The following is a 116,813-nucleotide window of genomic DNA, read 5'->3' as shown; positions in this document are numbered from 1 at the left end:
ATCACCTCAATCTCTTTGACAAGGCGGCCAGCCCTCCGTTCATTCTGTGCAATCTGCTTCTCTGACCCTCTGAGAGAAAGACATATAAATCTGGTAAGCTTTCATAAGACCACACTGAGTGCCTAATAATGCTCTAGTCATTACTAAACAAATTTGATACCGTATGAACTACACTGTACAGATCAAATGTGACTGTGCATCACAAAACCAGCAAGAAGTCGCACACACTGATTTTGTGTTCGGACTGAAAATAGGTGAAATTGGTTGACCCAGCCAATCTTCAGTTTTTCATATTTTCTGAAAGAGCAAGTCTTCTTCTACATTATAATACTAAAGTTTGGGATCATAAAATGAAAAGGAAATTGTGTTTTTAGCAGTTTTTCTGGAACACTTTTTCGTAGAATGGTGTGATTAGGAGTTTCTCATAGAGTCCTCATACTCTTCACTTTCAATTCCAATAACTTTAGAAAGGATGATGCTACTGCTTTTAAAGTTGGCATTGATCATCTACAGAATGTGTTTATAAAGCATGCACAATTTCAGCTTAATCTGATAAACCCTTCATTGTTGTTGCTCCATTAGTTAACATCCTGTTATTTATTCCATTCACTGCACAGCTAGTGCAGCTTGGTAAAGATTAAGCGCTTGAATAGACGCTGTACTTCAGAGCCCCTTTTCTGAGTTCACATTTTCCAGAGTGTGTGCTTTCTTTCCAATATTGAGATAGGTTAGGAGAGTCCATTTAAATTGAGTTTTACATCATTTTAAAATTTAAAGTCTCCTCTTTCAGAATCTGCTCTTAACTATGAATCCATGTCTGGCAACTTTTTGTTGGTTTTGTGATGCAGGGTCACAAATGAGCATGCAGGCACAAAGCAATCATTGTGGTAATTGAACATGGAATACGCAGCATTATTTCATTCCACTACAGAGGACAAATGATAAATTATCACATTCTGTTGTATGACTTATGACTAAAGATTATGAAGAAAACAAAGAAAAGAAATGAAATAAAAGATATTGTAAAAAGGGCAGAAGAGTAAAGACACCAGACTACCAACATGAGCAATACTTGTCCAGTGCTCAAAGTATGCAGTCACTTACAGAAATTATGTTTTTGTCAATTTTCTAGGTATGTGGTTACCAACCATACAATGCCAATGTAGAAATGAAGTAAAACAACCGCCAATAATTCAACCATAATGCCCTCCAAAATTTGACCGCTAGCTACATGTACTCGCTACCGGTACTTGCTTGTTGAAGCAATCCCCCCCCCCCAAAAAAAAAAAAAATGTAGAAACCTACACGTATATGCCTTTGCGTGCGGTCGAATTTGGGTACGGGGGTTGAACATTGTTTTGTTTTTTTTTCCTTTTACCGGAGTACTGTATACGCCATATTTCACTGGTCTAAATTTTTGCAAATCAGGACTTTCCGACGATTTCGCAAGAGGTTAAATTCGCAATCATGGAGTCCTTTATTAACGGAGAAATGTATATGCGTATGTCACATTCTTATCGGGATCAGAGTCAAAATGTTTGCGTGTCTTTAATTTTATGAAACGCACCTGACTCGCGAAATTTGCGAAAATAAAAACCTTGCAAAATAAATTATTGGGCGTAGCCTATGTATTGAAAACTGAAAATACATCGATTATTCATTTTATAGAAACCAATAATATGTTCAATTGATTTCATGTTGGATTATTGTAATGTTTAATACACAGACACAAATTATTCATACATATTTGGCTAAATAGATCTACTACTTCAAACAATATGGGAGATTAGACTACCGGTACTTAGTTATTCAGAAATTTACTTACTTTTTCTTGTTGATGACTGCTATTTGGCGAGTCAAGCGACGCACCAGCTGGACTTTGGCTCTTTTAACAGTTTTCCTCATTAGCACAATCTGGATAAAAATGACAATGCAATATGTGCATATGTTGTACAGTTTCAGTGGAATTATATGAATATAAAGTTCAGCAATCACGTGTGGCATTATGTTTTTTCCTCCGGTCATGAGTAAACCAAGGCAATTTACTGTATGATTCGTAGATAAATGAAACGCATAGAAACAGTAGCACAATACTCAGAAATGAGTTAATGGGACCATTACACTAGCGGTTCTACCAGCACGGTAGTAGATCCTAAGAAATCTATTATCTCAACCTTCTGCGGGAGAATTCGAGGAGAAAGGTGATAATTTGGGCAAATACGCGTTTGTAGATTTATTTTCCGGTGCCCTTACCTGCGTGTTAAACTGTACTTTGTCCATGCTTCCCACTTGAATACCGCGACACTTTTACGCACGTTTTATTCCTGATCCAATAAAACACAGTTCACAGAACACGTACAAGTTTATACTGTATGTACGTACACACACGCATAATCCCTTGTACTGTGTATGGAGCCGGGAAATGTGCAAACGCCGGGAAATGTGCAAACACCGGGAAATGTGCAAACGTCTCGCCGGGATTTATGCAAACGCCGGGAATGTGCAAACGTCTTGCCGGGAAATGTGCAAACGCCGAGAAATGTGCAAATGTCTCGCCGGGAAATGTGCAAATTTCATCAACGGGATGTGTGCAAACATGACGCCGGGAAATGTGCAAAAGTTAAACTTTGCCGGGAAATGTGCAAACCATTCACTTTAGCAATACTGTTTACAAAGATGGTAGACAAACTCCATGTCAAAACTGCGCATGAACCTCCGCCTTTAATATTTTCTTAATAATATCCTTGACAGATTTTCAGCAAAATTGGCAGGTAGCACCATTGTGGCGATGGGATCTCAATTTGGTTAGATTAGTCATACCCCCCCCCCCTAAAAAAAAAGGGGGGGGGAGGAACCTCAAAGTCCCAGAACTACGGTTTTATCAAAATTCTTCTTAACCAAATAAAGTAGAGCTTGGTTGGTGCTATAAAGACATTGATGACAGTAGTTCGAGTTTAATGGCAAATCCAGGGATGCAGGGCATGAGGCCATGGGAGGGGGAGGCTTCAACTCTCCTCCCTAGCCCCTTTTATTTATTTATTTATTCAAGATTTCATGCGTGTTCACAAAATAGGAATGCATACAAAATATGCAAGTACATCTCATATAGCCAAGACAGAATATATACAATAAGTATACATTGATAAGAAGCAGTGGGCAGGATAGTATACAGCTCCACTAAGAGAGCTACATTTTTCAAGGTAACGAACACGCAAAGGAATTGCATCATAAGCTTAAAGCTTGAAAATCGTTGCAACCCCCGTGCACACAATCTATATGCTTGCAAATAGTTTAAATGATACTTGATAGGAGTTGGGGGGGGGGGGGGTATTTACAAAGAGGGCATGGGAACATGAGGGGGTTGAAGCTTAAGATTTCTAATCTCTGGAATCTTTAATCTTCTTTAATTTTCTGTATGTTCTTGAAAAATCGTAACGGATTTTGATGTATTAAAATGATCCCCCCTCCCCCGCCGAAGAGGAGGGGATGGGGAGGGGGGAGTTGAAGCCTCAGAGTCCCTAAACTCTGATTTTTTAATCTCCTGTAGAACCGAAAAAGATAGAACTAACTTTGTGCTACGAAGACATTAATGACTGAAATCTCATGTTTAATTATGGCGGGTGCAGGCTGGGGTACCCTGATCGGGGGTGGGTCGGGTGAGGGGGAGGAGGGAGATTTTCCAAATTTTCTCCATCTTCTTTAAAAAAAAAAAAATCTATGACGAATTTTCACCGCCCCAACCCCAAAGGTGGGAGGAGGTGGAGCCCCCCCCCCCCCCCCATCTCAGCCCCTCGAAAAGGGCCGGGACGAGGGGTGGGGTCGTTCGGGTGGAATTCAGAATTTCAGGTATTTCTTGAAAACCTACTCTCTAAAAAAATTCGAGTGAAAATTTTCACTCTAAAAAGAGTGAATACAAAAAAGAGTGAATTTCGAGTGAAATTGGAGTGAATTTTGAGTGAAAATGCTCATTTTCACTCATTTTGGAGTGACGTCAGGGATCACTCCAAAATCTTCGAGTGATCCCTGACGTCACTCCAAAATGAGTGAAAATGAACATTTTCACTCAAAATTCATTCCAATTTCACTCGAAATTCACTCTTTTTTGTATTCACTCTTTTTAGAGTGAAATTTTCACTCGATTGTTTTTTAGAGAGTAAGCATGACAAAAGGAATAGGCCTACATATTTCAAGAAATTTTCTATACAAAGAACACAATTTTATCACACTTTTTTTTTAAGGTTGGCCTACCTTGATGAAATTTCACGTCTGCTTATAACGTGGTGGCTACTCTCGTCTTAGCCCCCGCTTTGGGGAAAGGGAACAAATTGGACTTGTTGCCCCTTCGAACAAAGTGGGATTCTGTTACCCTAGAGATGCTACCTCCCACGTTTGGTGAAAATCCGTCAAAGATTTCTCAAACAGATGCAGAAAATGTGGAAAATCTCCCTCCTTCCCCTCACTCTACAACCCCCCCCCCCCCCCCCCCATACGAACATACCTCGATCCGCCACAATAAAACATGAAATTTCAGTCATGGTATGGTATGGTATGGTATTTATTTCCGTATAAAGATAAAAAAACGGGTGGATTGCCCATATTCAGCGTTGCCAACATGGCAACGCTGTTCTTCCATGGGGTCCACATACAATGAGTACAATATTTATGGACACGTACAAGACAAATTATACAGACATGCAGGTGGAAACACATACAGTAAAATGGGAGAGAGAAAAAAAAAACAACCGATAACAGAAAAATCTTAAAGGCAATTAGATATAACAATGACCAAATCAGAATATGTTTAGATATAAAATGGAGTGTTTGAAAATAAAATCCTCAAACATATCTATGTAGTAAAAGAAAAAAACAGATTGTTGTAGAATAATTACTGATAAATTTAGATTAAAAATACGTAGTAACGAAACAAAAAGTAACTGGGGACTTGTGTGAAATGCTTAGATAAATCTATGACAATTTAAGAAAAGTAAAATTCGTGGCAAGTGATATGTCAATTACGGAAAACTAAAGATGAGGTATATAATGATTGTATCGAAATCAAAGAATAATAATTCAATGGATAAAAACAAGTACAACTTGTAAAAAGTTTAAAGAAATATTTTGAAATATGGAATAAGTTGGAAAGCTGATTCAAAATGTCAGATGTCATGAGTTGTTAGAAAAACGAAAATAATAAGATATTATTATCTGATACGGATTGCATACAATGTATATACTTATTTACATGAGGTTAAAATCATAAGTAAATGACAAAAATTCAAAAGCAAATCCAAAGAATAGATAAAACAATTGAAAATTAATACTGGGCATGCAATCGCAACATTACGATGAAAAGAAACAAGTTCAGAAAATATAACACCAAAACAGATTATATCACATTATATATAACTTAATGAAAGGCAATTGAGTGAGTACGAAATATATATAACAACAGTAAAAACACATCGGAATCAAAAGATAACTTCAAGAGAACAATTGACTGAAACTTGAATAACAAGTATGACATAAATCTGAAAAAAAAACGCAATTAGAAAATCAAATAAGAGGGTTGAATTACAATAATTGTTAGCTAGTAGGAAATATGAAGTGGTTAAGGTGAAGATTTGCACAGTAGTTGAATAGTTTGAATATTTTACCTCTTGGGCTGAAAGGATAATAACAAACAAACAAACATATGAACAAATTTAAATTCAACTCTTACGGATTTAATGTTATTTTGGATTTGAAAACATCAATTGTAGTAGAAGATTTTATAATAGAAGGTAAGGCGTTGTACGCCTTCGCACCTCGATATTTGAAAGACTTCTTTAGGGATTCTGTTCTTGGTTTTGGTAAAAGTAGTTTGTCACCTAGTCGGGAAGAGTAGTGTTGGGGAGCAAAATCGAATTCACTGCGTAAATACGAGGGAGTTAGTCCGTGCATGACCTTGTACATAAATATAACAGTATGATGTTGTCTTCTCTTTTCGAGGAATTTCCATACAGCCCAGTGCATTATGCATTTCGGCGGTAGATACAGATGTTTCTGGCTTTACTCTGAGTATAATACGGGCGGCTCTATTTTGTAATTTTTGAAGTTTGTCAACATATTTATTATAGGCTGAGCCATAAATTATGTCGCCATAATCAAAATATGGTAAAATAAGGGCTTTATATACCGAGTTCACCAGCGACTCATTCAACGAACGTCTTAATCGTCCAAGAAATCCTCTACCATTTTACCAGCTTTCTGAAGTAAAGTTTCAATGTGGTGATTCCAGCTCAGAGTTTCATCACAAATCAAACCTAAGTACTTAAATTTCCGTACTTGGTTTAGTGGGGATTCATTTAAGACTACATTTAAAACATTTTGTTTAGCTAGCATGTGTTTGCTCCCAATCAGCATGCACTCTGTTTTCTTACAATTGACAGTTAGTTTGTTCCTGTTCATCCAGTTGTTTACATTCTCAAGATCAGAATTAAGAGCAGCCTCAATTTTTTGGTCGATGAGTGTGAAAAATAAAGTACAGTGTCATCAGCGTACAACTGGACCTGGCATGATTTAACAGAGTCTACTAAATCATTTATATAGATGATAAAAAACAATGGCCCTAGTAGTGAGCCTTGCGGGACTCCGCACGTAATACTCGATTCGGTAGAAAGTTCAGAGTTGACAAGTGTCCTACAGACTCTACCCGTTAAATAGCTTTCCATCCATAGCAATGCTTTACCGCTAATCCCAATGTTTCTAAATTTTTCAAGAAGAATATCCCAATCTACGGTATCAAAGGCTTTTTTTAAATCGATAAACACCGCCCCTGTGTATTCTTTCCTATCAATTGCGTGGAACCAATCATCCGTTACCTTAATCAGGGTTGTAATTGTTGAGTGTTTTGCACGAAACCCGGACTGTGCTGGTGAGAGGATATTATGTTTATGTAAGTATGAAACTATTTGTCGCTGGACGATGCGTTCTAAGATTTTTGATACACACGGGAGGAGAGATATGGGCCTGAAATTTGATGGAGTGTCTTTATCACCACTTTTTTGTACCGGAATGATTTTAGCAATCTTCCATTGCTTAGGAAATTGGCCACTTATTAAAGAGAAATTCATCAAGTAAGTAATGCTAGGAGCTATTTCATGAGCACATAGTTTCAAAACAAAAACCGAGATATCATCTAGTCCCACAGACTTCGTGTTCCTTAAGTTTCGTACAATACCAATAACGTCATTTTCATTAACAGGGGTAAATTCAAAAGGTTCATCTATTGTCTTAGTGATTTCTTGAAGAAAAGGAGTATTGGGCAATTTATTTGCAAGATTGCTTCCGACCTTAGCGAAGAAATTATTAAATTTGTCTGCGGTTTTTGAAACACTTGCAGAATTTATTGTAGAGTCACCCTTTTTGTTAGGCACGATTGATTTTAAGGTTTTTCAGGTATTTTTTGAGTCATTGCTGTGTGCCAATTTATCAGAGTAGTATTTTTTCTTTGCCTTTGCGATCTCTGCTGTTACTTTGTTACGCAATTTCCTATATTCACACATAAGTTTATCATCATTTAATTGGCAAGCTTTCTTTTTCACTTTGTCACGTTTTTTCATGAGTTTGTAGATATCAGATTTCATCCAGGGCGAATCCCTATCCCTAATCCTCTTAGAACGCATCGGCATGTGTTTATATTTACTTTTGACAGAAGGCTCTGCCATGCGTCAACGGCTTGATCGATTGTATTGCACTCAGTAAGTTTTGACCAATCCTGTTCACGAACATCGTCCCTGAACTTGTCTGGATCAAGATTTTTGCAATTTCTAAAGGAAATAAGTCTGGAAGTTGAAGTTACTCCACAATTCCAAAATAAATAGCTTATAGAATGATCACTTATACCGTTGTGAGCTACACCAAATTTCTTTACCTTATACGGGCAGTTAGTAATCATATGATCGATTAAAGTTGCTGAGACGGGAGTGATTCTAGTTGGTGTGGTTTCGTTTATTTGCACCAAACCGAACATAATAATTTCTTGATATCGTTTACTCACAGCTGATAGAGGTTTTGACAGAATATCACAATTCGTGTCACCGACTAGCACTATGTCGAGACTAAGACCGTCTAGGTAATTTATGAAATTTTCATATTGTGTCAATACGTCAGCATTCGAAGAAGGTGGTCTGTACCAAGTTGAAAAAACCACTGGCTTTGAATTTTTCAGATAAATTTTGACCGAGACGATTTCTAATTGACTTATATCGTAATTTAGTTCTTCAAAATGGAGTGACTTGTGAATGTAGATCGCTACCCCCCGCCTCCTTGCCGATTTCTGTCTTTGAATGTCTTCATAGCACTAACTAAGCCCTATCTTTTTTTTTCAGCAGAAGAAGATAAAATTCCAGAGTGTAGGGACTCTGAGGCTTCACCTCCCCCCCCCCCCCCCCCCCGTGGTGTATGTGTGTGTTTGTGGGGGGGGGGGGCTCATTTTCTCAAATTAAGATAATATCACCATAAAATGCAATCTGCAAAATTTTGTGAAAATTCGTTGTAAAATTCTCAAGATGCTGAAAATGTTGTAATCCCCCTCATCTCCCCCCCCCCCCCTCAATCTGGGCTCCCCTGGATTCGCCATAATGAAACCTGAAATTTGATTCATTAACGTCTTCATTAGCACTAACTTACCTCTATCTTTTCCGGTTTGACAGAAGAAGAAAAAAATCCAGAGTTTAGGGACTCTGAAGCTTCAACAACCTCCCCTCCCCCCCCCCCCCCTCCTTTGGCGGGGGGGGGGGGCTCATTTTATCAATTAAGATCATACTTCCATAAACATGCTATCTGCCAACTTTGATAAAAATCCGTCTTAGATTTTTAAAGTAGATGCTGAAAATATGGAAAATCCCCCTCCTCCTCCCCCCCCCCCCCCCCCATCCCCAGTCTGGGCACCCCTGGATCCGCTATAATCAAACATAAAATTTCAGTCATTAATGTCTTCATATCACTAACTTACCTTTATCTTTTCTGGTTTGACAGAAGAAGATTTTTAAAAATCCCAGAGATTAGGGATCCGACACTTCATCTCCCCCGCCCCCCCCCCCCCTTTAGGTGGTTGGGGGCGGGGGTTGGACTCATTTTAACAAAATTGGATCATATCACCGTAAAGATGCTCTCTGCCAAGTTTGGTGATAATCTGTCATGAGATTTATCGAGAAGATGCTGAAAATGTGGACAATCCCCCCCCCCCAAATCAGGGCACCCATGGATCCGCTATATAAATGAAATTTCAGGCATTAATGTATTCAAAGCAGTAACTTAGTTGTATCTTTTTTTTTCGGTTCTGCAGAACAAGAGAGAGAGAAAAAAAACATAGTGCAGGGACTCTGAGGCTTCAACCCTCCCCCCCTCCTTCGGTGGTGGTGGTGGTGGGGGGGGGGGGGCTCATTTTAACAAATTACGACCACATCACTATTAAGATGCTATCTGCCAAATCTGGTGAAAATCCGTTGTGGGGTTTACAAGAAAATGTTAAAAAAGACAAGTGGTCGCTATAGACAGGTGGGGGCTACGACATTGTGGTAAAGGAAGCAATGATTCATCCGCAGGTTTGATTGAGAGTTTCTCTTCCATCTGTACATAGGTGAAATGTATGGTTGGCACATATTCCGGCGGCTTTTGCACATTTCCCGGCAAAATTGAACATTTGCACATTTCCCGTTGATGAAATTTAGAGATTTGCACATTTACCGGCGAGACGTTTGCACATTTACCGGCGTTTGCACATTTCCCGGCAAGACGTTTGCACATTTTTTTCCCGGCGTTTGCACATTCCTGGTGTTTGCACATTTCCCGGCTCCACAGGTACCACGCGTTGCACCCTCTCCTCAAAATAACCCGCTCGCCTTGGTATATATAGTTCCGCGTTTTAATATATCTCTTTAACATAGGTAGATAGTTTGCTGTCGTTTGATTGCTTTGATTTGATTTGACTTAATATTTTCATTTGATGTTGTAAAATGATCTCAACGTTTCAATACATGTACCATAGCTACACATCAAACTATAAAATACTGTAGATCCTATTGTTATAAGAGGAAGAAGAAGAAGGAGGAGGATCGGCAGTGGCGGATCCAGGGAGGACCGCAACCGGCGCACGCCCCCCCCCCCCCTTTATTTTTTTTTGTTGAAACAAAAGAAATAAAAAGAAAAAAAATGGGGGAGGGGTGCGTGCGCCCCCCTTTAATTTTGTAAACGCGCCCCCTCTTTACGGAATTCCTGGATCCGCCCCTGATCGGGGATCGAGAACAAGAAGAAAGAAGAAGGAGGAGGAGGAGAAGAAGAAAAATTACACAAGAAGAAGAAGAAGAAGATGATGATGATGACGACGAAGAAGAAGAAGGAGAAGGAGCCGAGAAAAAAAAAATAAGAATACACGGAGAGGAGGAAAAAAAAGACAGAAGGGAAGATGAGGAGCTACAGGACCCAGAGGAGAATCAAGAAGAAATAGAAGAAGAAGAAAAAGAAGAAGGAGGAGGAGGAGAGGAAGTCCAAGCATTTAACCTAATAAACCCGAATCATGTAGGAGGATTCCCCCGTTATGTGAAGATTTGGAATCGCTGCTGCACTGATAGAATAGAAGAAAATTCAGTATTCCATAGGCGCTATATGCAACAAAATGTATACACGTTACTAAAGTGCTTTAAATGGTTTCATTCTGTCTAAAGATTTCTTGTCATGACAAGTCATACTAACACAAATTATTCACAACATGTTGAATAGTAAGATTTTAGAGTATGTCTTAAAGACACATGCATCATTATTCTGTGCATATTGCCTTTATTCTTTGCGGTGTTATGTCAAAAGCGATCATGACATATTTAAAACTGCATGGAAGTGAGCATTTTGTATAGGGCCTATACGTTAGAACACATCGTTCACGGAGGCCTGTTTATTTGATATCAAATCCTCCTCAAATCCGATCATCTACTGTAGTTGCTAATTATGTTTTCACGAGGTCCGTATTCAATCTTATTTACCAATTTCACTTGCCGTTATCTGACATGCCCACATATTTTACTGATGATGCAAAGTCCGAGAAGTTTCCGTCTGATTCCTGACCGCCTATATATATTATGTTTATTTACTTGAGTATTAAATAGGCAGGATTATCACTATTACTGGGTACTATACTAGAATGATGTAACAATTATTCAATTCAATTCTAATTTCATTTATTGGTTTCCAACTTTTTCATAGACAACTGAAAAAAAAATATATAAGCCTATACAATTATGATGAAACTAAGGTTATAGCCCCGACACTTTGAATTTGTGATACAGATTAGTCTAATATCTTTATTTGATATAGACTTATATCATAATCACAAGCAGTTATTTATTATATTACGGAATGTTTGACGGGGTTAGGGGCTGACATAAAAAGCAAAGCTTTAACTGAAAGTGACAACTTTGGAATTTCGAACGAAAAATAAATGTAATGTTCGTCCTAATGCTTTATATTTGCTATCATAACTTCTTATGCGTTCTGTAATAGATTCAACGCCCAAGAGAAATACAATGGAAGAGAAGATGCAGTGTAATCTATATCAACATTACTCTAAGGAGTGCTTTTTTTTTTATTTAAAGGAAGACCTGCAGTAGTTGGTCACGGTAAATACTGCTTGTTTCTTTTCCAGGCAGGCTGATGAAGTGTTTTTCTTCTTCTTCTTTCTTTCTTTCTTTTTCATTCAGATTGCATGCAGGATTCAGCCATAGGCTCACATGTAGGCCTATATAGGCTAAATGAATTACATTAATTTTCATGTGTACATTTGCCGAATAGCAATATTATATAATGATAATAGTGATGATGATGGTGATGATGATGAGCTCCCCTCCCCCCCCAAAAAAAAAAGAAAAAGAAAAGAGAGACAGACAAAGACAGAGACAGAGAGAGACAACTTACAACAAAAACAAAAAAAAACAACAACAACAACGCACGCGGCTCTGCTCACGACTCTAATGGGTCTCTTTTTTTTTTCCCATGAAAAAGTCTACCTTTATGGGTGCTGTTCGTTATTCCGAAGGTTCGTTATTTTGAAGGTTCGTTTTTCCGAAGGTTCGTTTATCCGAAACACACAAATTTCCTATACCTAGAGGTTCGTTAATCCGGAAATGAACAGGGATTCGTCAATCCGAACATTTTGTGGCGTTATTCCGAAGGTTTGTTAATCCGAAAATGAAATAGGGTTCGCTATTCCGAAGGCTCGATAATCCGAAAACGAAATAGGGTTCGTTATTCCGAAGGTTTATTGATCCGAAAATGAAATAGGGTTCGTTATTCCGAAGATTCGTTGATCCGAAAAATGTAGGGTCCATTATTCCGAAGGTTCGTTATTCCTATAAGATTCGATAATCCGAAAATGAAGTAAGGTTCATTATTCCGAAGGTTCGTTAATCCGAAATTAAATAGGGTCCGTTATTCCGAAGGTTCATTAATCCGAAAATGAAATAAGGCTCATTAATCCGAAAATGAAATAAGGTTCGTTAATTCGAAAATGAAATGAGGTTCGTAATTCCGAAAATGGAATAAACTCATTGTAATGACAAAATACGTTGTCGTGATTTAAAAAAAAATGCTAGATATATTACGCACTAAAAATTCAATATTGTCTCTGCATGGGGAGAATAATACACGTGCATATTTTCAGGTAAAGCACGTCGTGTTGTCTGAAGAAGTGGCGTATGAATAATTTTGATTTTAATTCAATCTGAACAATCATTTACCTGATACTGGATGAGCGATTGAATTTAGAGTGTAGGGGACTGTGTGATTTTTCTATAGCCTATACCTTCAGACATCCTCACATTTTTAATGATAATAACAGTAACGACAATACGATTAATACAGAGAATAATTAATACGTATGGACAAGACTAAAAAGTAACATTGATGGTATGTAGTTATAATTGAAGGACTGATGACCGTCGAAGCGTAAGGACGTCTTTGCCCTGCTCTCTCCCCCTCCCGCAAGTTTTCAATAGATAGCTACAGGTTCCATAAACTGCTCCGTGTTTCCCGAGCCTTTACGATGAGAATGGCGTCAATTGCCGGGAAGCGCCCCCGTCAACGCTCTAGTACCAAGGCCTCTAGCCCTGTGTTTAGTACTCCGGATAGTCCACAACTTCTCCCATCCATTCAAAGACTGCTCGATAACCAAACGGACAAAATTAAGGATGCAGTTAAAGATCTTGAACGAAAGATGGAATCAGAAATTCGCCAGGTCGACAAGAAGCTGACGGAACTAACCAAGGCGGTGAATTTCAACTCCGAAAACGTGGAAACGCTGCAAAAAAAAGTAATTCCACAAATTCAAGGCAAAATGAAGGAGGAGAGTAAGCTACTACAAAACGAAATTGACAAACTGAATGCATACATCTGCCGGGAAAATTTGGTGTTTTTCGGCTTAGCCGAGTCAGAAAACGAAAACATCGAGAGTGTGCTGGCCAAGTTCTACGTGGAGAAGTTGAAAATCCCCACCGAGGTCGTGAACAAAATCGAGTACCAAAGAGCACACCGCCTGCCTGCATCGACGAGACCGCGACCCATCAAAGTTCGCTTCCTACGTTACAAGGAAAGAGAAACGGTGTTGAAAAACGCCAAACATCTCAAGGGTACTGCAATGTATATTGCAGAAGATCTTCCTTTGCGCATTAGACGTGAGAGGCAACCACAGCTAGCAGCCCTGAGAACGGCTCGCTCGGCCGGCAAGCTGGCGTATTTCTCCAAATCAGAGCCATGGAAACTTCTGGTGGACCGGATCCACCTACCAGTATCCGACCAAAAGGAATTCGTCGAGAGATGGGGCAGCCAGGGGAAGGAATCATCCATCGCCACAGGCCGACCGTTCGGCAGGCCGTCCGCCAGCACAACCAACAACGCTGGAGCCAGCGCCAGTGGAGGGATGGAAGTCGATGGAAGCGGAAACAACTAAAGTCCTACTTCAGCTACATTAATTTTCGGGAATTATTTGGAAGTGTGTAAGCCGCGGAGAATGGTACCATGGATTTCTGTGCGATTCTCATGCTTTCTTCTTTATTTTTCGTTGTTCTTCGCTGTGCATTGAATGGAAGCATAAATTGTGAGGATCATAGATTGAGGAACATCTACAATATCGTCACCCACCAAACTGTCTAGGAGGATTTAGTAGCCCTCAGTAAGTCCAACGCCAACTATTTAAGCGGAGTGAAGATAGTCGACGGACGCCATGTTCTGCTCTATTTTGAGTTTAACAGATAATCGAATGGTGTTGCTCAGGTAACTATTTACTTTGCTAACGCTGCATAATTTTATCTGGATTATTGTTTGATCTGTGAAAAATTGGCTCATGTATTGATACGTTATGGAGCAAATAGTCATGTTATCGTAATTCACCAAGATAACTGTCAGTACCACGGTTTTAGTGTTGACAGTAATGAGTTTTAAAACATACATGAAAATAATTAATAACTTTTTTGAATGTGTTCTGACCACCAAAGTTCATTTCGACACAAAATATATAACTTCCTCCCAGCAAAATGTATGTTTAATTGGACTTCTGATTATTTGTCCTTTTTTTTACATATCGGCCCAAGCCATAATTATACTCTGATAACTCATGACATATCGGCTTAGGTACTAAACTTCTCCTCCTTTTAACTGTTGCCTTGATTCCTTTGTACTGTTCCGGTAATGTAACGTCGAGGAATTTGATTTGCTTTTTGGGGTTTTTTCTTTTTCTTTTTCTTCTTCTTCGAAATTTTTCTGTAAAGAAGTGCCATCTTTTGATAAGATTTCTTGTAAAACATATTGGGGAAAAAGTTATTCGATTAATAGCCCAATGGATTCTGATTTTCAAATGCATATTGGCATAATTGTTATTCTAATAGAATTCAGGTCATGTTTTTGACGTTGCCTGCAACTATGTGACCACACATCACTGTATGTAATTTCACTGAATAGATTTTAGAAAAGAACCTTTCCTTTTTTCTTTCTTTTTCTTTTTCTTCTTTCAAGGATTTTTTCTTCAAAAGAACTCCAAGCACATGTTCATTATCTAATTGTAAATTATCACGTACGACTGACCACCTTTCCGTTCAGTGGATTGGCATTTTCTTTTTCTTGCCAACAATCTTCTATTTGGTTAAAGCGGTATTCGAGAGTTCGCTGCCCCATAGGTTCCATAGTAATTAGCGAAAGGATTTTGCCTATAGTCTCTTCTTTTCTACTCTTTATATACCTGCAGCAAAAAATCCAATGTGTTTATGTGTATTCCTTGCGCTCCAAACATTCTTTGTACAAGAACTGGAGACTTCCAGGCTTGGTTCTATACATTTCATTGGTTCATTGCCCATGTACTACGTCTAATTCTTACTTATTACGTAAGATTAACCGCATTACAGATCAGTGCCCTAGACTTTTTTATTATTATCATTATTATTCCAGGTCAAGGTGGTAATCGAGAGTTCGTTGCTCTATAAGCCATATGGCAATTGTAGATAGGAATCCCTCAAGTTGTTTTTTTTTTTCTTCTTTATATACGTAATTCCCTGTTTATGAGTATTCTTAGCCCTTCGAGTATTCACTTTTTGTTCGCCTGAGATTTTCAGGCATGGCTGCTTTATTCCTTTTTTCCATTGATGTTCATGTTCAAACCCTTATTACGTAAGCCTTTCATTACAGTGCACTGGGTGTTGTGGTTAAGGTGGTTTTCGAGTACTCGTGAAAAGAATCGCTCTTTTTTTCTCTCTATAGGCCTTTATTGAAAACAACTATAGACTCCCAATTTGGTTAATGTGTATTATATTGACGATTCGAGCTTGAGCATTTTCTTTCCATGCGCCTTAGACTTGGGGGGGGGGGGGGTTGTCGCTGGGATGGCGGGACCTTGCATCTGAAATTTTGGTGAAAATGACTCTTATGGATTGATGGTCCGATAATGCATGGGCTAGGGGATGTCCGGTCTAAGTTCCAACTGTCTTGCTCCGAAAACGAAGACATCACGGCGTGTCACCATGAAGGGTTTTCCCATTCACTCTATCCATAATGCTGTGGCCGCCATGTTATTTTGGCTCTCCTGAACATTTGACATTTTGTTGATGCGAGGTCTTGCCACCCCAACGACGTCTCGAATTGCTCCATATTATGTTCAACATCTCATTTCGACTTATTACGTAAGACTGACCGCCTTTAAGTTCAGATCAATGCACTGGATTTTGTTTTCTTCTTCTTCTTGGTTAAGGCGGTATTCGAGAGTTCACTGCCCTATGAGTTCCATGGCAAATATGCAAAGGGACTTACTTTGTGCTTTTTCCCTTCTTACCTCTATGTACCTGACACAACAACTCTAAATATGCTTATGTGTATATATCCCTGGCGCACCGAGCATTCTTTCTCCAAGCGCTCGAGACTTCCAGGCTTGGTTCAGTTCATTTTACTCGTTCATTGCATATATACTACATCTAATTCTGAATTATTACGTAAGGATTGACATGTCAGCGCACTCGATTTTCTTTTTGATTATTGTTATTGCTAGACATACAGTAAGGCTTTGAAAGGATTTTTGAGAAAGCTGTTTTTTCACACACTGTTCGGTAGTTTGAACATAAATAAGTTATATTCAGTAACTTTTTACGTTATAAAACAACTGTGGATTTGAATTTAAAATACTCGTTAATGTTTGATTTCAATCGGTTGTGTCGGATGGTTGTGCTTCGAGTTGTACATATTTACCAAAATGTTATGTACATTTGTGGAAAATAGTCTTCCAAAGTATTACGGGGTCCTTGAGAATAGCTTGTCAATTTTGTTCTTGTCTTCTTTAACAATGTAATCTTATTTGACTATGCTCCATATGGAGCACTGGGCAACTCATGTCACGGGCAAGATGACTTCCGGATACAATGGCGGATCCAGAGAAGACTGCACCAGGCGCACGCCACCCCACCTCCCCCCCTTATAATTTCTGTTAAAACAAAAGTAATTAAAAGAAAACTGGGGAGGGGCGCGTGCGCCCCATTTGAATATTGCAAATTTCTGGATCCGCCCCTGAAATACAAATGTATATCATTGTTACTCTGGTACAGGCATTGAACTCAGAAATTAACAAGTGGACAGGTCTCTGTATAGTGTGTGTTCGTAATGAGACTTTGTTAATTTGATGTGTGAACTGACATTTAAATGACAGAGGGGCGTGGTTCGGTAAACCCCTGCACAGATGCACTGTAACATAACGATATGGTAACAATCGCTCTGATGTCGTTCAGTTTGAGATGGAACAATAACTGTCACATACCGAAGGTTTACAATACATGCACCAGTGAACGCATTCTCGTCAAGTTTGTGTGTTGGGTGACGGAGGAGCGACGAGGCTCTCAGCCTATCCCATACGAACAAGTGTATCATGGGTTCACTGGCAACTTTCATCCAGTGCTCTTACTTACTGTACTCACAAAAAGAATTGTAAATGCATTATTCGGAGTCTATCTTGCCTGACCAGTTTTGACATACTTTTCTCGGGGAGGGGGGGGGGGGGGGGCAGGGAGAGCAATGTCTGGGTTTAGCCTTTCGGAAATGTACCTTAGTCATGATTCGATAGGTATGTGTTTTTTGTGGTGTTTGTCTTGTTCTTGTCTACTGTTTGTCCTTTGCTCTCTTGTAATTCTCCGGTATTTACGTTTTCTTTCTTATTTCTACTTCTACCACTTTTTTTGTTCCTTCCTCCTCCTTCTCGTCCCCTTACAGTCTTTTATGCTCTCTCTTATCTCATCCTCCTGGGGTCTCTGCCATGCATTGCTCGAACGCACATTGGCGCTCGATGGCACCGAGTACGTCCTATTTCTTTCTGACTCCTAGATGATGCGAGTCGAAGACTTTGCCTTTCATTCATTAAACAGTGATGAGTTCTTTGAAATGTTCAGTAATAACACGGAAACACAGGCAAATAATGACCCCTCTAGTAAAGATTATCAGTTACCTTTTAATTTTTATGAGGATAGTGTTAATTTTTGTCAGAATAATAATGAACAATATCCAAGTTCAGAATATTTCACTATTAACAATATCAAATCTTTCGTTGAAGGTAATGATTGTGACAATAATTTGTCTTTAATGCATCTGAATATAAGGAGTTTGAATCATAATTTTGATAATTTTCGCTTATTTATGGATGGCACTCATGGATCCTTTTACAATGTAATAGGTCTTAGTGAAACATGGACCACTCAGGGTTCCACTTCTATGTTCTCACTCCCAGGTTATGATTTCATACATAATAGCAGAAATCAGAGAATGGGCGGAGGCGTTGCTTTTTATGTAAAACAAAATCTGGATTATGTTATTCACGATGAATTGAATTGTATGAGTGAAATTGTTGAATCACTTGTTATTGAAATTAAGGTCCCTTATTCAAAGAATATAATTGTGTCAGTATTATATAGACCTCCTAATTCTAATATTTATGATTTTTTTGAATATGTACAATCCTTATTATCAAACCGAACTTTTAATAATAAAGATTGTTTTATTATGGGAGATTTTAATGTTGATTTGTTAAAGTTTCAGACTTTAAACACTGCCCAAAATTTTTTGGATATAATGACTTCTTCGTCTTTTTTACCGCTTATAACAAAACCAACTCGTGTTACCAATCATTCTGCAACACTTATCGACAATATATTCTGTAACATCAGCCCTTTACCTGCCTCCGGAATTATTTTATCAGATTTATCTGACCATTATCCCATCTTTTCTTGTATTCCCATTAACCGTAGAATTTCTTTAAAGCCTCCTATGGTAAGTTTCCGGAAAATGACACCTGACAATATAGTTAGGTTACAAGACGAGTTAAACAGAGTGGACTGGACCGATGTATATGATAATGAGGATCCCACTGTAGCTTATGATTTGTTCATGCAAACGTTAATTTCTATTTTGGATAAGCATGTTCCCATTATTAGAAAAAAATGTAACAATTACAAAAGATATCCTAGGTTGCCTTGGATATCTAAATCTTTGTTGCGATCGATTAACCGTAAGAATAACTTGTATTATGTTGATAAAATTAAACGCACCCAGCAATCTCATCATAAATATACTTCATATAAGAATGTTCTCACGCAAGTAATACGGTGTGAGAAACGTAAATATTTTATTAATCAGTTATCTTTGTTTAAACATGATATTCAAAATACGTGGAAAACTATTAATACAGCTATTAATAAAAATACGGAGAAACCACGTGTTACCACAATCAAACATAATAATTTGATTATTAATGATGCCACATCCATTTCAAACATTTTTAATCAGTATTTCTCACAAATTGGCAATAATCTTGCTCGCAATATTCCGGATAGTCAAAAGAATTTTTCTGATTTTTTACAAACTCGAAATCCTAACTCATTGTTTTTTGTTCCTTTAGAGAGAAATGAATTGTTAGATATTGCTCAGAATTTGAAAAACAAGAAAAGTGCCGGGCACGACAGTATTGACAATGTTCTTTTGAAAAATATTATCAATTTTATTGTTGATCCATTGGTACACGTTTTTAATTTGTCTTTGTGTAATGGAGTTGTCCCTGAGGATATGAAAATTTCTAAAGTAATTCCCATTTATAAAAATGGGGATAGGGAAGATGTTCGTAACTATCGACCTATATCTTTGTTGACTTCTATATCGAAATTACTTGAAAACGTTGTTCATTCTAGATTATTAAAGTTTTTGGATATTCATAAAATAATTTCTGATTATCAGTTTGGTTTTCGACAAAACCACAATACATCCCATGCAATACTTACCTTTCTAGATAAAGTTTCAAAAGCTATTGATCAATTTCATCATACAATCGGCGTTTTCCTGGACTACTCCAAGGCCTTTGATACCATTGACCATAATATACTCCTTTATAAGTTATCACATTATGGTATCCGAGGAAAGGCCTTGGAGTGGTTCAGGAGTTACCTTTCTAGCCGAAAGCAATTTGTGTATGTTAACGGACATACATCAGTCATGCAAAATGTCAATTGTGGAGTGCCTCAAGGAAGTTTGCTTGGCCCTCTTTTATTTATCCTTTATATTAACGACATGCCGAATTCATCAAGTATTCTTTCTTTTCTATTATTTGCTGATGATTCTAATGTTTTTTTATCACATTCTGATCCGATTATGTTAATTGATGTTTTAAATGTTGAATTGGATAAATTACTTCAATGGATAAGAGCAAATAAATTGTCAATAAATATCAAAAAAACTAAATGTATGATTTTTAGTAACTCTTTGGAAAATGTGCCAAGGAATGTTTATCTGAATGACACAGTTATTGAAGAAGTTTTTTCAATCAAATTTTTAGGCTTGACTATTGACCGTAAACTCACTTGGAATTTACATATTGATTCCATAAGCCGTATTATTTCAAGAAATATAGGTGTTATAAATAAAGTTAAATTTTATTTACCCAAAAACGCTCTTTTAATGTTATATTCATCTTTGATTTTACCTTATTTGAATTATGGTATACTCGCCTGGGGAAACACACATTCTTCTCATTTGGAAAGACTACTTTTGTTACAGAAGAAAGCTCTTCGTATCATTTGCAATGAATCGTGGAGAAGTCACACTGATGTGTTATTTCAAGAAAACAAAATCTTAAAGGTAAAGGATTTGTATTTTCTACACCTCGGACAATTCATGTACAAATTTATCAATAATTCTCTCCCATTTGTGTTTGAGTCCATGTTCACTAAAAATAGAACTGTTCATCTGTATCCTACCCGGCAATCCAACTCACTTCATTTGCCATTAACTAGAACTATGTTTGCTAAATCTATATTTTCTTTTACTGGCCCCAAATTCTGGAACTCTCTCGATGATAGTATGAAACAAGTTCTAAGTTTAAATACATTTACATTCAAATTGAAGAAGTTGTTCATAAATTCCTATAGTTGAATGAGTTATATCTTAGTTACCCTTAATTTTGAGCTTCCTTTTTTATTCGTTATACTCATTCTTTTCTTTAATCTATTCCTTCCTACATTATGTACATATACCTCGGTGATCCATCGCACCATGTACCTCGCGTGTGCTGGTATAGACCCTTCATCTCTTCTCCTTTCTCGCCTTTTCCTGTCCTCTTGTCTCTTTCTGTTTCTTCCTTCAAAATAATTCCTCTTCTCCTCCTTTTCCTTCACTGTGTTTTGTTTTTCTCTCTCTATCTTTCTCTTTACAAGAGAGGTTGCTTGTGTTTGTTTGTCCGTCTGTTTGTTTGTTTGTTTGTTGTTTGTTTATTTGTATAGGACTGTATGTGTTGCGCACCGTTTATGTCCAGCTAATTGCCTTTCGATGTTATTTAGTCTTCTTGTCCACGAGGAGACTGCAAAATACAAGCTTAGCTTTTTAGCATGTCTCCTCCATTTCCTGCAACTTTAGTTTTGATTCAATATTCTCTTGCTTTTTTTCATGCGTATTATTGTTAACTTCATGTATTTTTCTTTGTTACGACATTGTATTGATGTTGTGTTATTTTGTGTATGAAAATGTTGTTGGAAATGAAATAAATGAAATGAAATGAAATGAAATAATGGCAATAAAGGTGGTAACAATAATGATAACGCATAGCGACTATATAGCTATTACTAGGAGAAACTGGCAGGGGAAGGGGGGGGGGGGTAGAAAGAAACGTAATCTTAATCTGGGGCGATGGAGCATTCTTTTCAATCAAAGAAAGAAACACATTCCTTTGTAACGCTAAAACAGGAGAACCTCGTTTAACTTCTCATGGAATTCATGCAAAAATCATTTCTGACATAGTGTGTGATCGGTAGGAGAAGTTCCATCAAATGCCACAGTCTTCACAAGAGATTCAGAGTTTTTGATGGCTTTTATTTTTAAGTCCACGCATTACGAAAGTAATAAGACTATAATAAGAATAATAATAATAATAATAATAATAATAATAATAATAATAATGACAATAATAATAATAACAATAACAACAACTATTTCTTATTGAGCGCTTTTACAGGACCTAATCAAAGCGCTGTATATACATCAACATACAACATTCACAAAGTATAGAAACAACATTGTGTCATGGCAACAGCTGTCATAATGGAGTGCTAACGCAATTTTCTTTACTTTATGAAAGCTAGAAATTATACAAAGCACTGGCTTACATTTTATCAGTTACCATAACGGCATGAATTCAATGTGTTATGTCACACAAAAGTGTAGAACTGCATTTAACTTCTCATTGAATATTAATGCAAAAATAATTTCTTACCCAGTGTGTGATCGGTATAACAGGGCAATTTTGATTACATTCCACTCTTCACAGTGAAGCTTATTAAAAGAGTTGTCACATTTGAAATCTGCTTGTTGAGTTGTACGATAGGCCTAATTGTTATATTTGCTTTATAGCTTTTATTTTTAAGTCCACGCATATTATGTGTGATTTTTTTTTTCTGCTTGAGACATGTTAGAGTTGCCGAATATGGTAATCATTTCAAATAATTAATGTACTATCCTGACAAAAATGAAGAGGAGAAGAAGGCCTGGAGGGCGAGGGCGAGCTCATCCTTCGGAGGAGAAAATACCTCTACTTTCATCAATAGTCATGTAAATGAAATTATAAATTCCGACGGCATTTTACGTCGCTGATAGAAGTTTGTGTGGAATTGCATGTGTTTGCGTGTGCCTGTTTACATTGTGTGTTTGTATTTGTGTGTGTGCGTGCGTGTTATATGTGTCCAAAGAGAGTATGAGCATGTAGACATCCCCTTTTCAAAGTGAACATGCCTCTCCTGAATTGTTATGATGATGATAAATTCTAGATTACTGATAAATGTAAGGCCATCGGAATTACAACGCGAACCCTAATACATTTTCGGATTAACGAACCATATTTCGTTTTCGGATTAACGAACCTTATTTCATTTTCGGATTAACGAACCTTCGGAATAACGAACCTTATTTCATTTTCGGATTAATGAACCTTCAGAATAACAAGCCCTTTCCTTCGGTCGCAACGAATCTTCGGAATAACGAACCTTCGGAATAACGAACAGCACCCGGCGCCGCGTTCTTGATTTAAGTGGTGGTGGTGGTTGGGGGGGGGGGGGGGGGGGGGCAGTTTATATTTCTGGCGTCACTTCAAGCAAAAAGAAAAGAAAAAGGTCTTCAGCTCAATTAAAAAAAAAAGAAAAGTGGGCCCAGGTGGTTAGACCCTGTGTATTCCTATATATTATGCAAAAAAAGAAAAAAAGAAAAAGTGGGGCCCGATCGAGCCCCCGGCCCCGCGCCGGCCCTGTGAATGTTTTTGCCGTTTTTGGCAGTGCAGCCGGCTTGTTCAGCAGTGTTCAACTACCATCTGTACATTGTAATACTATGACCACCTTGGCCCGTATTCTGCTGTTTAAACCAATGGTTTTGTTCTAAAAAGTGCAAGTGTCTAAAAAGTGGACCTCGGTCCACAGTAGAATACGGGCCCTTTGCGTGCATCTTTTCTGATAGTACCCCATCTACGGTGGACTAAAAGCATTGCTGACATGATAATGCGGGCGGAAAAACAAACAACAAACCCACTGTGTACCTCTACTGGCGATGGCAGCAGGCCTAACCCTTGCCGCCCAGTAGTGAGCGCGCTCTGGAGCTTACCGTACCGTAGCACGGCCAGTTATCGATTCCACACGTAAACGGCGCCCGTAACCCCTTGTGTGTATGAGCTAGCTAGCTAGAAAGACCACCCATAACTATCCCACGACTCCCAGACCCTCACGCCTTTTGCGCCTCTCTCGGTCGGATACTAGTACTGACGATGGCTATGGCTTGCATGAAAGATAACGCAAGGCGTGCGCGCGGCTGTGATGTGTTCTGAGCTATGAACTGACTACAATTTGTACCACTGAAGACGTTGCTGTATATTTTGTGAACCTTATTGTCTTGGATATTTATAGAATATCATAATAGGACCTGACAGAGACACGAAAGTGCCTTTAAAACTGTAAGTAAATGCGTTCTTGTACTCGTTTACTCACTTAGATCTCTATCTACGTATCAGTTGAGTTATGTTGCAGTATGAAAAAGGTAACAAGACACGGGGGCCACGGGCTCCCACCCTGTACCGTTCATAGTTTTGATAGCTGTATGCAGCGCGCGGCGTGAATGTTGTCTGTCTACCTCATTATTGGAAATTTGTGTTTACATCGAGTAGCTTCTCATCAAGATGATAATGAGACCATGTCTGCATGAAACAGTGATCAACGACAGAACGTTTGTAGAACGTTCTAAATTCATACTTGTGAGAGTACAATTTGTATGCTGTTAAAAACAATGTGCCAGGAAACCTTCATAAACATCTCGATGGAACCGGCTAGACGACGATCTACATTGTAGAATCTACATTGCATTGTACGTAGCACTCAGTACCGAGGCGGTGGCTGTATGCGATGGTGATGCCAATGATTGTAATTTAGCCAGGGTTAGCTTAGACATCTAACATGTTAGAAGAAATTGTCGTTGTAAACGTAGACAGTAAACAGTAAAAAAGGCAGCCCCCCCCCAAAAAAAAAAAAAGGTAGAAAGAGAGAGAGAGAAAAAAAAGAAAAACGGCAAGCATACCAATCTTAATTTCTACCATCCATGGCATTACCAACCATCGCCATCCATCCAAGGGACAGGGTGAACTTCTGTTGTAAGAGATGCTTTTTGACAAGTAAAGTCGCTTAAAGCCTGCCTCACACAGCAATTTTGACTAGCGATAGCTTGCGGTGGGTTTGACTTTAAGTTTGAGCGATATCAGGCACCGTTGCTCCGCTGCAGGATGTTGAAAAATCGCAGGCTGTTACACGTTAGAAATAGATAAACAGATAAATACAATGTAGAATCTCCACACTCTGTGCGCTATCTATCTGGCAATCTTCTGCAATGCAATGATGTATCACAAGAAATTGCAGCCTAAGGTGGGCTTATAATCATTTATTCGATGGCATGTGAAGCTCACCACAATAATCATGTAAATATTTTTATGCCTTCTTCATTCACTACTGCAGCTGCAAGCCACCCTGCGCAGGTGAGGTGTACATGTGTAATGTGTGTTTACGTACCGTAAGCGCTTTTATTATACAGAGACGTTGTCTTGACACACACACACACACACACATCCGACACGAAGACACACACACATACATGCATACAGTACACTGTCCTTGAACATGTGCTATTGACCTGCGGCATGCGGGGCCTGATAGATACCTGGTACTCAAATTCACATGCACTGCTCGATTAGGGTATATTTTACACCGATAATACGTTTACATTGTAGGCCCCTCAAGTGCATGATTGTCAAAAATGATTGGATGCTAAGGCCAAGGGAAATGCACATGTACATTGTATGTAGCCTATTACGCACATAAGGGTAAATCTTAAGAATTCTTCTTCCAGTTGTAGATTTATAACCAAATAAATGATGTACATGTAGGCCTGCTCTGGCCATTAATTGACTGCGTGCTAATGATTACCATGTATGAAATTCTAACTCATGGTCAATTTTGTCTGTGGATAAACCCACCCTTTGCTCCCAACAACGTTGAATAGTAAGAACTATGGCTAATGTTGTTTTATCACAAGACAAAGCATGAAAATACTTATTATTATTTTTATTATTATTTTTAGATTGGGGAAGGGGATTTGTGTGTCGATGGGGAGGTAAAAGGTCTTAATTCCTGACATGCGTGTACAGTAGGAGGAATTCACTTTAAAGGTACAATGTCTGGAGCTTCTGCAGTGTGTCTACTGTAGGAACCACCCTTTTCACAACACATTTAATTCACTCTCTACTGATTCACCAATACACCGCATAGCTCACTGGGGCACTCAATAGGTATCCGCTGGGCATCCTCCAACACCTTGGCCAGTTTTCTGTGAATGGGATTGCAACTGACTCTGGAATGGAATGCAAAGAGATTTAGATTCTTTTGTGCCCTTTGCAAATCCGTTGCTGTCACTCGAGGAGGCCTATTAAATCCTTCCAAGTTGAGGCCCTTTCAGTTTTGCAAGTAACCTTTTGTAATGTATGGGTGATCTTCTTTGTACATAGAATGCTAAGTCTGTACAGTGTATTGTCATTAGCAGAGTTGATCAGGATTTGACCTTCACTGTTTTTACTATGAGGGTCAAATTGTTCGAGTGCAGACCAAAGATTTAATAGTTTTAAACTTTTATTCAGCAACATAAGGGAATGTTTTACTGCCATTTATCCTTGTCTTTTTGTTTCTATTGTGATGGTTTTAATGTATTGTACCTTGAAAGTTAGTGTGTCGTTTTCTGAGAAAGCAAATGACGGGAGATGCATGCCAGGGGGTGTTTATGCACAGACTGCTAAAATTTCAAGTTGTCTTGCATCTTTTGTTCTATTGACGTAAGAATGTAACTGTGGAAAGTTTATGTAAAAGCAGTGTTAATCATTTCATCAGATAAAAGTGCTGTAGTTGTACACAGAATTATAGAACACTGTGGGATCTGTGTTTGAACATTATGTCACTTGATGACACCGCAAACTCAATTCATGTCCAGTATAAGCACCTGACCGTGCAAATCCATACATTCAAACAGCAGATTGTGTTTGATGTACAACTGTATGATATTAAGATTCTCATTAAAAAGCCAAGCCAAACCTGCTCAGGGTTACACATGCATCCAACAGTTGTAAAGATTTCATATGCATGTAAAGCAACTTTCTCTTTGATTTAAGTCCCTTTCCATTACGATGAATAGTGGTACCACGTGACTTGAACCAAGAATAATATCCCTTTCCTCAACCTTCCTCTCTTTGCACCATATTGTTTTTGCACTAAGCCGCAACTAATCATGCATGATTCCTACTGAAGTCAAATTGCAGAATAACAAGAAATGTATTCAGAGCAGAGTGCACACACTGTCTGTGATTGAATTGTTGGTGCAATCTATGACCTTAGTTCTTTCTCAGTACACACAAATGTAAGTTGGGCAAACCATGGACCTACAAAACCTTCTTGTCAGCATTGCTGCTGTAATTTTCAAAGCTTGCACATGGTGGGGATTTGAAATACTCTCTGCCGTTGAGGTCAGGAAGAAGGATACTGGATTGTGAACACAATACCAGCAGCATACTGTATTTAAATTATGGTCATTTGTGTGTGCATCAATGGACCCATGGGGCTGTCCTTGATGACGAGTCCTTATACAGGAAAATGCAGTATACATGCTGGTATGCCTTTTAGCACAAAGTTCAGCATAAAGTATTTATTCATGTTTACATCAGAGTGAAAGCTGTATCATAGTATTTTTTTTTTTCATGCCTATTATAGTAGACCTATGCAGGAAGTCAAGACTAATGGATGGAATTTGCTCAGTAAAGTCTGGACTCCTGGCATGTGAAATGAATTGACCAGTGGTTAACCAAAGTAGTGGAGGTTAGTGTAAATTGATAAATGCTGTAACAGTGTACTGTCTGAAAATACTGTACTTCTGTTCAGTGTTAGTGCTGATGTGGTTTTGAAAACAGAGTGCGCTGATTTACACAGTTAGCTGCTGTCTTTGACAGTATGAAAACTGCTAAATCCTGAGATCATACAAGGTGCAAATAACATTGTTTCACTGTCAAGAGACAAAATTCCATATTAGCAGTCTTATTTTATTACGTTTTATGGTGTATAATTGCATTATTAAATAATAATAATAATAATAATAATAATTCTCAACATTTATATAGCGCGTTATTACATAAAATGTCTCTAAGCGCTATGGGAAAAAGAAAACAATAGAAAGGGAAGAAGAAGAAAGTAAAGAAAGAAAGAAAGAAGAAGAAGAAGGTACAGTTTCAGTAACGGTATAAGACATGAGACACATTCATGATACTACTCAATAAACAATATGTTTTTAACATGGATTTAAATTTGTCTACTGAGTCTGTTTGTTTCAAGCATTCAGGTAAACTGTTCCAGAGTTGAGGCAATTCACACTTCTACAACTGTAGTATACTTACAAGGATTTTTGTAATCCTTGAAAAGAAAACAGTAATTTGCAGTTTATTTTTTGAATTTCTGTAAAATTTTCAATGTAATTTGTGATCCAAGAGGAGAGGATTGAATCCCCTTCACATACATTGTACATACATGTACACAAGTAGCTTTGACAGTGTTTGCATCAGCATTAAAGCAGCTGCCAAATCCTTTACATTATTGTTTTGTGTTACATACTAAAAGATTCTCAGCAATTGATATAGTGTCCTTTGTCATGTCATGTCCATAGTGAATAACTCTTGATTGCTTGAAAGATACATGGTCCATTTCTAGAGCTGATTGTTAGTGACATTGCAGGTTTTGTTTTCTCCACATACACTTGTGGATTGCATTCATCTTCAGTTTTATTTGATTTGTCACATGAGACTGGAATAGTCCATATGATTGCAATCTGGGTAAATACCGTTGACAAGTGGAACGTAAGGGTTTGTTTATATTAAATCAGAAGATTTAGGATGCATGATGTTGAATTTAGAGAAGAAGTTCTACAGTCCAGAGACATAGGGGTGCATTTTAGGTACATTTTGTAAACTCATTCCTAGTGCAGAATTAAAGGTTTCCAAACAACTCACAGGGAGTTTTGGACAGTTGATAAACACAAAGCTGTTTTGATTGTTAGGTAAGAAACATGTTTCTGCAATGCCAAAAAAAAAAAAAAATGCAATCACAAACTGTTTACATGTTTTCAGCCTGAAATGCATTTCTGTAGAGTTGATTAAACGCGAAGTCGTTTGAAACACGTTTATACATTTAGCTCAGACCTGCCCACGCCAACCACTGCCAACCACACATCTTTGCTCCTTGGGTCAAACTGCGCAATGGACCTGCGCAGTGACAAGGCCTCTCAATTGACTCACAACAGAGTTGATATGCAACAACATGAGAAGCGTGATCCGAAAGGCATTTGCAAGATTGTTTTGATAGTGGGATTGAGAGGCGTTTCAAACATGGAAAGTTGATAAACGCAGCCATAGTCCATTTTCAGTCTGCAATGATAATGTCTTCTTTGTGATCATGTTTGTGATCACATTTCTAAGTGCATTCAAAGTAATACAAATGTTTAGACACTGAAATGGACTTCCCTGCTGTCCACAAATGGGAACATGAACAGCTGTGTTGCAAACTCGGGGCTCTCCGTACAGCTGTATACACTGTACATGTGTAAATGCATGAACTCTGAGTACAGTAAATATTTGTGGATGCATACTGTACTCGTACTATAGGCCTACATGTATACATGTTTCTGTAGAGCACTCAGTTTGTTACCAGCAGAACATTGAATGAAGATCAAGCTAAGGTTTATCTCCATTATATGTGTACATGTACACTTGTCTTTAGATGTCAAACTGTGAAGACACAATCCCAGAATTGAGAAAAAGTAATGCAGGAAAAATCTCAAGACAAAGATTAGACAAATATGATCTAATGGAAATGTTTGAGAAAAATGAGAGTCAAGTTTGCTTCTGTGATTTACCTCACATGTTTATTTAAATTATACAATCAACAGTGTATAATTACAGTCTAGAAGTGTTTTTTTTTTTTTTTTTTTTCATTGACTCCATGCTTACCCAGGCAGCCACGATTGAATTGTTTGATATGATAGAATTGTCAGATGAATAGACAACGTATCTTCCACAGTCATGTTCTCAGATTTTGGAGTACAGTGTACAGGACACGTATACTGGGGAAACCTCCCCATTGCCCAATCGTTTATTTGTCATTCCCCAGATCTCCATATCAATACATGATATGTACAGGTAATGTTGCAAAATCTATCAGCCTATTTAGAGCTGATTTATGATGATCTCACGTCAATGCCTCACCAGTAGCTACAGATCTTAATTTGAAACTGTCTCTATTTTATAATAATTATCTCCATTGTTGTAAAGGTGACTCATAAGTGGTGGTGAAATTTGAGATTAGTCCAATTGCAGGCAGATGCATGCAACAGTAATAACTTGAACCATGTATTTTACATTGTACTTAATTTGTGCATACCTGACAGTGATTTCCATTTTATATTTTTTGCATGATAGTGTGAATAGATATACAGTGTAAATGTATTTATCAGTCATTGTTATCATTCTTGACATGTCATATGCAACATGTGTGAAGTAGTCTGACACGATGCAGTGCAGGTTGTTCAAAATTTTCTGCTAGCTATTAAAAAGTCCCCAGCACGCCAAATCATGCAAATGGATAAGTGTAAACTTTGATATCATGGTCAAGTACATACCGGTACTGTGAAACGAGGAATCACATGCATTTTAATTTCGCGAATTTTGCAAGAGCCAAGATTCACAAAATTACAACGCACGCGAAAGTTCTTGTCTGCACTATATGCATTGAATGTTGGAGGCAACTTGCGAAAATTTCATGCCGCAAAAAGGCTGTCAGCTCTAATTCGTGAATCAGGCTCAGCTAGTCAGAGTAGTATTGACCCCTTAAGGTGATACGCACACCTGTATGCACAATAGGTTTGCAGTTCTGTGGTAGATGAAAATATGAATTTATGGCATGTGCTTGTAGTGTAGATAATGTAGATTCTTGGCTCAGCATTGCAATGGAGATGATGTTGTACCAGGGTACAGTGTACCTCTCTGACCTTCCTTGTTATTATTACGTTACATTTCCAGACAAGTGTGTACAGTGTACAAGTTAGGCATATCATACTGCTTTGTTGAAGAGAAGAATCCTAACAGATAATAAAGGAGGCAGTAGATATCCAAGGTCTGTGTCAGCTGAAAACTAGCATTAGTTTAGTGAAATTGCCTACATGTACAGTACCCTTCAACAAGATATGGTAGTTCAAATTTCATGAATTTCTTCCGTCGAGATGTTTTCATTGCAACTGATTGACAAATTGCCCTACATCGACGTAAATAAGCACTGAATTGATCAGTGTTTTAGTAGTAGCCATGATAAAAAATCATGGGCGTACACTTGTACATACTCGAGCAGGATTCGAACCTACGACCTCCTGATCACCGGACAGGCGTCATCTCCACTAGACCACCGAGCTTTCGCCCGAACCAACACTTGCTTTCAGGCGAAAGCTCGGTGGTCTAGTGGAGATGACGCCTGTCCGGTGATCAGGAGGTCGTAGGTTTGAATCCTGCTCGAGTATGTACGCCCATGATTTTTTATCATGGCTACTACTAAAACACTGATCAATTCAGTGCTTATTTACGTCGATGTAGGGCAATTTGTCAATCAGTTGCAAAGATATGGTATAGAAGAAAATTGGATTGGTCCATTGACTGATGTTTGAAATATTATATTGTACATGTATACATGCATATAAAAAAACCGTGTAGTACTTGTACTACACTGTATAAGAAATTGTATAATTTGTAGGAGGGACCTAAAGTTATAGGCAGGATGAATGTGCTGTTGCTTTTTAATTTGTACCGGTACAAATGTATGTGTTAGTATGCTCTGTGTACAATGGGTGTGTGTGTGGTGCTTGCTGAGTCGCACTGTGGATTTTGCAGAAAGAGAGCTGCAATTGTACGTATATTGTATGTACATGTAGTTGATTTTATTGTGCCAGGAAAAGTTGTTCACATGACTCATTGGGCATGTACCTTTTGTTATGGTCTGTGTTTATGGCTGCCGTCCAATCCAGTCCATGTACTCTTGACATTTTTGCAATGTACAATCTGTATAGGGGAGTGATGCAAGTGCCCTTGAATAGTTCTGTGCACTCAATGCAGTAGGGCCTCAATGGTACATGTACAGCTGTACAAGTACTTTCATCTGTACAGATGTACTCTTGTACTCTTATGCACAAGTACATTGTGTAGTATGGATGCAGACATTGCCATGATTAACCTTGTACATTTATAGCATTGTAACTAACAATTAAAACATGAGACACATATATGCATGTAGAGGGTAATTGTACAGTGCCTTTTGATCTTAATGCTGGTCTGTTCAGAACAGTTCAAATGTTAAATTGTTTGTTTGTTTTTCTGTATAAGGTGTTTGTTTATGCCAGTGTATGACAAATATGCAAGTACAGTTTGAACACATGTGAGCACATGACCTCTCAATGAATAATTCATGAGTTATGAGGAAAGACATGGGGGGGGGGTGTGAGAGGGAAGGGGTAAATAGAGGAAGGATACAACAAATCAATACAGCTTCTGTGTGCAAGGCTAGGTCATACTACACATTGTATGTAAACAAACACAGAAAGTTGAGAGGACACCATTCATGTGAGGTTTTGGGAAGAGTTTCCATGAGTTGAGGGTGATGTTACATCGTACGTGGGGTACATACACAGCTACATACAGTACCACATACTAGTATTCTGTACAGTAATGTATACAGTGTATGTATTTTACATTTTGAAGTGGTTATTGTAAGCCAGTGCATTGTCTTTAGAAACCAAGAGATGCGTGCCCTGTAAATCTTTATAAAATTTCCTTTTGGCTTGAGACAGACAGACAGACAGACAGACAGACACACACACAAATTGTAATTTGTATGGTGTGTGTTTATATAATATGCTGTTCACACATCTATAGTGAAAACTATCGTTAAAGACCATGGCATCCAAGGCAAATGGGAAAGGCAGGCTTTAATGGGAAGCTGGTTTTTATGGATATTGTTTATGGACATACAATTACGTATGTTAAATGCTCAGAAGGGATGCCAATGCAGTGGTTGTAATTTAATAACAGTTGGTCATTGCTGGTTTTTCAAGTTTTTTTCTTTCAGCTCTCAGAAGTTTGAATCTTTTTGATGATTTATACAGTGATAGCATTATTCATGTGGGTAATGGAAATGTAGATGTTTCCCACATGTTGTGTTTGATGAATTGAGGAGCAAATCTGAATATATAGTCCTAATATTAGGCATGTCTTCATCAGCCCGAAGTTCAAACTAGCGGGACATTTTGCGGTCGTAGTAAATAGCCCGATACAGCGAATGTGCATCTTCATCAGCTCGAATAGCCTGCTTCGGGAAATTAGTCCGAAAATTAACGCATGCGCACTTTGCAATATTACTCTGCATAGCTCGCAGTTCGAAAGTAGATTTCCCCGCTCAAAATCTCCTTTATCACCGTATGTACGATACGACAACCAGGGAGGTGAGCGGTACAGCAAATTCTCTCCAAAAGGATATTAATAACGCTACTCTTTTGTCCGGTGAGGCATCTTATATGAAGTTAACAAATTGCAGTGTTTAAACAAATAAAAAATACACACAATCTGCAAGAATTTTCAGCTAAGGAAGAAGTTTACAAAAAACAGCTAGCATGCACGGCACTGAGTTTTATTAGGGAGGTGAGAGAAATCACCTCCCTGGTTTTAATGATGTCAACAACAGTATAGGCATATGTGATCCTGGATGAATACACTGTGCATGGGGGTAATGTACTATACACAATTACTAGCTTGTACGTGCGTTTTCCATTGCCAGCTGGCTGACCAGAAGCGTAGAGGGATCGAAAAAATTTCAGGCTGATGGAGACGCACCGAAAATAGCGCGCTATTTCATGAATTAGCGCTCTAGTTGACGAACTAGACCAAGATTTGGGGGGAAATTTTCCCGATCAAATAGCGCGCTATCTGCGTCTTCACTACACAGATAGCGCGCTATTTTGACATCGGACTTGTTTGGTAACCGCAAGATAGCGCGCTATTTTGAAACTTCGGTCTGATGAAGACACGCCTATTTTGTCAGGTCATCTTGAAATTTGTTGTCGAGTTGAGACTGTGTGAAAGGCATGAAACCATGTATTGTGTGTGTGTGTGTGTGTGTGTGTGTGTGTGTGTGTGTGTGTGGTGGGGGGGGGAATGTAATACTTTTTCATGTGGAATCTTAAATGGTAAATAGCATCCATGGACATTACAGAATGCTTCAAAACTTATGATCACAGATACAAATTGTACATCAATGAGAACAGTTTGCATCTGTTCTTGTGTGCATATTACATGTATCTCATTAAAAGTGGTAATGAGAATACCACAAGTTTGCTAGACTGCATTCTTTCAACCACATTGTGTTTTGTATAATGGTAACTCATGATATCATGCAATGTCAGTACATGTAAGTTCACTCATGTGCACGTACAATGTACATGTACACTCATTCTATCTTGGTTTGAGTGCAGTTTTTAGTCCCAGGAATTTGTTTTTATACTTATGAGGAGATAAATTTGAAAGATTTCTGGATAAACTGTGTGAATGCCACACAATTTTTCTTGATGATATTACAAAATGTATGCACAAACAATACAACTGTAGTCTTTTCCATTGCTGGCTACTACCTACATTGTATACACAATACATTCAACTATAGTGTGTGAGTACACAGTTCCTTTACTTACAAATTACAGCAATACTTTAACTTGTAGCTATGTAACACAGTCACTGTAATAATTCAACTCAAAGAAAGGGTAATTTGCACAGATGTAAGTAGATGGAGAAGGGGGGGGGGGGGGAACAAAGGGCTCAGAACCAAGATAAAAGGGTTGAATTTTTATGTACATTACCTGTCTTTGTACCCCAAATGATTCCATTCACTTAATTCATGGAATCATTCAATGACTCATCGTTATCAAACGAAATAAAATAAAAATTGTGAACGTAATAACGATTCATGGTTTTTACGAGTGCTTTGACACAATAGACACCCTTTTTCAGACACCCACACTGGCCCACACACTCTTAAAGTTTGTGCACACGTGTGAAAGAGGTCTTTAAAAAAAGAAGATGAACAAAAAAGATAAAAGAGTGGCCTGCGATGTGACAAAAGCGGCTGAAGCCCACAGACTTTCTTGTCTCCAGTTCATTGCTTCAGTTCCAGGCCAGCGGAGATTGCTCAGTTATGGCTGATCCATTGGGACCCAATGTTTGTTTGAATTAGTGAATTTTGCTCTTCAGTACATGATGAATGGATAGTATGCCCCATTTTTAGAGAATGATGGATGATAACTGTCAATATGCAAAGGGAGGCCGGGGACAAATTGCGCGCATGGTAATCTCACATTTGTCTGTTCTCATGTGGATTATCTCCCATCGGTGTAATGGCGCAATCAGGATTTCGGTGCTCAGGATTAGGTTTATGGCTCAGGGTTTGGGGATTAGGGATGGGGGTTGGGAGAAGGGTTGGAAATTTGATGATGTCAAGTCTCACTTGGGATAATGGAAATGTGGATGTTTCTCACATGTTTTGTTTGATGAATCAGGGAGCAAATCTGAATTAGCCTAATAAAGTAGGGACAGGCCAATGACATTATGCTGTTTGCACTGGTCAGGACTTTCTTACATCAACAGGGTATGATGGCAGTTGTTTCAGAGGCTGTTCAAAGCATTGTTTATCAATGCCTCTAGTGTGCAAAAGTTGAACTGTATGCTTTGAAATATTAGGGTTTCTAATATATAAATGAGAGTATAGCAAATGTATCAAAAATGATACTAGAGTGTAAATGCTTAAGAAAAAAAAAAAAAGACTATCAAAATATACAATACATGTGATTACATGTAGGCCCTACTGGATAAGACTGGATTTACCTTTCAATAAAAGGTATATAATTAGAATGATTACCGGCATAATGTGTATTTTTATAGACCTCTTTATAGTGCAGCATAATTTTCATGTGTTGGTTGCTCTGAACTTTTTTTTCTCTTTTTCCTTGCTTTCATACATTTAAGCATTAGGCCCATCCCTCAGCTCAGTGATGTTCTACAATTTCTGAAATTGAGCTCCATTCCACAAATGTTCAACAGTGGACATCTTCATGCTGAGCCAGTCTGACTGAATTTTTGTCTTGAATAGTAGAATATCATGCAGATTGTTTCAGTTTGTTTATAAACCAAAACATCCTTAAAGTTATGGACCCATCTCTTTCTCTCTCACAATACATTTCTTATCATTCATTTCTTGCATCATCGCATGGTTTGACTTGCCAAGTGCGTACCATGTCTTTATTAAAGCATGGTGTATGTGAGGTCTCGACAAACTGAGCCAGTTTTACAAAGAGGCAGGAGAGTCTCGTAATTCCACAAAGAAGGACTCATGCCTCCAAAGTTGATCACAATGGTCGCTATTCGATCTTGACACAGTTGCGCAATCCTTTCTACAAAGTAAGCGTGGTCTTCCCAAAGTGTGTACTTGCACTTGTGCTGCATAAAAGAAAAAGGAGAATAATATTGAAGGGGTTTCCCCATTGAGCCTTTTGACACATCTGGGCTTGTTGCAGTTGGATCAGTGACTCTCTTTGTCTCCTGTTGAACTAATCAATATGGTCTAGGACTCAAGTTTTGAAGCCTTTGTATCATCTCCACCTGCTTCGCTGTAGACACAGTCCAGCTGGAAGGAAGCCTTTGTTTCCCTGCATCTTAAACTTTGTAAACACACTTTGTCTAATAGCAACTGTAGCAGGAAGACTTTGACCGCTCAAAGCTCTGTCAACATCTACATGACTCTTACATGTATGTGCTGCGGCAGATTATTGCCATTGTAAAAAATCATGGCAGTGCAGCAAATGATGATGCAAACTCCTCCTCACAACAGAAAATCAAGTCATTGTCCCAGCAGTGTCTAATGCTTGTACTGCAAAAGGTGGAAATGTTGTACAACGTGTACATAATTTTAAATGAGGCTATACAATGTATTAACATGTTTTTCACATTTTTTTTAGGGGGGGGGATGGTGATAGTGAGCCTGCATTTGCAAGTAATTCATTAATGATGGTCATATGGAGTGCATTCGTCTTGTAATTGTTTATGATTGCAGTCCTTTGTCTCTGCATGCATTTAATAGTCATTAGAGAGAGGCAATTTGTGAAACACTCTTTTACATCCAATCCTACAGTAGCATATTGAGCAATACGTACTGCAGAGTAAAGTACATGTAGTGCTTGCCCTTCCCTTGTTGTCGTACATTGTACGGTATGACACACAATTTGTGATTGGCTGTCTTCTGTCATCCCAAGGTTACAAGCCAAAAGCTGCCAGCAGGCATCTGAACTTGTGTATTCATTCATGTGTTTTTGCAGGATTGCTATGCTGAATGGAAGGGTTGATATTGACTTTTCTGCTTATAAGCATCATCTGTTTTTTGTTTTTGTTTTTGTTTTAAATAATCTGGGTTTACATTTATCTGCCTGTGCCTTATAGTACCACTATCTCCAGCGATATCAAATAAAATTGTCCTGTCTACATTGTCTGGTATGTTCAGCTTACATGTAGGATGTTTGGCAATGGCTTTGTTCTTGCCAAATCAGATTTTTATATCAAGTCATGGGGGCAAGGTCCCAGTCCTTGTTAAATTCAAATAATGAAAAAAAAAATTTCTGAAGGAACAATAGTATTTTTGTTCTGAAGTTATGATTAAGTACATGTTGATGTAGAATTGACAAGCTACATATTGCATGGACTTGAAGTGCATCACTGCTTCCATTTCTTAGATTCATACATGGATACGTATATTATATAACATAACTACTGGCATTACACAACCTGTGTTTCTTTAACATGTGATATCATGTAAAGATTAGTTCTTTTAACATGAAAATAAATGGGTGGGGTGGAATGTTCCTTTTTGTTAATATCCAAAAAGATTTTATTTCTAATTCAGTAGAGGTTCACAAATTGAACTTGGATTTGTATGTGATGTGTGTACGTTGATTTGTTTTATTCATTGTAGCATAATGTAGGAGTGCCTACAACATAGTGTAATTTAAGATGCTGGCTATACTTATATTTTTTTTTCATTATTGTTGTTGCATTGTGAAGTACACGCAGTGGTAGTACCAGCAGAATTCATTTTTACAGTAATGATATTTTCATCATATTAATAATTTGTACCAAGAATGAATTCAACATGATATCAAGCATTGAAACAAGTCAAGTGAAAATCAGCAAAATGCTGGTTCTGTAAAATTGATATTCATTATATTAAGAATCCCTCACTTGATTTGATACTGTTCCTACAAAGTGGACCACTAATACTTGACCTCTCCAACATATTGAGTGTCACTGGTCATGATAACCAAATGGATTTGGTTACATTTTATGTTTACTAGTGGTATGACCCAGATCTTAATGAACCTTGATTATCTTTGTTTCGTGCTTACTGTCTGTGACACTCTGCAGCCAGCTATTAAACACAACATTACTATGCAAACTAAAGATAAGTAATGGTTTACTATTAAATTTCTTGAATCTGATTTGTAATGCATAGACACGATCATGGCCAGTCTTTGGTCTATATACAAGTATTCTCAGTGTACATGAAAATACCACCTTGAAATTGCTGTGTAATGTGTACCGTACTTGACTAGTCATTTCATTCAGATTCAGGCTGTGGAACCTCTCTACATTTGGTTCATTGAAGTGGCGCGACACAAATTGCAAGTTCACATCTATATGTTGGCAAATCAATGAGACATGTCATGAAAACTACAGACTGTGCAATATCCCCAAACTACGTGTATAAAGCGTCGCTGTCACATATCATACAGTCTACCACTCGTTGAACCATGCACAAATCCACCTTACATAATTTATACAGATGAATATGGGAGAGGAGGACGGGAGAGATGTGGTAGAATTTGTGGATGGATACAGTAGCTTGATCTTCATATTTCGCAATTGCTTTGCGTAAGACTTCCGGATGCCTTCCGTCTTCAATTACCAGCACTGTGCACATACAAGCTCATTTGACATTTGTGCATCGCTCTACAAATCAAATTTATCGGGAGTGGATGGGGAATCCTGAAGCTATTGCCTTGTTTTCAGACTCTAGTAGGTATTTTTTTTTTCCATGTCTAAGGATCACAACATTGAACGCTTCTGCCAAGTGTTAAGTGTCTTTAATGTAATTGCTTCATTGATGCATCAAAGACATTAGATTATTGGAATTCATGAATTTGTTGAAATGTAGTTTCCATAACCTGTGTATATTTCAAAGCATAATTTACACATTTTAGAAGCACTTGAAAAGAAATTAGAACGCATTAAGACAAAATGGTTTCAGAGTGGTTAAAGAATGGCAAGACTACAACAATAGAAGGCTCGTTTCTCACAATGGATACTGTGCTATTAAAGAGGAGAGCATAATGGTGAATTTCTTTTAATATACCTGCACAGCCACTTAGGTGCGACAGAATTAATCCTGAAATCATGCATTTGCTGTATAACACTTTCTATGAATCATAAAGGGTGCCTGTGAATATCAGTGTGCATACAACTTACTCTTTATGAGATAGAAAGTATTAGTGTCATTAACACCTCCATTAAATGTGTGCTTTTGCATTTGCGATATACCAACATTAATATGACATTTGAAGGGGCAGCTATTTTCTTTGAAGTTTATCACATGTCCAAATGAGTACATGTGAACATTGATATTGTGAACTTACAGTTGCCAAGAAAGGACAGTAATTTAAGAGAACTATATTTTGTTCTTGTTTTTGTTTTCTTTCTGGAATTCCTTTCTGGAATAGTTCAAGTGTGTAGTTATGAAAGTAAATGTCATGCCAGCTACATTAAGATAAATGTGGCAAATGATAGAGGGCTTTCCTGTGGTTTTCAGATAAAATTGAACTGTATTTCAGTGGACCTTGTGTTTTTGTTGTAGGTCCATGGTTGACCCAAGGTCCTTGACCGTGCCAAAAGTGACATTGCAGTGTATGTACATTGTAACTAATTCCCCAATGGGTACAGGGTTAATGACTGTGTACAGTAAAGCACAGTGTTGTTGTACAGCTGTACCTCAGTCCTTGCAATGTGTACCATGGTAAACATTGTATGTTGTGAAGATGTGACGCTGCAAACTGTACATAAAATTTGTGTTCATCTGTAGCCATGACCTGTGGATGCATCATACGTACAATGTAGAACACACACTTTGTGTCTGTCCCAGTCATTGGCTGTTCCCACTAATCTCTGCCTGTGTGTGCTACATGTATTATATGGGCAAGCACACTCAGAAAGCAAACACAGAGAGGCTTTAGTCAGCCACCAGTAAACATTTCAAGTTTCGTCCCCTTGCCTTGCCTCTGCATTCTGCAGCATGAACTAGGTCATTACCAAGCTCGCGGCTGTACTTATGAATGAATTTTGTGTGGTATCTTGTCATTCTATCACAGATACTGGGAGACAAATCTGGAGTGAAGACAGCTTGAGGCCAACTGCAAGATATCAAGTTCGCGTGGATGGTGTCTTTCTATTGCAACACCAGCAACTGCCGTGAGTTATTATACAGGTGAGATTTTGTGTGATCTGTACTTCATGACAACAGGTCTCATTCAGCAGCAGTTTCGTTCACATGGTTTCCTTTGCTATGCAAAATTCACTTAATGTCACAGAGATTTGGAATATAATGTTAAAAACTTCAAAATCCTATTACAAATGTAATCAGGATACAAATCTGTGTATTGAAACTATACAAATGATCGAAATGAAAAATAAGATACAAATGAGCTAGAATTTGAGTTGTATTTTTTGTGTATGTCGGATTTGTCAGTTTTGTTTCAAGCATGTCTTTTCCTATAAATGCGTTGCAAATGTTTACCTGAGAATAAACTCCCGCACAACCACACACCTTTAATTTCAAGAGCTTGTACAACTTATCATGGCAAGGTGGTGTGTGTGAAAAAGAAAACAAACTGAAAAAGAGAATCACTTGGTTTGGAACTCTATGTGGATGTTTGGATTATTCATTGAAACCGCTATTTTTGTGTCATAAATGCAGTTTGCTCCAATTTGTAACTGAGACACTCCTGTCTAAATTCAATGAAGCATAAAATTAGATGTTATTATTTTTTTTTTCTGCTGCTGGGTACAGCATGGTATCATCAAATGACAATTTCTCACCGTATCTAGTATGATAAATGCCAAATGTATTCAGTTTCACAGGTAACCTACATTAAATATTCACTGATTAACAAATTCAAAGTAAAAGCTAGCACATGCATGTACAATGTATAGCAACATTACATACAAATGTATTTCAAGAAATGTCTAGATTAAGGCACTGATAGGCTCTTATCTCTGTTGTTGTCGTTGTTTTTTTACAACTCCCGATCTATTGAATAGGAAGTTATTTTATAGTGACATACGTACATGTGTACACTTGATTCAGTGGAATTACTACAACCGTGCTCTGCATGCAGTTCTCTGCATGGTGGTGTGTGAAGTTGATTGACGATGACAAAGCTGTTGGCATGCAGGAAACGTGCATTCCGTAATGTGGATCCTGCGAGCGAAGGGAGTCGTGAAGGGTCGTCAAGCACTGATTGATTGCTGGCGACACCGGGGCTGTGGGACCTGAAGAGCCTTGTTTGAATTACCTCAAGTTCAGTCTCTCTGTTTTGGCGTGTTATAGGAGCAGATACTCGAAGACAGTTTATGATAATGTGTGTCAGATAAGGAGCACATTCTCTCTGAGCTCCTCACATCTGGATGTAATTTTTTTTTCTTGTTTTCTACTTTAAAATGTAATTATTTTCCTTCAGTTCCCTGTAAATTATGAAGAATTGTGTAAACTTTTTGTGTGTGTGTGTGTGTGTATGTGTGTGATGGTAGAAAACAGGATTTGAAATAAAAAGATCAGATATGAAAGGACAGATGCACGAAGAAGAATGATTGCTCCAACCAGTTTCTCATGGCTACTACAAATACTCTTTTGTGGGTTTTTGAAGAATTCCTTGTAAGCAAAATAATTTATTCCACTAGATGCACTTGATTGACTTTGTCATTGCAAGTAGTGACTGGCGTGAACAGCACGATTTTGCTAAAACTGCCATTTTCAATCTTGTGACGTTTCAATGAATTGCCACAGATACACAACAAATTTTTGTGGAATACCCAACGACATGTTCTTCTGTGATAGACTTTCAGCTGGTATTTTACTTAGAATGAATTGACCTCGCTGTGGTCTATATGGATGTCGTACAATCTGCTGCGACCAAAAACTTGCTATATTCTGCGTGAGGGTCATCAGAGATATATTCACTTTTATTTTTAAACTCAAAAGAGTTTAGCTGTGTCTCCACTTGCATTCTAGGCAGAGGCTAGCTGATTTACTGGCTGATAGAGACAGAGTGAAGGCATGCATTGAATTGAAGAGATTGTGTGGACGATTGCGTGGGAAGACCAGAGTAATGCAGTTTGCTACAATTTGCGTCTGGTCTCATCGCTGGGAAAGATTGACGGAACAGGAGACAAACGATAACACGGGGAGGCAGGAAGCCAGTCGTGCATATGAAATTTTGCTGTTTTTGGTATAAAGAATTTTGAGGGCAAGTCAAGACCAACCCAGCGTCGCTCGGATGTGCTTTATCTTGGAAGGGTGCACGCCAATCGGTCCCCTCCATCAAACATTCAAGAGCCAGAGTGCCGGATACTCGCATGCGCTTCACTTGTTGTGAAACGCAAGAGGCGCTGTGCTGTATAAGAGGGAGTGTGTCGCTATTAAAGTCCATGAGATGTCAACTATTGGCAGACACACACACTAACACACAAAAAGAGAAAAGAGAGAGAAAAAAACAACAAGTGGAGCTGTAGGTGGCAAGGCAGTCACTGGGTAGCAATTGAGGGAATAGGTTTTATTTGCTGACTGCAAGGATGGCTGTGCGCGAGAGCGGCAAGAGGCACATAATATATTAGCCGCGGTGCCGCTCTATGTTTACCTGCCAACCAAATCACATTGAACTGAGTGAAGGTGCTATGCATTGCTATTATGTGTGATGGTACATTGTACATCATGTATAGGTAGATTGCATGGACTGCCACGCACTTCACACATGGCAGCGTGAAGCACATAATGCCAAATGTGCCAGATTCTATGACTGCACCACATAGAGGTGTGTTGAGATTTAAGATCTTTAAATGTGTTTGCTTGAAATAATATGGATTTCGTCACTGGAAAACAAAATTTATTTTGATGTACATGGTACATTGTATATGTCCATCAATCACTGAATTAGAATGCATGACAAAGTACATGTAGTTCCTCCATTACTTACATGTAGTTCCTCCATTACTTACATGTAGCAACTCATTATTTTGAATCTTATTGAGATTATTGTTGCTCTGCCATCCATTGTCAATATTCCTTTATGGTTTGTAAATAGTATTGATAACGAGCGTGATGAGGACTATTGGATGATAATAATAATACCGCTGATAATGATAATGTTGCCCATGATTAATAATGAAATGATTGCTATTATCAGCATTATTACAATGATAACCATGATTATCATCACCACCACCACCACCATCGTCATTGTCATTGTCGTCATCATCATCATCATCATCATCAATGATATCAATAGTAATGAAGTAAAATTCACATGTGTTCTGTTTGGCCCATATGCATCCATTGATTGGACAATTCTCATTCTGAAGACACATCCCTCTGTGTGTGATTCTTTGATTTTAGAAAGACAACATGAATGTGTGGACTTTATAAACCAGCGCTTACTACTTGTAATAGCCTCACCTGGTACAGAGACTCCAACCCAAAGCACCTTCTGATCTCGAGATTCTCCCGCCTGAAACCCATAGCAAACGGGAGACTCCAACTTGATGTGTGCGAAGCGCGAAGTTCCTAGGGTTCTAGATGCTCTCTGGTGCTATTTAAGGCTTATTTTTTCAACATACGATAGCAATAAGTAAGAAATCCTTTCCAACGGGAGACACAGCCAGGGCGTGAGAAATTAAATCTCAAGCGGGAGAACGGGAGATTTTGCAAAAATGGGTTTTCGGCGGGAGATCTCCCGTCGAAAACGGGAGAGTTGGAGTCTCTGCTGGTAGGGTAAATGTGCAGCACAAATTATATGTCATTTGGGTGAAGGACAGGTCTTGTCCATGAAGAGGGAGAGAGTGAAGGAGAAAGGGAGAGATAGAGGGAGAGAGAAGTTATTGTGATGTCATTTCCTGTTTGAGCGAGGACCTGGGCAATTCTCCAATGACGGGTCAAATTTCTGAAATCAAGTCTCTCATTAGCCTTTTGACAAGACCCCCTCACTGTATGGGGACGAGCGAATGGGGTGCTGTATTAGTGAGCCCAGATAGTGAGAGGGCCTTGTCAAAAGGCTACTGTAGTCTCTCACACATGTATGTGCTCCCTGGTTTAATAGATCTTTCTGTGGTTTAAGGTGTGAAAATACATTTTGTGAGTTTGCTTTTTTTCATTTCTGTTTCTGTGAATGATGGAATATATGGATTGCATTGCCATGTATTTAATAGACATGCCATGTTGGCAGAAACATGGAAGCTTGCTTATAGTTCTGTTAAACAAATGTTCATGTGCATTTTGATTTCGCAAATTTTGTGAGAGCCAAGATTCACGAAATTAGAATGCATGCGAAGGCTCTTTCTACACTATACATGTATGCAGTGAATGCCAAAGGCACTTCACGAAAATTTCATGCCGTGAAAAAGGCCGTCGGCTCCAATTCGCGAAAATTTCATGCCGCTAAAATATCATGCTTTACAGTAAAGTTGGAATTTGCTATTCCTTCTAAAATATCTTACATACACTGTGCATATTTGGAAATGTCTGGACAATGTACTGCGATGCTATCCTGGTACAGAAATTTCATCAACTCTTACTGAGTATCTAATCTCTTGGATGTACAAATCTAAGTGATGTATGTCACATTCACAAATTTAATGTAAGATGTATATTAATCTGCATGTTTTGTTTTGAATGAATGGTTATATACTGAAAGGGAAACCATTTTGTGTTTTGAAAGCTGTACCCTGGCTCTGTGAGAAAGACCTACAGTGTAGACTTCTGCTAGTTTCAGTTATAAATGACAGTGTCCCTCTCCCATATTAACTGCATTTAATTTCCTGTGCTGTAGCTTATGAAATGAATGTTTCCATCTGAAATTACGAAGGTTTCTTCAGTCTTTATTAAATGCTAGTGTAATAGAAGAATGTAGGGATGAGCACTACTGTAACAGTAACTGAATTAATTGATTTCCTGTAGATTGCATTTGTGTAGCAGTTGTGAAAAGGATTTGTAGTGTTACAGTCAGTTTAACTTCTTTTCAAGACTTACCCCCTGTTCAGACGCAAGCCAGTTTATACCGAAACTCGATAAAGAAATGATGTATAAAGAATCATCGTATAGCCGACAGGCCGTTCAGACGCTAATTTTGACCATTCCGGAAAAACGTCGTATAGATGTGCAGTTTCCCACTGCACATGTTGTTATGGTCATGAGTGACAGGTACAAGGCCATCTTTCGTGCTCGCTCCTATTAAGCCCCGTCCAGTTATACCGTTCTATGGTCGCCATACGTTCAGACGCACAGTAGAATCAATGGAATGCTGATTCATTATCGAGTTCTAGTTCGAAACGATGCTCTGACCGTCGTTACGCTATACAATTGTACGTCGTTTCGTTAGTCATAGTCAGACGTATAAATTCATCGTATAGCTATACCGTTATAGTATAATTTTTTTTTTTGCGTCTGAACACCCTGTCAGTGCGTTCTTCTTGTACATGGTGAACTACAGTACAACGTATCATGTAGTTTACTTGAGTACTCTGCATCTACAAGCTTGTAGATTCATATTTGAGTCTTTGCTGCTAAACTGCATGTACATGTGAGATTTGTATTCATCAAATTCTAATTTCTAACCCATACATGTAATTGCTTTCAATCAGAGCAGCAGGCTTACAGTGTCCATGATATAGAGCGTGTTTCTACTGAGAGCACCTCACATCCCTGGCATCGCCACGAATTTTGTCCAACGCAGCACCTCGTATTTTACGACCACTCGAGCTGTTTCTACTGAGCGATAAAATACGAGGTGATGCAAAGGTGAGGTGCAAATGCGGCGATTCCGGAAGTCAGGTATTTTTAAGTCACAGATTGGGTCACGCGCGCACTGTACTGAACCCTGCCTGCTTTGCTACTGCGTCGGCTATTTTTGGATAAGCCATTTCGTCTCCCCATCCAATATACCCCGAACTAACATACTGGTATCCTGCCACTGACTGATGAGAAATCTTTGGAGATCGAAGGTCCAGTTGAGATTTTCTCAAGGCTGCGACATACTAATGTGGTACTCTCGCGATTCGAGACAATATAAAATGAAATAACGCGGTGTAAAATCAAAGTAAATGATGAGGGCTTAGTAATGCAATAAGTTAGGCTGTTAATCACGCGAACAATAGACGATGAATGCCACAATTCACATGTAACGTAACGTATAGGGCCTATAACACGTACACAAGCGAGTTGGTACAAACAAAGCATGATGTCAACACGTGTGTACACACGTATTTTGTACACATGTGTCGAAGGAGTGAGTGCGATGAACCGATAGAAAAGCGCGGGGAGAAATTCTAGACGTCCGATACACCACGAATTTCGCTACCCGGTGTGTTTCTACTGAGACTCGTCCTTCGCGTCACCACGCATCGACCACCTCAATAGATGGACGACGGAGCACCTCGTATCAGCCGGCATCGGCCACTACCCGATCTGTTTCTACTGAGGAAAAATTCGAGGTGTCACCACGCATCGGCCGGTATCGGCCGGCATCGGCCGGTATCACCACACATTGGCTGGCATCACCTCGAATTTTCGTCGCTCAGTAGAAACACGCTCAAAGATGACAGATGACAGTTTGTAGGTACATTGTATGATGTACATACTGTATGATCATCATGAGGTGCACTTGATATGTACGTACTGTATTCTCTGGTTGATCAAAGTGCCGATAGAAACTGAAATGTTGACTGTAGTTTATCATTAATGCTGTGTGCAAAACTCAACAATAATCATCCACACGTAGATGATTATTGTTGAGTTTTGCATAAAACTATGGAAACCAGCATTATTGCATCATCACTCAATTTTAATACTCCCACACTCCTACCCTCTTCACTCGCAAATCTTTGGAGAAATTAGTATTTGCTGGAGTCACGGATTGCGTTTAGCTAGCCATGAATCAAGGTTTGCAGTATTAGTTTCAATGTAGTTTATAGAAAACAAGAAATACATATATTCTATGTAATTAAATAAATTTTTAATATCTAAAGGTACATGCTGTAACAATCATACAGAGCAATCTTCTCAGAGAATGGTGTTACCCAGTCTTTTGCGAAGGCATTTGGTATGGCTTGTTTAAACGGTGTAGCATCATATGGCATGTGATACCTGCCTATTCAGCAGGTGTTTATGGCAGCGTGTAAACAGTTGTTGATCATATTCCCTTGCATTCTTTCATGAAATTGTGTCCTCACATAATGACAATGGCTCTCTCCTGTACTGAGGTGCACCCTCCTGGGTAATATGCCTCCAGTTTGATGCAGGAGGTGTGCATCTTATTAGGTGCGATGAATGACGTTCCGCCACACTCCCCTCTCTGGCCAACGAGGGGGCCCTACAGGAGGAGATTTCTGCGGGATCCTCCTCTCCTAGCCTACCTTGCAGACTGTAATGAGCTCCTTTGCTACATGCCCTGTCCAGGAATGTGTCAGCCTATTGAGCAACTAAGGTTTAAATCTGTACATTATGCATAATGTATGATGCTATTTAAGAAATTTGCATATTATATGCATGAACATGCCAGGTTGTTAGAGTCTCTGTTCAAGATCGATGTACAGAACTGTATGCAAGGCAATGATATTCCCTACCAATAGAAGATAAAATTGAGCCTGGAAGCCAGGCTATTTCAATCTGCCAGCTTTTTAGCTGCCATAGCCTCTTGGCCATGGACGACCTAATGCTCAATTTGCCTGACCCGTGAATAGGAAAGGCCACAAAAAACTCTGGGCAAATGCGCGAAGTGACCCAGTGTCCCAGAAATAGAATGCATTCACCTCAGTTGCTCCAAAGACTCTGCAGCCAATTTTCTTCTATGCACTTCGAGAGAGGCACTGTAGCACAAGTTACTTGGGAGAGATTGGTTTTTGATCAAGATCCTTTGGACAGAGCCAGCATTATTGGCCAGAGTGGATAAAAAGTGAAAAACATTCAGACATTAAAGACTTTCTTCTCACAAATGTTCAGTGGGCATACATGGACAAATGGAAGGGGTAAAAAACATTTACTGTAGTTATACATGACTACGGTGGTATGCGTAGAGCATGCTGTAATTTGGTTTCTTATGACAAACTGCACGTGACGAGGTTTTGATAGAATCATAGAATTGAGCGAAAGGTTACTGGTACCCTATTACATAATTGTAAAATGCTAGGATTTATTGAGGTAACAATATCATAACAAATGTATACAATACCTGCATATTGCATGTATACAAGTGACTTTTGTTTTATTATGATAGCATACTGATTACAATGAATAGAATACATATATGGAACCAAGCTGGCAATTGCAGGGTCAGGTATTAGCTATTTGTTTGTTTGTTTCTATCTTGGGGGGTTTGTTTGTTTGTTCGTTTTTTGTGGGTCTTTTTTTTTTTATCAGTGGGAGGGGTTGAGTCTTCAGATACATGTAGAACTTCATCAATGAGAACTAAAGGTTTGTGTTGTTTACCTGTATTCTTTTCCAGGATGTAATAATAGAGAAAAAGGGTTTCAAGTATTAGCCACAAATTGATATTATTTCTTTCATTGAGATCTTACTTTGGTTCATAATATTTTATATGTTAGATGATACGTTTTTAAACTTAATATTCATGAGTTTCATAAAGTTATAAAGCTTGTACAAGGATTTTTGTATGTGCAGTTATACTTCCAATTACTTATGAATATGTTGTCATGTGCAAGGTGTATGTTTTTGTTTCCTAAGCTGTATGGGGCTTTAAATAATAATGAAAGTGTGTGTCTGCCAGCTGCTGGATATGCTGGGCACGGTGTTATCGCTTCCGTCCTAGTGGAAATCCTGATGGGATTGGGCTGGTTCCGGCAGTGGGGGAAGAGAATGGCTTTTAGAGAGCTTCGGAACTTCCTGAGGATGTCATGTACGGTATATTGACTTCAAGTTCATGCGCATCTTTTCATGAGAGGAAATGCAGGCACCTGAAACAGAAGAACACCCAAGCTGGTCTGCAAAGCAGGGTTTGCTGTGAAGATGTGCGCACTGCTCCTTGTGCAACGTGTATGAGTCCACACGATGCCGAAATTTTCATAATGCCTACCTATAGTACTGCACGTAGTTGCAGTCATGGAAGAATTACCAATGAATATAATGCTGTATTCTGACGAGGTAAATATCGGCATATTTCTTTGCTGATAACAACCAGTGCAAGATTCAGCACAGCACACCATGGACCCATGAAGCAAAAGTGATTTGGTCTGAAGTGGTTGATATTGGCATCAAGGCATACATTATACGTGTATATTGTATAGCATACAATATCTTTTTATACTTGACTGTTCAGTTTTTCAGTGGCAGTGTTATATACTGCATGCGCATATGTATTACCTGCTCCCACCCCCTATTCCCAAAAGGGGACGAGGGATAATGAGAGAGGGGGATGGGGGGGGGGGAGGAGTAGGATAGGGACTCGCCTTTTTGAGCGGTGTTCCCACTCAGTCAAAGCTCATCGCATTTTTGAACATTATGAATTGATACAACAGGCTGGAGGCATGAAAGCCACATGGCCTGGTTACTCTTATTTACACGCCTCATTTACAATCCCGTCAGAGTCTCTGATCTAAACAATTAATTGTAGGTGGCCTTGTCAAGTGCACGTACCACTGGTGCCCACTCTCATCAGCCCCCTAAACCCATTATCATGCCCCAGTCTGTCGCGGTATGTGATCAATACCTTTGTGTGTCCAACAGTGCGGTCTTACTGTGTGTCGCTTCATCAAAAGCAGTGAAGGGGAATAGCATTATCGCCCTAAACACTGAATCACAATAGCTTTGTCCCGCACAGCACTTTCGGTACAGGAAACCAATGCTACACATTCTGTGGCACCAATCATTATGAAAGAAGTTACCCCCCCCCCCCCAAAAAAAAAAAAAAAAATAAATAAATAAAAATGATGATAATAATAATAATAATCAGAATTGATTCTGTTTGCAATATCACTTTCCATCCTGCCATTTTCGAGCTTCATACTTGCACCAAATTTACGTGACTAGTGCACAGTTGATATCACATCATAATGCAGGGCCATATTTTAATATTGACTTTGGGTGGATGTGAATGATGCCTGCAGTGGATGCCATATCATGCAGCCCGTAATTGGCTGATTTGGTGATTTGTCCATGCACTTGTCCATGCACCTGTCCAAATGTACATTTTGAAGGATCGGAAGGTTCCTAGATGAAGAGCGATATATCAGTTTTGTAGAAATTAATTAGTAGTGTGGAGAAAAGCTCAGTAAAATCACCGTAAGCAGCGTGTAGCAAGTCTTTGTGAAAGGGACTGTGAAGTCATGACGTCAGAAATGATATCTTTTTTGGAGAGTGCGTAATTATCAATACTAATAGCAAATGAATGAAAGTCTACAAGACATGGTATAATGCTATTAGTGTGTGTGTGTGTGTGTGTGTGTGTGTGTGTGCCATTTCTACAGTATTTTACACCATCATACTCAAATACAAAAGCCTGTTAAAATACAGCTATTATGTTTCAGCAAGAAGATTGCGCAGGTTAGCATGTGCTTGACAGTCATAAGAATGAACTTGCTACTGTGTAATAAAACAGTGCATACAATTATTGAATGAGAAAAATGCTCGCAGACCTACAATGTGTCTATCCTGTGATAGCTGACTACTCTCTTGCTTTTTACTTCTCCTTCCATTACAATGGTATATTCTCATTGTTATATAAGCCCTTATTGAATATTGTTTTATGATTACATTTCTCTAAGGACACTGTAGTGTTTATGGTCTGCAACAGGTGTCGTATTCAGTTTCCGCTGGTCCAGAGGAAAAAAAAAAAAAAGATGGTCATGAAATCCCTTGTTATGAAACCTTTTTGTACAATAATTTGAGGCTCTTCTCTGTCAATTCATTTAGCATTTCTTAACCAAAGCTGGAGAAGCGTACGAAAGGAAGTCTAGGAGTGTTCCCATGATAAGTTTGTGATCAGCCAGGCGAGATGGGACGCAGGAAATGATTATGGGCATGTCCATCTTTATCCCCCAGTCAGATTGTCTTTGACGTGTGTGTTTGTGTGGGAAGGGAAGTTTAAGGAACCATGCTCAGGTAGACAAGAAGTGCAGAGCCTCCTTACTTGCTCGTAAACATGCAAGGAAGGAGGAGTGTTGTCCAAATGGTCGTTACAATGAAATGCATCCCACGCAAGCCCTGTTCGGGATGAATGCCTGCCACGCACCATTCGCTGCTTTGTCAAACAACTGAACGTGGTGTGACCTCATAGGAAGCCTACACATTGCCAGTGCCTTTTCAGTGTGCCATGAAAAGTTTGTTTAATTCCTCATTAATAGCCTAGAGGGGATGTTCTTGTAGGAATATAGAGAAGAAAGAAATGAAACATTACAAGGAACATGATAGTTGCAGTTGAAGGTAATCCTCCCCCCCCCCCAAATAAAAAAAAAGATATCTGTTCTGTTTGCAGATTACTCTAAATCATTCACAGAAGTTGACAGAGATTGTTTTCTCACTCATGAAAGAATTTGTTTGTATACATGTACATGTGTGTGTCTGGCTATTTTATACAAGTCAGTCTTTCCCACAAAAGCAATTTTGATTCATATTTCTGTAAGACATGCTTCTTAATCACCTCTGGCCATCTGTGCTCTAACGGTTTCATCCAGTTTGGTTTCACTTGCTTCTGTATACAATAGCAGCCTAGGTTTGATGTGTAAAACAAAACTGAGTGGTCAAGAGTACAAGTAGCTTGCTAGTGCATTTACTTTCTTATGCGCTAGCATGTACATTGAGAGTTGTGTTTGATTGACAGGGCTATTTAGTTTATGATGTAGCTATGTAAAAATCATTTGGAGGTAGTGGTCAGTGAGGAAATTTGCTTCGGCATGGTGATACTTAGTAGCCTCAGACACGTTTAGGAACACATCACATAGATACTCGATCACAAACCAGTGCTTATGTACATTTGAAATCCTTCCCGAGTTCCTCTTCCACAGAAAGCAATTGATAAAACTCTGTCAGAGCACAAAAATAGTAGGTCTTCCATAGCAGTTGTAAGGAAAAGTACATATCCTCATCCTGTCGTCATGAACTCCCTTTCCATTTGGTACAAACTGAGAGTGGTTTCAAGGATTATTCTAATAAATTTTTTTCACTTTCCCTGTGCTCTTGTTACTGCCAGGACTACCTTTGCTGTCGACATGCCCACATAGATCCAGCCAATGATGGAGGATCACAGTGGCGGCCAGAGGGTCGCCGATTACTTTGTCGTGGCCGGCCTGACGAAGACGTCGCGGCCGCTGGAGGAGGAGATCCAGAGCGAGGGCCCGCGCAAGCCCCCCAAGAACCTCGCCCCCATCACGGATGTGGCGATAATCATCAAGAGTCAGGGGGAAAAGGTGGGTATCTGTCCTCATAGTCTTTCTCAGTAGAGGCCCGTGCATTCTCGCTGTGAAACATGGCGACATTAGGTATTTACAATGCTGGGAGGTGTCCATTCACACGCAGTGCAACGAAGAAATTGTGATGTTACAAGTTATGCAAGTTTTTAGTATCTTAACCCATTGAGGACAAATCCCGAGAATACTCGGGCAGGTGTCTATGGGAAATGCGTGTTATAGCAAAATCAATCCATCGTCAGTGGGTTAATGAGCACGAGCAATTGCCTAAAGAGTGGCAGTGTGTGTTGTGCTGCTATGGCCATGATGTAACATCAGCTGAGGGGCTTGCTGCACTTCTGACTCATGTACTTGTAGCTGTGGGGAGTAACCTTAAATGTAAAGAAGTGATCAGATGAATATGGCTATTTCTGTGGTGAGAGTTCTTATTGCAAAAATCAGGCTCCAGACTGTTAGGCATTCTGGTGATGTTTCAGGTGGCTTGTGGCACAGGTGCCAATCAACTCTTACTAGGATTTTTCATTGACTGTGTGAAAGGCCCTAATCGTGCCCTGCACACTTCTTAGCTATTTTGATGTTGCCTGTTTAGATCCTGCACCTCGTAACCATCCTTGACGTCAACTGCAATGAAGGATTATTTTTTGGATGAACACTAGGAATGTGTGCATTAACCAACAATGACCATGTAACTTACTGTGCGATTTTTAGAACAGATGGAAAAAAAAAAGATACAAAGTGATGTAAAAATCAGAGTTCATAAGGCATCACGGTAAACAAATGTACAAGAGGCAGAAGAAGCGCTTAGATCAGGGAGGTGGGACATTGATGTCTTTGTGTGTCAAGTGCTAAAATCATTACTGCCTCTGCATAGGGAATAGCTCAAAGGGCCAAGAGCTTTATGAGCCCCCCTCCCCCCCCCCCCCCCCCCAAAAAAAAAAAAAAAATAAAAAAAAAAAAAATAAATAAAAAAATGAAAATAAAAATAAAAAATAAAAAATACAACAGCAACAAAAAGAAAAGAAAAGAAAAGCCTCCTACAACAACAATTACAATGATAACAACAAAACAACCCACAACATTCACTTGGGAGACCATTTTGTACAATTATGCTCTTCGCTGCAATTTGATTTTTGATGGTGTATGAAAACAGTAATGCTGTTCTTAAAACTCCTGTGAAGGTGTGTCTCAGAAAGTACAGACAAACGGGTCAATAACACAGTTTTGTATGTGCAAAAGACATCTGATTTGGAAACTCCGTGTAATTAACTGGATATGTCACCATTTCTCGGGCCTGTCAGTTTCGATTCTAAATTTCGATTTGTCTGTCTTGATTATTTGTAGCAGTTCTTCCAAAATATGCCCTAATTAAAGAGTTAGAACCATGATTTAACACAGTACAAATTATAGTTTGCCCACTGTTGACATACCCTGTTACCATAATATGCATATATTTGTGACCACTACCTTTAAAGCACTTTGATATTTTTTTCTTTTTTTTTTAGTCAGTAGAGGAATTACTGTTTGTTTACAGCGGGGGTGGGCAAAGGAGAGGTGAGGGATTAGTAACGTAATCCTATCTTTTAATTCTCTTTCCCCTTGTGCATTGGATTGGAAATGCCTGTGGCATGTATTACCCACATGAGGGTTGTGTCAAGTTATGGGTATCAAGTTTATGGGTTTATCTAAGCAGTTATATATAATGAAAATCACACTCCTGGCAAAATTTGTCTTTTGCCAAATTCTGTTGACGTCATGGCTACATATTTATACCCTTTTGTTTATTATTGTTATTATTTTATTTTTGCTATTGCATTTTGGGGTTTAGCCAAACATTGTCAAATATGTGCCGGAAACTAGCATTGACATCGTAAATTATGTATAGCAACTGACCATGAGAAGGTAGGGAGTGGGACTTTGTATCACGTTCTACAGAGTCTAGAGCAGAAGTGAGATACATGATGCATGAAAGAAATATTCCTCAAATTAGATTTTGTCACTTTCATGCACTTCAAATCCTGTCCCCTCATAATGACTGAATCATTTCATTCAGATATCCTAGTGCAGTGTAAATGTGATTTTCAGTGTTTTCTAAATTCATGTCAAGCACATCACAGGGACTGGAAACATCGTTATTAAATGCAACAATCTCATCAAAATTACAGAATCTCAATTTTCTCTAATAATATTGGGAAGCAAAGGATGCACATGAGTGCTTTTAAATAGATTATTATTATTATTATCATCAATATTATCAATATTATTGTTATTATTATTATTATTATCATTATTTCATTTTTATTTTTCTATATACTTAATTTTTACTGAGAAGATATGACACCTTTCTTTACATTTACCTTGATATTGCTGTCAGCATCCTGTCAGTGTACAATAATGTCATTATGTGAATGGTGGTTCATAGAGCGTTTGAAAAGTGACCTATACCTTTGTTGTTTTCTTCTTTCCTCCCTCCCCCCCCCCCCCCCCCCCCACCCACCCACCCAGGTTCCACCAGGATTCACTTGTGTGGAGACCACACCCTCTGGGCTGGCGGCAGACCTCAATCATGGGAGCATTGCTAGCCCGTCCATCTTCCTCTGCGTCAAGAGGGGCTACGATAAGCCACCTCTGACTGACATTGGGTAAGCCCACAGCCCACCAGGCTGGCCATTAGTGTTTATAGGAAGATTGCACAGTCCTGAATAGTCCTGTATTTATTATGGTAATGTTGGAGTGACAATGGAGGTAGTAGCCTCTTTCTTTGCTCACTTGGTAAGGGACAGCTTTCTCTGTAGTCCTCATGTTGATATCGACAGATCATCATGTCTAAAAATTGTATATGAGATGCCTTGCCATGCCATTGCCATAAGAAGGAATAGAGAACACCAAATGTTGGTGAGTGGCTTGAACATAATAAATCAAGTTTTGTGAAAGTAGTTGCAACATATGATGTTTGGTTTTATAAGATAAATGCTTCCCAAATCAAAGTTTTAAAACGAGAGAAAGAGAGAGAGAAAAAAAAAAAAGTCCCAAATAATAGACTATGCCTCCTTCATTACCAAGTGTGTAACAAAGGTTTTGTTTTGATAAAATGTTAAAACTATGAACATTTGTAGCATTTTCTGTACATGTTTGTCCTGTGCAGGATTTTGTATGAGGGGAAGGAACGAGTGATGCCAGGGTGTGAGATCGTCAGCAGCACGCCCGATGGACACCCTGCCAATGTCAGCAACCGGATCGGGGTCAACAACCAGCGGGCGTATATCACCTTCCGACGGGCGTCGGAGAGTGCACCCCACAACGCTTTGGCAGTCGTCGATATCTGCGTCATACTCATGAACAAGGTGAGAAACTAACTCGCAACAAACCCTGCTAATATTAGGCGAGATGCAGAAGGACCGTGATTGTGTGTACACTGGAAATAGTGCCCTTTTTTGAGCTCAACAGATATCCTTTCTTGATGCTTGTATGTAGCGATGTAACCGTGTAGTTAAGAATGATGTGATTTGTGATTTGAAGTGTCTGTTTTTGCAACAGTTTTAATGACCTTTGCAGCGGACATCTCCCTCGCAGTATCAGCTAGCTTCTTGGCAATTGCAAAATTCTTGCCAACTTCAGTGGTGGGACACCCACATCCCAAAATGAGCATCTGTGTGCTCCAGGCATGAGAGCTGTTGCAGATATTTATGCGCTCTTCATTGTTGAACGTCAGCGCAAATGTCAGTCCACCATCTTGACTGACATGCTTCATTGTGTAATGCTCTACTATGTTTCTCCTCTTGACACAAGAATTTTAATGTTTTAAGTGCGACGAGACAGCAGTACTAGCTTATTTATTACATGTTGGTTTAATATCAGATCGTTTGTACCATGCGAAAAAAGAAACAAAACAAAAAACAACAATTGTCAGCTTTCATACATGTGGATTAACAAGAACGCACAAGTGTGTGAGCTAGGACAAAAACAAAAAAGTCTCTCTGTAAAAGTCACTGTGCTGGGGCGTACAGGAAGGCTTCTTTAGCCTGCATACAGATTCTGAAAACATTGTGGGGGCGTGACACCTGTTGAGATGCAGGTGAATTATGTGCTTCCCCAGATTCTTTTTATCTAAAGAGAGGAGGGGATGGGGGAGGGGAGAGAAGAGATAGATAGACAGATAGAGTCCACAACATCTTGGAAATGACGTTAAATGCAAATTCCCAAATTGGATTTGTATTGATTTTTACCTCTTTTTTTTTCTTCGAGGCGCATCAATCGGAGCCAAGAAGACGTCGAGCTAGTCGATTGTTGATGCATGGATGCAGGGCGGCCAGAAGAAAAATAGAATGTGTTGTTGAGCACGAAAGAAGGAAGGGAAGAAATATGAGATTACATGTGCCTTAAAACAGAGATCCATCAATATGCAGTTAGATGAACAAATATTACACAACTACACTACTAATATTATTCTACTTCCGAGAAAAAGAGATATAAACATCTGAGCAATGCATTTTGGAGATACATCCCAAATGTATGGCTCAAGTGAGGCAGATGTAGACTGAAATATAGCATTTCATTTTTTTTTTTAAATTGCAAACTCATTCACTTGTTTGGTATATTCTTTTCCTGTTTCTGCTCTAATGGCAAAAACGTATTACTGAAGACATGGCTGTTGTGAATTTTGCTTTTCCACACCATCGCAGGAAATACCATTGCATTTTGTCTCTCTATCAGGTGAAATTTGTGCAAATTATTTGCTTGTTTTCACAGAGGTATAGGGTAGAGGAGGAGAGAGTTTGATTTGTGTTTTTTTTTTTGCTCTCAAGTTTCTGCCTCCCTACCTTGGGTTATATAAGATGCATTAGTTTCTAATGAATTTGGGAGCGGGTGGAGAGAGGAGGAGGGGGGGATGGAGTTGGCAGAGGCGGGGAGGGACTCTGCTACTAATGGATGAATTTTGATTCCAGTCTAATGTGCCTGCCGCATGAACATTTTGTCACGTATGTGAAAACAACACAGCAGAGATCTTCCGGTAAACTTTGAAGACAACACACAAGCAAATGTCAGTGCAGTGCTTTCTTTATCAAAGCACAAAAGCTGCATACTGGTACCGGGAGACGGAATGAAGAATTTAAGCTGGCATCTTTCATCAGGGAAATGGGTTGAGCAATTTGTTACCCTGCGCCAAGCATTCATGCCTGTGTTGACAAGGTGCAGAGAATGTTTGAAAGATTCTTGTGTTTTCGACAAATCTGTCCATGAGCTTGTGTGTTCCGAAATGGAAAGCTGCATCATATTCAAGTTGACTGTAGAAATATGACCACATTCAAGCAAACATACTTACACTATGATCAGATGGAAAATTAGAGCTATAGATGGAGTTTGCAAAGTTTTCAAATGCTTTCATGATACAGCAATACTCGTCAAAATCACTCACCCATACACTAATAAGATGGAAGTATTTGATGTTAATTCTTTAATTCACCTGCACACAAATATTCACTGAATTTTCCTGTATGCAGTGAATTAGAATATAATGAATAATGTTCTTTACATTACATTATCAAAGGGTTGCAATAACTTAGCAATGGTGACTTTTTAAGATGAGGGATTGTTGTCCCTCATTTGTTGACCAAAAAATTTTGAAATTATGTTTATATATGCAAACCAGTGGAAAAGTAGGACGTACTGTGTCATTTGATTTGCAATTGTGGGAGCAATGAAAATCATGTTTTTTTGAAAACATGGGAAAGTTTACAATTCCACAGCAATCTCATTCTATGTTTGAATTTAGTCAATCATCTACCTTGATCTCACATTATCTCTTGACGTGGACTTGTACACGGAGCAGCATGTCACTCTAAAACGCGTGTAGGTCTCCGTTCTCATGTTGTAGGCCCATGTGTTTGTTTTTATGCTTTCTCTGCGCAAGATTGGTGACTGATGTCACAATGTGCGTGCTTGGTCTTGATTGTCGGCCAATCGTTTGCGGAGCCCGGATGACTTCACGCCATCATAAAGACAAATGAAGGCAGCATGAGTCAGCCTGGGGAAAGTGTTCGTTTTGCTTGGCAAAGTGCCATTTTTTTTTTTTCAATTCTTTTGGTTTGCCTTCAGGCAAAATGAGTGTGCAAATGTCTGGAGCTCGAGATCATGATTTTGAAAAATGCTGTCGCAGAAATCAGAACAGAGGAGCAGCATTAAAGCCCCTGTCTTGGCTGTGTGGATGTGTGTTGAGTTTGAAAGAAACTTGCACCTCTCAAAAGATGATGAAATCACGTGTTGCCGATATCATGTTGGAAATCAACGGTAATGTGAATGTGTGGGAAAATATTATGTTTTTTAGATTTCTTTGTTAAAAGTTAAAGTGAATCATAAGGATTAATTTTTTGTCAGAATCTGCAGGTGATATTCTCACTTTTGATGCCATTGATAAAATTGTGCATGACTCAGTCAAGGTTTGCAGAGGTAACTATGTCCGGAGGGTCTGCATAGTGAGAAAAATTGTGACGGTGGTTCATCAGTGGTATCAAGTTTGCTCAAAGGGAAAGGCATGTACAGTTGAACCTCTCGTATCCGGACAAGTCGGGACCGGGGCTCATCCGGATAAGGGATTTGGCCGGATACGGGAGACTCAGTGCTTTATACATATGTACATATAGTATACACATGTACTGATGTAGCCCATTGTAGTACCACATGTAGTAATGTGTATACTGCAACCTTTTCATTGTTACACTCAGTAACAGACCCCAAAATAGAGGTTCATGTTTGCAAGAATGAAATCATTTTCTTTTATAAATTCTTGGGATGATTTACCTAAATAATTATTAAGAAATGTATCAAGCATATGTAATTCATGTGTGTTTGTGTAGGAGTTCTCAAGGAGTTGGGAATCCCCCTTTCCTCCCATAATTACTTTAAAAAAAGAAGAAAATCACGGCGAGATTGCGTCCGTATAATAGAGAGATCCGGATAAAGGGAGGCCGGATAAGAGAGGTTCAACTGTAGTAGGAGAGAAAAACAACATGTCTTGAACCAGACTATGGCATAGGATTACAAATCAAAAAGATGTGATGGATATGCGGATCAGGATTGATATGATCATTTTTCAATTTGGAGGAAATTTGGCTTGTAAAGCTCTTTAACACTCACAGAGCACAAGATTACAGTGTACATTATCAATTTCAGCAGTGAATCAAGAGAGCTTTTTACCAGGAATTTCTTATACTCCTGGCCTTTGTGAGTTGGTGACCATAATGGTGACAGAAAAATGTGATATTCGTTTTCCTTAATCAACAAGAAAGTGACCCTCCTGTTGTAGTTAGCTGCATGATAGGATTTCTGTGTATGTTGCAACTCATATTGTCAGGGGCTTCCCCCTTTAAAGCTCCCACATGACTCTGGATGTATATCCTGTCAGAATGAAAGAAAAAAGGTTGAAGATTGAGCTAAACTTTTGGTGACCTTGGTCAGTAGTGGGCAATACTGTGGTGTTGGGTCCTGCATCACATCTAGTTGCTCTCGCGTAGTAAATCATTATTCAGTTGTGGTTTTGTTTGTGGATTTGAGATTCAGTTTGGAGTGAGGGTGCATTGTTCAAAATTCACATTTTGAGTCCAAGTTTATTTGGTAGGAAATGTTGGAAAGTGAAAATTATGCATTGGGACCAGGGTAGATTAATAGTGCTCACTGTTTCAGGATTAATTCCACTTCAAGTGAGTCAAAGAAATGGCAAAGCCCCAAACAAGATTTTTGGCATTGTCATGCAGTAATAGCTAGATTTGTTTACATGTGGACTCATATAGTCACTTTTAATCATAAATGAAACAATTCGTTTATCACAAATCAGCCATCTGCATCAATTACTTTGCATGCAGCATTAGGTCTTTTTCACTAGAAAGTGAAAGGATTGTGGTTTTTTACTTTGCTTTTCTCAATGACGAATCACTGAGCATAACATAAAAATTGTGCAAAACAAAATGAGTCACCACAATAAACCAACTCATCACTAGCTTATGTGGGGGAAAAAAAATACTGTAAGTAGTTTCCTGAATCACAGTGAATGAAATAATATCAGTAAGCATTCGAGCAGTATGAAGAACATATATGTAGTGTTTGATGTATTATGGCACCTTGGAGGTCGCTTTAATACCAATGCTCAACCTTGTGCATAAAGACTGTCTAACAATTTTGATCTAGTGTGCACTTATCATCATAATTATTGCGAATATTTGCAAGCTAAGAATGGATGCAGCATATGGAATGATTTTGCGTGGAAGTGGGCCGCAGCAGATTAGAATCACAGTCACAAAAATAGTGTTGATCTCGGTGTAATTCTCTTCTGATGCTCCTTGCTATAAATGTCAAGAGATGCATGGAGGGTTGCCAGGCAACACATGTCACCTAGCAACACATGTCACCTAGCAACCCATGTCACACGTGACACATGTATCGGCAAACTTGATGACCCATCAGACCTGTAAGAGGATGATAGTTTGGATTCCAGTCCTTGTTAGACTTGTGATGCCGTCTGTGCACCAGTACAGTCGTCAAGAAGCAATTGGTTACCACAGAAAGCATTTACCAAAGGACAAGAATGTTATAGAAGTTTTGGGATGAAGAGAACAGATTCAACAAAACAAAAACTCAAGTTATTGAGGACACTTTTTTAGTCAGATCACCCTGAAACATACCATGTTGTGTGGTTCTGGTTTCTACATTTTGTGCAAATCGGGAATAATCTAATTCAAATATCCCAAATCATTGCAATATTCATTTCAATGTGAAAATAAGAATGATTTATATGAGATATACAACAATATATATGGATATTATGTAGGGATTTCCTCTTTTTCCACCAGCTCTGTATGATCAACATCCTTCATATTGCAATAAATCATTTGTGGGCTGTGTCGAGGCATTATTTTATGAATGCCTATTCTATCACTCCCATTCTACACAGGATGGGACTGATGTGCATTATGTACTACTGGGTGTGTGCATTGTCATTTACCAAGTCAGGGCCACATTTGTACTGTGAGAACAGTAATCTGCCAAATGGATTTCTGCCCTGTATAATGCATTTGCCATCAAAGTGAGTGAGTCCCTCACTAAACTACCTGCAACAAGTTGAAAGTAGCATTCTGTATGCACCATATACATATTTTGCAAGCGTGACATTGCCCAAATACTGTGATTAAATTTGTGGTTGAGAACCACAGTGACAGCATTATGGATTGGTTCTATCCTTTGTCAGGGAACAGAGCGAGGGATTTCCCACCATGAAAATTATATACACATTGCAATTCTGTTACTGGAGGCAATATTTTAATATGTGTTGTTGATTTAGTGTTAATTGGTGGACTTGAGAGATTTGTGAAAATGAAATCAGCTGCTGCGAAATATATGGTAGTCGTTGAATTCATAAATATTGGCGGACTCTCAGAAATTTGTGATGATGAAATCAACCATGACATATATGCAATGTCAGAGTATGTGACTGATCTGGCACAAAGGGTTTTTGACTGTATGTTGTACTGCTCATCAAATCTCCAACCGCCCCCCTCCAAACGAGAACTACATTGTACTTGCATCGCTATCATTTCAGGGAGTGGTAATAATGCAGTGTGATGTGGCCACCTTCAGCTGGTGTTCAGCTCATTACCTGACACCATGCTGTAAGACTCGAACCAAACATCCATTGACCGTTAAACTATCTATATGCCACAAGTGTTTGCATCTACACGGATCAAAGTCTATGTGTGTTTGTGTGCATGTGTGTGTGTGTGTGTGTGTGTGTGGGATGTATGTGTGTTTGTGTGCGTGTATGTGTGTGTGTGTGCCTCAGACAAATGATGCATCATTAGGCAAACATTTCAAGCACAGGTGAAGAACCGGATGCTTTCCTAGTTTGCTCACGAAATGTTGGGCAGATTTCCGGTGAGGAGAGATAGATCTAAGAGAGATTGAGAGATGAATTATACGTTGTAGATGAGTAGATGGATATATTAGGTAGATTGAAATAGATAGAGCATAAATAGAAATATAGATATGTAAGAAATAGATAGGAATATATTGGCGAATAGAGAAAGAGAGGGAGATTGAAAGTGAAAGAGAGGGAGAGAAAGGGAAAGAGAGAGAGAATTTAGGGATATGACAGGAAGGCATTAGGCTCAGCTGAGATGCTCTGCTTCTGGGGTAGGATATCCGTAGTGGTATTTCGGCGCATTGATAATGAATCTGCAGCATGCGGATTGACGATTTGCAAAATTTCATTTTACTTCAATTTTGTGCACTATACTTCTCTTGAATGGGAAATGGAATATCTTTCTTAAATGAATAATGTTGTAGTCATCTGCCATAAAAGCGAAACAAATATGAAACAAAAATGAAACAAAAACCCAACCCAACTCAGCATAAGAGCAGAATAGAGTAGATATTTATTAAACAGAATGCTCCAAAGCCTGCTAAACATGGCTGTTTATAGTTGACTTCTGCCAAAGAAAATGTATTGCATGTTAGATACCGATGCTTTTGGGTGTTTTGTGTGTTTTCTGCAAGAAGTGGTGTCTGTTTAGTGAATGCATTGCAATGTGTTCATGTAAAGAGTTGTCTGTATAAAGTTATAGTACATTGAATTTTTGTTGTGAAATTCTCACTTTCCAATGCCGTACAAAGAAAGGCCTAATTCTCCCAAAAATGTGTAATCTTTGTTGCCAATTTCGGCCTTTGCATTGCATAGCATTTCATTAAGCAGAATGCAAGGAATACATAGTTCTTTGTGAGCTGGGTTGTTCGATCGCTGAATGATCACCTTGTACAGCTAATGCAAGGGGCTGAAGCTGTGCAAAACAGACACCTCCCCCTCTTTCCCCAGTAAACGGGGAAGATACAAAACAAGAACAGAAAATCTCATATTGTCCTCATTGTGTGGAAAATAATGTCATTTTGGATTAAGCGGACAGAGTTTCACATAAACCTTCACACATGCTTATAATGCATGTCACGTATCAGAGCTGGGTTGTGCAAATTTGCACCGTGGGTAGTGAGCATAACCCTCGACCCCTTTGGCGCTTTCGTGCCCACATCGGCAACCAGGCATTGTGGCTGCCATGAAAGTAATGAAGAAGACTTTAAATGGTACAATCTACCCTAGTTGCTTGATTTAAATACTGATGATTAATACTGATTTTATTAGCCCACATACATTTGTATAATTTATCCACAGATATGCTGATTTAATAGTTCATACTCAGAAATATTTGTGGCATTGTTTAGTTCAGTTTTTTTAGTAGTGACAATTGAAAATCCTGAAGTATTCTCGGACTTCATGTCTATATCCTGAGACAAAACTTAACTTGGCCATGTATTTGTATGTCATAGTTACTGCTAATGTTACATAATCGTCAAGCAGATGGAAACTATGCAGTCATTTAGCATGGAGGACATGGTGATTATACTAGTTTGCGATGGCAAAGAAGCATGCTTCCATTTAAATCATGCATGCCATGTGCGATTGCAAGGCAATGTGGATATCTTGCAGAGCCACACAACCTTCTTTTTTTTTCCTCCCCTTTTCTGTTTCCTAAGAGTCATTGGACTGTGTATGTTGACTGAATAGGCCATTGTGGCAATATTTATTCAGTCTTGTCAGGGGGCGATATTGTACGAAGAGAACCGACTTTAAAAGAGTGACTGGAATCATGAGTCATGGAGCCTTTGACAGTGGAAGGAGACTAAGTATGAAGAAATGAAAGGAATGAATGACGAGCAATAAAAGGGGAAAAAGGCCTAAAAGAGAGCGCTGTTCTTGCACTTTTGAGCATTGGCAGTGTTGTTTAGAGTCCTTTTCATGTAGTAATGAGATTTGCTTGTGGATATCCATAGATGTATTTGTCACATTTCTAGGAAGTTTCTTTGCACTGCAGAGCCAGTGGAGTTAGGGTCACCGCAGTGTTGAATAGCCTTTAGATCATATCTACAACAGTGTAGGGCATAATGCTAGTGCATGGCACCGTTAGTCAGTGATGTAGCTCAGAGAGGGTTAGGGGGCAAAATGTATTTAAATTCATGATGAGCATTAACAACAAATTCGCATGTATACAATTTTCAGAGTAGCTTTATAGGTAGATGCAAAAGACTCTACATATGGCCCCCTGCACCAACTAGTTCAACAAGCTCATAGAAGACAGGCTCATACAAGTGTACAACACTAGCACCTCTCTTACAACGGGAGGATATAGGTGTGCAATAGTCTTGGAGAGAATGAACCCTCAAAAAAAAAAAAAATCATTATATAATTAACATAAAGATTATTAATTTTCATAATAGCTTTCAGCATTTACCATCAAGGATGGGTGCCCATTGTCAATTTTTTGTGAGGGTTGTAGCCCTTAACCAGCCCGGCTATAGTGGTGATTAGGAAACTGGTAAATGTTGTTGTCCATTGGTACTGGCAGTGTTGAGTGTCATTGTAATGCCATTGTAGGGGAAGTCATGACCATGGCTTCTGATGGGTTACGAAGGGAAGCCATGACAATTGATGGCAGTCGAGTGCTTAGAGGGCATAGTAATGACATTGAATGCTAATTGATTTGGTACAGAAAAAGAGAAAGGAGAGACTTGTCTGGCTTAAATGTGGATGCTATCTGAATTGGCTCTTCTCCCGGGCACACTTTGTGCTTCGAATAATGATGTATCAATATCAATCATGTGATTAGAGAAAGTGCCTCTTGACATTTGCAATGTACAGTATTGTCTGAAGGCATTATTGCCTTTGTGATACTTGACATGGTGAGTGAGACAACTCTGTGTAGAAAAGATATCAATTACTAAATTGTATTGGATAACCACGCTTTGCTGTACCAGATTTTAGAATGACATTTTGAAAATACCTCATTCCATGAATTTCAAGCACAGAATTTATGTGTCATGTTTTCATAGCAGACACTGCAATGCTAAGTATAGCTACAGATGGGTTTTTGATTGATTTCATTGTGTTAGGAATATAGATATTGCACGTTCAGAATTAAAATGTAACACAAGCAAGAAAAAACAACAACAATGAAACTTTGCTACTGCTAGTGGCAGATGACATCATCTCAGGATAGTTTCAGCATAATGCAACCTAATATAGTCAAGTGTTTCAAGGGATGATTCGCCTAATATTGAGAGTTACTTTAATGCAGATGAGAGAGAGAAAACAAGTCAGCAAAAGTTTGGTGACATTAGATGGTAAGAAAGATATTACATTATAAATGTATACAATGTACATGTTGTGCAACACATACTGTAGTCCTTTGACAGACCTACACTGTACCAGAGCCTTGTGACTCTTCATTTGTTTCCATTGTAAAATGACTCCCAAGATGTAAAATGATCCCCAGATTGTGAATTGTATGTTTCTTGAGTACAGTCTTTTGATTTAAAAGAAAGAAAGCAAAATACAGAAACAGAAACAAAAACAAAAACAGCAACAAGCTACTACTACAACAACAAACAAAACAAAACTTGCATTTTATAATGTATGAGAAAGGAATATCAAGTTACATATACATCAGTTCTAGGGTGTAGTTGTGGATTTAACTGTTTCATGTACGGAGGAGCAGTGTGTGGATTACAAGCAAGCCTACAAACCTGTTATAGAAGAATAACCAGCAAGATTGCTGTTTGCAGGTGCTTGGCCTATGGGTGACATTGTTGATAGACTTCAAAAATATTGATTTGATTTAATAGGGAGAGGTTTGAGTCAAATTTATTGATTCTTCGCTTTCGTCTCAATTTCATCTTCTCTACCATCATTCTCTGCAAGCAGCTGCAGCAGTCAGATGGTTTGTGTTTTGACTGGGGGGGGGGGGGGAGGTGGGCAAAGGGACAAAATTTAAGAGTGGCATATGAACAGTTATGAATATTATGTTAGAAATATAATGATTATAATTTATGGCAAACTACAGTTTCTCTGGTGAGCTTTGCCTACAATAACTGTATTTACCCTCTTTGTCAGGGTAAAAAAAAACAACTATCCACACAAACACACCTACAAGAAATAACAATGCCAATAAGAAATTCCATGGGATTTTTTTCTTCTTTTGTGTGTATGAATTCTGGAGATGTGTAATGTATCTTTGTTTTATAATAGGAATACTTATTAGCGTGCATGAGGAAGGAAAGGTAGATTTCAAGCCAGCTTCAAGGTTAGAACTTTGAAGCATCGAGGAACTTGATCAGTTTTCCAATGTGATTCAATATCAAGTTCTTGATAGTTCTAGTGCCCAACCTTGGGCTGTTGATATCCTTCTGCTGATGTCCCCCCTCTACCAAAAAAAGAAAAAAGAAAAAAAGAAAAAGAGAAAGCACACAAAACTAACAGACAAACAAATAATGAAGCAACAAATGAATGAAAAAGCAACAAGACAATACATGAACAAATAAATAAATAGCCCTTTTGAAAAAAGCTCAGCAAATAAACAAGGAGGTATGCTGTCTTCTTTGTTTTGTCCTATAGATGCTGGTTTAGGTTTCTTAGGTAAATGGAGCATAAAAATCTGTACAGATTCATTTCTGTTCATTGTTGTTTAAGTAATGGAGTTAGGTCTAAAATAACTACAGATACAATTGGGACCAGGTCAGGCCTTGAACTGCTGAAAGCCATTATCCTCTGCTGTAAATAGCAGGAACAAGTGTCTAGACTGGCAGGTTCAAGTTAAAGAGAGCCCAAAGGTTTCTAGACAAGTTTAGACAATTTCAATATCGTAGTAAGTTATCCTTCTTTTTTTTCAGGTGTCCTTTGGAGACCTGATTTGACCTTTCTTGTTGAAAATGAGAGCATGGCGTCACCTTGAATGAAATCCTTGTTTACTTTGTTTCTTTCGTTCTAGATTAATATGATAGGATCAACTTTCCAACAAGAATGCTGTAGCCATGTTAATCGAGAGTCGGTGCTTCAGTTTTTTATGTCTTTTGACCATGCAAATAATGATATTGATATGTCTGTGGAGAAATTATGACATGATATAACATTTTTTTTTTTTTTGGCACCAATAGATAATTAGCAATCCAGATGAGATGTAATATTGGCATTGTGGCGATGATTATCTCGAGATGCCTGTTTGATTCAGTGTAAAGACGCCACATTGACGTTTAAACAGTCTAAAGTTTTCTTGGATATTTGTCCATGTTCACTCAGTGTGTGACTGCTTTATTGCTGATTGCGTTTACTGTGATCATTGAGCTACATTGGGCTGGGTTGACATTTCCCATAAAAAGGCAGCAAAAGGATACACATGACGTAGATGCCCTTTGTGTGCTGAAAAGGAATGCATCTGTCACCTTAACCCGAAAACATCAGATGAAATCATAGCAAATGAGAGAACTTTCGCTGCTGAAATTTGCAGCACAGACAAAATGTACCACGTAGGCCTACATTGAAACTAGAGTGCACTGCAAAGACAGCCAGCTAGCAAGAAATGTTGACCATGTTGCTATTTAAGAGAATGTATTATAAACTCTGACTGTGTTGTGCAGTCAAGTCGGTACAAGGCAAAAGTGGATATTCAGAAGAGACTGGCAAACTGGAGTCGGCATATGTATGTGGAGCCCATCAGTGGGATTTTTTTTTTGTTAGCTGTGGTGTGAACTTGACTGCTGGTCATTTGAGCTGGGCGAGGATATCAGCTTACTCCATCACGCGCATACCTGCAACTGAAATTACTTTATTGCTTAGAAAGAGTACCAAAAAAAAGACAGAGGGGAGAGAGAAGTATTGCGGAAGAGTATGTCTAGGGACTTGCACTTGCAGAAGCTGCAGTACCTATTGCTGCAGATTGAGTTTCATTTTTCATTGTGTGAAGGTGTTTAGCAACATCCCTCTCACGTTTTCATCATTGTGTCCATTTCAAGTCTCTGTGGAGACAGAATTGGGGGGGGGGGGGGAGGGGTTGGAGAGAGAGAGATGGGGTGAGGGGAGATATCTGTAGTGCAATCCATTTGTTGGTCTGAACCTGCAGATGTTGCTGGTGGAAAGGTCGCAGGGTTTTTTTTTAATGGTAAGCCCATCAAGATTTTTCCTTCACGGTCGTTGTCAAAGCGGGTAGAAGAGATGAAATGAAAAATTGAATGCATCTCAATAACAAAAACATTCGATGGCAGGATTTTCCAGCTGCCAGGTTGAATGACATCTGACCTTCTGTTGTTCCACCTTCAACATCCTGCATTCTAGCATGCCTTCCTTATGCTGCTGGAGGCTCGATGAAAAAGAAAAATTTCTCTTCATGTCCTGGCGGTATGATACAAAAGACTCCCTGATTTAGGTATCAATTTGGTCTATCAAGATGCATGTAATAAAAAGTATCTCCCTGATTGCTCTATGCTATCTCTCTAATTTTGACGTGTTAATGTTGGCAGCCCTTATTCTAAGGGATACACACATACTAGGTATGCACACACACACACACACACACACACACACACACACACACACACACACACACACACACACACACACACACACACTCACACACTCACACACTCACACACTCACACACTCCCGTGGAGACATACAGATGTACTTTACATGCTCACAAACATGCTTAATTTTTTTTTTTGGGGGGGGGGGGGAGGAAGAGGGTATGGTTTCTGTACTGAGATGTCAAGTTATTCACTGTACATATACATGAGATACATTTTGCAGTGTTTACATTTGTGAGAAATGCTTGCATTGACCAATATTGCAAAACGAACAACTCATGAGAGTATTTAATACCTCCCATAGGTCAAATGTAGTGTACAAGGAGAGAAATCACTTTTTTTTTTGCTCGAAAATTGAAAGTGCTTCTTTTTCAATTTTTTTTCTTTCAATTATCATTGGTATATGACCAAAATTTAGGGCTTAAAGGATAGAAGCTTTTTCATTGTTCTTTATGAGATTCTAGCAATGAATAATAAAATTACTGTACAGAAAGATATTTTTGCGGTATGAACTTTTCACGAATTGGAGCCAACGGCCTTTTTTGCAACATGAAATTTGTGTGAATTGTCACTGGCACTTGATTCAATGCATATAGTGTAGACAAAAACTGTCGCGTGCATTTTAATTTTGTGAATCTTGGCTAGCAAAATTAAATTGCAAACGGAACATTCCTCGTTGTACAGTTGTCATAAACATGATGCAGGACGGAACCACAGAAATTTGGTTTCCTGGACAGAGTGGGTTCAGTGAACCTTCATGATATTTGTACTTGTAAAGCCTTGTCTTATGTGTGCATCAAGCGAACGGACTTCAAATCAGAAGGCCCTGTTGCATAAAAGACGTCCTCAATATGAAACATGCAGTAATTGCTGATACCATAGCAACGGCCATTTAGCCGTCAGAATTTCCAAATGTTGCTGTAGTAGTTGCAGTTACGTAGAAATGCTACTGCAGCGAATCACAAATGAAGTATAGAGGACTTCAGAGTAAGAGAAAGGACAAAAAGAACAAAATTCAGACTAAGATTAGGGCTTTGAGTCAGTCATCTGTCATACAGCATTGCTCTTGTCATCCATTCTTTTAATTGATGACATATTTCTGTCTTCCGTGCTTTTAGAGTAGAAATCGAAATGTCAGGAGGGTCGTTCCTCAGAATGCATTACTAGCATCATAGTCAGCTTCGAGCATCGTCGAGCTTTAAATACCATCAGCCCGTGTCCTGGAATATCTAATCGCTTCCCGGCAGACTTGGAAACAGTGATACGATGTAGTAAAACAGGGCTCGACATTAGCAGTGGCCCAGGGCCACTAAAAATTATGTCGGGCCAACAAGTTTCCAAGAAGGCTATCTTTTGCTGGCCTGATCAGGCATGTAAGATTCTTAATGGAATGTTATATTTTCATTTAAATTTCTTGCCACTACATTTCTTTTACTGGCCACCAAAATTTCAGATTTGAAGATTGTAGTGGCCTGAAACAGGCCACCAGGGAGAGGAAAAAAAGTTAGTAATATGTATTGAGCCCTGTGTGGAAGAGAGTTTTTCTTGTAGGCATAATATATTGAGAGCTTATTTGCTGTCCCGATAATGCCCACTCGGATTAGAAAGATACATATTCCACATATCACCTGTACATGTAACTCCAAAGCCGCTTGTTTTCTCCCTGTACCAAAGGGGTTAAGGTAGGAAGGCAGAATGGAACGCGAACTGGGAGAGATTTGGGGATATGACGAGCTGATGGAAATTTGCGGGACAGGAAGATTTGCTCTGTAAGTGTTTGAGAAGTTCATTATCCCCCATCAAGTCTTGCCTGTAGGAGGAGGAGGAAAAAGAGACTACTAATACATATTTATTGAACACTCTCTTTGGCTTTATTATGGAGGGTGGGGCTCACATCGCTCACGGCTCTTCCCAAACAGTGGGTGTGATGCCTTATCTAATGCCTGTCTTCTTCAGGCAAGATGGAGTAGAGTATGGAAACAGTGTCAGTGATTGATCTATTTGCTGTGATATACTGCTTTACTGGGGAAAAATATCAATCATCAAGGCAACAAAAAGATGTCCCCTTTCCCTTTTACTCAATACACCCCCCTCCCTGGAAATGCTAGCAAAGTCCCCTCCATGGCACTAAATGCACTGACCTGTAGTGACTCTATTGAAGGTAAACCTGGGGCGATCCCAGTGAAATGAGAATGCATCCCAATCATCGTCTGCTGCTTGGTACTCTTGAGGAATCTATTGAGGCCTGTGTCCTAGTTTACCCCTATTTTATGTCCGTGTCCATTCGTCTATCAACAGAGTGTTTAGAAAAAGACTGCCCTGATGCTGAATAGGGGTCCCCCCCCCTCCCATCAAATCTGCTGGGGGCAGTGAGAGTAATAGATTTTGGAAATCATCGATCACTGCAGATAAATGTCATGTGTGTAATTGCACAAAAAGGCACTAGCATGGACTGAATTCTGGTTATTAATGCCATTGTAGTGTCTCAATGGGTTTTGGTTTATTGAGTTCAGATGTGGCAGGAAAGGTTATTGTTCGCTTTGAGTGTTTTGTTATGTTAAAGGCGCATAGTCCCGGTAGTGTAGAGGGCGCTGTTGATGATACTGCCGATCACTGTTAGCGTTGATACGAAGATTGCCGAAGTTGAGCTGTCATCAAGAGTAAAGCACGTAGGTGTTGCTAAGTAACGTTGCCTTTGTTGTCTTCTCTGCGCATCACGCAGTCTGTAGTAATGCCAGGGTGCGTGCATATGTGTTTCTTATTATGACATCACAAAAGAAGTTTGCTAAAGCTGTCATCCCGTCAGCCGAATCATGAGCCGAACTGTGATCGGACCACTGGCTACAGTGGATCGGACTTCTTCGGACTCGGGGAAGTGGGCCACAGCGTAAGCGCTAAAGAGGAGTCGATAGCGTAGGTCTCTATAGGAAACTTGCGCCATGCGCCCGCGTACGCATTTGACTAAACCACCGGGACCATGTGCCTTTAAGGGTGTGTACAGTTCTGGTTGAGGTGAGGATTTTAGCTTTTAACGTTTTGCGAGATATTCAGAAACCACTCTATGAGATGTCAAAGAGCATGCAATTCTATGGGGTATCAAAAATTTATTTGATGAAAATCGGTTTTGAAATGGCTGAGATATCCAAAAACAAGGTGAAACAAAGAGATCCTAATAAAAGGCATGACCTGTCGCCTTGTATTATTATCACTTTTTTTTTATATCTCGGCCATTTGAAAACCAATTTTCATCAAATAAACGTTGAATCCTTCTTAAAATTACATGCTCTTTCATATTTCATAAGAGGTTTCTCATTATCTCACTTAGGAATGTTGTAAACCTGAATCCCCACCTCAACCAGTACTGTACAGTCCCTTTAATGTCTGTTTCAGTCGTAACTGGTTGCTTCTGTATGTGTAACAATAGTTGGATTCATGCACTGACATAGCAATGCTCCTGACTCATTGCATGACCAATTGAATCATCTTTTCTTGTATTGGAAGCCCCCAATTGTGGCTGAAATAAGTTACAGTGTTTTAAAACCAAATAGGGCTATAGCTACATATTATAGATTATTACTCATCATCTATTAGAGTCAATGGACAGCTTCATCAGAAAAAGCGTTCATTGCTCAAATAGTTGTTCAACCTTTGTGGCGCTTGCATCAACAGTTTCGAATACGGTCAAGACCATAGCTGGACCATGTGATTGACCTGTGTAGCACGCACTATATCTCAAAGCAGTTAGTGCTGTCAGTCAACTGGCGAACTTCAGATCTTGCGGAACGACAGTTTGAAGTTCACAGTGCACCTTGATGAGTAATTGAATTGATGCTGGCATGACTAAGTGGCTCCTTCAAAAGCAAACAAAAGAAATATCAGTGGTGATAGCTCCTTTAGTTTGTTCAGGGAGATCTGGTTTGTTCTATGTTGAGAACTTCCACATGTAACTGGGAACTTCCACATGTAACTGGGATCTTCCAGCCTCTACCAGCTGTGGCCCCATATCTTCCTGTCTGTCACGGTGCTATTGTTCTCTCCCATGACTCATATTCCGCTGACCACCTGGTAGTATCGGTAGTGGAAGTAGTACAGGTAGTACAATTGTCCAGAATGACGTCAGACAGAGCGAATCAGTTGGGTACTCGGGTGTATATGTGTGTGTGTGTGTGTGTGTATGTGTGTGTGTAGTGTATTTTAGTGTCAATACATTGTATATGTGGGAAATCCTAATCACAGAGGTACCTGAACATCCAGGGTAGGCGGTGCTGGCTGCGTGGCATTAGGCATCAGTGGCTCACCATAAAAAAAAAATTGATGATCAATGCCATCGCACTTCATCTGTATTACTTTGTCGTTTCTCTCCCATCGGACAGAAGCTCCCTGTCCGGGGAGAGGGAAAAGAGACAGTTGTCTATTTATTGCCTCTGTAAAATGAGGCTACGTGGTAGCTAATTACTCACCCTGCATTAACGAAGGCCAAGCAAACTGCTTACATGTGTGTATATACGTATATTATTATATACTTGCATCAGAAGGGGGGGGGGATGTGGAGAGAGGTTGGGAAAAGGGAGGTTATTTGGCAGCTCTCAGCTTCTCTGATGGATATTAAGTGATTGAGGAGATAATCCGTGGAATAACACACAAGCAATTGTACAAAATGTCTGTTTCAATCACTTACAAATGAGGGGGGGGGGGGCTATAGCTTGAACAGTTTTCACAGGATAAGCAGTCTTTGTCATATAATGACAAAATGCAGGTTTTTTACTTTTCTGAACAGAAATATTTTATTAGTAAGCAGAGCAAAATTTAGGGGCTTGAATATACTTTAATGTGAGTGGCCGGCATTTGTTTGTACCTTCAAAGTCGGCCAATATCATTCCCCAAAAAGAGGAAACTATTAAAAACAAAAGCAAATCACATTGGTACGTAGCCCAAAGTCTGTTAGTTTGATCCCAACATTGATGATAGTTTAAAACAGACTTCATAGAACAGACAAAATCAAAGTAGAAATTTTGTTCAAAAAGTCCTTAAGAAGTGTCTGAAAGATGTTACAAAGCTTAGAACATATAGTTTTATATCGTTTTAATAGAAATGTGATTGGATTACAAGTGATTATTCATGACATATATAGGCCTCTTATGTCCTTTCCATTTTTTGACCTACAACATTCCAGAATCATCTTGTTATTCCTTTTTTTAAAGAAAAGTTACGTCATTCAGCATTAATTATAGTTATTGCTGTCAGTAATATTTTACATTAAAACACTGCCGAGATGTATTTGATGGGATTTACTTTTTGTTTAACTGCTCTTTTGAAGGAGATCATGCCTAACTCTTCATAGGAAAGGCAGTCATTGTTTTCAGATGATGGCGATGGTTTTTGCTGGCCCTTCTTGTGCATGTGTAACCTTACAGAATCCAATGGCTAATCTTTCCTCCCCGCTATGATATTTGAGAATTGTGGCACTGCATCGATACTGGCAGGGAGGGTTTCGTTGCACTCCAAATCATTGCAAAGTCAGATATTGCGGGCGACAGGAAGGAAACCTGATATTTTGTTCACAAAGCGACAGAAATCCAGATATATTTAACTGCTGGAATGAAGACAAAGAATTAGAAATGGAAATCCTTTGCATGTATCTCTTGTCAAAACAGTTCCGAGCTCACAATTGAAGACTTGCAGTTCCCCCATGTTTTTATTGAAGGATATTTTGACTTTGCATGAAGGCTTGATTTGTGCATCCCATATGTTTACATCGTGGATGTGATATTTAGGTGTTTGGCATGGCTGGGATGGGTAGGAAACACTCTACAAAGTCATGTGGCATCAATCTCGAAATATGGCTTTTATTGCCCAAGAGGCCAGAGGAAGCCTTATACTACAACTTTATTTTGGTAAATCATTCCACCAGTATTCATTAGAATGCAATCTACTTTACAGAAAAAAAAGAGGCATTCACACTTTTAAAAATGGCCATTACAAAGTAGATGTGACAAATGTGTATGGAGGAATAAAATGTGTGAGGGTTTGGCATTATTTACGTCACAGATGTCTTGTGCGTATGAGAGTACAGCATGCCTCAGCACCGCACCGTGCTATTTTTGGAATGCAAGTGCTTGCTGGGGTGATAATTTTTCCTTTGTGACTGTAAATATTTACATTTTTGCTTTTAAAAGTACTTTATCAGAAAGAATTTCATGAATTTGAGCCATTACCCACAAGCAAACTCAAATCACTGTTTCATGCAATTTTGTATGATGTTGAAGATACTGTGGATTAGTGCCCATCTACAATTAGTTGAGCCATTACAGTTATTGTTGAATTATGCACATACTAAATACATGGGGACTCCTTTTATTATTATTTTTCTACCATATATGCCCACAATAAAACCAAACTGTTACGGATGTATGCATGGAGAGGCCCTAAAATCTTGTGCTCAAGTTAATTTGTGTTTCTTGTTTTTCAAAAACTGATGCCTTTACCTTAAAAAAAGAGTAGCAATATATCATAACCATCATCATCATTTGCCGTAATTGTTATCATAGTTATGAATATTTTTAGATATTGCATCACCATCATCTGCATAATCCATATTTAGGTATCATTTTATCATCATCAGTTTCTGAGATATCTATGTAGTAAATAACAGCAAAATGTAACAGTCAGAAAAAAAAAATATTGCCATATTAGTGCAGTATCATTATTATCACCACCACCTCTAAACACTGCTACAGAAATGCCGACTGTTTTGTGTAGTATTTTGTGCTATTTTTGCCAAAAATACTGCAGGTCTCAAGGAAAATACGTGTACTGTTTTTCCCAAATAGTGTACAGCTGTACCTACATCGCAGGAAAGGTGAAAATACTGTTTTTCCACCAAAAATATGCCTTTCAGCCCTCAGAATACTGCATTTTTTTTTTCCAAGATTGGCATCCCTCATATTACCATGGTTACCACCACTATCTTCATCATCACAATCTCAACAGCTGTCATTATCATCATCATCATCATCTTCTTCATCTTCATCTTCATCTTCATCACCATCATCATGATCATCATGATCATGATTATCATCATCATCTTCATGATCATCATGATCATCATGATCATGATCATCATCTTCATCTTCATCATCATCATCATCATCATCACCACCATCGTCTTTGACATCACATCACCACATTCATGATTGTGTTTAAACCTTTGATAGGGGATTACTGTCTGATTTGATAGATTATTAACTGTCTCCAGCAGTGACTCAGTTGATTATGATTTCATGCCAATCTCCTTTTTTTTCTCTTCCTCCTCCTCCTCCTCCTCCTCCTACTCTTCCTCCTCCAGAATGAGAGCCCTCCTCATGCCTTCTGCCTCATCAACAAGAACCTGAACAAGGGGAGCGTCATGGGCTCCGACGTCTACCTGTGCTACAAGAAGTCTGCCATACGGGGAAACTCACTGGTGTACCAGGCTGGTAAGTTTGTGCTGCCCCCCTCTTTCTCTCATATTTTGCTCTGCACGGTCATTATGCATGAGATCAATATACACTCAGTTGGGATCGGGATGTCACAGCAGTTTCTGTGAGATTACCAATGCACCGTGAAAATGGTGCATCAGAGATGAACAGTTGCCGTATATTGTGAAGTTAGCAATTTTGCCCAACCTTAGCTATTTCATGTGGTAGCTAAATAGTTCCTGTCAAATGTTGGGTTAAGCCACTGACTTACCTAGCAGTGAGAAACAATAAGTTCTTGCTTTTTCCTGATGTTATTTTTTTTTCATTTTTTCTTTTACTTCATCTGTGTAGTCATTTATTCATTAATCTAAAGGTACTGACTTAGCAGAGAGACAAAAATTGTTCTTTAATTCCACACTATGTTCAAGTTGACTTTGATTACTGGAGGCAAATCTGACAATTATTTGTTTAATTTCACTGTTTTCATTAAAGCAGACTTAAACATTTATGGAATTGCACTTTATATTCCTGTCCATGTTGCATCTTTTGGAGAACACAGTCACCCCCACCCCCATAACAAACCCCAAGTAACAAGAATAAAACTGAACCAAAACATTGTGCATACTATTTACTTATAATTGGAAATGCCCAGGAGAAACTACATAAATGACATGGTAGCTTTTGATTCCGCATACTGTGCGTGAAGTCAGTGGATCAGCCATTCTGTTAATTGTTGCGACAACCTATTTTTATCATAAATATTTTGATGTTTTCATAATTTGTGTGTAAAGCAATTCAAATTTTTCTAGAAACATGGGAAAGTATTTGGCAATTCTGTTGGCAGTTTGCCCAGTTATTGACTTAATACTGAGAAACTCTTACAGAAGACGGATTAATTGTGTTCAAATGTACATTGTCATTTTATAAATCAATCCAATCATGGGTTTTTGTCTGTGCAAACCTGTGCGGTGCCCCCACAGAAGCGCCTGTCTTCAACTCCTCTGTATTATTCTCAAAAACATGCTCGTGGTAATTCCCCTATGATAACACAACAAGTGTACGCATTGAAAGTTCAGAGCTTTGAAGCAGCTCCTTGGAAATAAAAGCTTCACAAAAAATGAGCTTTGAACATGGCCTGAAGCACCCAGGGTAGCCTTTGTTCAAGGTTGAATGGACCCATGTTGTACTTTTCCTCAAAGATTGCTTGCCACATCTCCAGGAACAGAAGTCACCCAGGATGGAATCCTGTAAAGATACCTGTCATTGTAGAAGAAGAAGGGAGTCATAAGCTGACTTTACACTTCAGTGTCATAAATTCCAAGACACACTAAAGTGCCATACCAACATTACCTTGATTGCTAGAGTAGCTGTGGAGTCAGAGGAAAATAATTAGCCTGCTTGTCTGGAGGTATTCCCCACATTCCAGTGCGATTGTTCCTTTCAAGCAGCTACATTTCCCACAGTGCCTGGATTTAGCTCATCGAGCTGGCATTTTTTATTTTACAAATGACCCTTTGCCTAGGTTATGACAGTTGCATAATAAATGCCATAGATACCAAAGCATTCTTTGTCACCATTTCCTACATACTCCATCAAAGGGTCATTGCAGTGTAGCTGTAACCTCTGATGGTTCACACCTACTTGACCAGTGCCATTTATAAATCTTGACAGTCGTGTGTGTGAAGTAGCCCCATAACCTACTAAGAAAGTCCTCAGTATTCACATATAGATTTTGAAACATGTCCGTCCGCTTGAAAATATTAATGCATGATCGCCGATTATTGATTTATGATTGATGATACCAGGAAATATTCAAAGCCGTGACGTGATGAGTGTGTGGCATAAATACAAGTTGTTGATATATACCTTGAAAGGCATGATACTTCCTTGTAGCTAAGGAATTTGTAAATATGTATAGTGAAACTGGGAGCTTAGACTTGTTTAATGGCACTTACTGTATTTGTGTTTCGACTGTTTGTGGGCTTTAGGGATCAGGGTAACCAATCAGATCTATCAAAACTTCAATTCTTCCGGTAAAAGAGGTGTCGTATTTCACAATACATGTATATCCCAAGCCAAAGATCATGTTTGTTTTGATCATTTGGGGAGATATATGTTTCTGACTGTGTTAGTCTCTCGTTTAACGAGGGAAAAAACTCCAACATGGAGACTGCTATGCTAACCACTGTGTGTGGACTCCTCCCCCCCCCCCTTTTTTTTTCAGAAGGAGTGTAAGTGGGCTGGTTCTTATTTACTGGCTGCATGATTCAATATTGTAGAAGTTCAGTGTACTATCCAAAAAAGTTTGAAAGTCTTAGTTCAAGTTGTGGTTTTGGTAAGTGATTTTGTCAGGCTTGACAAGTATGTCGATAACAATATTAGTCCATTGTATGAAAAAAAAAACTTTTAAATGATTTCAAGCATAGTTTCAGTTACCTTCATATGAGAAATACCTACACCTGCTGTTACCAAGTGATTCTGTGTTGCACAAAAGTTGCACACAAATAACATCTTTAATTACCTCACTGAAGGAAACTGATGTAGAATTAAAGTGTAGAGACTTATATTTTGGGGGGTGGAGGGGGGGGGGGGTGAGGGAATATATTCTGCCAGGAAGTCATTGACAAAATTCTGTGTGGCTCTTTGAACGAAATGGTACCACATTGAATTTTGACAAAAATCAGTGGGTGGTGTGGCTTGCCACACAGGGCCATTAAAGGGATGGTATAGTTTTGGTTGAGATGGGACTTCCAGTTTCCAATTTCTTGTTTGTGAGATAATGAGAAGCCTATGAAACATTGAAGAGCATACAATTCCAAGAGGAATTCAAAGTTTATTCAATGAAAATGGGTTTTGAAAAAGCTGAGATATCCAGAAACAAAGAGGTCCCAATAAAAGGTGGGACCCACCTTTTATTGGGACCACTTTGTTTTACTTTGTTTTTGTCGAGCCCACCGGAGGTGCGGGGAGACTAAGGGATCGCCCGCGGCGTCTGTCCGTCCGTCGTCCGTCCGTAACGCTACGAAAACTTGAATAACTCTCTACTGAGGACTTCAATTTCAATCAAACTTGGAGGGAAGAGTGGTTATACAAAGTTACACAATTTAGCAAACATGAAGGTCACCTCAAGGTCAAAGGTCACAGGCAGGGTCAATGAACTTTAGGGCCCATTGTAAGTTTTTATGGCGCGTTTTGATTATGGCTCATAACTTTTGATGTATATGTCCGTTTGTGACCAAACTTGGATGGTAGATGTCTCTTGGGGAGTTGAAGGTCACCACAAGATCAAAGGTCACAGACAGGGGTCAACAAACTTTTAGGACCAAATGTTAAATTTTTACGGCGCGTTTCGATTATGGCTTATAACTTTTGATCCCTATGTCTGTTTGTGACCAAACTTGGATGGTAGATGTCCCTTGGGGAGTTGAAGGTCATCACAAGGTCAGAGGTCACAGACAGGGGTCAACAAACTTTTAGGGGCCAATGTTAAATTTTTACGGTGCATTTTGATTATGGCTTATAACTTTTGATCCCTATGTCTGTTTGTGACCAAACTTGGATGGTAGATGTCCCTTGGGGAGATGAAGTTCCTTACAAGGTCAAAGGTCACAGACAGGGTTCAACGAACTTTTAGGGCCCAATGTCAGTTTCTACGGCACGTTTTGATTATGGCTCATAACTTTTGATCCACATGTCAGTTTGTGACCAAACTTGGCTGGTAAATGTCCCTTGGGGAGTGGAAGGTCACCACAAGGTCAAAGGTCATAGGTTGGGTCAATGAACTTCTGGGATTTAGAAAAACATTAATTTCTTCTACGCGAATGGGTGAGACACATTTTGGCACTTGCCTTGTTGGATATCTCAGCCATTTCAATATAGATTTTAATCCAATAAACTTTTAACACCTCTTGGAATTGTATGCTCTGTAATATTTCATAAGTGATCTCTAATCATCTCGCAAAAAGTTAATATATTAATCCCCCATCTCAACCAAAACCATACCATCCATTTGATGTTCATTTGTCGATTTTTGTGGCCATTATCAGATCCCTTGTTCTATCTCCTCTCACCTATCTCCGTCATCCTCTTCCCCAGACATGATCAGTCGTTATCCCTTCGAGGACCACGACGACTTTCTCCTGCCAGAGTCTGTGCCCCGGTTCTGCATGCCCATGGGTGCCACCATTGAGTGCTGGGAAGACAGCCGGGAGCACCCCCTGCCGGTCTTCTCCACGTTCGTTCTGACGGACATTGCTGGCGGAAAGGTAAGTCGCACAGAGCAGTGGGCATTATTATTTTGTTACAAGTGTTTTCATTTTGTTGAAATCTGAAGTATTACCAAACTTGGTATCGGATCGGAGAGTAGAAATGATTTGAAAAAAATACAGATGGACAGATACAGTCAATAGAATTGCCATAGAGACATGTAAACATTCCAACAGACAGACAGACATACATACATTTGTGCATACATTTATACATAGATACTGACATACAAACACATACACGCACACACACATGCATCCATATGCATACCATTGAACATGACGAATTGATTTTTGTTATGTATACACAGTGTATAATGCACATATATGCTTACAGATGTTTTGGCAACACTGTTATGTTTAGATAATTGGTGGTTTGTTTGTGTTTTTTTTTTTGTATGATCCTTACCTTCTTCCTTAGTCTTGACTGTGTCTTTTCTCACTGTAAGTATAGCACATCTAACATGACATAATATAAAAGTGACATACATTAGGGACACCAAATGGTAAGTTAATGAGTAAGCAGAACTTTAAACTAATGCAAGATTTGCAGTCCATGGAAGTTCCTCTTTCATATGCCATTTGCCTAAGTCTGCATACACACAATTTTTGTGTGCTGTTTGACCATCTCAAGTGTAAAAGCGGTAATGTCAATACAACTGTTGTTAGTGTTTTCTGACTTTTCTTACTATTTTTTGAGCACATGAAAGTACACCCTAACCAATATGAAGAACAGTAAGAAACAGAAAAACAAGAGCAAGTGTTTGTATTATACAAAATGAGCTCTTTAATTGTGAGAGGAAAGGGAATATCCCACCGTATCTGGCCCAAATCCTTGGGTGCCTCATGAAATTCCTGAAAATCCTTGCATAGAAGGGTCTGTGGCCCGAACGTCTAGGTCGCGCCAACCCACCAATTAAAATGTGTTCATTTCCTGAAAAGTATAAGGTGTGTGACTCCATGATTGGACTGCCATAGAAACACCTTCTGGAACTGGGAGGAATGATGAGTCATTTTTTTACACATGATAGATGAAGTGCAAGGATCCACATCAGGTGATCATTTGAGAGGCAGAAGGGCATTAATCCAGTCAGACCCACTGGTAGCTTGTTTGCATACAATATCAATAACAGTATGTTGAGATATGTTGGTCTGAAAAGGGTCATTGTAGGTCAAGGTTTATGGAGTTGATGCCCTTTATGCTCCAAAGTGATAGATCTATCCTTGAAATTAAAACCAAATATAGTTAAGGTCATACATTTAATTCTTTTTTTTTTTTAATCAGCTGTGTGTTTAATTAGAATTCTGCACAGTTGCCATTTATCAGATAACTGGCACTCAAACGTTCACAGGTTTTCTGGGTCGCTGAGGTATCGTGCTAGGAATGTGGAGCAGTTCCACGCACAAACCGTGGGATGAATGAAAACAATGGGGGATGTGGTTACCCCGTTCATGCCCCTCTTGATGAGTCCTATTCGATTTGGGAATGAAAATTAGTTTCAGCTCAGATGAATTGAATGGTGATTAAACAATCTAATTGCGCATATTTGTATGGGTGACCTGATGTGTGTATAAGTGTGGGTTGAATCTAAGTACAATTTGGAGAGTAGATTTTTATTAGTCTGACTGTAGAAGTGAATTTTATTGACAAGAGAGTTTTATTTGTTTTGGTTGTTTTTTTTAGGAATAGGACTAACAAGAAAGAGTGTAGTTTCTAGGAGTCTAGTGGATGTTATTACTGTCTAGTAATCAGGAGGTTGTTGGTTTGAGTCCAACCTTTTTTGAGCAAAGTAAATATACTTACAGGAGATTCAGAAAACTCTCCAAAGCATTTATTACTAATGTACGCACTTGTCAATTGAGGTACAATGCTCATCAGAAAATTAGGAACTGCTTTTGCAGAAACTCTACTTACATGCAGAGAAATTTGAAGAAAAAAAAATGTATCTTGTATGGATGATTTTACAAATAAATCAGGACTACATTGAGCTTATTCAGGAGGTATTTAGTTTGGAAGAAATACAACCATTGTTAATCTGTGACATCTCAAAATGCTAACCAAAACCAGACAAATATTCTGTGAGTTTTCATTTTCCTAGCATAACAGCTATCTCTTTTCATATATGCCAAACTGTCATTTGTGCATTTTCCCCATTCATATTGCCATTTTGTGTTTGGATAGTCAAAGGCATATCCAATGCAGTGGTCTAACACTTTGGGCCCACCCACATATTGAGGAGTGACATGCATTTGTACATATGGACCACTGTTGGAGCCCAGCTTTAATGTGAAAACAGTTTTTTTTTTTTTCCTTTCGTATTCGTCCTGATTAAGGGTGGGGGAGGGGGCACTGTTATTAATTATTGCATGGTGTGTACTGAAGAATACAAACAAATAAAGTGTGAAAAGAGAAACTTTGCACTGTATGTACTGGTTCGAGTTTCTGACAAAGCAATCTAATATTCAATATTTTGTGCTGTGCTTCTCTGGTTTGCTAATCACTCACTTCATTGATGGTGACATATTGGAAGAGTAGATACAGCAAGCACAAACACTAGAAAACGTACAGGAAGATTGCACAGACACAGAGGTGTATTTGGACTGCTGTGTTGCCATAGGGAAAGAATAAGATGAGGAATGACATCTTCTATGCTTAATGAGAATTATTGGAAATCTGCCTTATATTTATGAGTATAACGTCAAACTGCTGGGCTTTTTAGTGAGCGTGGATATGTTTGAAAATTTGATGAATTATCTTTTAGTTTGGCTTTATTCTGCTCTAAAGAAGAAAGGTTATCATACCTTATGACAACGATATAAACATAACATTTGAAGCGTGCCAAACATAAATCATTCTGGCAGACTGTCATAGCCATCATGAACCATGCGGTCATGCAAATCCACTTTTAAGACTATGCAAAATTTTATGTGTTCCCTAATGATATGCTAGTTCATGTAGTTGCCATGTAGAGTATTATACTTTTAGCCACATAATTCTTGACAAGGACATTGCTGTGCTGCACTATTTGTGATTAGTGATGTTTCCTGAGCCAAACACTATGAATTATTCCTTCCTGTAAACACATCGTCTTGATGCATTTATCGATGACCCTTGCCCTCTCAAGGTTTACGGAGCGGCGGTGACGTTCTATGAAAACTACCCGGAGGGGAAGCTGAGCGAGCAGCAGAGAACAGCCCTGCAGCTGCGGCCCAAGAGCGGCAAGAAGGGCCCCCTCATCTACAACATCCACGTCAACAAGTGCATCTGTCTGCTCTCCCACTTTCCCTTCTTCGAGGCCTTCAAGAAGTTCCTCTCCTTCATCTACCGCGTGTCCATCTCAGGACCCCGCTCCATTCCCATCGAGAGGTAAGGATCTCCACCCCTACTTCCCCCTCCATCCCCTTTCTCGTTCTCGTAGCGAAATAAGGCTGTAATTGCTAAGGCTAGGAATAATTTCTCAGATTTGGACTTTTGATTATCATGAACTTATGGAATACACCAAGAAATAGAATCTTACAAATGTTCATATAATCTTGATTACTTTGTTAATTAAAAAGAAAAACACCAAAGCAAAGCAAGAAACAATCTTGAAGTGTGTATTTCCTTTTCAGAAAAAAAGATGTCAATATTGAAAAATAGAGGATTATGCGAATGAAGATAATGATGGTAAAGGAGCAAGTGAATGGCTGAATATGAGCAAATCAAATGATACAGAATCAGTGATCATATGACTGATAACTCTTGCATGTCCTGCTCATGATATCTCCTATGAATGACTAAAAATAAATAACCTTTTAAGGTACATTGTCCTTTAATATAACTTAATCACGCGCAGTCGTGTGATCACATTGCAACAGTACCAGGCCAGAACAAGACTGCACTCGCTCACTAGAGAGATAATTCACACAGCTTTTAGCGTATTTGGGAAAGACACCGATGAATGTTGTAATATGAGCCGCTCTAATCATCTACAGCACACCCCCTCCACCCCCAAGCTGTAGTCTGTACATAATGATGTGTGTGAGTAGAGAGCTCTACTATGCCATTTAGTGTGTGGCATACCTGCCAGCTGTGATATCGTCCGGATTGGTTTCAATTGCTACACTTCACCCACCCTAAACAATGCTCAGGAAGCACAGTGAATGAAAGTTGTGACCTCATCCAACCGACCCCATCAAATGCTGCACCATTATGTCTGTCTGTCCCGAGTCCAGGGAAGTGCTATTTTGTCTAGCCAGACACTGCTGGAAAATCATGAGACGATTTCAAACGTAGAGAAACAGACACCCTTGGGCATTGGATAATCTTCCCAGGGGTACTGTCTCAAAATTCCATGCTTCTTAATACTGCCCGTTGAAAGCAGTCGCATAGTTTAAAACACAGACTACTCGGAATGGTATTACATTCAGACACACTATCTCCTGATTCACTTTCATGTTTATATACTAGCAAGGACTCCTGATGGCAAGTTGTAAGTCGAATGACAGACCTTATTTTGAAATTTGCAAGGAAAAATGAAAATAACAACATATTATTAAGACCAAGTGCAATTTAATGTACTCAGATAAGATGAAGGCTGACTTGTTAATTTGCAATCACACATCATGATAAAATCCAAGATTTCTTTCTTGACAATATGCTCTGAACTTTGAATATTTTCCCTTTTGTTGATTCCTTTGTTTTTTTTTAAGACTGAGTAGCTTAAAGGCATCTTAATCAATGCCTTTATGTTGTGTGTAATTCATCAAATACATTGTAGATTGCAATTGTAAGTGCATGATAATTGTGCCATAAAAGTTATAACCTTCTCAGATACAAAATGTATCTGCCTGTTTGTAACTATGAGAACTGAAAACTGATTTTATTTGTTTAAACAAGAAGCAGAAGCAGCCTACCATGACCCAAGATTCCAATGGGAAATAAAATCAGTCAAGCTGATATTTTTGTGGAGTATATTGCCCCTTAGGGGGTCCCAACCAGCTGACTCGCATTAATAACGCCCAGGCATCCCATTGTCTAAAACCACTCCAGCGTGCCAGCTGCAACCTTCTGTCACTTTCTTCCCTTTCTACCATTCCTGCCCACCAGCCAGTGGTGAATTTTGCATTAACTCTTTTATGTGCCATGGTGTAAACCCCCTGTGTGTCACATTATTCTGAGACAGCTATGTAGTCATGCTTTCGAAAAACATTCTGTTTGGCAAGTCTATGTAACTTTCAGAGTTTTTTGTTACCGTGGACATGTAATGTAAGTTGTAGAGAAAATGCCAAGCTTTGCTTTGTTGTAAATTGTATGACAAATCTGTGATTGCTTTTCATTCAAATGACAGTTCATAACTTTTGTGTGTGTCTGATTTGTTTCCCCCAAAAGTTTTGCTGATCTACTCCTTTGATTGTTCTGTTTTCTAACAAAGCAATATGATGTCAGGATCCATGGAATTTCCCTTTATTGATTAAGTTGGTCGTGCAGTTGTTTAGTCAGTACAATGTTAAATCAAGGGAAACATGCACTGAATTTATATCATTCTTCCTCGTCAAATGTACAATGTAAATTCATAGTATTGATCAGGTCTTGAAGTTGAAATTATGAATCATTCATTCACAACTGGGTACTGCAAGTACTAAAGAAAAGCAACAACAATCTCAAAAAAGAACAGAGAACACCCACACACAACAACACACCTAGGTCTTCACACACACACACACATGCACACATTTGCTTGGCAAGTGATTATGATTGATAAAATCATTGATGAAATCATCTACACATGGATAAGATCCCTATAACAGTTATTGAATTCATTCATCGGGTGACATCATGGGATTTTATGCCAAATCTGTGTAAACTTGGGTGTACAATGACACTGCGCATTGACATTGTTCTAGATGCCCTTTCTTGTTTTGTTATGTGTAATGTGTGCTTAGACTTGAATCAAAGTCATTTGCCAAAGGAAAATTTCATGCACCACTGTGTTTGTCTGTATGCTGAATTAACAAAAAAAAAAAAGTGAAATAAAATGAATGTGTGTTGTTTACTTTTCAGACACATCTCCCACTTCATGCATGAGGTTCCCTTCCCAACACCTCAGCGGCCGAGGATTCTAATGGAGGTGGGTGTTCAGACAAACATTCTGCTTGGCGGAATGTGATATTTGCCTTTCCTGTGGCCTTTACAAAGGCTGCATCTCATCTGAAGATAGGCTTTTTTTTTTTTTTGCCTTCGAAGTGAAACTCCAATCCACGGCTGAAGGTGACCTACATTAGCGGAGTTTTAGAGAAAAAAAGAAGAAGAGGAAATTAACACATAGCACGTAGAAAGTTTTATTGTTAGTAGTCACAAGAATATTGAAAGTTACACATTTCATAAACAAACAATTGTGTTGGTCACAATTGTATGTACAGTAGTTATGCTAATAAGAGAAAGTCAAGAGTCATTACCTCTCAACCTTCTGTTTGATTTCTGCATGAAATTTCAAAGACTTTTCTCCCTTTTTCAAGAGGGAAGGGGGTCGTGACTGATCAACTCCCCTTTGTAGATCAAAGTAGATCATCACTGCTTAATCTTCACAACTCTAGAATTATATGGCACGGAAGATTAGAATTGAAGCAGAACAGGAGGAATTGCAGTGTGCAGTGAGAATTTATGTGCAAGCCACTTGGGTAATGTACTATTAATGCCGTGACATCATCTTATCTAATTTGCATATGCGATTATTGTATGGTGAAAATGATCTGTCATAGTCATCCTGCTCACAAGGAGAGTTTTGCTTTCAAAGTATAGTTGATGTAATGTGATACCAATGGAGGTAATCTTACTCATTTCCCCTTGTTGCGGGTCTGTAAAACATTTAACCGCTGTGAAAAGCTTGTCTGATTTTCGGAGAAGTCAATTTTTTCTCACTTTGATTGAGGAGGGCTGTGGAGGAGAGCTCTGTGATGGAAAGTGCTTTACTTTCATTTTCATAGATAATTTTTTTTTTCTTTGTTGTGTGAATGAGAGTTATCCATAATTTTCTGTTTATTCCTTTGTAGATTGCTGTGTGCATGTCTAATCCATGTGAGCATGGCATACTATTCGCTCACTAAATTGTTTGTTTGAACAGACTGCCTGATTTAAGAAAATAAAAGGGGGGGGGGGTTCAAAAATAACAAGCCTGCATGATTGTATGTGCAAATGATGGCTTTGTTGCCGTTAATGCTTGTTTATGCTCGCAGTTCAAGTGATAAATTGCGCGCAATTAAAATAATATGTCTGCGTGACACATGGGAGAGAGAAAGAGGTAGCAAAGGTTGTGTAAATGCAGCCATCAAAGCAGTGAACCATTTGCTGTTAATCTATCTATCGGCAGAAGCCGTAAAAAGTTCATGTAAACATCCCCCAGTTAAAGGTAGCATTGCCGTTGTGCGCAGCTGTGCTGCCATATGAGGAGCTCTACCTCCGACAGAAGTGAAACCATTATGATATGAATATTATACTTCATGTTTGGATGAGTATCATTATGAGCTTCTCAATCTAGCATTTGGCTCATTGGGGCCCTGGTGCATAAAAAGATGCCATCAAATATAAGTCAGAAAATCAAACTTAAGTCAGGTGTCAACCAATCAGAATTAAGTATTTACAGAGTTATGCTTGATTTTCTGTCTAGTGTTTGATCTCAACTTTAATACAACAGAGCCTTGGTCTCAACATGAGATTTACTACATTCTAAAGTGCATTCAGAGGTATAATCATTTTACTCTTTCACTCAAGAAGGCTCTTGTTCTGACAGCTTAAAGTTTGGTGGTCATGGCTTGAATCAAATTGAATCACATTTAATTATATTGTATTGTTCTGACTTGATTGGAAGGTTGATAGATAAGAGGTCCAGTGTACAGCAACCCAAAAGTAATGAATGAGAATATCAGCAATTTTTTCCTGTGGAATCGGAATAAAGTTGAAAATAAACTTGCTTTTCTCATACGTATGGCTGAAAATGGATTTAACTAGTATGTGAATGTCATACTGATGCCAGATGGCCATGTATTGCGATTACAGATATCGAATCTGGGAAAATCTCTGAGGTTTTGCCACAGAAGGATGCCAGCTTTGAAATATTTGTATAATATTTCCTGCGCTGTATAAACTATACAGCATATAATCTATGTCAAGTATAAACACAGTGCTTGGGAATTTTGGATTTTTTTTTTCCCCTTTTTTTTTTTCCCCATGTAGGGCATCAGGTTCATCTGGCAGACACAACACACATGGTCTGATTGGCATTTATGGTGCCTAGCATTATCATAGTGTTTTCTGTGGTATGCCATTAGATGCTGAAGAATTATATTCTCCAAATTTCCCATCTTTTTTTTTTTTTAATGGTTGTTAAGATGCAAATACATATTACATTTCTTGGATTCATGAAAATATCTTGCCGTTGGTGAAAAAAAAGAAGAATGTATGGTGTCAAACATCGATTCTAGCCAATCAGACTGTAGTCTTGTCAGAAACACTTTACTGTAAAGCAAGAAATATGGGCATGAAATACTCGCGGCTAGAAATTTTCGTAAATTGCCACTGGCATTCAGTAACAAGAACATTCGCATGCATTTTGATTTTGAAAAAAAGCTTGACTCTTGGCGAAATTTGTGAAATTAAAATGCGTGCTAACATTTCTTGTACAATATTTGTGTGGGTGACACTTTTTCCCCCTCTTTATGAAGACTGTGGCATGATGCAAGGCTATTATGCAAATCTGTTTATATGAGTCAATTGCGGGAGTTTTTGTTTTGTTTTGTAGAGACCATGAGACAGAAATAATAAACAATTAAATCTAATGGGACACTGAGCAATGTTAATGAGATTATTTACAACTGTTTTGATTTTCATTTGCTGCCCTCTGCAGCTGGCTCACGACCAGCTGATCCTAGCCCGGCCCCAGACGTCGCCCATACCCCTGAGTGGAGCCAGCTACTGTGCCATGCTGCGGAACCTGGGCCCAGAGAACAGCCTCAACGTGCTAGCCTTCCTGCTGCTGGAACACAAGGTGGTCCTGCACTCGCTCCGATCCGCCCTGCTCACCGGTGTAGCAGAGGCCGTGTCCACTGTAAGTGGTCAAGAATTCATCCATCATGCATGATAGGAATTATTGGAAACAAATCACTGTTCTGCTCCTCAAATTGGAAACCTTTATTTTTAACCTTGCCCATAAGCTTATTTCCTTAAACTAGTGATAAACTGTGATACAAGTGTTTGATGATAAAGTGTCTAAGCTGTCAGTGTGAGTGAAAAACCAGTGTCTGAACGTGGATGTAAGGCAATTTGTCAATCAGTTGCAATGAAAACATCTCGACGGAAAAATTTCATGAATTTGAGTAGATTACAGTGTGTTGCCAATTTAAGGAGTCCCCAAATCCTGAAGATCAGAACATGTATGAATTATGTACTTTATCCTCAGTTGGCAGCCACGGCACAAGGTGAAAAGTATCCCTCAGAGACAGTTAGCACCTTTAAACACCAAGTTAATCTCCAAAAGAGAATAGAGTCACTGGCCTTTGTGGACAGGTTATAGCTGTGGGGAGATGGCCACAGTGACAGGTCTGACTGTAAGTTGCTTGTGACTGAGGCGAGTTTCTCATTTGACTTTCCATACAATATGTGTGAAGTTGACATCTTACAGTTTTCTTCCTCATTTTGTGTTTGTCCTTTCCAGCTGATTTTTCCCTTCGTGTGGCAGTGCCCCTACATCCCCCTGTGTCCCCTTAGTCTGTCCGACGTGCTCAGCGCCCCCATGTCGGTTGTCGTAGGCATCGACTCGCGCTACTTTGACATGTACGACCCGCCCAGCGATGCCATCTGCATAGACATCGACACAAACACCATTTTGCAGTGAGTAGTGAGTGCTAGTCTGGGTTTGTGTGTTGTGAGAATATGATTAAGAAAGGTCATTTTGCAAGTCAATAATAAAAGTTGCAAGAAACCCAGTTTATATAAATGGGAAATTTGTTGTGATCAAAACTTTTTAAGTACATGAAGCAGCTCAAATTTGAATTTACAATAATCACAAGAAAATTATTACAAAAAACAGTCTGTGGCATGCTTCAATGTTTTGCAGACATGTGATGTTGTCATCGTGTTTCCTGTCTCTGCCAATATGTAAATTTAATGGTCAATATTAGAAGTGTAAACAAGGGCCTTGATGTTGAGATATTCTGGTTGTAGCAATGACGACTCACAGTGTGCTTATCTGCTCCTGAATGTATACAAAGTCAGAGTATGACGGAAGTTTATAACACTACATGTTGTAGCCATGCACTAGGAAAATCTTTGAATGCAGGAGAATAGATAAGATCAAGGATTGCGTCACATGATAATCAAACTTTATGTGTTGTGTGTTCTTCCTGTCCTTTGCAGAGCTGATGATAAGAAATCAATCACATGGAAGATTCTTCCCAAGGTAAGGGTGAATGTTAATCCCACTGTGAAAGGTGCAAAGTAATAAATGTGCAGCATTTGAAGTCATTTGCAAAAATTGTTTGCATCACCCTATTCCAGCAATACATCCTTAACACTAGCAAGCAAGCTGAAAATGTTGAACAATCTTCATTGTATTGTGGTGGTTATTATGAGTGGGCTGAACCAATCAGGCAACTCCGCAAAAATATCGGTTGTTTGCATATCAGATTTGCCATTTTGATGAGTCATATGTACTTTTCGAGAGTTCTTTTTTTTTTTTTTTTTAGTAAGAGTTCATATCCCGGCTATTATTGGGGTATTGCAAGTTGAAGTGTTAGCACATCTTGAATGGAAATTCATAATATCAGAGTTGCCAATTTGACAAGACATTTTTATTTAACCTTTTCTGTGCCAATAAATCAAATGTGCACAAATTTCACACACTACAGAGAGGAAATCAGTGTGGCATTCAGAGGGTTAATAGAGATTTTTTCACTTAATAAGAGTTCACATCATGTGCTATCGTTTTGAGTATTGCAAGCAGAATATCTGCAAATCTTCAATGGAAATCTAACATTTGCCAAAAAAAAAAGGGGGGGGGGGCTATTCACATGCGTTAAAACCCTTCACCATGGTGATACATTTTATGTAGAAGTGGAATGGAAAGGGGGGAGGGGAAAGAAAATGGAAGAGCCTTGTCAACCTCTGACTTTCAATACATTCATTCCCTTGTGCCTGCAGAAAGCAGCCAAGAGGCTGTACAGCACCCTGAGCAAGCTGCACACAGAGCTGTGCGAATCCAGCATGGGTGATGGGATCTCAGACGAGCTCGCCGTGGAGGTGGTCCCCATCGACCTCGATTTCAACCTCAAGAAGAAGAGGGTGAGTGAGAGGGAGAGTATGCGTTTAGGCAGCATCTGAAAGAGACTTTTAATATCGCTCATCTGAATATTCATAATTTGCTTATGTATGTGAGTCTATCTATGCCTATCCATCTGTCTATAAATATGTCTCCCAATCTATCTATCTATCTATCTATTTATCTATCTATCTATCTATCTATCTATCTATCTATCTATCTATCTATCTATCTATCTATCTATCTATCTATCTGTCTGTTTATGTATGTAAGAAACATGTAGGACTATGTTTGTATGTATATATGTATCTATGTATGTGTCTATTTATTCATTTATTTATTTATCTATCTATCTCTCTATCTATCTATTTATTTATCTATTTATCTATTTATCTTTTATCTATCTACCCATCTACTTTTGTATTGATCTATGTATGTATTTATCTATCTATCTATCTATCTATTTATCTATCTATCTTTTATCTATCTACCCATCTACCTTCGTATTGATCCATCTGATTACCCGCCCAACTGCATGTCTGTTCATGCCCTTGAGTTTGTATGCATGTAGGTGTGTGCAGCTTTGTGTGTTTAATTTTCTCATTTGTCAAAAATCAAGCCTCAATACGTATTGTTTCTGCAAATCACTGTATGCTCGAATAGAGATGATTGGATGCAAACAGTGCTTATGTATTAGCAGGTTTTGTGTTTGAGATTGAAAAAGTGCAGTGTGTATACTCTACTACCCATTGAACAAATATCTCATTGTGCTTTGAAGTATTAAAGTGATCTACTTTAGCTACTGTAGCGGCTTCAGGGCCTTATCGTGCTTGTGTGCCTAGCCTATCCCTACAACTGTAAAGCCTTTTTGCTATTACCAAATATACAATTGTATCTACCTAGGTACTTAAGTAGTGTCACACCAACTGTAAGGCCTTTTTGCCAGGATCAAATCTATCTCGTTTAAATGAATGTCACACTAACTGTAAGGCCTTTCTGCCTGGGATCACATCCATCTACTTTTAACTTGATAGCACATTACTGGGTATCACCCATTGCTGTATGGTAATCCCTCTACCACTGCAAATCCCCCCACAGATGAACATGGAGCTGAGGATACAGGATGCCTTCCTGACATTCATGGCGATGATGCTGAAGGGGTACAGCCATCATCTCCTCCCCATAACTCAGCAGCCCAGCAACAGGGCCCTTGATGCCAGCTCCAGGTTTGACTATCCAGGTGAGACTCGATGATCTCTTGATCGATTTGTCTCGTCTTGTCTTGTCCTGTTACAGTAAATGTGCTCGTACGTAGGCAGCAATTGACCCATTCAGGTTAGGCAGACATACAGTCAAGTATGTTTATGTCAATTGCTGACTAATGGAAAAGTATGTTCCTCCTCTTCTCTCAGATGTTGGTAGCATGTTCATTTAATGCATTAATGTATATATATTTTTTCATTTTTTCATTCCTCTTTAAAGTATATATCACGCTTGTAATGCTGCTGAAGGTGCACTCCTGTTAACCGCTGGTTAAGGGGAGATAGTGTTCAACTGCTCTTGTTAACACGATGTATGGCATCATCTTGTTATTTTGTTGTTGTTGTTGTTGCTCTGTAGGTTTCATGAAGACTCGTGACAAAGCATCCCACGTGTTCTTCAAGCAATTCCTGCGCACCCAGATGTTCATCAAGTTCATCGAGGAGATCTCCTTTGTGTCAGACAACGACGAAAGATTTGCATTCTTTGATGACTGCATCGAAAAGGTACAACTGATCCCCTGTGATCCGTTAGTAGTGTGTACATTAAAAAAGTGATTTTTCTTTTTCTTTTAAGGGGACAGGCTCACTGACGTTAAAGACCATTGACTCAAAAGTATGAAAAGATTCAGACAGGCCTTATGGCAAATCCAAATTGTTGTGGATTTGCATGAGTGTGACAGGTGAAGTTCAGTTCAGTGTGCCACAGATATCTTACTGTGCTTTGTTCGCAGCTTTGCACAAAAGCTGACACTTCCTTCACAGATCAGCGCAGATGCCTGAAATGTATTGTCAGTGAATAGAGATTACTTAATCCCCTAATCCCTTTTGTGTCACGATAGACTTCCTGTTAGACTGAGGCGCATTCTTATTGCTGCGCTTGAGTAGGCTTGCTAATCTACACCTAGGTCAAGTTTGAATGGCTTTACTGAATGCTGATGTAAAAGCTTGGCAAGTCATGCAAAATTCCTGGGCACAAGGTCAAGTAACTTGGGTCAGGTATCTTAGACAATATTGTTCTTGCATCAGTAGCAAAACACTAGTCACAGTAATATTCTTATGGCAGATTGCCAAAACCTTCAAATCACTGAAAAGTGAAATACAACTCCCAGGGATTACTTTAACCCGTTGAGGACGAGTCCCGAGTATACTCGGGCAGGTGTCTATGGAAAATGCTTGTTGTAGCAAAATCAGTGTTGTAGCAAAATCAGCAGGGTTAAAGCCCTGCTGTACATCCACACAAAATTTTGTGCAGTCCATCTGATATCTCCCACTGTAAACAAAGCTGGCCTCAATGCTTGTGGTGGTATCAGTTGGAAATATCTTTACTCATCATTACCTCACATACAATAATGTCTCTTTGCACTCCCTGATATTTCTTGCTAGACTTTATGCTCAGATGTCATTTAATATTGGAATGGCTGCGAGTCAGTGTCAACTCTAACTTCCGAACAGCAAAGCGTGCAACTATCTTCATATTTTCTTTAAATGCGATGTGCATTAAGACAGATTAAAATCATTGTAAGAGACATAAAGTCATTAGATTACAGGTTATTGAAAGAATTGTGACTGTGATTGTATTGCTTGAAATATTTGTCCAAGTGATATAAAAAGGAATCACCAACTTTCAGCTTCACAGCACTCATTTATTTGAAAGAGATCCTCACAAGAGTGAGGACTCTTAAACCTCTGCTCTGCATATGGAATGGATTTCTTCACAAATATATGCTGTGTTTGTTCTACAGGTGGATGTTGACTCCAAAGAGGACGTCCACTTGATAGAGCTGGAGTTGCAGCAGGACAGTGAGCACACTGTGTTCGTCATGCCGCCAGATGCTGATGGCAGTGGTGCCACCTACGAGTGAGTTATTCTGTGGACTTTGTATGAAATGAGAGGATTCCAAGTTTTCTTTTTGTAGTTTCAACAGTGTAGGATGTCTCAAATTTGATATGGACGGACATTTGTATGAGTAAAACCAAGTACTTACTCTTTGACACGATAACAAGATAAGACAAAGAAAGGTAAGAACTGATGTTGGCTTTCACAAAGTATCTGTGTAATTACAGCTGTCAACTGAAAATGCATGTATATTCTTATCAAAAAGTGCTACCCCACTCCCACCCCCAAATTTTCATTTTTGAATGATCAAGGAAAGTTATTTAGTGTCTTGATTCCTTACTGGTTGTCTCGTGGCCCTGGGTAGTATCAATCAGATGGCCATTTTACTCAGAGAAATAGTGGGTATGACTTTAGCTTTGCAAGTTAGCATCTCTCAATCACACACAACTTCTTATTTCTGTTCATATACACCTGTATGAGCAAAAAGCAGAGATTTGACTTGCATAGTTGACCATCATGAACTTGAAGTGACTTCATATTCCCCCTGCTGAAATACACCTTTGCTCACTATGTTGAATATCTGGTCCGGCAAGCCGAGCTGAGCAATCTTCAAAGATTTCCGTTTATTTTATATCTTTCCAGCTACGTGGAGTTCCCTGTGCTGCAGCCCGAGCTGTTCCATCCCCCAATGGCGGAGGTGAGGGAGGCGCTGACCCCCAACGTGGGCCGCTTCAAACAGGGCGTGGCCAACAGTCCGTTTCCCCGTAGGACCAAACAGGAGATGAGGAACTCCCAGAAGATGGCCAAGATGCAGGCAGCCTCCCCAGAGCAGTGGGCCAAGTGAGTGCTGGCTGGAGCCCCTCATTCTCTAGGAAACAGTGTTGCTTTCCCTTTGCAAACTGCCAAGTTGATTCCATTGTCTAAACATTGTCTAATAAAAGCTCCTTGGCTGTCTCACATTCTTTGCTGTCTCCTATTCTTTGCAATAAATCATTACAGAGTTGCAACAACTTTAAATAGCAATGTTGACATTCAACAGGGTGGTAGTTGTAGTAGGTGAATCCTTGACAAAAAACAAACAATAAAAATAAAAATAAAAATGATTTGTATAATTTGTATGGAGAAATTAAAGGGGAGACTGTGATGGCATTGTTGCCTCATCTAATTTGCATAAATGTTCAAAATATGACCAATACCAATGTTTCATTTACGATTCCAGTGAAGCATCTACAGTTCTATTTGTTTGATGTTACTCATTCACTGATGTCGAAGTGGAATGTGGAGTAGCATTTTACTCTGCACCTGAAACCCTGGGTTGTACTCCTGCCTGATGCATACCTCCTGGAACAAGATGTTTTTACCCATTATGCCCCTCTAAACCCTCAAGTAGAACTGCGTACTTGGTAATACTTGTGCAGTTACAATGGCAAGGCCCTACAGGAGAGCATGACTTACTTTGGAGAGGCAAGCCTGGGTGAAATAAGACCATTATGTAAATTACCATCATATCCAAGTTAAAGGGAAGATAAACCCCAAGAGCAATGTGAGTTGAGTGAAAGCAGCAACATTAGTAGAACACATTAGTGAAAGTTTGAAGAAAATCGGACAATCGATGCAAAAGTTATGAATTTTTAAAGTATTGATGTTGGAACCGCTGGATGAGGAGACTACTAGAGGTTATGACGTATGAGTGGACAACAACACCAAGAAAATATAAAGAAAATTCTGCAAAAATCCATTTTTCATGAAAATTACAAATTCCATCAACTTGATATTGACATATGTTAAGGGTAGCAATTATTCCCCCTGCTTTCTGAAAGCGGTTGGTCCATTGCTCCTTCATAATTCTAGAAAAGTGAATTTTTGTTGAATTTCCTTTATATTTTCTTTGTTTTGTTGTCCACTCATACGTCATATCCTCTAGTAGTCTCCTCATCCAGCGGTTCCAACACCAAAACTTTAAAAATTCATAACTTTTGCATCGATTGTCCGATTTTCCTCAAACTTTCACTGATGTGTTCTACTAATGTTGCTGCTTCCACTCAATTCACATCGTTCTTTGGGTTTACCTTCCCTTTAACACTGATGCGCAACTATAAAGGTGACTGCTTGTTAGCAATATTAGCACATTGTATCTCAGCTCAGTGCAGTATGTAAAGGTCTTAGAAAATGAAATAATTCTGAAAAAGAATGTGAGAAAGGAAAGATATGATCATAGCTGTAGCCCTGTGTTTTTAGGCAATGCCTCTTTTCATAGGAGCTTGACAATAATCACATTGCTTCTCACATCAAAGAGCATTATCAGTTGTTTATCATGCTCCCTTTCATGCAGCTACCTAGTTGGGCAGTCCTACGCCCTCTGGTTCATCCACCTGCCGTCCTACGTGAAGGCAACCCACTCCAAGACGAGGGCGTTGCGAACGGCCTTTGAGGTCCTCAAAAAGATGCAGGAGAAGAATATACCACTGTTTGATGAGGTATATAAAAAATCTCTTTACTTCCGCAAGTGCATTTGCATATTTTATTATTTTTCCCTTTTATTGTCTGTAATATTGTTTGCAGTCTAATTTTTTTTTTTTTTTTTTTTTTGTAAATGGGGGTTACCCCTCCCCTCAAAAAGGAGTATTTTGGTGATTAAGAGCAGTGATATCATAGTATCAGCTCTCCATAAATTCTGTCAAATCCCACAAATGGTATGAATATCAATGTCAGTAAGTGGATTGGGTAGTGGCTGTGTGACTGTATGACCTCTCATATATCCCATTCATTCATTCTATTTTCTTGACAGGAATTCTTATACTACATGCCTCTGCTAAAGATTAATCCAGGATATTGTAATTTTTTGCATTTCCTCTGAGAGCACCTCAGACAAATAGCTCATGTGACTCCTGTTCATATGTTGTTCCAAAAGTTTAAACCAAATGGGGGCATTGGTCATGTGTTCATTGAGGTCCATTACTTTGGAATAAATTGCCATTAGTTATTTAATAAACTCACAATATTGATGTATTTAAAGGTAAACTAATATCACATTTTTTAAAACTTTGCATACAAGTAGTTTGTTTTGTTTTATTTTGTTTCTTTGTTATACATTGTTCCCTATTTGTATTGTTATCTATTGTCACTTCTTTAAAGTGCTTTGCACACTTCTGTGGATGTAGCGCTATATATAAGTGACCATTATTTTTATTATCATTTGTTAAAACCTATTCCTCAAAAGGTGTGCTACCGAGTATTGATGCAGCTGTGTGGTCAGTACAGGCAGCCAGTGCTTGCCGTACAGGTTTTTATGGAGATGAGGCGGAGAGGAATCAAGCCCAACGCTATTACCTACGGCCACTACAACAAGGTGAACACTCCCTTCATTTCTCTCCCCACCCTGTTTCCCACTTTCATTGTGCATCAGCTCACAAGTGTGTGCAAATAATGACCAGCAGTAGCAAAGGGCATACTGGTAATTATATGCAAGCACACTGAAAGAGGTGCTGCTATTTGTTTCCCCAAATCCCTTCCTTAGATGCCAACTGTTCTTTTTATTTCAGTATCTTTTTTAACTTTTTTTCCCCAAAATACTGTAGGCTTCATGGACACTACTGTTTTTCAGAAATTGTATTACTACACATGTCTATTGCAGGAAAGTATAAAATACTGCTTTTCCACCAAAGGAATGCCTTATAAGCCTTTAGAATACTGCAATGATATTTCTTTTGGTCTTGGACAGATCTGTGTTTATGTCTGCTTATAGGCAGCTTTACCCAGTACTAACCAAAGCAGGATCCTAGAGGCATCCTAGAAAATAAACAGTCTATGTTTCATGAGCAAAGCACTTGTCAAAATTACTTGACAATGAATGATATTGTAGAGGGCACAAACCTGTAAAATTCATATCAATCTCTTCTTAGGTACTGAAGGAATGTTTGAACCTTTATGTGTAATGGGATGGCATATCTGAGACAAATTTTATTAAAAAGTACAAACTTCCAGCTCTGATTGACTTGATGTTCTTGTCTTTTCCGCACCAGGCTGTGCTGGAATGTCAGTGGCCGGCTTCGTCCTTCAGCAGCTACCAGCAGTGGGTGAAGCTGCGCAACACGCTGGCCGCGGTCACCCAGTTCCGGCGGGGCATCAAGCACCGCGGCTCGTCGGACGGCAACAGCGACGGGGTCAGCCACAGCAGCGCCGACAGCGGGGACCTGCTGGGGGATGGCAAGGACGAGACAGACCTCATCAAGCTGATGGACAGCAGCAGCAGCGCCAACCTCACACGGGAGGAGAAGAGCAGCACAGGTAAAAAACAAACAAGCAAACAAACAAACAAACAAATCCAGGGGGAACATAATTCTCCTATCCCCTACTACCAACCCCCATCCCTTTTCGCTGCCACGCCTCCCTCTTCTTTCCTCACCAGTATTCATACACAACACATCTATCCCTCCCATGCATCTTCGGTTTGAGTGCACACTCAGCAAATTGGCATCATGTCCTATGAAAGAGCAAAAAAGATGGATAGCAAGCATGCTTATCTTTTCTTCTTCTTGTGTACTTCACCTATTTACAATACATTGCAACACATTACATCTTCTTCAAATCAATCGAGGGTACAACCCACAAAGTTGGCATCTTGGCATGCAGAAAAAAAAAAAGAAAACGAACACAACAACAACCAGCATGCTATGGTTTATTTCCATTTTTTGTCAACCATGGAAACGGGTTTAAAAAATCTAAGAGGCATGATTAGTTGTATTCTGTGATGGAGGAAATCCCCACATGGGCTTCCACTAGACAAAATGTGAGCAATATGAGATAGAAAGGAATCTACAGGTAGTTTGACCAAACTCTCCCAACCCACTTTTCAGAAGTTTGCATGGGCATAAAACGTCCAGTCCTGTATGTGTTCTAAGAATATGCAGAATTTATTTGAATTCATGTTCATTTCATTAGTTAACTGATCACAGCCTCATACCCCCCTCCCAAAAAAACAAAAAAAAAACACCAAAAACTTCATTAACAATGATCACTGTGGAAACCCCCCCCCCATTTTTTTATATATTAATCTATTTACTTTTATGCATAAGTTTGTTTACAGTTTGGAATTTTGATGTGTTTTACTAACACAGATTTTGACTGCATCCCAGCATGCAATTTCTGTTTGAGTTTACGACTTGAGAAACGTTGATTGCATTTTCCTTTTCACAAAATTATTATAAATGATGTGCTCATTCTGTCATGTTTGACCATACATATAAAAGAGAAATAATTGCAAAAACTGTTTAATGTGTGCCCTATACCAGAAATATGTACACTAAGCTCTCATTTCATGAAAAGCATATTTTTAATGTCAAGACTGCCCTTTCCTCCATTGAAATTGTCATGGAGAAGCATCCATTTGTTTGGCCTGTAACCATAAAGGTGATGAAAAAATAAGTCTTTGTTACTGGAAGAAGAAAAAAAAAAGGGGGGGGATTAAAAGTGCAAACAGCAAGCAGATTTTTAGTACTCACATTCATAGTGGAAGGGGCATGTCTACTCTCTCCAGTATAACAGTTCATTACCTTTTCATTCCTTTTCTAAGAATGCATAGTCATTGTAGAAAAAACAAAGTACATATAACCACTCTATTGTCTTCCAGCATGCTTAAACCCTCTAAAAGTCACATTGCATAGCTAAAGGTATCACGACTGGTGACACATTAGCTGAAGGTGGCTGGAAAACATAGTTTGGGGCCCTAATTTGGATTTGCCCTATCATAATTAGTGCACTCTAGTTTGCTGTTGACTTTGAAAGTTCACATTTCTGTCACTGCCTAAAACTCCACTCTCTCTGCAGTGTACTTCTCCTCTCATTAAAAGATGTAATGTGTTCCATAACAGAGTGTTGTTCTTTTAGATTGTTGTGCCAGATTTAACCTCAGTGCTTTTATTACAATGCTCTATATTCTTCATCTAGCACAGAGAGGTACCAGGGTTACCTAGTCATCCGGTGTTCATGATTCATTGCTGGTTCAATGTCATGCTTGATTTTTTTTTTTTCATTTCCAGAAACATTTTAATAGTCCTTTTATAAGCACCGATTTAGTCTTTTCTCAGAGTATTTCCAATTTGTGCTGTAACCATGCACTGGTGCCGACTATGGCAGATATCAAAAGCATGATTATTTGCATTGTGACAGAATTTTTGTTTTGTTTTCTGGCATTGGAAAGAGTTTAGACTGAGCATTCACGTGTACATTTTGCTTTTAGACGCGCATGATTCACATAAGCATTTATGATGATGTTTGGGCAGCCATTGTGTAGTTTAGAACCTCATTTACTTGAAACCATGAGGTTCATTCAAGTGATTGCCTGGCAGTATCACCAGGTAGGAGGAGGTTAGAATCAATTTCAAGAAGAAAAATGGTTTGAGGAAGGTTTTGATTTTTGAAAGAATTTGATATATCTCCACGCCAATCTGCATACATGGTTACAGCTCAAATGTGGGCTTGAAAGTCTTTCCCCTTTCTTTCTTGGGAGGAAGGGAAAAAATAGAAAAGGAAAAAAAAAAAGGTCCCCCTAAAAATTCCACTTTCCAGGCAACTCTGACATGGGCTATGCCTCCATGATCATGGATGAGACCACACCCAGCGACCTCTTGACCTCTCCCGAACTCTCCCCCACCAAATTAGCCCGCCAGCGAGACTCCCAGTGTCTGGATGAAGAGGACGAGGAAGAGGAGGAAGAGGTTGAGGAGGAGGAGGAGAAAGTAGCTAGTGGGTTCATGAAACCGGGCTGCAGCAAGGCGGCAGCTGATGCGGGCCAGAGGGGGGAGATGGAGAGGGCTGGAGGAGGCGGAGGAGGAACTGGAGGAGGAGAAGGAGAGGAAAGGGAGAAGGAGGCGGAGAATCATGAGATAACACTGATACCCGAGGCGGCTTTGATGCCCATTCTGGAAAGGGGTAACTGACTCAAGTTGATATGTACCTCTGATACTAAAAGCCGTGGTAGCTGCTTTGATAGGCGTCTGTATCAGTCTCTGTTTTTTACCCCCCTTGCACTCTCTCGACCTATATTTATATATTTATCCTTGCTTTTGTGTGTTCCAGTTTGGCTTCCCCTTTATCTCAAGCACTGTAATGTATTCTTGTGTGAGTAATAGATAACACAAACTTATTGCTGTGCTCTCACAGATACCTAACATGGTGGCATTCCTGTTACTGTTGATGTGTTGTTTTTCATTATCATATTTATTACTCAATGCAAGATGTAATTCGGTTGCCTATGTATGTCATTATCTGTATTTGTGAGCTTTATGTGACATTGTTTTCGTTTGTATTGTTTGAGCATGTGTCGCGCAGTCATAGCAAACTCAGACTGTGTCTCATACTTATTTTATCACCAAGAGCTGCCCCTAAGCCTCCTTTAAAAAAATTCATTTTACTATATTAGATTAAGTCTACATGAGTCAGCACTGTTTGGACCGTGAATACAAAAATAATGCACACTGCCTGTGTTTTATTTTATTTCTGCCTTTTTATTTAATCCACGCATAAGTTTTAGGATGACCCCTCATGCTGTATGTCCCCAAGAGACAATATCCACCGACTCTCGGACATGAGCTGCTAGATTTGACGAGAGGGTTCAGGTCATTAAAGAACAACTATAACCATAGTAACTTGCCGTTTACCGTAAACTGGGGTCCCATCACCATCTCCAGTGATCACCAGAAGATGTATTCTGTGTTCTAAGACCATTTATTTGACTCAGGGAGATTTTCTCGTACATATGACCATCTGGAGTGTAGAAAACATTGGCCAATGAGTTTTTGTTCCCACTGTTATTTCAAAATGTGGGTAGTACCGCCTTTGTTTTTTCACCATGTCTGCCGATAGGTAAAGGGTATCAGGCAGTGAAATCCCCAATGCCTTGCATGCAAAAAGAGGAAAAAGGGAAATGATTAGTGCATCTTTGACAAGTGAAGTGTGTGCATGTCAAACTTTGCTCAGTATCAATTTATCATCTTGAAATGTTAATCAGTGCAAGGATTTGCCAAAGACATCCATGAAATCCCACATTTGTGTTCCTGGCTTTCTCCAAATGCCCCATCCCTCCCCACCCATCAGACATAAATTGTGTATTTATGGCATGTTTTGTCTGCTTTGCTTTGTGTTCAATGGATGGATTAGAGAAATGATGGTTGTATTTATCTTTTGTGTTCACAGAGTCTTTTTTTCTCTCTTTGTAAAGCTCTAGTGTCACAAAATTCATTTTAAAAGAGACCTTTGGACTTTAATATGTCATGTGTAAACCAAGGAAGGGCAAGTTCTATATTTGCCAATTTCTCCGTGTCCATTGTCCTGAACAAAGAGTATCCCAGGTTTGTGCTGCGCTGCTTATTAAAAGTTTAGGAATTGACAGAATAGATATATGTTGTGCAAGCATGTTGCATGAAGCATGGAATGTTGTGGCCTAGTGCATTGTTAGATTGCTGAGCCCATCGAAAAGCATCTGCATGAAGTCTTGTTTGATTGTGATGTACAATGTGCCTTGCATGTTGTATGTCTGAGCAAACATCAAGACATTACCCGTAGACATTTGTCGTGCAATGATTTTACTGGCAGGAAAGAAAACGATTGTAATGAGAGAATCTGTCATGAACTTCAACAGAGTCGATTAAGTTTTCTGTGTTCCTTTGTTCCACTAGGTTTGTGCTCAGTGTATCATTTTTTTATATTTATTCATTTATTATGGGCATTACTTCTTAGGTCATGTGAATATTGAATACTTGGACAGTTATTGATCCAGGCTTAGGTGGGTTCTCTTAATCAAAAGAAAATTGAAAATTAACTTGACTCATTATTCATTCCTGTATTTTGTGAAATGGTAGCGAAGTTAGATGGCAGGGTTCTGCTATGGTCAAGGTGTGTATTGGTCTCTTGTCTTGAGATTATGAGAACAGTGCTTCTAATTTGAAGAAACAGACTGCAATGATTAAAGATAATGCTGTAAACTGCTGTAAAAATCACAGCGTATCGCCTCATATGTTATTTTCTTTGCATAGATTTTATAAAGCACACATAACAAAATGTATTGCTCAGAAGGATAAAAAACCCGCCAAATAACAGGCAAGCAATTCTGATGGCCTAGTCCTATAAATCCATTGACTATTGATTTTTTTTTTTTCTTGATGGCTAATTCATCAGTCTCTAATCCATCAATTGAGATGCAAAGTTGGCGGATATGTACATCTTGATGCCCAATACTCATATACCCAGTCACACATATTGGCTTATGTTGGCAGAACAACTCTATGAATCCTACCATTTTGCGTGTGCAGACACCAGTGCAGACGTCACCCTGGTCAAGTCCAAGAGCGCTCCGGTCAGTGAGGCCTCGACCCCGATCAGCCGCAGGCGACTGGACCTCGGCGGGAAGGACAGTCCCGGTGAGGGGCTGTTCGGCATCCCCGACACGGAGGAGGAGCCCACACGGAGAAGCAGCAGCATCCTGCGGCGGTCCAGGAGTAGCGTGACCAGCCGCGAAGGGATACACGGTGAGATTCTCAATATAATGGAGCATGTCTCCAAGAATTCACCTTTGAATTTCAGCTTCTAGTGTCAGCATTTTTCAAGTTTCAAATTGTATTGCCTGCATATTAAAAGTCTTGTTAGAAGTTTAATGATATGATTTCACCTTATAAATTTGCAAAATAGGGAATGACTTTTCTGTTATCCTGTGCAATTACAATAAGTTAGGGATGGACTGACACTTCTTTTTTTTGTAAGGTCAACAGATGGGTGCCTTCCGAAATTCCTCAGTGTGAGATTTGCTCTTTCTTTTCCTGTGTTGGTCCGTCAGACCATTTGATATGTTCTTTGTTTTGTTTCCTAGATTTTGCTTGCAGTAAGACGAGTAATGTCATACTGAAGTAGGAATTAGCTGTCTGTGACACAATATCATTACACCATGTATAAAGAGAATATATTTCCTTTTTTCTCTATCTTTCCTTGTTGTAATCTTCCTATGACAGTGGTCCTGGACACTTCCAATTCATCGATGAATGCAAATACATCCCTTATGGACACTGATAACCTGGACGAGAATGAGTTTGATGAAGCCCAGCTACTGGCCCCTCAATCCCCGAGGAGGCGGCACAAGAGTGCAGGGGACCACTCCTGGTCACTGCCCGTGGCCTTCCGCAAGCGCAACAGCAGCGGTGGGGACGCAACCACCTCCTTTTCCGACAGTCTTGCCAGCCCAGAGAAGCTGAACAATGTGATAAATGAGGACCTCTTCGGATGCGACTCCAAAATTTTGGAGAGTTTACGGACTAATGGCGGCGAATCTGGTGAGTCGGGGACGCACTCGCGGTCGCTGTCGCTAGGCAGCAGGCCCCAGAATATGAGCAGGACTGGTGAGGACTTCAGTGTGGATGTGAAGCCCTTAGCAGATGAAGTGAAAGGGGAATTGATTGATGTTTGCCATAAAATCGAAGCCTTGAATAGTGAAAGCCAAGACAAGAGCAAAGGCGAAAGCCAGGACTCTAGTGAAGATCTGCTGATTTCTTTCAATGAGAAGAACTCTAAAGAAGTCGTTGATAGCGGGAGTAGCAATTTAATAGAGTTGGTAGAAAGTGACAGTAAACCAATTGCTTCCAACACACCTAATGGCATAGCGGACCATAGTCCAGTCCATGCATTAGATAGCAAAGCAGTGAGTGAAGGAACGACGCAATTGGGTACGGAGGATCCAGCAGCAACGACAGAAAAGCCACTGGAAAATGGGAAGTCGGTCATGGGTCAGTCAGAGCTGTACAAATTGGAAAGCATGGAATCGTTACCTAGCAACTCCTCCAGTGAGACAAAGGACTCCAAGGAGAGCTTGTCTTCGCACAAGCCCCGGAAGACGCCCAAAAGGGCGTCGAGCTTCCTCTCGGGGCTCCTCACCTCCCCGTTCACGCCCCGCATGTCCAAACAGTCACTCAGCCGCACCTTCCAGTCGGCGTCCTCACAGATGGAGACGCTGCGCTCGCGGGCCACCGACTTCGCCTCCAAGCTCGGGGAGTACACCCGCCAGCTGTCCTCGCCCGCCGTGCAGCGTGACAGCCAGAGCAACCCCAGCCTGATTGACTTTGATGAGGCGGGTCTCGAAAATGGCCGGTCGGACCTGCGCGACATCGCTGGCTCCTGGAACGAGAGCAAGCTGGACAGCCTGAATCCGGAGGACGTGGGCATCCACATGCCAGGGTCTCAGTTTGCAGGTAGAATATCTCCCTTTCCCACTCCCCCAAGTAAGCTTGCACAGAGCAGTAGATATTTCATTTGTACCGTTTGATAGATTAGCACTGCCAGTCACTGTATATGGTTGTGAAGTATGGGGGTTAGATGATATTGTGCAAATTAAAGTGTTTTATAGATAACTTTTGAGGAATATTTTTGGTGTCCATACGTTTGTAGCAACCATCTGTAGTTGTATGATTTACAAGGAGACAGGGAGATATAAGTTCTAGAGTAGAGTGGAGTGAATATGAGAGTATTGAGCTTCTGGTGTAGTTTACTTACTGGAAAACAAACTAAATTATCATGCTCGCTTTATAGGTTTAGTTAAGATGACACATAATGATATTGAGAATGCTTTTTGCTGTAGGCGGATCCTGAATGTTAAGTTTGTCTAAGATAGTAGTGGTATTGGTGGAGTTGGAGATAGTCAGGAAAATGTAAATGTTACGTGGTTAAAATGTGTAATTGCTCTTTGGTTTAAAAAGATATTGATAGACAACTCTGGTTTAGTGATCTGAATGAAAATAGCCAGTGTCTGAATTATAGAATTTTTAAAGAATCACTTGCATTTGAGCCGTGTCTTGTTAAATGTGATGTGGATAGTAGAGATTTATGCAAGTTTCATTGCGGGAGCCATCGTCTCCCCTGCGTAAAGGGGCGGGATGAGGGAATGATAGATTTCGCTCAAATTATCACAAACCTTGTGGGCAATTATTCTTGACGTAATAGCATGGAGTGAAAAGTCATGCTCTCTGTGTAGTTACTGGACTGAACTCCTTGACATGTATTGAACATTAGTATGTTGCTTCTTGGATGTCTGTTGGAATATATAGGCCCGGCATTCTTGCCTCTGCTACCATTTAACTCTTTCTGTGCCATGGTGTATACTGCTGTGTGCCACATTATTCTTAAACCACAATGCATGAGCCCTTTCCATCATTCTGTTTTTCATAGCCATGTAACTTTTTGTGGAAACATTTATGCTAGAAATACAGTACAGCAAAATTGTGGAGTACAGCTGTTGACTAAGTTGGGCATGCAAACATGGCACACAAAGAGATATACAGCTGTATGGCTGAGTGTTGCAGATGATTCGTAGGGAAAGGGTGTGCATGATGTTACTGATCTTCCATTTTACTGGATCGTTCACTCTCCTCTAGGGAGCACGCAGTCCTTGAACAACCCCTTGGTCTCAGACCAGGAGGATGGCTACAGTTCGGGCCGACAGTACGCCATGCACGTCTTCATGACCAGCTGCTTCCGCTGCGGCGCCTGCAAGTCTGCTCTCTTTGACGAGCACATCATGGCCGGCTGGGCGGCTGATGACTCAAACCTCAACACGAGGTGAGCTTGATTCCTCCTTCTGTATTCCCTCCTTGTATCTTTCTCTGTTCCTGATTTGATACATAACACGGAAATTACTGTCTGGAGGATAATTTCAGCTAATACGTATTTTGCCAACAGCACCATGTACTTCATGTGTCTGTGACCACAATAAGCAATTTTTTGAAGGATTTGAAGGTGACCGTGCTTTTTCCGTTTGTGCCCCCCTTCTTTGGAACACTCTCCCTACTCACATTCAGACCTCCACCTCCTTTGACATCTTCAAAAAAAAACTTAAGACTCATTTATTTTTAGAGCAGAATTAATGATTATGTAGGCCCTGTATGCATTTGTAGTAAATTATTTGTTATTCTAAGCTGATTTGTATGTTTGGTTGTTTAGCATTGTAAAGCGCTTAGAAACATGTTGTGTTAAGCGCTAAATAAATATTTCATATTATTATTATTATTATTTTTTCTTTTTTTTTCTGTAACCAAATATTGCTCAGTGTGTTTTAGGAAATGCATTCTCTGCATTTTTTAAATGTTTTCTGCAATCCAGTTGTGCGTTCTGTGGGTCACCTCGCGTCCCCTTCCTGACAGTCACCATTAAGGACCTCCGGGAACCAGGGGGGCGGTGCACCATCACCCCCAGCCCCTCAGCGGAGAGTATGCAGAGCATCCAGTCGGCCCCCTTCCTGCAGCAGGGGGATTCCTTGCAGGGCAAGGAGGAGCCTATCTCGACCTACCAGTCCAACCCCAGCGTGGACAACCTCTCCCTCGGCAGCGAGGGGGAGGGGGACCCCAAGCCAGGCCTGACGGGCTGCCCCCGACCCAGCGGCAGGCGAGAACCCGCCCTACACCACACGGCCAGCGACGTGCCCCTCAGGGAGAACTTGAAGCGGAATCCCGTGGCCATCTCGCCCTCAGCAGCCAGGAGGAGGACCGTGAGCGAATGTATGGTGGCTGAGGACTTACTGAAGGAAGTAGAGTCGGCGGAGAGGCCGGGAAATGAGTGAGTGGAGATTTGCTAAATCCCTATATTTATTATGTATCCAATGTTATTCAGAGATATGAACTTGTACAAGGTTTATGTTCAAGTTTATGTGAGTTTATGTGTGTTTATGGTCAGTATGTAGCTTCTGTTTTGCATAGGAGGTACCATACCATGGTCCTCTTACGTAGAGTCTATCAGGCGGTCCATTACCCTCCTCTCAAATGCCATCTCTACTTTTGCCCTAGGTTTGCAGCCAACATGCGGGCGGGCACTTCGTACAGCCTGCCGCGCTGCAAGACCATCCAGGAGTCCGGCCATGGGGGCAACCGGCTGCTGGCCGATCTCACCTTCTCCACCTCCAGCCTCCCCTCTAGCATGCGGGGCTCCCGCGAGTGTCTGGCGCCCCCGCCCCGCAAGGACGTGGACCCGGACCCCGTCAGCGTGCCCTACCTCAGCCCCCTGGTGCTGCGCAAGGAGATTGAGAACGTCATCGACAATGAGGGGGAGGAGTGTCTGCGCCAGCCAAGCTTTGTGTTCCAGCACCCCATCATCTTCTGGAACCTCGTAAGTGGTCAGACTCTGGAATCACATATCTGAAGCACACATTGATCATTTTGGAACTTAGGCAAAAGGGACAAATTTGCTCACATCCTGAATAGCAGTTGCAGAGTATCGTGTTCTTCTACACATACACTTTTGTAAGTTGTTTCTTTGTCCTTTCTTTGTTTTGTGTTTGGAAATGTTGGGTTTAAGGCTTACATTGGAGATACACAGTGTCTATGATTAAACTGGTCTGTAATGGCTATCTGCTCCAACCCACTCTTTCTGATCTAGTAGACCCTGTGTCCATCATGTGAATACATAGATTTCCTGAGTTGTAATCATGCCCTGCCCTACAATTACCTCAAAACACACCCCCCCCCCCCCAAAAAAAAGGGAGGAAAATGTGACGAGACTCAGAGAATATCACAATGTGAGTGTTTCTCCTACTGAGGGGAAATAGCTTCATTTGAATTTGGGTATACATTAATTGTCACAAGAGTCAGATGTCTTGCCTGGTGCTAACCCCAGGTGAATGCATGGTTTTATTGTTCAAACTGGTTTCCACGATGTGAAAGTCATCAGGCTCTAAAACATTCTGTATCACTGACTATTGCAGATTTGGTATTTCCGCCGCCTGGACATGCCTAATTACTTGGAGGGAGCCCTGTTAGCAGCATATAGTGAAAACAGAGATGCAAATGTAAGTAACAGTTGTTTTTCCAGGGTTTGATAGTGTCACAAACAGCATAATTGTGTGGAATTTCTACTTTTCTACATAGTTCAAAGTAGCATGTTCTAAGCTTTAAAATGACATATAACTTGTTCAAATTGAACCATCCTGACCCATTCAAAAAATGATTGAAATAAGAGAGTTAGGTGGTTCATTTTCATAGATACAGGAGAAAAGAGGATTTAAAGATTAGGGTCACGCAGGCATGCTATGTAGAAGTATCAATGAAATAATGTCCTGTTTCTCGGTTAAAACAGCACCTTTGTGAAAAAACATTATATAAAATAATTGCTGTACCTCAATTTTGGTTTTGTTTTTACGCCGCCAAATTTTGATAGTAGGTAAAAAAAATATTACTCTCCCAGGTAAGACAAATTAAAAAAATCTGAGGTGGGCAACCTAAACAACATGTTTTGGTCCATTAAGGAGAATCCTAATCTGTGACTTTTTATTGGGTTTGAGCTGGGCGGTCACATAGCATGCAGGTCCCATGAGTCAAGGCATCTTGTAGATCACACTCTCTCCGTCTGTCTCTGCAGGACGGCAGCCGTTACCTGGCGACAGATTCGCGGTACGTGAAGGTGATTGTCCTGTGGGACAACCTGACCCTGTACAAGGAGGATGGGGTGCCCATGTACATCCACTGGACCCCCAACGCCCAGGCCATCAAGAATGCCATGGATGCCCCCGACCGGCCCAGCTTTACAAACGCGTGAGTGGGCTCACATATGTCTTGTGTCCTGTGTGTGTGTGTGTTTTTTTTTGTTGTTGTTTTTTTTAACGTTTTCTTGCATCTTTACATGCACCTTGCCCCTCAAACACTGTCTGGATAATCAGTTCAGGGTTTGAGCCCTTACTGCTTTTATGTGTTTCAAAATCATCTTAAAATGTTTGTTTTTCTGTTCATGAATTGAAGGTACATGCAATTTGGCTGATGCCATTACTGATACAACGGTAGTTATGTATCATATGAATTTTACGTCTTAGAGTGATGGAATGAATGCTTAGAGATAAAGGAACCTATTGGTAGTATTTTGTTGTTGCACCCCTATCATTTACAGAAGTAGAGGGTGGACCACCTTACGGTCAGTTTGATGAAAGGAATTGTGATATGAGAAGACTATAACAGCTTCTCCACAATGTCATCGGAATGATTTACCAATAAGGGCAAATGTGATGCTTTTATCAAATATCAAGTAAGTGCTTACGGTCAGAATCAGAAGCATCAAAAGCTGGCTGTGGTAAACTGTGTTTATGACTTCCATTTGCACCATGATAGATATTTGTCCAAGTCAGAAAATCTTTTTCATCCCATTCCTACATCTCCCCCTCTGCTGCTGATCGCGAAAATCGTATCACGAGTCGTACGAGTAGGTCGCTGTTATCAAGCAGCTGGTTAGCAGTCACAATCAGAAGCATCAACTGCTGGCAGTGGAGTGGAATAACTGTGTTACGATTTCTTTGATATCTACAAAATGTATTTTGTAATTGTAATCAACATTTGTTCCATCCCTGCCGTATCCCACCCAGGTTCATGCTGCAGATTGTGAAGCTGATCCGGTACAACAACGTCTTCATCCCCATCACCATGCTCCTGGATGAGTTCCAGAGGCAGAACATCCCGATCGGCAGCCACCGCAGCATCTACCGGGAGCTACTCTTCCTCTCCTTCATCGCCCTTGGCAGGGAGAATGTGGACCACGGTAAGAGACGCGGTTACCATGGTAAGGTCATGGTTATAAGCAGTGTAGCTCTGAGATTACATGTGTCTAATTTATTGCTAGTACACCAAAAAAAAAGATAAGGATAATTTATTAGGCATTTTGATAGGGTCTGTTTTGCCATTTAACCCTGAAAATATACTTGTAAATTGGCATAGAACTGTATGTTTCCTTTTTATGGCTTCCTGTTTTTACGTCTGACTCGTATTTACATGTGGAGGTAGTTAGCACATAAAAACACAGTTCAAAATGAGGGTTTTAGGATGATATCAATATTACTGGCATGAATTTGAAGTGGAATTTGTAAATTTTGCAGCTACAAATCAATGCTCTGCAGTCTCTGCAGTCATGGGTTCCCATAGGAACTTCTTCTGCCCCAAAGATATTGAAAAAAGAGAAGAAGAAGAAGAATTTAAAAAAAAGAGAGAATAAAAATTGCATATATCAGTAGAAACCAGGGTGTGTTGGCACTTCCCTTTTTGCAGTGGATTGTCATTTTTAGTACCATAAGAATCTCAGTAGGAGAGTTTTAGGGGAAGTCATTGACTTTTTTTCTTTTTTTGCCTATGAGTTTGATGAGGTGCACGGCCCACAAACAAGCCAAGGAGTGAAGTAATGCTTTGATTCCTCTATCGTGTCTGACAGTACATGTCTTTCTTTTTTTTTGTGGGGGGGGGGGGGGGGTGAGGAAGGGGATATACTGCTACCCACAATATCTCAAGTGTGATGCACAACATGCTGACCATTTCTTTTCCCCTACTTTACCCTTGCTGCACAGATGCATTTGACCAGCAATACAGGATAGCCTACTCCAAGCTGAGGGAGGACCAGAAGGAACTGATGCAGAAGAACGACCGGCCGCCGCCCAGAGCCGTGCAGATGTGCCGCTCCTCCTTCGGCGATCTCAGCCTGTAGGAGCTGCTCATCAAGGGTGACAAGTGACACCCAGGACAGTGGAAGACCGCCGGCATTGCTTCTTCCACCGCTAAAATGTTTTTTTGGGTCTCGTTTGCAGTCTGGCGCTTGCAGAATCTTCTTTATGTCATCTCCTGTGGTGCTGTCTCAGAGTTGACTGATGCTACATATATGTGATAACAGTGTGAGAAAATATCTTTTTGTGAACACCCTGATAACAGGATACCTGCCAGATTGGAATATACTTTACAGTCCTTATTTTGCATCAACAGGCTAAAGATCACATAAACACACGGTTTCAGTGTTTTATGGCAAGGTGAAGACTTTAAGGTTCAAGGTTCAGTTTGTCATTGTGTGCTGTCCATGTGTCAGATGAGTGTGGTCTGAAAATACCGTTATTACATGAATTCTTTAACAAAGTATACTGAAGGGTTTTATTTAAGACATCTTCTGAAGAAATCGGCATAGCAAGTTGCATTTCACTGGACAGGCCATGTGTTGCAGAGTGATCTCGTATTAACATTCATTAGACGCGTGTATAGACCAGCCTTGATTTTAAAATGGCAACCTCATCAATATTTCAATGTAGAATCTGATTTTCTGACCTTGGTTTAAGGCTTTTCCGATTATTTATAATCTATCAAGAGAGAAGCAGTCCATTATGAAAGAGTAAAAATGTGATAAGATTGACATGCAAGAACTGAACTTCTGGGTGTCACTTGTGGTGATAGCAGTGCATTAGCATTTTAAAAAAAAATACAGATGATGAAAAGTGTTGTAGTTCAGTCATTTGAATCTTCGCCCCATATGGGCAATAATGCAACTGGCGTGGATCTATATCTTGCTTGCAAGTTTTATTTTAACTCAAGGGATATATTAGGCTCTGTGAGTGAGTGTGCAGTGGTTAACATCAAGACATCAAAAGTGTATGCAAATTTTGATGCACATCAATTGTTCAGATGATTGACATGTACTGTGCTCCTCTAGAGGAAGAATATGGTGTCTGAACCTCGAACTAAGAACATGAACACACATCCCGGCACAAAATCATTCAGAATGAGCTCAGCAAGAAGCGAGATTCTACTTTTGGCAGCCTGTAATATTTTTGATACTCTATTGTAGCTCATGCAGAAGTACAAGTTCATGATTTTTGACTGTCATTTAATCTGTATCACCTTCACCCAGAAGTGTTTAAAGCCATGTCACTAGTATTATGGCACTATGTGTAGCATTGGTGCGACTTTGTAGCACTTGATTGTGAGGCGAAGCAAAAATAATGAATAACACAGATATTTATTGCCATCTGGTGTGACATTCAAAGAAAGGAAATGTCAAGGAAGGTCTGGAGATAAGAATACCATGGAGACCATCAAGTATCTCTGATACCTTCGCGTAGATTGGGAACAAAGCCAAACCTGTCTTACCAGACCTTGAGGTCTTACACAGGGGACTTTTGAGTGGTCTACCAGCTCAACAAGAGGATTCTGTGAGGGGAGAGCCATGGTTTAGTGACTGGGCCCAGAGGGGGCCACCCGGGCCCAGGATGGGAGGAGCATCAGGGCGTGAACCAGGGCCACCAGATGGAGTAGAAAGGGGGTGGGCGTGGCATCGAGTGGTTTTCAGCTGTGCAAGGGTTCTTTTCATGCAATTGATTTCTTAAGAGTTTGCCTGGAATCCTGTGTGGCTATGATGAGAACATGTTTTCTGCAAAAGAATTCTTGTCAACCTTTAATATGTACATTCACTCGCATGCATCAGTAACTTTTGGGGAGAGCCGTGCTTGTCAATTTGTACGTGTTTTGACGGTGTATTTTGAGTGGATGTTTTTGAAAATTCTACAGGGATATTTATTGATGAGATTGTCCAGCTCCCGAGGGCAATATGAATTTTACACACTATAAGAAAGACACTGCCAACTGTTTGTTTTTGTGAAGGAACTAGACATTTTATCGTACAGGTAACAGATGGTTTCATTGTACATGTCATTTGCATTGTCGTCATTTTGAGAGATATGTTATTATAAGTGTTTTATGACAGGAATGTACTCATCTGCATACATCAACTTCAGATAAAAGAGAAAGATGTATCAGAGCTGGAGTGCACCAAGTAGAAGTGACTGTAAAGATGAGGGGATTATATTCGTCATGCAGTAATGATGACACGGGGAAGTGATGATGTGTGGAGTGCGAGAAGATGATTTCTTCTTGGTTGTCATTTATAATTTGTTCACATGGTTTGTTTCCCAAAGCGTAAAGTTGTACCGGCTGTGCTGCAAAGCATATGCTTCCCCAATCGTTGGAGAGCTAACAGATGTGTGTGCGGTTCTTCCGCTGCGAGATTACAGCAAAACCCTCCCCAAGTGTCAACCATCCAGATGAAGACATGTAGAATTCCAGAACAAGTCATGGGAGCTACAGCTAAAAACAGAACAAAACAAGAACACATTTTGCCAAGCAGTTGGTTTATGAGGGAATGGTAACTTGTGCCAGCCTTTACTTCAGGACTGGACAAGTTTTGATTGCTTGGATGAGTGGATATTGTTATGGCCCCTTTTTGCCTAACGTGTGGCCATTTTTTGCTTCGTCAGTTCAGTTGAGAATGTTGTCAGTGGCACATATCGACAGAGTTTGCACATGTGTTTTACACCAGAAGAACGTGTGGATGGTTACACTTATAACCTGCTGTGTATTGTCTGGTAGGAATTGGGACAAAACATTTAGTTGTTTTGTTTTTTTCACTATGTCAGGTTGTTGTTCTTGTAATGGTACTACCACATTAAATATTGGCTTACCATAAATGTCAGTGCAATGTATAGCAAAAAAAGAAAGAAAAAAAAACGACAACAAAAAGATTATTCTGTACATATCCTCTATCATTTTGTACCTTCGTAATTTTCTTTTCAATGCGTTTTCTTAATTTCCTATGTATAGAAGAAAAAGGTTTGGAGTCGGGTTGCTATGTATTGCTTGTGCAAATAATTATATTACAATTACAAAACCAATGCGGCATACACGGTAGATAGAGCTTTGGGGAAATTGTTCTTTTTCTGTACATGCGCGAGGGTGATGATTTTTTTTTTTTAGTCAATGAGATGCTACTAGCGCAAAAAGGGATTCCTTTCATTCGACATTTGTATTTGTAGTCCTATCCCTGCTGTCTGCCTTCAGGAACACATGTTCGGCTCTTGTGTATACATAGTTTACATATGGTGTACTCACCATAGAGTAAAATGCTTGCAAGGAAGACATCTAACGGTTGAATCTTGCCCCCTAGAAAATCAACGTCTTTGAGTTTGCCGGCAGTAGGCCGGACACGAAGACAAGAATGACCTTTTCTCTATGTGCAATCGGTGATACGGCGTGTGATATGCAACGTGACGAGTTTATTATCCCAAATGGATGTGTTTCACAAGAAAAGAAGGAATGTTCATGTGAATTAATGAAATTTGGAGTTCATACATGTTGATAACTCTCCTCCATTCACAGCAGTGATGTTGACTTGAAGCGTTAGGTCATTAAAGTAATTATATAAATGAGTGGGGTTTTTTTTATATTAATGATTAGCTTGTGTAATAAGGTGGGTCTCTTCTCTCTTCTTTTCATTTCTGTCTCACTTTGAACTTTGCTATGTCTATATCTGCCAAATTTCTTTGACTAGTTTGATGAAACAGGACAGGAACTTTACAGAATGCAGTTTAATAGGGAAAGAGAAAAGATTTGGTAGGAGGGAATTTTTTTTTTTTTCACTGATGAAAGAGTTTGAAATCTCTCATTTTCATATTGCATGTCCCCTGCCATTATCGTATCAGCAATCTGGAGGACAGTATTGGCTGGGGAGCATTCAGAACTTTGAAATCTTTGCTTAAAAAAACAAAGTGATAATTGTGCAATTTTGTTAGCTCTGCAATGAGCACACAAAACAGAGAGGAAATTTTAGCACTGTAGACCAGAAGGAGACTCGATACGTATAAAAAAAAAGTAAGAAAAACTTGCAGGGGTCTGTTGAAGATGACAAGGTGAATCACTATATGATATCTACAGGGTACAATCACATTGCAACTGGCTGTGAAGTTGTTATGACAGCATGAGACCTTAGCGTAAGCTTTATCCTGTAAAATATCCTAGCTGTTTGGCCTAGCTAGAAAATACTGAGAGCGATTTTATGCTGCTCTATCCATTTGTAGTTGTTTGTTTTTTGTTTTTTTAATGCAATGCAAATATGTAACTTCATTTTTGGGTCAAGCTCGCCATTTAACACTGCTAGTTACCACTGTTTAGATTTCTAA

The 116,813-nt window shown here is 39.4% G+C and overlaps 2 protein-coding genes across 2 annotated transcripts in view; one reads left to right on the top strand and one right to left on the bottom strand.

Moving 5' to 3' along the window:
• Positions 1–2,280, bottom strand: part of LOC139719798 (uncharacterized) — a 7,576-nt gene extending 5,296 nt beyond the window's left edge. The window contains exons 1-3 of the mRNA XM_071631184.1: positions 2,254–2,280; positions 1,826–1,914; positions 1–69 (exon numbers count right to left, since the gene is read on the bottom strand). The exon at positions 1–69 is cut by the window's left edge and continues 76 nt beyond it. Coding sequence (XP_071487285.1) covers positions 1–69; positions 1,826–1,914; positions 2,254–2,280 — 185 coding nt within the window. The remainder of the gene's footprint in view (positions 70–1,825; positions 1,915–2,253) is intronic.
• Positions 2,281–23,866: 21,586 nt separating this feature from the next.
• Positions 23,867–112,700, top strand: LOC139719849 (C-myc promoter-binding protein-like). The gene is given in 30 exon segments (XM_071631233.1): positions 23,867–24,016; positions 40,183–40,298; positions 52,279–52,495; positions 54,998–55,134; positions 55,638–55,836; positions 76,284–76,413; positions 80,491–80,660; positions 83,786–84,027; positions 86,704–86,770; positions 89,543–89,743; positions 90,350–90,525; positions 91,051–91,093; positions 91,834–91,974; positions 93,050–93,191; positions 93,572–93,717; positions 94,956–95,071; positions 95,693–95,890; positions 97,383–97,527; positions 98,271–98,399; positions 99,073–99,337; positions 101,618–101,993; positions 104,366–104,574; positions 105,052–106,281; positions 107,461–107,644; positions 108,185–108,637; positions 108,865–109,183; positions 109,779–109,862; positions 110,432–110,604; positions 111,423–111,595; positions 112,392–112,700. Coding segments are annotated over 28 exon segments (6,162 nt in total). The 5' UTR covers positions 23,867–24,016; positions 40,183–40,298; positions 52,279–52,318; the 3' UTR covers positions 112,529–112,700.
• The last annotated feature ends 4,113 nt before the right edge of the window (positions 112,701–116,813 follow it).

Source organism: Diadema antillarum, unplaced genomic scaffold (assembly GCF_040938485.1).
Source record: "Diadema antillarum isolate AM-2024a unplaced genomic scaffold, OU_Dant_1.0 scf00000115, whole genome shotgun sequence".
Lineage (NCBI taxonomy): Eukaryota > Metazoa > Echinodermata > Echinoidea > Diadematoida > Diadematidae > Diadema > Diadema antillarum.
Note: the sequence above shows the minus strand (reverse complement) of the source record. Positions and strands in the feature narration are given on the sequence as shown.